Here is a 141,212-nt window from a genome sequence, read left to right as displayed (position 1 = left end):
AAACCATAAGCCAAGGCGGCGGATATAAGCCCAGCTGGAGTACTTGGAGCACCACCAGTCAACTTGCTATATGCCATGCCGGAACCCTCACCTGCGAAGACAAAGATGAGGGTGCTGATAAGCTCAGCCAAGGCTGCCTTGATTGCACCGGGCTGCCGGATTTCTTCACGGTTTCCGAATGCAATTCGCCGGAATGGCACCCTGATCACTTCAGGCATTTTTTTTTTCCTTTCTTTCTTTCAAGAGTTTAATGAGGTTTTTGGAATACTCGAAAACTCACTGTACTCACTCACTCACGCAGGAGTCAGGACTGAAGACTGAAGTAGGTTCAATGGGTGCGTGAGTGATTTGGCCTGTTTATATTGGAACTTTGCATGGTTTATTAGGAACTGGGTTGACCGGTAACAGGTGAGTGTGGATGGGGCAAATTACAAAAATAGTTCCTTATATTTGTTGAAAAATCACTCACTGTTACTCATATTTAATATCACTGTCCCTTATATCTTTAAGTTGCATCACTGATCCTTTATTGCACTTTGAATCATATATTAGACCTAAGAGTGAAAAACAAAATTTTACTCAGGACATACAAAGTTTGGACTCATATATTAATGAGACTGTCACACTATCTTCTAGAAAAATTGCAAGAATCAAACCATTAGATACTTATGAAGCTCTTCTCAATATTTTAAATGATCAGAAATCTAATTTTTGAAGTCTTAAAAGCTCGTTTGAATTGCATTTGTTGATAGCTTTTGTAGAAAATAACACAGTAACACTTTATTTGAATACGATGTATTTAGAATAAAAAAAAAATAGATGGAAAATGTGTTAAGAATATTTTCAACTAATTCGATATAAAAACAACAATTCGATTAAAACCACGTTTTGTGGTAACCTCTCTCATAAGCTTAAGTTCCCCCGTGTCTCTAGTCGAGTCATTAAATGCAGTAACTATGTTTAGTACCAATGATTTGATAAGCAAAAAGTGAAATAAAACTATATGTGCTTTGCTCTAGTATGAAATTATAGATTAATTATACGGTCATATTATAGATTAAGTACATGGATCTTATTACCAACATTGAGGAAACCATAACGTGCATGAAGACGTGTAGCTGATTTTTTATGATAGAGCAACCACGTTTGTACAAAATCAAAAGGGCAGATAAAGAAAGAAAATAATTAGCAATTAATTAATTGCATCTTACTTCTTAGCCCAAAATGGCAATGTTTAAAAAGTGTGGCATGGGAAAGGCGTTGTAAAAATATCAGGCCCCTTTGTGCAATTTGGTCCTTGTAGATAAATATCAAAGGGTTTAAATCAGAAGTTGTGGGCGAACGGGAACCAGGGACCATCCATTGGCTCCAGTGCCAGCTAGGTTGAAATACAATCCTAATTGATCGAACGTTAAAGATAAGGGACACGTCAGATGCGTTGTGGCTGATGTGACGTGATAATGTATCGGGTTTGGCCCTTTCTAACCACTTTCGGCCGGTGTCAATCATGCTAGAAATGTCTAGAATTTCACAAACCTCTCTTGAGGTTTGACTTAATACCAATTAGCGCCCACATAGTTTTAAAAATCTCTCTTACCTCTCTAATCAGATTGATAAGAAAATAGATCTCTTTCATGGATGATAAATTGATGATATTACCCTGCTGGAACCCCTAACTGATTAATTAAAATTGGCACAAAAGAAAAATGAACTTGGAAAGCAAAAAAAAAGAAAAATCAAGTTAATTGTTAGTAAAACTCGCCATTTATGATAGAATCTTCTTTTTTTCTCTGTAATAATAAAAGGTAAGGAACTTTTGATATAATTATTTCCTAACCTATTAAAAGCATATCAAATGGACATTAGTAGAAAATATAGTTTATTTGAATTCATTTCATTATCTGAAATCTTGATTGTCGTCTTCTCGTTATAACTTATGTCTCTTATTTTGTTGTCCTATTGCCTTCACAGTTTCAAAATTGAAATACTACCCGTTGCAATAACAGTTGTAAAGTTACTTAATAAAATGTTATCTCTCCTCTTATATGAATTTTTTAATCCATAATGGATGATAATGTTACAAAATACGTCAATTATAGGGTGGTGAGATAATTTTAAAAAATATGAAGGTGCTAAATGATATTAAGGCAAACTTCAGGGGAGGTTCGTGAAATTATCCCCAGAAATAGGAAGGGTTTACGATGTAATCGAGGTGAATTTCCCATTAACTTTATACCAGTGTTGTTCGTTGTTGTTTGGCCATGAAATATCTCCTATCAATTATTGCACGATAAAAATTCTTTGATGTCATCATCTTTTAATATGCTACTTTCAGATTGGTTTGGTAGAGCTTGAATGAGAAAATTTTTGCGGTTGAAATTTTTTAATATTGTATAATTGCCTCAAGTAAACTTGCAAGAGACCTTATTCTTATTTTAGAGAATCTTCTCATAATAAACAACGACAAGACTTAGGAGCGGCCTTGTGGATAAACTTGCACGACTTGGCTTACTTATCTTTGCTAATGTTACTTCTTATATAAAATTTCTTGAAACATTCTTATATAAAATATTGAACTTGCTTTGAGCTATTACATTTCTTTTTCTTTCTTTTTTGGACAATAATAATGTTTGGTTTACTAAGATAGAAAAAATTGTTCTTGTAAATTAAGTAATTAGAAAAAATCTTTTTACTAAGCTTGGTTTGGATTGACACTTTTTGGAGAATTTTTTCTATTTTTTATGAATATTTCTTTTATACATTTTTCATTCATATTTTTACCTCACATATATACATATATATATATCATATTCTAAAAAATGTGTTACAGAAAATTTTCTCTAAAAATTCAACCCAAAAACATTTCACAGCATAATATTCTTTCAACTAGCATATTAGAAGAATTTGAATGAACCTTTTAGCAGTCACAATCGATTCACATCAACCTGTTTGGATTGTTATTTTTTGAGTTTTTGTAAAAAAATATACTATAGTTATTTGATATATATGAAGCAAAAAAAATGATTGATAAATATATTCACAGAAAACTTAAATTTTTTTTGAAGAACTAGGAAGACAAAGAGGATTCAACCATCTTAACTACGCCCGCAAACGAATCGAACCAATTGCAAGCAGTTTGAGTTCGAGATCGAGATCGAGTTTGAAAATACTAAATTCGTTAGCTTGCGAGCTGGCTCGACCTCAATTTATATATATATATATATGTATATTTTATTTTAATACTAAAATTACATATATATTGCTAATATTTTATTATTTGTTTAGAAAAATATTATTTTATTTTATTTTTAAAAATAAAAAATTTTATTTTTTAAGCTTTAGCTCGGCTCAAATTCGAGTCCAGCTTGAGCTCAAGCTCGAATTTTGTAAAATTATTTTGAAATTCGATTCGATTAGATCGAAATTCGATTCGACTCAACTCATCTACACTCCTATTCCTAACCGCATGTGAAATAATCCCTAATCATTTTCGTATACCCTTTCCTCCATTATCACTAGAGGGTAGGATTTGAGTAGACCCAAAAAAATATTTAAAAAAATCCTCCGAAAAAAAGGGGGTATTAGATGCTTTCACACTGTAATGACGCGTTTCTTTCATTTTGGCCATGAAATGTAAGGATGAGAAGCCGATTTTCCTAGTTTTCGGCACGGCTTCAAAAAAAGTCTCGACTGTGCATTGAGAGAGGATTTACAGCCCACGAACAATGCGTAAATTGTAGCGCCAAAGATAAAAAGGCTATTACAGTGCATTGATGGTAGAACAAGTCAGACGGGATTAAGGAGGTGTGGTGAGTGGCATATGAACCAGCCATTAGTGCACTTAAGATAGCATTCGACTTCATTTTCAGAAATAATCTATGGAAGGAAGGAAGAAACGTCCAGTTGTTAATGAAGTTTGTGGAATAAATACTTTGAAAGTTCATGTTTTATGTAATGGTAATGGTAATAGAGAATGTATTAATTGCCCTATGGGATGTTAATTAGTAATAGATAAGAATGAGTTGCTAAAACAAGTTAAGATATCTGTTCCTTAAAACTTTAGCTCATAAAAACAAAAAAAAAGATAAAACGATTCTAAGGGTTAAAAAAGAGGTTGAAGAAGATCATAACATAGAGGTTGAAGATTCTCAGGAGAAGCAGCTCAACTAAAAAAAAAAAGAGAGAAGGGAGGAAAATCAAATACTCCACAGCTCCAAGAATATTCCTTTGCATGATAATTGCCTTTTGATGATTGATGCTGACTTGCTATAATTATGCCTTGCAGGGTATGTGGTGCCAAAATATTTTGAAATGAACCTGCATATAAAAAAAAGCTACTAGTATATGATTATGATACATACTAGGCAAGGGGTAGTAAACGACAAGAATTAAAGGCAATAGGTACAAGCATTAGGAGAAAAATAAACCCTTCTCAATAATTTCTTTTTTTTTTTTTTTTTTTGTACACAATTGGAGACAGAAACGTCCCTTTTTGACAGACGGACACCTGTTCATCAAAGGCATATATATAGCTGCTTTTTTTTCTTTTTTTTTTTTGGCCCTTTCCACCAGATATTGATCGTCCCGACATTCTATAAAAGGAAAAGTGCATTTTCACCTAAAAGTCGAAAGCAATCCATTGTTATTAAGTAATGGAAAATTTTCAATTGAGTGGGAACTTCTGTTACTCCCCAACCTTTTGCCCTGATTACAGGGAATACATCCAAACATTTTCATGTGCTTTCCTACTAATCATAAAGCAACAAATGATTTTTTATTTTTTTTTAACGAGTATCTAATGAAAATCAGTTCAGTACATAAAAATTATCAAGTATTAAGAAGGATCATGCCGACATGGAATCAAGAAAATTAAGAAGCATCATCGATGATATCATGACACAGTTAGGGCTGCAAACGAGTCGAGTCAAGTCGAACTTTTGACTAATCTAGTCGAGTCGAGCCTGACTTAACTTTATTAAGTTCGAACTCGAGTTTGAACTCGAGTTTGATTCAAATTCGAAAAAATAAAAATAATTTAATATTTTTTACAAATAATAAAATATTAGAAATATATATGTAATTTTACTATTAAAATAAAAAATATATATATCTACTCGAACTTGCGAGGCGACTTGCGAACTAACGAATTTAATATTTTGAGTTCGAATTCGATTTGACCAGCTAGAGCTTGATCAATATTGAGCTCGAGCCGCTTGTGAACTGTTCAATTCTTTTGCAGCCTAGGTACAGATACATTTTAAAAAAAAAAAATAAACAGTAAGAAAGATAGTAATTAACATTTAATGTTGTACCATCTTCCGAGTCAATTTCTTATTTAATTCGCCTGTAACGTTTCGTGTGGTGGTGGATTAGTAGTACATGCCACTTTCAAGAGACTATATACTTTTTAAATTAGACTAGAAAAAGCTCTTATGGCGGTGGAAGAAAGTTCCATCTACCTCTAAACCTTCTTTTTGTTATTATTATTCTTTTCAAGAATGAAAAGGAGAGGGATATGCATACAGATCAACAACTCCTAATGAAGAACAAAAGTTGTGGATGGGCAGTAAGGACAAACCTAAATTATGCAGGCCTTCTCTAGTCTCTCTTGATAATAATAAATATATGTTTTTTGTATTTGTATCCAATATTGAAATGTGTATATATTTCTTTGTTGGTGTGTAGTTTTCAGGATTTTAGCTGTTTGGATAAAGTTGAGAGAAGTTTGTTTGTTGACCCAGAAAAGGCAGAGCAGGAAGGACGTGGGAGCGTTAGGCATGTGATTGTTGCCATTTGATCCCACAAGTTTTCGTCCATCCATTCATCAATGGCCTCTGATACGCCAAACCCAGCCTGGCTTTCTACGATTGTGTGGACAGATATAAAGATTCTGTCCAGGATTTTGCATCTTAAAAAAAATGCGTTTTTTTTTGGTCTGTTGTTGACCGACTTCACGGTTAAAGTAAAAAAAAAAAGAAAAAAAGAAAGGACATCGGCAAAATTAATCATTCAAACATGTTTCTTGCCTCTCTTAGTCTACTGTAATAAGAACCCACTTAAATTGCTATTTTGAAGAATTTTTGTAGAGAGATATATCATAACGATTTGATATTTATGAGATTAAAAAATGATCGAAAAATATGTTCGTAAAAAACGTAATTTTTTTTTTGCAAACAATTACAATCCAAACAAGGAGACGCTACGACTCGACTCATCTTTGTAGCTGCTTATGGAAGCAAGACTTGTTAAATCGAAGAATTTGGATAATGTCTTCAAATATGTATACTTTTCTTTCGGTTCTCAGCAATGATTTGATGATGCATGCACAGACGTCAGCGAAAAGGATGCAATAATTGTTGGTCACAGCTCAGAAACTGTAGAATGAGAAAATATTGGACGCAATAACTTCCCATGCATTCATTTTGCAAAAGAAAATGAAATACAAATGTGACAGGTAATTGACAAGTAAGCATGAAGCCATCCGCAGAAGGACTAATGAAAACTGCATTTTTCACATCCTTTATTCAAATGTGGCATGCCCAAGTTGCCATCAATATGATTAAGCAGATCCTCTAGGAATGGACCTCTCGGAGAGGGAACTTCTTCAGATGGGATAAGGCAGTTGCCCCCTCCCTGATCCTGTAAAAGTAGGCCTCCAGATGAGTTAAATAATCACATTTATACAACTCTTTCAACTTTTCTAAAGCGCCCGTGAATTCTACCTTTCATTGGAACTTGAGGCTTGAGCAACCGGCTGAATTCATTCTGGCAGAAAATTGTGCTTTGTCATAGCTTGCAATCAGCTGATACATCAGAGCTCAGGCAACACACACCCTCTCCATGTACATAAAAACAAGAGGCAAGAACCAAAAACGTTGGCATAAATGGCAATTAGCAAATAGTTGAAGGAACGTTACCAAGAATATTTTCTAGTAGCATACTGCTAACAAATTGTATTCTGCAGATGCAGGAAGATTAACCTGAACCTTAGTGTAAGCAACTAAAAGTAATTGTTCCATCCAACCAATACTGCTGTTCCTTCTCTTTGACTCCATTCGACTTGTTTTTACTTCGTGTTCCCCCTCACTAAATGCTAAAGAACTCTTGTGCAAACACACTAGAACTTGAAAAGGAATTGAGATTTGAGAAGGCAAATATATAGCACGCATTCCCCAAAAATCAGAAAAAAGATGGCATGACTTAAAACCTTCCCGCCTGACTGATTACTTACACAGACATGCGTAACTAGTTTACTTTCGAAGAAATTGAGTGCCCAAGCCACACAACAGGATAGCTCTAATGTACTAAGAATTAACCCAACATTGTTGGCTTCTCATAGTTTATGATCAGGTTCAAAAAATCAAAAAGGATAAAGGAATTGTACCAAAGGTTTCTGCCACCCGCACAAGTGTCATCTACCATGGGTCCATGAATAGCAGCATGACAATGTGATCTCAACATGATTGAGGTGCACAGGTCAATCCAATTATCTGAAAAACTGCTAAATTAAAGTTACAAACTTGGAATTCCTGGACTTTATTGACCTCCTCTAACTATGTATATCCAACTCCTTTTAAGTGCAGAAAAAAAAAATTTACCCATCAAAATTCTTAACTTGATTCATGTTTCAATCAAGACATAAAAGCAACTAGTAAGAACTCTTGAGTTATTTAAAAGCTATACACGAACACTTGAATAAATTCAAGTACAAAGCTCAATTATCGTAGAATCATTAGCTTTAAAAAAAAGGAATTATGCAGGAGTTAAACTAAAGTGCTGAAGAAAGAAATTTCAAATTTCACCACATCAACTATTATTAAGTCTGGATGGTAAAGTGCAAAGTAACTTAGGGCCATATAATAGACGCTAATCACCTTACTAATATTTCACACTTACATCTCACAATTACTTATTTTAAAACCCATGGATTTCTTTTTTCATGGTATCTTTCCCAAGATTACATGTTCTAGTGTAAGAAACAAGATGCTTTGCGAAAATCAGATACATCAACTACCATTAAATCCATTAAATAGGCACCAGGTTAGATCCATCCACACGCCGCCACTTTTAAGATGCAGAAGGAAGCACTATAGTGCATGACTCATGAGATTCTGTCACCTTCAATAGTCTCATTTGGTCAAGTAGAAATAATTCCACTTGCCAAAACTTTGTAGATACAATAAATTAATAAGTTTGTTTTTGTCAAACACATGGGATAAATTTTGAACTTCACCCTTTTCTTTCTTTCTATCATCTTAACAAAAGTTAATTGTGGACTTCAGCAAAGAGCATATTTGTTATAACAAATCTTTACCAGACAGCAGGTTAGCTGAGCAATCTGCCTCGGAAAGCACAAAGTGAACCATACTATTTTGATCATCACTCCTCAGGTTCACCAAATTTCACTACATGTAAGCTCCTTCAGCAAGATTGCTTCCTTGAGATACAACCTGCAATGTGGTGCCTTTGGTAATCCAGGCAGTCAGTTGCGGTTGATCCTTGAAAGGCGTAAGAGGATGCACTTTTCCATCATCCAACTTTACACCATAAACAAAGGGAAGCCTGAGTGAGAGAAAACTGTCTGGAGGCAAAATTACCCGACAGCCAAGGCCAAATTGCAGCTTTTCTTTGCAATCTGGGACTGTTGAAGGGAGGCATGAATCCTGTGAATTAGCCAAATTATCTTTGATCAATTGAAAACCGTTCCAAATAACATATTGTTGAATACACCAAATTAAGCTGCAACCATATCTATATTATTCAATTCTAATCACTTGAATGATTCGAAGCTAATATATGATAACATACCATCCCGTATTTAAGATAATATGTCATAATGATCCAAGCATGCAATGGAAGCAAGTCCTATTTTTTATAGACCACAAGCTGGTGCAATAAGCAGTCACAGTTGAGTCAATTATCAAACAGTAGTTGTGAATATCTTGCACACCAAACAATTTTACATTTGCAACAGCAACACCTGAATCTATGTTGAGTTGATTACTATGGTCATATAAAGAATACAGTGCCCGATGCCAGCTTGGTGCAACCTTGGATAGCAATAACACTTTAAATAGTTTAAAATTTTAAACGAGTCGTTTTGAACTATAAATAGATAACTCATATTCAAATGTCCCAGGAAACAAATAAAGCAAGTTTGTAATGAAAAATCCTAATAATGATGAAAGCACATTTCCAGCAACTGGTGCATACCTCAAATTGCACAATTGGGCAGGCTGCTAAAATGACTGGAAAGGCAGGCGTGACCTACACATTGAGCAACACAATAATTAAGATGCACAGTCACAATAAAATAATCAACAGCATATCAACAGTATCTGAACTCATAAAAACCACACTGGCAATGTAGATCTCAGGGAATAAAATAATGTAATTAATCTCCTTGGGTGTCCATTCACATGTGATGTAGAAAGTATAAAAGAAGGCTCTCATGGACATGCATGGCAATGCAGTAACTTTTATTTAAACGTGCTTCTAAAAATTCACTTTACCATGGTGGTATAAATCTGAATCTAAGTTACCAAAAGAAGACAAGATAAAGATATGACAAAGTGAGTCAGATAAATGCAAAGAGAAGAATAATATCATTTACAAGCTTGGACTAATTTCGCACTGATGACTATCAATATGCATGACCAACCCCATTTCTAAGTTCTATCTTAGAGATGCTGTTCCTTTATTATCTCCGACTTCATACATGTTATAGCCTAACAAACTTTTCCAGAGATCTAGTTTCATTGCCAAGACAAGTATTATTAGTAATCTTTACTGGCCGCTGGAAGTACAATTAGCCAAGTAATCATCCTGTGAAAACCTTTAAACATGCATTGATGCATCAAAGAATAGAAATTCAATTTTACATGAGGCATATAACTGTTTACTAAGAGAAGATGAATATATTCAGACACTCACAGTCACACTTAATTGTTAAGACGATAAAAAACGTTTTTTCATACCAAAAAGATCCTTTGCAGCTGTGAAATAGTGCTAGCAAATTTAACATTCATTGTATCTTTTTTCTTCCTTGACTCCCTGCAGTGAGGGCAGTTCATGTAAATGGGTAGACTTCTATTCAAGAGGGAGAAAGCAGTTCCACCATCATCAAGATTAACAGACTGAAAACCAGCTGCAAGGTCCATCACTGAAGAAGTACCTTTAGCTTCACTGAGATTTTGTTCTCTTAATATATTGGAAACTTGCATCTGTCCATTTTCATATACACTTTTATTGGTGCTTCTCACTTTTGACTCTTCCAGATTACTTGTCATGCGAAAAGCATTGTTAATAATTCCGTTTGACTGTTTGCGTGCCCTAGCATGACCACCATTCTTACCAGATTTAGAAGAATCTGCCATATTATGATCTGAGTTCTCAATGGATGATGTAACAAGAGATTCTTCAGGCATTGCATAAGGGGAACCAAGGCCTTTGAGATGATCTGGCGTCAATATAAACCGGTGCCCATGGGGACACTCATGCTCGAACCCAACATAAATCGATACATGCTTCAGAGGAATAAATTCTCTCACCTTACCTCCAGTAGCCATGTTCATTGGAACATCATTGCTACCTATCTGTAATGGTGGATCACTATTTGCATCAGCATTAATATTAATTGCAACCCCATTGGTTGCATGATCAATAGTAGCAATATTTGGAAGTTTTTGAGACCCTTGATTATTGGCAATTTCCATGGCCTTTGACAAACCCTTCTCTCTTGTATCATGCTGCTTAATACCCTTCTCAGAACCTGGCAGAGGTTGTTTTCTAGTTTGAAGAGGAGGAAACCCTGAATGTGTTCCAGCTGATCCAGCAACCACCTCAGAAAAAGGTTTTCTCATTGTCGAGTTGGAAACTCCCATCATTTTGTCACTAGCTTTATTGTTTAATAAAGGCTGCCTTTTCGGTACTTCAACTTCACTCTGCACTTCTTGTGCCTGAAAATGAGCATTACCAACCTTCTTTGTGTCTTTACCTGCAAGAGGTTCATCTTTGTCGCTGCCACTTAATTTATTTGAATAAACTTGTAGCTGATTACTCAAAGACAAACCATTGCTCATCTTCTGTTTTCCAAGAACAATTGACCATTTTAAAAGGAATTTCTGAGTTGTACCAAAGCCACTTTGGAGTAGACCTTTTGCAGGGTTATAGTACCTTGCACCACCAACACGTATCAATCTCCAACAAGAAGGTTTAATAGGCCCTTCAACACTACCTTGAGGGATATGTAGTGCAGGAAGAAGCTTGTCACATTCTGGAAAACAATTGAAAGTAATGTTGGCTGTTTCAAAATCAAAAGGATCGGATCGTAGTTGTCTTGAACGACCACATGCACATGCATGAAGGAATACAAATCCACTGGAATGTGGCTTGATCTCGTCGGTTACAAGCAAATCATCAGTTCCAACACTGTGTCTTTTATGCATGCATGGTTTTCCTGTCAAACTAACAGCATCACACAATTGTCTACCAGAACTCCAGATGGATGTGCATTCATCCTTGAGTTTTTTCATGTAAATTTGCACGGCAGGTCCTTTTACCATTGACTTAAAAGCCACCAGAGCCCTCTCCAAGTGGGCTTCATGCCGTGAAGTTGGATAACAGGGTGGCAACTCATTCAGATAAATCTCTTTAGCGATTGGAAGGGATTTTTCACACCACAAAGTAGAAAATTTGGCGCACAGCCCTCTACCACTCTCCAAAATAGATATGGCATTTTCTAAGGAATCAGTAGCTTTTGAGGCATTCCCTTCAACGGCAGGCATAGCAGCATTTTGTTGGTCCGGTTTTCTTTTGCTAAATTCACTTTTGCCAGTATACCCTGGTTTCACGGAAAGGATTCCATGGAGAATTGGTTGACTCAAAGATAGCCAGGTCTCTAAGCTCGGAAGTTCAGGAGTACTAACTGTCTTCCCAGAAGCAGCTGAGGCCGCTGCGGCAGCGGCAGCAACTGCTACCATGCCAACACCAGTAGCTGGGCCACTGCTGGTGCTAGATACCATACCCCCTCTTCCTCGCAGGATATCGGACTGCCTTAAAATGAATTCTTTAACTGAAAGTATGTCCTCCTTGTTTGCACTCTGGCTATTGCTTTCGAGCAAAAGAGAATCTGAAGTTGCCGTCCCATCAATAACATCTTCAACAAGGCGAGTGGCAAACTCAAGAGATTCACCTCTATGGTTTGAGCACAAATCTACAAGTATAACAGCTTTTGATGCATCTAGCAAAAATAAAGGTGCTGCACTTGAAATGCCTCCACTTCTTGTACCAGCATGACCAGTTTCAGAGCTTGAAAGTATTCGGCATTTTTTGATAGAGAAACGAATTTGTGCTTCAAGGGATGACTGTAATTTCTTCCTGAAACCACCTTCAGGTTTATTGACAGGACGAGCCAGTACAACAACTGACCCAGATCCCTTTGTTGGTAAGTTTGGCCTAGCCATATTGTTTGAACTTGATGACTGACTTAACGGGGAACCCTCCACTTGCTCTCCCAAAGCAGAACTAGGATTAGCATCACTAAAATCGTCAAGAAAAATGAAAAGAATAACAGGATAACACTGTCCCGGCAATAAAGAGGAGTGTGAACCTAAGCCAGACATCAATGTCACTGCAGCACCACGATTTAAGATGCTGCGGCTTCTACCAGGAGATGGACTATTTGATGATGCTCCTGACAGGAACATTCTAGAAGAAGATGAAGCATGAGAATTTGGTGTCAATGGTTGCATACTCTGTGATTTGAAATAGGGAGACATAGCATGTTTTGCAGCTTGCAACACTCGAAACTTTTTCAAAATCTGTGTGTCAAAGTGTGATCCTTCTTGGGTTAATATTAGTACATGGCAAACCTGCATTGCTAAATAAACTAGAGTCATTTACTAGTTGTAATTAGAACAGGAGACCATTTTATTCAAAGGGAACTAGTAAATTCAAGAATGGAAATTCAAAAAAAATGGAAATAGGAATATAACAAAATAAAATTCTGTTCAAATTTGTAATTAAACTCTGAAACTATTGGGAATTGCAAAAATTACTCTGAGAAAATAGCTTTGCAGAACTAGAACCATGGTGTTGAAGTAATAGTGTCTCTACTTCAGAAAACTATAAATTCACTTTTCAGAACGTTTCAAAAGAATCTTCTGAAATTAGTAGGTAATCTAAGCCTATAACTTCCTGCAAACTTCTGTTTCAATCTTAATGTAGTCCTCATCAAAATTGTTAAATTCCAAACTCTTCATCTTGCTGTCATAACACAGATGCCCAACATACTCATGCAGACCTCCTTTTAAGCTTTCATGTTTATCTAAGTAGAATACCATCTATAGAAAGGAACCGAATACGACTTCGTATTTAGATATACGTCTATGAAGCAATTAATAACTTAATGTAAAACCTTCTACAGAGTGCAGCCTCCTTCAAGAAACAAAACTATTATCAGGTGAGTTGATATTAAATTACCAAATGAATCTGTTCCTATGAGCATCTTATTGATGTATCACTATACCTCTAGATTCTTACCTTGCATGTGATAGATAGTTCATAATACAGTCTGAAGACAGCTTTCTTGCATGAATATGCAAAATTTCCCAACCGTACAGAGTGGCAGAGATAAAAAATCACCAATTCATAGATGCAACTCAAAAAGTATCCAGAATTCCTACTTATATTTTGGTCAGACAAGTGCAATGATTGCTGTGTACAGACCTGGCTATCAGACAAAAACTTGAAAGGCGGCCAATGGATCTCAAATGCCACCTTCTCATCCATGGGAAACTATAATAGTTATTCTCCATAGATAAAAAAAAAGGCCATTTTAACTATCCAATCCAAACTCATGCCACGCCTTACATTTGCAATGCTGAATTAAACAAAAAAGGCATCAACTTCGAATATTTAACTGAATGTCTATGTTTGCGAATCTGCCTATGAGGTGTAAGCGTTAAACAGATAAACTTCAGTCCCTTTTTTAATCGACGACCTAAACATATTGAGTATTTTAGACAAGAATATTTGAATCTTTATATAAACAACTTCACAATATGAAAAGAGCCTTAGAATCGAAGCTAACAGCACAAATAAGATTCAGAATGTAAATAAAGTTAAATGCTTCATAAACAATAGGGAACGAGAATGCTCACAGAGAACATAAAAAGCAATCCTTGAAGATCACCGAATTCTCGGTCCTCGAATAAAGAGTCAAATCCCAATTGAGACTCCAAATCCGCGTCCATGATCGGACAAGAAATCGAAGAAAACTGCAAATACAAAATCCCTTTTTCCTCTTCAAAATAATAGCTGATGCATCTCAGCTTAAACCACTCCTCAATCTCCTCACTAATCAATTCTTGCTTATTGAAACGAAAGGGGGTGTCAAGATTCCCAGAACCAAACACATTTGCGTCAATAACTCGGTTAATCAGTTGGGTTACATCGCCGTGGCGCCTGCCTGCGAAACCCACTACAACGATGCCGTTTTGCTGAGATGGGGTGGGAGTTGGACTTTGGATGGGTGAAGGATCAGGTGGTGTCGGAGGAGGAGGGGAGGGTGGTGGTGGGTTTGGAGTTGGGGGCCGAATAAGGACTCTCATAGGTTGGGAATTGGGATTTGGTAAATCCATGTGTGGAATTTGAACTTGGAGGTTTTTGTGTCTTTTTCCCTTCCCTTATTTGTTTTCAGTTTTGAGTATAGCTACTTGGGATGTTGTTTTGGAAGTTTGTTGCATTCAGATGATATTCTTACATGGGAAGTAAGATAGCTGCTGCTCTGCTGAAGAAAGAAGATGACCAGAATTAATTTAACGAAAATCAATCTAAAAAGACGGTTGTCTAATGGGGAATGGTGCTGCTGCATACCCCGCCTGCAGGATGGGGAGGAGGAGGACAAGGTGAGACACATTTTTCGATTTTTTAGGCCGTCAAACAGAGGGACTAAAGTTCACATTACTATTTTATTTTACTTTTTTGGGTAATAAAAAATTTTGAGTGAGTTCAACTTCGGTCATCACCACACGATGAAATCAGGACATGCATTCGAGAACCCCTAAAAATATTTCTCCTAGAGTAGTTGTTAATACGAATTAGAAAAATTCTGTTACAACTATTTTTGTACGTTCAATGTACTCCGTAGATAGAGGACTACATAGGGTTTGTTTGGATTGCTTCATATTTCCCCAATTTTATTTACTTACATCATTTTTACAATTTCTAATACACTTTTTTATCTTCCCAATATCTTTTTATCTCACATACATCACATCACAAAAAGTGCTACAGTAAAAATATCCCAAATAACTTATAATCCAAACAGACCCATAGTAAAATATGAAATTGAAAGATTTTGTTGAAATTGTTCGTTTGAAAATTTTTTGAAAAGCTAATCATGGGTTCTTCTCTCCATCGGAACAATAGGGCCGTTTTGCTCATTACTAAACTTGTTGAAAAGATAAAATATAACCAATAACCCACAAAGAAGAAGAATCCTGTAACGGTGTGCAAAAGTAGCTAACCAACTTCTAGGAGAGACATAATTGACTACATTGGTGTCAATAGCTACGCCTCCCACACAATTTAAAGAATCTAAAGGGGCATGAGTCGTATATTTTGCAGAACACCATTCTTGCCAAGATTGTATGTCTTTTTTCAATTTACTCAAATCCAACCCATTTGGACCTCTTATAGATTCTAATAAGGGAGTGTGCAAGTTCAAAAAAAGCAAGGTTTCTCCTCAAAAAATGACTTCTCCAATTTGCGAACTTATTAAATATTTAATTAAAGCAGTAGACCCTTAGGCGGCACATTAGTCTCAAGACATTGGTCTCTAACTAAAAAAAAAGTAAATGTCTAAGCTTGAAAGGCTTTTGGGAGTTCTTACAGATCGTTCATCAATATAACTCTCACATCGATAATTGAATTCGAACAGAACACGATCTTTTATAAGGAAGTGCCTGTCGTTGTCACTCGATTACTCTGTTTTCTTTAGCTACATAGAAAAGGGGTTAGGGAGGAGTGAACAAGGTAAAATAATCTTCCACCTTGTGATTTTTCACATTGAATTGCTTGAGGAGGTGTTTAATTAGTACTTCTTGTTAATATTATGGATTTATGATTTCTATGTACACACTTGTATGACATGGCGACTAATGGATTCCATACTTAAGCCTTTCTATGTATTTATTACCTTTAAGATTATGAGATTATGTGGTATACTTGGTATGATTTTGTAATTGAAGGATGTGGATACTTTCTTGATTTTATTTCACTTTACCAAAAAAAATTTAACACTTGGCTTCCTCTAACTAGTGTCCAGCTGTCCATTAAAAACCAACTAGACATATCTCTTAGCTTCTAAGATTCTATGACAAGTGGTGCTCAAGAGATAGTTAAATAAAAAGAAAAGGTTAGTGGTTAATCTTGTATACAACAGTGGTATATACACTATTGAGTGTGGATGTGAATCACTTGATCTTAATTCGAGCGTAAATTTCAATTGCTGTACATGTGACATACATCTATGTTTACTATCATATATACTGTCGGTGTATATAATATTGATTTAAATACTTAATAATCAATGATTTAATGAGTTAGCACTACCTTTTTTTTTTTTTATTTAAGTTTTACTCTTTTAAACCTAGGATGTGGGGGGAGGGGCAAGAGGTGCAAATTGAGGGTTGATGGCACGTGTATGGAAAATATTTAGGTGGATTTTGTATGTTAGGAGTTGAGATGAGTTGAGTTCACATACTATGGCTTCTGAACCACATGAAATAATTTGAAATCAGGTCAATCCAAACCAAAATAAAATACTTCAATAGGAAGACAAATGTACTAGATTGTAAGTTTTAATTGAAACTCACAATGGTGGAATGCATACAAATGGAGCGCATATGACCAACAACACTACGTTATGCTGCCAACAAATACCTGTTTCTAATCAAGTACAAATTGTACCATGAGTAAATACGTTATGTTGTCAAAAGTTATTTAGCAATTGCACACCGTACAATTGGGCTAATTACTTAGAATATAGGTAAAAAATAGAAAGGTCGGACACTTATTGGTCTGACACAGGCTGGCTGGGTATAAATCTATTGGTGCCGGGCTATGTCAGCTCGGCACTTGACCGAATTTTTTTCAAAAAGCTGGCAGGCTGCCAGGCTTTTGCTTTGACTCGCTGCCTCCAAAAAGTACAAAACAAAGCCTGACTCTTGGACAAAAAAGGAAAAGGCTAGCCCAAACAGAACTGCATTGACAGGTGCCAAACCTGTACAATAATAAATACCTACTCGAGAAAAATACAGATTTTGTATATAGCGGTGAGTAGGGTCGAATCCACAGGGACTGGGGATAATTTGTTTCTTCTAAAGTCCAAAGTATGGGGGGTTTTGGATTAAATGCTAACTAAATAAATTAACTGCAGAAAATAATTAATTAAAAGAAATGATTGGGGAAACTCTAGCCAAGGGTACACATCAGAAATGGTTCATGCACTGATCATTGATGCAGAAATAATTCCAACATTTAGCAATAGATTAGTTATAGTTGTCATGCACGCGATAAACAACCAACCCTTCCTTAATTTCTCGATAGCTAAGGTACGACCGTTAGCTATTTCTCTAATCCAAAAATAACCCTAGGTACGACCGTAGGATTCAATTTCTAGATTGCATTAAGAATTAGAAAGGCCCAAACCTAACTAACAAACACGCTAAGAGGGTTTGTTTAAGTTAGATCGTATGTTTCCCTGACATAAACCCAATTACGCCAGTTGCTACTGGGATAGAGGTAACGAACAATTACGGATTCAATTACCCCTATTTAGCAAAATAGCCTATATGAATAATTAATTATTGCGCACTAATCAATCATACACAAGAGTTATAACAATTGAAAGCAGGAATCATATAAATACCAATAAATGAGAAAGCGATTAAAATAAATTCGATCTCACAGTAATTGCAGAACCAAATCTTCAATTGTCCCTTGACTTGAATTAAGAGGTTAGTTCTCCATTAATGGAGAACAACCATGCGAAAAAACTATCTGAACCTTACAAAATTGCTCCTGGCCAAATCGGCCAAGGAAGAAAAGTAAAAGTCGGCCACGGAGGAAAAGTCCCTGACCTCCGTACCTTCCCTCCAGCTTTCCAAGTCAAAACCAATTTAAAGACAAGCCTTCACTAAGTCTCCTAATCCTCTACGTTTTTGGGCCACTCAATGGGATGAAGGAAATTCCTTTTCTTTTAGGCTAGGCCCACTAGAGAGAATAAACAAATCCCCATCCGGATTCCTCTCCTTCAAAATTGGTACCCCAGTACCAATTTTCCTAAACAAAGGAGTCCTATTATAGATAGCTTTCTTTAGCTCTTGAAATGGCCCCACTGCCTTTCAGCATTGAAGTCCGCTGCTTCATACAGCTTTGGAAACTTCACGTGTGCAAATTATCCCGAGAATCCGTCCTTGAAAGCTGGAATTAGGCGTGGGCACGCCAACCTATCAGGGAGTCTGCTGGAATGACGATTTTCAGTACTTTTTCTTCACCACTTCCTGCAATTAATCCCAAATACCAAATATAAGTAGAATATATCAATTAAGATAATATTTGGCTAAAATCAAAGGGAAAAATAATTATAAATTTAGCACAAATTATGACTTATCAATTTCCCCCACACCTAAACCATGCTTGTCCTCAAGCATGAGAACATAAACCAAGTAATCAAATTCAAACAATGGCTATTGCTCAAATCTTCTATTGCCACGATATAATTAAAACTTATGTCAAGTATTAGTGGCAATTTTCAAGAAATATCTCTCCAACTAGCTTTCAAGATCAAGGATTCTTTCAATTTATGACTAACTAATCTAAGAATATAAAATATTCAACCAGCATCCATAAGCAAATGGTTCAACTATTAAGCAAAATCTCAACATTAAAATTCAGGGATCAGCGGGTTAACAATTCATTCAAACACTTCCATATTTTTCACTATTAGCACATTTTTTTTTCTAGAATATCCCCACACATGAATGATGAATTTTTTTTTTTTTTAGGGGGAACGCTTAGTTTTTAGCCATTCAAGCATTTCGACGCGAACTCCGACATTGGCCATATGAAGGAGTCCGGTTACTCAGCCATCATCGCTTAAAAACCACATACTCATAGCTATCGTCGCTTTTTGACGCGAAAGTCGACATTTGTGGTGAAGACTCCCGGTTACAAGGCAACGATACTAGCGGAGTATAGCCTAATACTATTCATAAATAAGCACCAAAAATAAAATTAAATACCACACAAACCCGCTTCATTTCTTAAACATGGAGAACTAAGATTAATAGCTGAACCAATTTGCACAAAAAATGCTAGACAAATATTTACAATACTTAGAAAAGTTAACCAAAAAGTGCAAAAGTCACAAAATCTCAAATATTCACCAAAGAGATACCCTTAAAATCAACCATGTCATACTCAACACCTTAAAGTGTAAAATCTTAGTAATAGAAAAATTTGAGACATTTAACCATCGTTTATTAGGAATAATCACAAATAAGCACAAAGATAGGCAAAAATTGGACAAAATTCGACAAAGTCAAACAAAAAATTCCAACAAAAATGCCTACACTTGCACTTTTTCAATAAAAAGCCAATATACTACCCCCCCCACACCTAAATCTTGCATTGCCCTCAATGTAAGCAAAGAAAGAGCAAAACAGAGATATTGGGGCAACGACACTTCCCTTAAAACGGAGGAGGGCAGAACTGAACTACGGCTGGAGAGGGAAAGGCGGGCGGAAACCCACGTGATGGAGTTACTGTGCTAAATTCTGGGCCATCCCACCCATTTGACGCTCCATCCGATCCATTCGAGTGTCCATTTGCTCTTGCCCTTATTTTTGGGTTTAGTCATTGGAAATCAGAGGGCAAGGTGGAGGCAAGGAAATGGGATTCCAAAGAGGTCAGCAAACAGCCAACAAAGCAAATGATAACTAAATACAGCTTCCAATCACAGATAAGTGCAGAAACGGCCGATGAACACACCCCAAGAATTAATTAAACCTGTCAGCAGCAAAATCTTTTTTCCAAATACTACCAATTCAACCCAAAAATCAATTAATTAGATAAACATAGCAAAATTCCCCCAAAAACTAATTAAACAGACAACTAGAGTAAAAACTTTCCCCAAATATCACTGGTTGGGCACAACGTTAACCAAATAATCAACAATCAATCCACAGATATGCCACAGCACCCAAACAAGCACAAATTTTCTGTCCTCAGCTAGCAAATCAAAAATCTGGCCTCAGCTAAGAAATTAAAATCTGGCATTAGCTAATAAAAGCTAGTAATCTGGCCTCAGCTACTTAGAGACAGAAAAATAAAGAAAGAATTCACCGGAGAGGTTTTGGCAACAACAACAGGTACAGTGGAAGAGGCAGAAGCGACGCGTGTGGGGCTCACGCCGGTGGCTAACGCGCACAAGGGCGCTCGGCTGCTGCTGCTGGTACTTGCTAAGCTCGGCTGGTGAAGTCCTTGAGAAGGGGCAAAGGAGGTCGCGCGCCTGCTGGGCTCGGTTGGAGGCACGGCGGCGAGGGTCGCTCGTGTGGGTAGCCGCTGGTGGATGGCGGCTAGTCAGCAGTTGCCGCGGGCTGGAGGTGGCGATGGAGCTGCTGGAGTGGAGCTTGAGCTGCGCGAGGTGGAGGTGCACGTGAGCTGGGGCTAGGCGGCGGCGGCGCTGCTTCGGCGGCGCGCACTGGTGGTTGTCGCGAAGCTTGGAGGCTCGGTGAGCTGTGGATGGCCTGGAGGCGCGACTTGGCCGCGGGTATGACGCGCGCGCGAGGTGGCCTGGCTGGTGGAGGTTGATGGCAGAGGCACGCGGAGGCGACGGAGGCCTGGTTGACGATGGAGGCAGCGGCGTCCGTGAGGCTGATCGTACGGCACAGGGGGAGCAGCGGCGGGCGGAGGCGACTGTCACGCGAGGGAGCGCGGCGACTGTGTCGCGCCCGTGGGTCTTCGACGGCGGTGGCTGTCGCGGCTACTCAGGCTGCTCGCTGGCGGAGTGACAAGGGAGAAGGGAGAGCGCGAGTGCGAAAGGAAAGAAGGAAAGGGGGAAAAACAGGGGAAGCGGCGGAGAAGAAGAAGAAAAGGAAAGGAAAGAAAGAAAAGAAAGAAAGAAAAGAGAGAAAAAGAAGAAAAGAGAAAAGGGAAATGTTTTTTTTTTTTTTTTTTTTTTTTTTGGGTAAACAAAGAACCCCAGTCTTAGGCCTGGGCACGCCTAACTGCCCCTAGTATTTTGAGCATCCGTCAAAAATTTTTGATCCTTTAGCGTGACCACCTAGCGTGGGCACGCCTAACTGCTATAGAGTCCGCAGATCCTGAACGAAAATTTCTTTCCCTCAGGCGTGACCACCTGGCGTGGGCACGTCTAACTGCTATAGAGTCCGCAGATTCTGAACGAAAATTTCTTTCCCTCAGGCGTGACCACCTGGCGTGGGCACGTCTAACTGCCACTTTCCTGCCACCAAGCAACAAATCACTAAATGCAACTGACACTTAACAAAAATTCCAAAAACATAAGAAAATTAAAACAAAAGCCTTGGGTTGCCTCCCAAGCAGCGCCTTTCTTTAATGTCTTTGGCTAGACATTGTCCTGTTTATTCATGGAGGATAAAATCGCGTAGCTCGCTTCAGTGCTTCATCTTCTATGTAATCCTGATAGCCCTCGTAAATAGAGTAATTCTTGAACACACGAGCTACGGGCTTCCATGGACTAGTAAATGGCACCAAACAACCAAGTAATGACCTTAAATCTTCATTCACTCCTCCATCACAAGCACTTGCTGGTTTGAGATATTTTGCCATCGTGACTCTTAAATTGTTCCTGTCATGAAACTCAAAATTTTCTGGTATAGTAAAATCAATCTCACTAACAGGAATTAAAGAATAAGAGTCAGGAAAATATTGATTAAGGAATGGAGGAGATGTCACCGCATTTGGAGATTGTTCACTGGATTCATTCACTTGAACCATTTGATGTTGGGGTCTCAATTCTTGTGCTTCAACTTTCTTTTCATCTGCATCTTTAGATTCTTCTTCTTGAGACCCTTGCAGTACCATGTCATTTATCAGAATAATTGCACTCTCATCTTCCTCATGGTCGATAATAGTCGGTGAGGGCAATTCTTCATAAACTGGAGAAATCAATTTGCTCATTTTAGATGCCCATTCACGCCTTCCTTCTTTCATCTCTTCACTCATCTTCTGTGTCTCCTGTTGAAGTTGATGTACCTCCTGTTGAATTTGATATGTCTCCTGTTGAATCAGATATGTGTTAGTAGCTAGTGATTCAACTATTTCTTCAAGAGACATACCTGACATGGATGACGGTTCTTGAAACTCTAGCTGTTGAAAATCTTTTGGCCTTTGTTCATAATTAAAATTGGAATCATCCCACCATCCTTGATCATACCCGTTTGAAATAGGGTCATACCATGTTTGATATTGAGGCGAAAAATTTCCAAAAGTATCTATTGGAGCACTTAGACCATCTTGAAATGCATGGCATATGTCGATTGAATGATCTGAGGCAAAATAAGTACCACAATTTGCAGCAGCCCATTGATCATTAGAAAAAACACAAGCTTCATAACCCTTTCTAGAAATAAAATCCAGTCTATCACCAAAATACGGAATGTTAGCAGCCATAAACTATATATATATATATAAAAAAATAATAATAATAATAATAAAAATGAACTCAAAAGAAACAAATTAATCAGGCACCAGTCCCCGGCAACGGCGCCAAAAATTGACAGGTGCCAAACCTGTACAATAATAAATACCTACTCGAGAAAAATACAGATTTTGTATATAGCGGTGAGTAGGGTCGAATCCACAGGGACTGGGGATAATTTGTTTCTTCTAAAGTCCAAAGTATGGGGGGTTTTGGATTAAATGCTAACTAAATAAATTAACTGCAGAAAATAATTAATTAAAAGAAATGATTGGGGAAACTCTAGCCAAGGGTACACATCAGAAATGGTTCATGCACTGATCATTGATGCAGAAATAATTCCAACATTTAGCAATAGATTAGTTATAGTTGTCATGCACGCGATAAACAACCAACCCTTCCTTAATTTCTCGATAGCTAAGGTACGACCGTTAGCTATTTCTCTAATCCAAAAATAACCCTAGGTACGACCGTAGGATTCAATTTCTAGATTGCATTAAGAATTAGAAAGGCCCAAACCTAACTAACAAACACGCTAAGAGGGTTTGTTTAAGTTAGATCGTATGTTTCCCTGACATAAACCCAATTACGCCAGTTGCTACTGGGATAGAGGTAACGAACAATTACGGATTCAATTACCCCTATTTAGCAAAATAGCCTATATGAATAATTAATTATTGCGCACTAATCAATCATACACAAGAGCTATAACAATTGAAAGCAGGAATCATATAAATACCAATAAATGAGAAAGCGATTAAAATAAATTCGATCTCACAGTAATTGCAGAACCAAATCTTCAATTGTCCCTTGACTTGAATTAAGAGGTTAGTTCTCCATTAATGGAGAACAACCATGCGAAAAAACTATCTGAACCTTACAAAATTGCTCCTGGCCAAATCGGCCAAGGAAGAAAAGTAAAAGTCGGCCACGGAGGAAAAGTCCCTGACCTCCGTACCTTCCCTCCAGCTTTCCAAGTCAAAACCAATTTAAAGACAAGCCTTCACTAAGTCTCCTAATCCTCTACGTTTTTGGGCCACTCAATGGGATGAAGGAAATTCCTTTTCTTTTAGGCTAGGCCCACTAGAGAGAATAAACAAATCCCCATCCGGATTCCTCTCCTTCAAAATTGGTACCCCAGTACCAATTTTCCTAAACAAAGGAGTCCTATTATAGATAGCTTTCTTTAGCTCTTGAAATGGCCCCACTGCCTTTCAGCATTGAAGTCCGCTGCTTCATACAGCTTTGGAAACTTCACGTGTGCAAATTATCCCGAGAATCCGTCCTTGAAAGCTGGAATTAGGCGTGGGCACGCCAACCTATCAGGGAGTCTGCTGGAATGACGATTTTCAGTACTTTTTCTTCACCACTTCCTGCAATTAATCCCAAATACCAAATATAAGTAGAATATATCAATTAAGATAATATTTGGCTAAAATCAAAGGGAAAAATAATTATAAATTTAGCACAAATTATGACTTATCATGCATCTTATTACAAAATGAATGGGATATTTTGTTTGAAAAATCTTTCTTAGTTTAACATTCTATAGGAGTAATTAGTGATTTTGCACAAATCTGTTTTCATCTTTTCTTACATTTCAACTTTGAAATGTAAATTAATTAACTTAAAAGACTGTTAGATTTAGTACTTCAGGTTGAGCTAGTTTTTTATTAAACCATCTTTTCTTGTTTTGGTTTTTTGACCTTTTTGTTTTGTATAGGAGATTTATGAAATTATCCTCAAAATAAAAACTAAGACAAAAATTCAGAACTTAAATATATGTTCTATTTAAATGCATTATGTTCCATTGGTAAAATGCAGAATTCAATACAAGTACCAACACGAGAATGAATACAAAATCTAAAATGTTACGGTTAATTACAGTTAATTCCAATAACATATATCTCATTTCTCACTTTACCCCGTAATTTTCATTTACCTTCAATTGCCCTTCCTTTTTTCGTCTCTTTTATTCTTTTTTCTTTTTCTTCTATCTTTCATCCTTTACAATACAAAACTCCATCTTAATAAAAAATTTTATTTTCGTTTTGTAATTGCATTTCTGGGTGAAGATTTAAAAGGTATCAAAAACTAAGTTTGATCTTTTGTATGATGCTACGTGTCACAAATTACAATTGATAATTACTAATCATATCACAATTTCATCTTACGATATTTTCTTGAGAATAAAATGAGAAACTATAAAGGAAAGAGGAAAATCCAAAATTAAAAGAAAATGAATGCTAGATAATTGTATTTTAAGCAAAGTGATTTGAATATTTTTTAATCATTTAAAGAAAAGATAGAACTATACAATTCCTCTTTTTTAATTTCAATCATTAGGATGAAATTTTTTGTGAAAAAAAAAGATTTAAAGAAACAATAAAGTGGCAAAGAAAATATAAGAGCACAAAAGGGGAAAAAAAAAATGCCAGAGAAAAAATAGTTTACAATAGTATAAGTATAATTGTGTCCAATGCAGGATAAAGCGAGACAAAAAATTTGTTAGGAGCTAAAATGAAAAATGATATATATTTTAAGGAAATTAATTATGATTAACGCCTATTTCTTATGCTCAATTTGTAACAGGTCCAAATCATCCTTAGCTTTAGGAAAACCCTAAGGGTGTGTTTGGTTCCCATAGAATTGGAGGCTTAGAATTAGAATTGGAGCATCAATTCCAAATCTTCGGTTTGGACGCTATCTATGTGAGAGAATTAGAATTCAATTTGAATTCTATGAGCCATCAATTCCACAAATTCAATTCTTTGGTAAGACCTAAGAATTACAATTCTAATTCCATAATTTCACCTCCTATTCAGGTTAGTACGCGGATCCTAGCGGGTAAAAAATTAAAACCGGGTCAACTAGGTAAGCGGCCCTCTCTCGCTATCTAATTAGACACTTTTCCTCAACCGCAAGTACCTCTAATCTAATTGCTCTGCGTCATCCCCTTCACCTCCACCCTAACATTTTCCCTCTTCCACCACCGTCTCCGGCATCGCTCTGCCACGCATCTACCCATCACCTCAGCAATCGCGAACAAAGTGCAGGATTCTCAAATATTTTGTATATATTGAAGCCGTCTAGGGGAGGATTCTCAAATATCTTTTACTGCTCAACTCAACGGTAAGCGCATTTTCCTTTACATTCAACGTTCTTCCTGCATTATATTCGTCAAATGAAGTTTTTTGTAACTTGATGGTTCTGGACATCCGACGATTTGAATTGTGTTGTGGGATTTGGATTATGATTGATATTTGTTTTTTTATTTAAAGAAAAAATAAATTTACTGCTGCTACTTATGAATCGCATTTGCTCCCCTAATATTTGTGAAATTAATTAAATAATAATAATAACAAATGGAATAGTAGAGGCTTTTTGAAGGATGAGTTGATGAGGATTGAGTGAGTGGCTTACCGCTTACTCTCACGGTAGAAACAGAAGCTTGCGAAGGCTTCTCTTGCTTTCAATTGCAAAAAGTGAGTGTTTTGGGATTCTGATGATTCTGATCCTGGATTGCATTATTTACAGACATTCTGCATACAGGGGGATGCAATTTTGTTTTTTTATTTTTTTTTCTTTTTCTTGGTTGGTATTTTGAAGAAATAATTATACCTTTCCTTGCATTTGTGTGATTCCTAAATCTGATCACGTGAACTGCATTATATAATTTCATTCTATTTGGACAATGCATCTTTTATTGAGTTGTATTTCACTTCGTTGATTCACTTCTGATGTAATTAGTAATGAATGATTAAAGTAGTTATTTGCCTCTGTATTTGAACTTTTAAGCTTGCTCCTGATGCTGTATTTACATAACATTTCTTGAATTTGACATTAAAAAAAACACTACTAGTATCCAGTTTTTTTTCCCCCTTTTGTTTGTGGCTTTGTAATACATTGTTCATGGTTCTTTGTAGATTGAATATTCAAGAGATAATTTCTAGGATCTACATTCACATTACAGGCAGAAAAATTATCTCATTCAAGAACGTTTTGTCTACAAAAAATTACTGCTACAAGTTTAAAATTTCACTGCATTATAATGATTCGACCTCTAAACATCAGGAAGTGGCCTTGGCTAAGAACCTGACTTCGTGAATCATATCCACATGTTTAAGACTGATAATGGATGAAATGCTGAATCCGAAGCTAAAGCCTTCAAGACACTGAGATCATAAACACAGAGAATGCAGATTACACCCTTTTTATAAAATCTATTTGTTGGCTGTTATGATCAAGTATATAACGTCTCCAGTTCACAATCCAAGGCTGTTGGCTGTTATGACCAAGTGTCAGATTAAAAAATCTTCTTAAAACCAGTTATACTCTTCTTAACTTAGTATCTAGAATCATAGAAGGAATCACAAATTTACTTTGACAGAGCGAATTTTTAGTTCTATACTGCAGTGGCTGTTGAAAAACTTGCTGTCAGGGCCTGAAAAATCTTTTATGTATCAGCTCAAGGCTGCTAAATTCTCGTCAATGGACATGGAATGTGATGAATGTTTGTTTTGGACTATTTAATGCTGTCATAAATTCTCTCACACACTCTCTCTTAGCGTATATTTAAATGTGTTTGATTGTTCCTAATATGTTACAGGAAGGCTTGTTTAACCTTGCCCTGCATTTAAGTGAAGTCGGTGCATTCTTCTTGATAGCAAAGTTGTGGGCTGACATGAAGTTGGGCATGCTTAAAGGCTGAAGATCGTCACTTCAGTCTTCCTTGTATCTGTGGTTTTTTAAAGGTATTTATTTTCAAGCACTTAGAATGCTGTGAATAGGTTTTTGATGTGAAAATTATAGCTCTATCTCTGGCTTTCATGTTTCAACTATTGAGCTTGGTAATAACGGTTCAATTTTGACACTAACTAGAACAATTGTCCTGCAGTTCTTTGGTGTATGTTTCTGTATATAATCAATTGTTACGCATATTTTAAAGCTTATGTGGTGTAACAGTTGGGCTTTCCCTGCAATTCATTGCTAGTTAGGAAATTGTAAATAGCTATCTTTATCTCACACACACACACATATATAGAGGAGTTTCAAGGAGAAGATAATTAATCTTTTTAGCTATCATTTTAGCTTCAATTGACTATGTAGAATTTAACACTATAAATGAGTAATAATTTGTTGTCTAACATTACAGGCAAGTACTTTCTTGTTGATGCGGGTTATGCAAATAGCTCCGGTTTCTTAGCTCCATATAGGGGAGTTAGATATCATCTTAGCGAGTGGTCTGCTAGTGGGAGGAAGCCTCAAAATTTTAAAGAGTTATTCAACCTTCGACATTCAATTGCTCGAAATGTGATTGAAAGGACATTTGGTTTGTTCAAGAAGCGGTGGGCCATTTTGAGAGATGCATCTTTTTTTGATGTTAAGACTCATGTCATGATAATTAATGCATGTGCCATCCTTCATAATCTTATTCGAGTAGAACAACCAAATGACCCTTACTTGGATGAAGTTGATGCTGAGATGCGAAGAGTACAACATGAGGTTGATGATGAAGATGAAATGGAAGATGAAGATGAGGAAAATGGAATGGAAGATGATGGTCCAAATAATGATGGTGGTGTAAATGCTGTTAACGAGAATCGAATTCGAACAGTACAACCAACTAGCGAGTGGACACAATTTAGGAATGCTTTAGCACGAGCAATGTTTATTGACTATCAAATTAGACAAGGCCATCATGGAAGTTGAAATTTGATAGGAATTTATTCGAACTTAATTTAATATTAGAATGGCCATTTATTGAAAAATAGTAGCAATGTATAACTGTGCTTTTCTTTCTCTTTTTTTTTTTTGGCTAAAAACACGTTGTTTGTGTATTCATCTATTGAAATTTTTTGTAAGATACAAAACTCAAATATTTATAATAGGTACAAGTTATGACTTTCCTCCCAATTCATATCATAGAGTAGGCTTTTGATTTTCTAAAATTTAAAGTTCTTAACTTTAAATTTGTATCAAGGTTTTAACTCGATAAATATTAACTACTTTTTAAGTTAGAATATACAATTATTTTTTATTTAATATAATTTAATTTAAAAAAAAGAATTTTTTTATTTTTGCAAAAAAGGAACTAATTTTTTTTTCTTTTAAAGCTTTATTAACAATTAGTTAAATGCAAGAAAAAATAAATTATTAAAGGTACTAATTAGTTTTTTCCTTAAAGCTTTAGTAACAATTAGCTAAATGTTAAAAAATTATTATATAGTAAAAAAAAGAAATTTTTTATGTAAGGAAATATTAGTTGGAAACAATTCTAATTCCTAATGAATTCTTCTCTCATCCAAACAAAGAATTTGGAATTCCAAATAAATTCCGTATCAATTCTATGTATTTTCCAAACGAAAGAATTGCAAGGATTTGGATTTCAAATTCATAGAATTCAAATTCTATAGAATTCCAATTCTAATTCAATTCTAATTCTGTAGAACCAAACGTACCCTAAGTGCTGATTTTGGTATCAAGACTAGGAATTCTGTAGTGGGAAAGTTGGAGTCAAGAAATGTTATTGTTAACGTACGCTGAGAATTCCTAAAGCTAGCCACGGGATGCTAAGGCATTAAGGGATGCCCAGCCTAGCCTTTTCCTTTTTTGTCCAAGAGTCAGGCTTTGTTTTGTACTTTTTAGAGGCAGCGAGTCAAAGCAAAAGTCCGGCAGCCTACTAGCTTTATGAAAAAAATTCCTTTAAAAAAAAAAATTCGGTGTCAGGTGCTGGGCTGTACCTGACACAGCCCGGCACCAATAGATTTATACCCAGCCTGTGTCAGACCGATAAGTGTCCGACCTTTCTATTTTTTTACCTATATTCTAAGTAATTAGCCGTACAATTGATCTGGCAGATGCTCAAAACTGAAGAACTTGCGTTTGCAATTTGAATACTCAAGTTCAACTTGATTATCTACTTAGGTTGAATCACATTAAAAGCTCGGTTAAAGTCCGAGATAAATTGAAATTACCGATACAGATGCGACATTTTGTAGTTTTAGTGGAACAAACGAACTTTCTTGAAGTTGAAGCAGATCCCTGGTATAGATAATTCACTAGAAAGTAAAATTAAAACTTGACAGTGATTCTTAAATGCATGCAGAAGGAAAAATGTGGCAGAATCAAATCAGGACCTTCATCATTAATAGATAATATTTTCATCGGTTAAGTTAGGTATTAAAGATATTATAAAGAATGTTTGCATTATTGCTCATATCTCTTGGCTATGGGCAAGGAAGTTGGATTATTTTCAAGATCATAGAAGCAGACTAGAAACACTAATAAAACAAGTAACAGTACACAATGTACAGGTGTTTTACTCTTCAAAGTGACAATTGGACCAGTAATTCAGGGTTGAAACAATGATACCAAATGCCAGATTCTTCTAACTGGAGACAGAGATAACCGCCCAACCTGGGTAGCTCGAGTGGTTTCGTTGCTCCTTTTTAGGATATGACGACCACGATTTGAGTTCAAAAATAATGTGTTCGAGGGGATTGAGCTCTCCTTTCGAGCTGCAGGGAAGTAGTCGGGTCGAAGACCCGAATAGAAAAAAAAAGAAAAAGACAGAGATAACACCTCACGTGTAGCAAGCAGTAGTGATATTACATATTTTTCTAATACAAAAAAAGTTTGAATCGGTCCAGGCGTTGAGCTACATCCCGGCTTGGATCAGAGCATGGCTCCGTTTCCGGGACCAATAACACGGCTCGGCTCCAGGACCATAGGTGGCTTTCAGGGCTCCTACCGGCAGTACTGCATATTTTAGTTGGCTAGTGACTCCAGCAAACATAGGAACAACCCAGGCTAAGAAATCCCGCTTCGCACCTCCCAATCACTCACTAGCCAACATTATCAATTTCTTCATCTAAATGCAAGCTGCTCTTGCAGCTATGGCCGCCCACGCTATCCTCTGTTTCACGGCCGTCAACCACCATCCTTTCCTCTCCCAACTCTCCAATCCCATTTCCGCTTCTTCTTCGCCTTCTTCTTTATCACTTCATTCCTCATTTCATGGGGCATCTCTCAAGCTTCCCCGCCAATTTTCCGCCGCCGCACCTAAGCCTCTCACTGTCGTGGCAGCCACCAAGAAAGCGGTTGCTGTCCTCAAAGGCTCCTCGGATGTGGAAGGCGTCGTCACTCTCACCCAAGATGATGATGGCCGCACAACTGTGACTGTAAAAGTTAATGGGCTTACTCCAGGGAAACATGGGTTCCATTTGGTTAGTCTTTTTATTCCTTAAATTTTGTTCCACTTTATTACTGTTAGCCAAATATCTATGGTTTGTCTTGCTCAAATTTCTTTTTTTTTTTAATTGGGATTTTCATAGCATGAGTATGGTGATACCACGAACGGGTGTATGTCAACAGGTTCGATTTTTATTAGTATTTAAAGCTTATTTTAGAGGAAATGATGGTTTATTCCTGCATTTTTCTGGGCGAAATCTGTTGGTGATTGTGGTTTACTGTGCATTAACAGGAGCGCATTTTAATCCGAAAGGGTTGACTCATGGAGCTCCTAAAGATGATGTCCGTCATGCGGGTGACCTGGGAAACATAGTTGCCAATGCCGATGGTATTGTTTAGAGATATTGTTTAGATTGATAGTTTTATTCAGTTTCAGAAATATAGAAGGCGTTTTCTTAGTGAATTGCAAAATAAGAAAAGAAATGTAACATGAAGGGAGGATATGGGGAAATGGATTTCTTACTCGTTGACTTTTAAGTTGATATTGCAGAAACCAACTTATATATTTATGGAGACCTAATAAAAGCATAAATATTTCTTAAATTCAAAGTTACTTACTGGAAGTAACCTGTAATTGTTTACTAAAGATTGGATCTTTTCGTTTTTAGCAGAGCTGATGATTGTGACTTTTTCTGTAATCCTGATGTTGTTCAATGTTATCCAGGTGTGGCTGAGGCAACCATCGTGGACAATCAGGTACATTGGATAACTTCATGCTGCTCTGACTTGTGTGTATGATCATATATTCACAATTCTTATTGAGGAATGTGATTCTATTTTCACGTGCAGATACCTCTGAGTGGTCCAAACTCGGTTGTTGGAAGGGCTTTGGTAGTTCATGAGCTGGAGGATGACCTTGGAAAGGGTAAAGTGACCGTTTATGTTCATATTTTATTCAAGATATATTGTTCTTGTTGTTTTTGAGTCCGTAGAATCTAAGGATAACCTAAATTGCTGCTGTTATGAGCTTTATTAGTATGTCATTATCCTTTCCTTTTGGCTGTCAATCTGTAGGTGGTCATGAACTCAGTCTAACTACAGGCAATGCTGGTGGAAGATTAGCTTGTGGTATGCAAATACATTTTCCTCCCACACTTCATTACTTGCTTATTTTAAGTTCCAGTACCTGCTTTCTTTTTTTCCTGGGGAAGCACAATGACTAAATCATGCACCTAATATTATGCCTAAGTTCCTTCCTTGACTGCCACCAGCTAGTTTATTGCTAGTTCCATTTGTGATGAATTACTTTTCAACTCTGGATAACAGTATGGAAAAAGTTTAGTTTATGGCTGTGGGGGAGGTCTTATTGCAATTCCACACTATCTATCTATGTTGCATAACCTTCACTGTTTGTTGAGGACCTTATGGAAAACATTGAAATAGTGTGGTTGTTGTTATTGTTCTTTCAGCTGAGATTCTTGTGACTTTCGTCTTGCATCATAATCTCACAGAAATTTTGCTGTTGATCCTTGTTTTTCTACATCATAACACTGCTAGTCCATTGAGTTGTAGGAGGTTGTTTTCATTTGAATTCATTTCCAATTGGTCTCTTTTGTTTTATCTGAAGTCAAATAATTAATCTGCTGGTCTTTTGTTAATGTCCTCTTTCCTTCTTCCTTTTTTTTCTGTTCCCCTAAAAAAATTCTGGATAAGACATTCTGACTATGATCGTCAGTATGCCAAAGTGTTGAGTCAGTTATAGAACTCAACTTTTTGTGCCATCACGAGGTTGACCGAGTGTGTCTGTCTTTTGTGCTTCTCTTGCTTGGAAATCTTCTACAAACCCATTTTTGTTGGATGTTTTTCTCCAGCCCTGGTGGGGGGAAGGTTTGGTTGGTCCCCTTACTGCATAAATTTTGGATGATGATTTACATGGTTAATGCACCATTGATCTCTTAAATCCTTAACGCATGCTTCCTTTCCGAACAAAGACATCTTGTGGAGGAGCATATTGTGGAGCATGGTTTTGGTTTTCTGCCACTAGAACCTTTGTCCTGCATCCGAGCAGTTATTCGGCCTTAGAAGTTAAGTCTTAGTTTTCTTCTCAAATAAATAGTTAAGTCTTAATTTTCTTCTCAAATAAATAGTAAAGTGATACGAAGCTTACATGCACAGTGCAAGCTAAGAAAGCATGGATTTTTTTGCATATCTACATCTTTTCATTGTAAAACTTATAGAATATTTGACCAGATTGCTGTCTATGTCTCATTTTGCATAATATTATTTAGCTTTATTGCATTTCAGCTTTACTTCTCATTTCAACTGTCGTATACAGCCCATGTAGATTAATCTTTCTTGTCACATCTAGATGAATCGATTAAGGTTCTTGAGTTAGTGCAGTGTAAAAAGAATATCTAGAAAGTCCTAATGATGTACTCAGAAGTGTGTCTGAAAAGAATATTGCTAGAATTTAAGTTTTCCCCTTAATGTCCCCATTCCCGTCCAAACATTCAGCATAGCTGATATTCTGAAGTCTCACCTGTTAGGGACCTTCCCAGATGCCCTTAAAAAGATTGGGCAATAAAATTTCATTCTTGTCAGATGCCATTGGCCACAGATTGAGAGAGCAAGTAATCATCATTGCATTTCATTTATAACCACCTTTGCTTGGGGTCAAACCCAGAATATCATAAACAGAAAACATGCATAACCAAGGGTACAGGTGATGCATTTAGTAGGTGCACAAAAACAAATTATGAAGAATGGGATGATGCATTTTTTCCAGAAAGTTGTCAATTTATTAAGAATATATACACATGTTTCTGTTGCTACAATTATTGGATTTGCAAATGCGATCAGTGTATGGTTGATCAGTTGACCTTTGGTTCAAGGAATATTCAATGGCAACTTTTATCTAGATACATATTTTCTTTTCTTAAATTAAGTCATAGGACTGATGTAGAAATCAAAATCACGCCAGTGTACTTCCAAGACTTTGAATGTGCCTGTTTCCAGAGGCTTAGAGATTATAGCTTCCGTATGCCATGCTAATGTGTGGTTCTTGGGAAAAAACTTCTTACATCGCTCCATTCTGCATGTGGCTTTCTTGATCAAGTAATGCATTGTTCCAGAACTTGTTTATGTTAGTTTATTATCTTAGGACCCAAGCTGTTTAAGGGCAGTTTTTTTTTTGCATTTTTCGGGTATTAATAGTTCAACAGACACGTCATGAGCTCCTCTTTATGAAGGTTGAATCCTGGATGCTATCCTTTGTGTTTACTTTCTTTCTTCTTGTTGAAATTTTTTGAAGCGAGTTGGTTAATATGCCTCAAGGAGATCCTTCCAGTCTGTAAATAGCATTCATGAGGAAAAGGTCTAGTTCACACAGAGGTACATGTACAGTTCCTGTACAAACAACTTTGTTATTCCTCCGTACCTAGTGATGCCACAACTTTTTCCTCCTGTATGATGTTTTCAAGACTAGGCATGTACATATAGTAGATAAAATTCCACAGTGCATGATAACATGCCTCTGGTGTAATGATGCTTTAGAAACTACTAATAGTTCGATTAGGATGTGATTGGTTCTTGATCTCAACAAAGGGCTCTAGAAAAGGCTTCTCATGATGGGATGCAAAATATTGGTATACCTGGACGATCTAAATTCTTTCATATTTATGTGCCTTATCCATGATTTGTTGGTGGTTTCACTTTCACCTGCTATGCTTGATCCTGTTTTATTTAAGATAGCTGGCATACTTTATCATCTGATCTTGTCTGCAGGTGTTGTCGGTTTGACTCCCATATAAGTAGCTAGCTTGGACCTAAAGATCCCATCGGTAAACACTTGTGGTGTTTAAAGTTTGATATGGAGTTGAATGGAGAGGATGTCCAATTGGAAGAGCAACTGATTGTTGTCTTGTGAAGATGCAGCTAAATGCTGTATGAACGAATTTGCATACTATTTGTTTACGCTTAAATGAAGTGAATAAATTTCAATGCTTGGACTTAGATTTGTGGATATTTTTCTGAACTCTCAGTATTGTTCTTCCTGAATGACTTCGGTTATCATTTTGGCTTTACTAGCGCATTAGCCTGATCTTGATGATTAACACCAGTGTTTGAATTCCTCCCCTCTCCCCTCTCACGGCTCCATGCTTGACAGCAAAATCCTTAACAATAAGAAGATCCACCTTCTTGCACTGCCTTCCTAGCTGTTTCTTTTACGGCCTTTGCTTGACCTCTGATGTTAAGGGCTTTTTCTCCAACCATAATACGATCCACTGCCTTGGTTAAAGCTTCTGCTTTGATGATTTCAGTCGTGATTCTGCTCCATTCCTGAGCCCCGACGCCAACAGACATCTGTCAACAATTTTTCATTGAAAAACTGCTCTGCAAACAAGGGCCATGCAACCATTGGCACACCACAACATACGCCCTCTAGAGTTGAATTCCATCCACAATGAGTCACGAATGCTTCCACAACTGCATGCTCAATAACGGTAGAATTTGAAGCAAAAGGCATTCAAAGAGATGCAACTGAAACTAATGCCCAGACATGAAACTGTTATTAACTTCTTCCACTAATGTTCTGGCAAACCACATGTTCTCCAAACCTTAATTGGAAACTAAGGAGTTTTAAGTAATTACACCAACAAAAGGCTATTATTAGCACTTGTACCAATTGCTTGAACGGTCACTACAACAAAATGACATTCCCAAAATACCCATCCCCAATTAATTCATGACACTAATTGTCAACAAACCACTCTCTCCTGAGTTTAATTACTAACTAAGAACGTTTACATAAATTCAGTGAAACAACTGTTGTTGTTACTTGTACCCACTGCTAAAAATACAATTAAAATAATGGTACATTCCTACAATACCCGTTTCTTTTGCAAACAACACTTTATGGGCATTCACCACACAGAAGACCATATATGCCAAAGCTAAAAACAAAAGTTGAACCAACAATTATACTCTGCGCTATAACAACACTCCAAACAATCTTACAATCCCAAAAAATACCCCAACCCTTGCGGTTGAAATTCAAAAGTCATTTTGTCCTAAGTTCGTTCTTATACAGTATAAGGAAACGCATCGTTAGAGGTTGAAGATCTATCATCTCCACGCGTTCTCCTGCCTCCACTTCAAAAGATTCCAAAAACACATTTAACATCACTACAATGCCGCCATCGGTTGGTGCAGTTTAGGTACAAAAGAAACATCATGTTTAGGACTTGGGATGTCGAGGAAATGCTAAATAAATAATAGATGCAAAAATTTGCATGACAACTGATAAATCTAATCAAGCTTTTTATAAGGTAAAGATACTTGATAGTAAAACCTTTAGTAAATCCAAAAGGCATCTTGGCAACTTTGTCTTCCTTTTCTTTAGTAAGAAAAAACTTTGCTGGTTTCAACTCCAGTCATTACAATGGTCAGGATAAGTTTTTGGGAAAATAAGTAGATTATCTACTAACATATATAATTTTTACATAAACTAGCAAAATTTAGGTGAAAAAGTTACCTATTCTTACTAATTGATCCTACATGTGTAACAATTGTGTCTACAAATGATGCTATAACCATACATACAGATCTTTATCTTCCCCCAACACTCCCCCGCCCCAACTAAAGTATGCGGATCAGCCAAAAAGGGTTCAAGGATTACTGAAATACATATTCCAAGATTGATGGGAAATTTACACTTGATCAAGACATGTCATTAGATTGTGATTTATCAGAGCAGTGGTGTCACCATATCGGGCCTCTAATTAACTCAAACCATCAGTCGCTGTTGTTCATATTTGATCCAAGAACCTACTAGTCAAGTGGAATAAAAGATTTCCGAGTAAAAGGACTTTTAGGGTGTTTCAGTCCACCAGTCACCAGATGAGCCAATTGCACCAATGAAATTTAGCAATTTTTTCTAACAATAAATGTTACATGATTACTCTACTGTTTCTCGATCTATTATTCTATTCATTGAATAGTAAATGATCAATATTTGGTACTGTGTGAGTGCGTGTGTTGTGAGGGAGTGGGATACCATGCTACCAAACCAGAGGGAACAGCGTAACAGTGGCGTTGTTGCACTGCGTCGCCTTACTACCATACGTGCTTCTCACACCAAGCCATCCCTTATTTATTTGTTACGCCAAGAATCTCCCCACCCCATCCAAATCTCATTCTTGACTTTTTCGCTTCTTAATTCCTTTAATCTTTTAAAATTTAATGGGCACCATGCCATCCATTTGAAGTTTCTCATCGCCGGTTTGGATTATTAAATCATCTCTCCCGAGGGTTAGTTTCTTTTATCTAATGGCCTCCATTTTCTTGCTGATTGCAGTTTTTTCCTACATTCTTCACGCATGTTGAACTCCATTTTTCTTGCTGATTGCAGTTTATCCTACATTCTTCATGCATGTTGGATTAGATGAAGCCTAAATCATGTCTAACTCATTCCTATTTCCCCGAGTCCGAGTGCAGTTCGTTCAACTCCTTCATTAGTTAATTCGCTTTCTTAATATGTATAAATTTCTACTTGGCTCTAGCGATTGGCTTTTCCAGTTTAACAACCTCTCTATGATTTACTTCTTTCATTCATCTCTTGTTATGAAAGTTCGAAATTGAGATTAATCTCAATCACTATTTGTAAATGAATGAAAGAATATTTAATTAGCTGAGGTTTTATTGTGTTAATTTCCATCGACGCGTGGTTTTCTGAATTGATTTTCGCATCACATAATAGTCAGACATGGCTTTTCCTATGACTTGATGCCTCGCAGATCAAGTTATCAGGAAATTTTACTATACAATAATGTAAAATTAAATGTCATGCCTTCCTTCTCATTTTGTGATGCGGATTACTTGACATCAGTCGTTTGACTATGATATAAACTAGAGTTTCATCATCTCTTGATAACGTAAACCTAATTTTCGATAAGATTAATTTTAGTGTTTTGGAGAAAAGCTAATTGGATTGTCTAAGATTAACATTGTATATAAATGGGAACCATAAAAGTTATACTGGTTGAAAGCTCAAAATTTATGCAGCAACGAGTCTTGTGCTAATGTAATTAGAGATTGGCAGAGAAGCAGTGCTCATACAAATTTTCATTGGCTGAATCTCACACGAAATAGAAAAACTAAGGATGATAAAGCAATTCTGGTTGAACCTAAGCTAGCTTCTGAGATTATATCAATTCTTTTGAGGGAAATTAATTTAAGAGTGTAATTTAATATCTGTGGATATAAACTGATTATTGGGACTTGCAAAGATACAATCAAGTAGGCTATTCTTTTAGGCGAGCGATGTATAATCAAATCGTGTTGGACGATTTCCATAAATCCATTAATCAAACATGCTTTGTATATATATAAATATATATATATATATATATATATATATATATATATATATATATATATATATATATATAAAGTAGGCTATTTAGTAGTGACATTTATTTATTTATTTTTTAAATTCTGGCTGCCCAACTATAGGTACCTACTCTCACCTTTAAGAAATGGAAGTTGAACATTTATATAACAAGAGATTAGCACAATACTTCTTACAGTAATAGCATTTTTTTGGCCAACTAAGATCAAAATTAAGAGCATTAATTAATAACTTCTTTTAAATTGTTTCACGAGCCTTATCTTCGTCCCAAGTTATCCCGATTGCTCGGATGAAAATTGAATAGAATCCGAGACTGCAACCATAAGCAGTAAAAGCTTCGGCATATGGTACCTAAAAAACCAAACACTAGAAGCCTAATAGAAGGTATGCCATTCGAAATCTTTAAATACACGAATAAAAGTTGATGTTCAGACACATCTGTACAATATTTATTCATGTAGACAATTCATAAGTAATTCTATCAGCAGTTTTTTTTTTTTTTTTTTAATTAAGCAGCCAACCCATCTGACTACCACATCGGCTGCTGTAGTTCACTTAGAGGAGGACCACTCACATGCAGCAGAAAAGAATATTGTTATTTGAAATCAACAAACTTTAATTATCAGATAAATTAATGTAAGTAGCATGTTACTGTCATATGTATAAAGATTAGGTGTCATCTTGGGATTTTGGGGCTCAGTAAATAGCAATCAAAAGGAGGGGATTTTTTTTTTTTTGGGTAGAAAAAAGTTTGAGCAGGTTCGTCTCCGATCACCACCACAGGTCAGAGCATATCTCGAAACTATAGGTCAGGAGTTCTTATAAATTATCCACCAACACTGCTCTTAAAAGTCATATCGGTAGCAGAATTCGAATACACGATCTTTCATGAAAAGTTGGTCCGTCCTTATTAATTGAGCCAACATAAGCTGATAAGAAATGGATCAAATTATTTGTAAGACACAAATTTTAATAAGTAACAATATTGATTGGATTAATCTTATATATATTGTCAGTGTATAAACTATATCACCGTTAAATATATGATACATGTGCAAAATTTGCTCATGTGTCATCCATCCAACCGTGTTAGTGTATACACTGACAGTGTATATTAAATTTACTCATATTGATTGTACTTTTGCACATTAATATTTTAGTGTTAATATTTATTGTCATAATAATTACATCTATTTTATAGTACGTTATATGGTTCACATAAAATTGATAATTGCAGAGGTCACAAAAAAAAAAAAAAACCGGTGTCATTGTTAACGGTTATGAATAAAGAAAATAAGTAATAGACTTTTGATGCTTAATTACCCAAGCCGAAGAAAATGTCCACTTGGGTAGAAACCAAGTTGTTCTTGATTTGCGATTAGTACACGATTTGGCAACCAAACCCATGAGCATTTTGCTTAATAAAAAAAAACGACGTAAGAGCATGGTCCTTGAACATATGCTTTTTAAGTTCGACCACTAACCACACCGTTCATTATGGCCTCCACGTGGATGATTTTACTCTAATCCATCCTTTTTAGTTCTTGAATACTGTCTTAGTCCTAAATTAGTATAAAAGTGTAATAGATGTGCCTAATTTACTTGAAGTAGAAAAATTATTTTGGGGGAACCACAAAAAGAGAGTTGGTATGCTTCCTTCAACAGCCATCTTGATCGAACTGCTTGGCATTTTTTGAAAAAGAATTATGTAGAGAATCTGAGTAATGTTGTTGGCCCTCAACAACTAAATCAAGAGAGAGTAAAATAACAAGAAAACTTATCACTTTGGACCAATTTTTTAGGTTTCATTTCCAGCCTTTCATCATTAATTGTGATGGTCAACTAATCTACGCAATAATTGATATGAAATTATTAATGGGCCGACTTTGCTAAAATGCCAAATCAAAATGTTTAATCAATTTTTAATGGTAATATAATTGCGAAACCTTGCATAAATTAGATTAAAATCAGCTTATTAGTTAACCACCTCGAAATATTCATTTAGTTTTAGATTCTGTTGAAGATAAAAATACCTTTCAAATCTTTTTGTAACAAGCTGGCAATCTGTTGCAAAATTGACGTAGCCAAATGTAGATTTTTACATTGGGCAACAACTTCTTAGATATCAATAGTGGTGGAGTATTAATTTGTCTTTTTTTTTTTTGGACAACTCATTCCGATAATGTATTGGAGCAATTGATTTTTCTTCTCGTAAACAGCACCTAACAGGTTTTGCAGTTCCTGTAATCTTCTCTTGTTATAATGTCTGTATAGTTTAATCCATCATAAACTATTAAAGGAACTTCTCTTCCAAAAAAGAACCGGAAAAGCTATAGAACAGAAAGGTATACATGAAAGGCCAATTGGATGCTGTTTTTCTCTTTTTCTTTCTTTAATTTTCCTTATGTAAGACATGGCCAGGCATTTCATACTTTCTGTTTCACTTTGTGTGTGTGTTTTTTTTTGTTTTCTGTTTCTCTTTGTGGGTTTAGCTAATGTAGTTGTCATCCAGCCCATAAATACCTCCAATTCATTTTCTATATTTGAGATTTAAATCATGAGAAATGAAGCAGGAAACTAATCAAATTAAAAGGTGTTGAGTATCAAATTCGCAAGTTCAATTTTTTGAGTCATATAATCTCATGATATTATTTCTTGATCTAAGATACCTGATTGTGCGAGTCCTCTTCAATTGTCAGAATTAAAGATTAATTAGCTGAAAAATCCTCTCTTAATTAATCATGGCTCAATTGAACCTGGAATATGATAGACAAAATTGTTTTTCTTAATAATCATCATCATCATCGGAGAGATGTCAGTTCAGTGTTAGGTTCCATCAACCCTATCCAGTGAACATGTGGTGCCCAAGTCGTATAATAGTGAACTGTTTTAGCTGATCCAGCAATAATTAATTAGTCCGTCCACCACCATAATTCACACTTGAAATTAGATGATTAAATCCAAAAAACAATTAACGCAATAAATTGCTGGCTGTTAATTTTTGGCATCACATTCAAATTCCATTGCTTCGTGCTTGTAGGATCATTGTTCCATCTATGATACCGGTCGCTTTAAATTCTCTGTTCCGAAATTATTTTTTGTCTCATCTATCCTGTGCTTATACAACAGCCACGTGTATTGATGCATTGATAACACACGAGCAAACTCACAATACTTCGCAGTTCACTCTACTGACAGTTGCTGGATAATACTGAATGCACTATTTTGCAAAATAAGCAGCAAAAATGGTGAATTCCCAATTGGTTGATGTCTAATTCTATGGTTCTAACCGAAACTTTGAAGGGTTATAGTTTTATTTGCGACTCTAAAGTCTCAACTCTAATCGCTTCTTTATTTAATGTTTGTGAAGGTTTTGTTCAGCTAATTAAGAGGACCTTCTTAGTATCGACCCCCAATTTCACATATAATGATGTGTAACGCATCTAAACTTTATCAATGAAGAAATTTACACTCGTACCAGTCCCTTAGATAAAAAGTGAGCGACGACCCAAGAAAGATACCCCTATGGCGCAAACTGCAAACTACAAAGTGGGCAGCATGTATAGAGAGAGCCTCAGAAACCAATAGGCAGTTAGCCAGCCAACTTTGATCTCATATATATGGGCATGCACAAGCTAGTGTGTGCGAGTGTCCCTACTCAAGCTGCTTTGCTTACACCTCCCACCAGCTTTGGACGAGAGAATGGGAAGAAAAGATAGAGACAGATAAAAGGAAGTATACTACCAATTTTATCAATGAAGAGAATAGTTGCTGAAAAGGCAGTTGTGGTGGGTTTGCTTGAAAGCCAAACGAATCTCGTTATTTTGCCTCCCTCATATGCTTGAGCTTGAATCCCTCTCTCTTTCACGCACACACGTACACGTAGTTAGGTTACTTATGAGTGTGTTTTAATTAGTGTGTATTCGGAAAAAAATAGGACTTACTTAGTATAGTGGCACTTTTTTCTTGATCAGTTTAAGAAGACATGGAGGGAGTGAGGTGGAGCATGCTTTTAACGTGCAATTTCTTAGCTTTAATGGCTGTATTTATTCGTGACTTTCGCTGGCAAAACAATGTGTACAAAGAAAGTGTGAAACCGACTTAATTAATTAAAACGCTGTTAATAACTTTCCCTTCATCTACTTTTACCCTAATCTTGTGTCTCATCTTTGTTGATCAGTTACAACTGGACTTCCCCATAATTCTCTTCTGTCAGGATTCTAGCCAGTTAGTGTAACATATATGTATGTTTTCTATATGTAATTGCAAGTGTATAAGTTCCACTTGACACAGTGTTTTAATTCTTGAGCCTCTAATTAAGAAGCGTATTAATTAACTATACTAATCTTTTTTTCTTGGTTGTCATTTTAGGAGTTTAATTGACGTACTTTTTTTAAAAGGGTACATCACTTCCCATAAATTAATGCCTAAAACAAACTCTATGCAATACTGACCCTCCAAAGAGGGGATTAGTTAATTGTACCTAAGATGTTTGACATGTTAGGAGTACCTTTTAGAGTGAGTGTAGTTAATAAGGAAAAACACTTTTTTCTTTTCCAAGTTGGAAATGAAAGGAAAGATTGGTGGCTACAAACTAACACATAGAAAATGTTCACGAGGCTGGCTTTTGACTCCAAACACTTCCTTACCATTCACTGTCCTCGGTGCGTGTATGTATATATATATGTATATATATATATATAAACCACAACAAAAGCCCACTATCACTCCTATTTCTCACATCACTCTTCACTTGGCTAGTTACTTCACTTCTCATTTTCCCCTCTATTACTCAATTTCTTCAACACAATATTTCTTGAAACCAGTTTTTGGTATGGAATTCATGGATGCCTTGGAAGAATTCTCAGGCTCAAATGATCATTCTATTGTTATCAAAGGCAAGCGCACCAAGCGTCGCCAAAGGCCTCTATCTCCGGTTGGTAGAGCGGCTGTGGTCACTTCTTCTTCATCAAGTGGTGGTGGTGGTGGTGGGGGAGATGATCAGGGTGGTGGGAAAGATGGAGAAGTGTTGGGCTATATTTATTCTCTAATTCCATCTTGTAACACTTCTAATAGTGACATATCAATATCCGCCACCAGTACTGATCAAGAAGATGAAGATATGGCCAACTGTTTGATTCTTTTGGCACAAGGAGAAAGCTGTAGAAAGCAAGTTGATCAGGATCATGAGAGTAAGATGGAAAAGTTCACTAGTAGAAGGTTCAATGAAATGGTTACTACAACAACAGGTGGAAAAGTCGGCTTCTTTGTTTACGAGTGCAAAACTTGTAACAGAACTTTTCCATCATTTCAAGCTTTGGGTGGCCACAGGGCAAGCCACAAGAAGCCTAAGATTAATATAGAAGACAACAAAGCCACAATTGTTACACCTTCCAATGATCATCATCATCATCATCAAGAAGAAGAAGAAGAAGAAAAGGAATCTGCAGGAGAAGAACAGGCTGCAGGCCAACTGATCGGTAGGCAAAGCCCACCTCTTTCTATTCAATCAACCAACAAACCTTGCTCTACTGCTGCAAGCAACAAGGCCTCAAAGAGTCATGAGTGTTCGATATGCGGAGCAGAGTTTGCATCAGGACAAGCTCTGGGAGGTCATATGAGAAGACACAGGAATTCTATGACAGCTAGTACTTCTAAAGTTGCCACGATTCTTGAAACAAGCCCAAGTATTGATCATCACACTGACTCATCATCCCATGATCATCATGTCCAAAAGCCCAGGAATATTTTTCCTTTGGATCTTAACCTACCAGCTCCATCTGAAGATGATGTCCACAGGGACTTGAAGTTTCAGTTTTCAGCCAATCAACAACCACATCTTGTGTTCTCAGCCCCTGCCTTGGTGGATTGCCATTACTGAGGGGGGAAAAAATAAGAGAAAAGAAAAGTTGTTGATAGCCACTTGAATTATATCCAATATGAATTATGACAATTAGCTGTTATTATTTGAATCAATAATAATATTTAACAAATGATTCTTTGAATTGTTTTTTAGTTCTTCTTTTTTGAGTACTTTATATGTTTCCGATGCTGATCATCTACTTGTGTTGAAGCTGAATACTTTGAGTAAGTGGTTAGTGTACAAGGTTGCCTTTCATTCACGAAATGTGACTGAGAGAAGGCATCTTTTTGTTTTTTGTTCCTTTTTTTTTTTTTTTGGTGATAAATACTTAAGTATGTAATTTTGTTCTTACTTGAGAGGGAAGAACGATGTATGACACTGCTAAAGTGAGCGGAGTACTTGGGGGGCATGGCTAGGTTTTGGCATAACCAGAACCACAACCAAAAGTCGTGGATTAGGTTCTTTTTGTTTCCTTCAGAATAAAGCTGAATTGCCTAACTGAAATAAGAAAAAAAAGAGAAGGAAAGAAAAAAAAAAGAAGAAGAAAAAAGCCTCCCTTTCTATCTGTTCCATTAAATGACAAAAGAATAAATGGATAGGAAAGATAGGTTGGTAACAGCCAGGTATACTCCTATCCTATGTATGCGTAATCTTTCATACATGTATGTATATCTTCAACAATTCATCCACTTTAGACCAAATGATGTTTTATTAGTTGGAAACTATTAAACATTGTATTTAATTCTCAGTTTATGATGGATTACTTCATTTGTAGCTCTCATCCCACCAATCACACCTAATTATTTAACTTTGCCATCCCTTACTCTCCAAGATGATTTCTTAACTAACCAAAACTAACTGAAGCATTGTCCATCGACAGACACCAGAAATAGGTACTGCTACCTCACGTCACATATATGGTTGGGTCCGAGAAGCCCACATGTCCCCTCTCTAATTTTGGTTCTATTAGCTCACTGAAAAATGAGGTTGAATTAGGCCTATTGCTTAGTTTTTGCATAATTTACTCTTTAAGGACAATTAGTCAGGTGGTGTACCATGGGTGAAGGGCTTCTGGTTATTTGTTTAATTCAATTGTTGAGATTGAGTTCAGTAGCCAACTTCCAAATTATATAAAAATATCATTCTTTTGCAATTAAGCGTGTGTGTATGTGTGTCTATAGATATATATATATATAATCATGATGTACATACCTTTTACGTAGTAATTGTAGAGGTCTCTCTCTTTCTTTTTCTTTTTTTTTTTTTGTAATAAAAAGTTCGGGTAGATTCAGTTCTGATTTACAAATTGTTCGCTAGTATAGCCTTCACATCAACAGGACCTTTTTGTGAGGAAATAACTATCCTTACTAATCAATCAAAGTATCAAACCAACTTATATTGGCATTGTAGGAGTCTCTAATCTGTGTACCACTACTTCATAATAAGTTTACACCTAAATGGAAGAATCTGTCTTGCTTGCCTTGTGGATATGACTAGACCTTTCTAATCAACACGCACGGGAAGGATTTCCAAATGATCGTAAATCAGTGTCACTGCTTTGAGTCAGTGACGTTTAGGGTTAATTAGCCGATGAAACTAATTAGTCAGGCAACCATATTCCATAGATCTAAGTGGAGAAGATGGAGTTGATGAACTTAATTTGTTTTTAGGAGGGTGGGGGAAGTTTGGCTGAACCGATCAATACTCTTGAATCTGCTCCAAGTAGTGCCTATTACGTGCACGTTTAATTTGGTGAATTGTGGTAAGGAATCATGTGGACACATAGCGTGAGAGATGCCCAAACAATGTGTTTGGGTAGAGTAAGAGTAGTATTATTTGAACTAGTATTTAGAATAATTACTGTAACACTTTTTTGTGATGTAATGTATGCGAGATAAAAAAGTAATTAGAAATATAAAAAAGTGGATTAAAAATGTGTTTATAATACAAGCAAAATATTAATATTTGAGATAATTCAGCAATCCAAACACAAAGATTAAGATGAAATTTGCACATGGTAGTGGCCAATCACACACTACCCTCTAATCCATAACCTCCACATAAAATGTCATCCAGCAATTAAAAAAATACTAGTACGTCTATTCCATTTAACCTCTTTATAAAATTTTCCATATAATAAAATTGACGAATATTGGAAAAGAACCCTAGCAAGCCCTCAAGCCCTCTTTTTGGCAGCAAAATATGAGGAAAAGTCAAGTAAAAAATAAAATAAAATATGTATAGTCAATTACTACAATTTTAATTAGTAGTGGAGAATCACTTACAAAAAGTCAATGGAGGTTTTCTCAATTTACTTTACTATGACTAGCATGCACAATAATCCTATTCCTTTACAAAATCAACAAAAACAATATGCAACCACCCATAGTGTGCTGGTGACGGTGCTGTAGCAAAGCATAGGCGTACAAGGTCATGTGTCTACAACTTTGATCATTAGCACAATCATGTGAACAACTAAGCAAATGTAGCTAAGGTGGCGTCCTTTCCTCCTAGACAGCTGGTTGGTTGTGAAAATTGCAGGCATTCTGGTTTTAAAATAAAGAACTCTGTCCAACAAATTTGGGATGTGGTGGGCTTGTACTGTATGTAAATCTAGATGTACAGCAAAATGTGGCCACAAATTGATGTCAAGGCATCCTCTTTTTTGGTATCTTCGACACTCAACTATATATCCTATGTTTAGATGTGTGTCTAATGAAGCAGAAGTCATCATCGAATGATGAAAGGTGTTAATAACCTGTTATTTGTCCTTTCTCTGATGCCATCTCGGAGAATGCCATTTGCCAGCCATTGTATAAGTAGAGGAATTGCAATTAATGGTATGAAAAAATGCTACCTCTTTCATATTCTTGAAATTTTCTCTTCTTGACCCGTTTAGCTACAACCACTGAGTGGCCACCAAAGAGAAATTTAAGTCCCTCTTTGGATTGCAGGCGAAGATTTAAATCCCTATTTGCAGCAAAACAAATTTAAAAATAGTATCAAAACATCTTTTTAATTTAGTTAAGTTTATATACTTACTAGTCTCTAATACACAAACCTCTTTAGACTCTCCCTCAATAGAATAGGTTATACAATTGTTATCGTTACTGGAAAAAAAAAAAGACTCGTCTAGCTATGTTTTATTTATACGTTTGGTGCCTGCCTCTACAATTTTTGAGTGTGCCTTACCTGCCTTTTCTTTTTTCTTTTTGTCTTGTGGGAGTGAAAAAAGTTATTGTTGAACAGTTCAACATTAAATAATAATTAGAGAAGATTTTGTTATAATAGTTTAGCATTTATAAGGGATAATGATGAATATTTAGATGTTCTTGCACTAATAATTCTGGACATTGATCGAATTTGGAACCCTTTGTTCTTTTTTTTTTTTTTTTTTTTTTTTTGCTGACGGAGTGGGTGTCCGGGTCAAGACCGTAAAGGCGACCCGACTAATCCCACTCCGGCTCGGCCCAGCGCCCCAACCAGAACCAAACACGATAGATGCACGGCGGTACTGATGTTGCTGCGGAGATTCGACCCCAGGACCTGACGGTCCCGAGGAAGAGGCGCCAACCACCAGCCCATTCACGTGGGGGCGGAACCCTTTGTTCATTAGTTACGAAGTGAGGATAGATCCGTACGTTCTAGGCTTTGTCTTGAAAGTAACCAGACACAGGAAATCAAATATGGTACTTCAGAGTTCAGACATTGGGAATTCTCAGTATCCTAATAATTTGACATTTTCTGCAAGTTGTACCGAGATGCCGTTTTGGGAAAAATAAAAAACCACTAGGTACGAAGTGCATAAGTGCATTACGAAAGTAACTCAAGCTCGCATTACATCACGTAGACAAGTATGATAATTCAATTCAACACTTAAAATTAATTGATTCACATTTTAATACGTTGAAATGTGTTTGATAATAAAAAATTGAAATATGAATTAATTGATTGATATTGAATTTTTTAAGCAAAACTAGCTCCCAAACATATATGATAGGATATTCACTTATCATTTAATGTAATATATACTCAAATGTATTAGATTTAATATTTAATAATTCAATAAATTAATAAGTTTAGATTTCATATTTCAATTTTCAAATTTCAGTTTTGTCAAATGCACTTTAAGTACATTTACATTCCTTGACTTTTTGTCATAGATTTTTTTTTTCATCTCAAGAGGATGACAGGACATTCCTTAGTGCAGAAAATTTGTTCCTAGAAATCTTTTTTGTTATTGTTATATGTTACTCCCTTCATCTGATTTTGATAGTATTGTTTTTCTTTTGCATCCGTCCCAAATTGTAGTCCACTTTCTAATTGAAAAATATCATTAATTTTTTTATTTCTCTAAAATATCCTTATTTAATATATTTTGTTATCGATAAATACTCTTATTCCACCAACAATTGCTTTGATATATGTCTTGAATGGTGCAATATACCATCATTATGGTTATTGTAGTGATACTTCTAATATTAATGTAAGGTTATTTTAGCAAAACATTAGGTTAGACTTACTTTTTTAATAAAGTTAACTAATTTTTTTTAAACTGTGTGAGAAAAAGACCAAAATTATCAAAATAGAACGGAGGGAATACTACTTTTTGCATGTATATATGTATTTTAGAAGTTCTAATATATATATATATAAAATATGTATATACGTATACTAAATAGATGCCAGTATACAAACTTAATGAATAAATGGATAAACAAATTTTACGCTCAAAGATCAGTCAATTGTGTGTTCAACTTTCAGTTGTTACATTACATTGGAATCTTGAATCCTTGCCCGTTTGGATTGCTATTTTGTAGAGTTTTTGTAGAAAAATATGCTGTAATAATTTGATATATATATGAAGTAGAAAGATAATTTAAAAAATGTGTTTATGTAAAACATTTTAAAAATTTTTTTAAAAAAATTGCTTTCCAAACAAGGCAGTGGACCTAAAATTCACCTTATCAACTACCAAGTACATGGACCAAAAAAATAAGGAAAAGAAATGCTCTAATGACTAAAAGGCTCCTGAGAACAAGAAGAAAGGCAAATCTCACTCCAAGACAAAACCAGCTTCTCAGTTAAGCAATATTCAGATCTATGGAATAAGCAAAGTTTCTCTTTTAACTCTGTGTCTGATACTCAATATCAACCACAACCACAATGTATACTCCAGACAAGATTTTAGGATTGGGTTTAACCACCTTGCTACATCTTCCAAGTCTGAGTGTGACTCCTCAGGCAACTAACCATATCACTCTCAGCAACACCTAATATTGATGCTTCACATCTGACCAATTGAAGCCTAGTACTCCAAACTATTCAAGTGCTTCTCCTTTTTTATCCAATAGAAAGATTCTGAAAAGGATCCAACTCAAAATTCATAAAACCTAGTTGCCTAAACTTCATAATTAGATCCAGTGAACTATTCCATATGTATGTGTTCAAAGTACATGTTTCCATCATCTAGGAAATTAAATCCAATGAACTATTCCATATGAATCCACTGCAGGGTGACAGAAGTTAGACACAAGCAAACAGTTTTGAGTAGTATAACAAAGCTTAGTTTACTCAGCAAAAAAGATTGCCACTGGACAGAACAGTAATTGCCTTTCAAATTTCACAGTCTGTGCTCAACATTTATTTAAGTGTTGAGCTAACTCTTTCCTTTTGTATTCTATTTTTTTTTTTTCAAAAGAAGACCCAAAAACTTACAAGTAAAACCGAGAAAATTAAAGATTTAAAAGTCAAGCTAGACACCTCACCCTCTTGTTTGCTTGGCCAATGTTATGACTAATTAAGCTAGGTATTAAGACTTGAATTAATCTTTCCTATACTGTCAGTGTATACACTGCCAGAATTGGATGAATGCCAAATCATCTAAATTTGTATTTAAACATCAAATTTTATATATATGACATGCATCTAGACCCACTAGTGTATATAGCGTCAGTATATAAAAAATTTACCCTTAAAACTTATGCTAGTCTTATTTAACAATTCAAACAATTTGACATTTTTTACTATCCCAATCAAATATCAGCTAACCCATGAGCTACAACTGGTTTCATCTGTTCTTTTCCAGTTGGAGTCATTGTCTGTACCAACTCTTGCAAAAGCAATGAGAACCAATAGTAGTCAGGTCAGGTCGACAGACAAACAAGTGAACAATTAAATTTGGGCCATATCTTAGCTGGGCAAACAAATAAAGGGCACATATTTCAGCTCTTAAGTATGTATCATGGTGTTTATAACAAGAAAGGAGTGAGATTTTGCCCAGCACACAAGACCTTGTTATGAACGATTTTGCACATAATGCTATCACTTTTATAATATAGCAAATAGTTAATTATCTAGAATTAATGGAGATGTGCAAAAGTACACCTTGAAAAGTTGATGCAATGTCAAAGTTTGTTACAAAGAAATGTTTGGTTGCCGAAGAAATTAAACGCTCCAATCACCTTCCCAAGTCGAATATGACATCACATCTCTTCTTCCCGTTGTTTTTTCCCATATTCTTTTTCAGGAGGGGGAGTAATCTTCCAAAAATGAATCCAATCATTGAATGATCATGTACATTAAAGGAACCAGTCCAATCCAATAAAAGAGCAAAGTCTATAGCTTGATTCTACTCTCTTGAAAGGTGCCTTTCCTCAGTTGGCATACACAATCAACCTTACTCTAGCAGTAACTTCAGGATGAAGCTTCAATTCTGCAATGTATTCCCCTGTTTCCCGGATCTCTGGAACGGATACTATCCTTTTGTCCACATCCCTGTTGAAATATTTAGATGAATATCAGACTTGCGTCGGGGGTTACGACATGCAGTTAGAAGTCATTAACAGAGTGAGGAAAAAGGATGGGGGTAAACAAATCAGCACAGAACATGTTAAATATCTCTTAAAACTTCAAAGCTACATGAATCCGTAGCGACTGTAAGCGAGTACCTCTGTGTCTGCGCCTTGATTATGTCAACAAGATCCTGTGCAGTAACGCTGCAAGGATAAATAGTTGGTAAGTTATGAAGATAGACAAATAAAAGGATATCATTATACACCTTCACTCACCTTCCAAAAATTTGTTTTCCCTTGCCACCTTTTCGCTTTACTTTGAAAGCTCCAACAGTTTCAAAAATTAGAGCAAGCTGTTGTGCCTCTTCTCTCACCTGAATGAAAGGGGCTTTTAAATATGTAAAAAGACCAGCTCCAATGTAAGAAGAAATGGTAAAACCGCGAAACCACTCCCTCTCCATGGAACTCAGAGATAGAAAAGTCACCCAGACTCTTCATTTAATTATCTTGTTTCCACCACTTTTCAAATGGACATTGCTATGATCCTTCAAGATAGATCAGTAACTTACTAAACTTGAATGACCGTGTCAGAAACATAACAATAATGACAGCTTACTACAGGAATTCAGTTAGCATAGCCCCTCTTGCAACACAAGAACATACCCAGACAACACTCTTAACTAAAAAGTGTGAATAATCCAGATTCTCCCAAGCTGCCACTAGTTTCAATACACTGAAGGTTAAAGTGATAGCAATTTTTCACAAACCAAAATGCATGGGAATACACCTTGGACTTGATTGAATCAGTAACCTTTCAAGTGAAATTTCCACAATAAAAATTTCTTTTTTTTTCACAAAAAAAATTCTTTTATTAAGTCTTTCAAAGACAATAACATCATATGGTGCTTCAGTACCCTCTTTTTCTCAGCCTCAATTCTCTCCTCTTCCATCTTCATTTCCCTGAAAGAAGATAAGAGCAAAGAAATTAACAATTTATTTTGATATCAGCCATTTATTCACCATGATTCTAATATATGCATTTAGCACTTGTTATCCACCAGCAGCCTAAAAACAAGTGTAAATGCCGTCAGACGTAATCTCTTTTAAGAAAATATATGCACATCGCTATCTACCCTTGTAGTCACTTTCAAGATCAATCTAAATTTAAGATCTTGCACTACAATGGAATCGTCTTTAAAAATAGGTGCCAGAGTTAGTCGCAAATATGAATCTCAAAACTGCTCAAAAAACATCAACTGCAAAAGGGTCGTTAGGGCTAACTTGCAATCTTAAAGGGTAGTATACATAACCATAACCTCTGAGACGAGTCAATTTGTTGTGCGCACACTTCTGAGACCCTCCTTGGTACTCTTGTTGCAACTAGCAAGTAGAGCTATGGCCTCTTAGCTGTTAAGGGAAGTAGGCCTTCACAGATTTAATCATCTTCAGAACTTAATTTCTGTGATCACCATACCAGGACTACTGAACTAATGAACCCTTACCCTCAAAAGGCAATAAATTAAGTGATCTTATAACAGGTCTCCAATTAACAAGATCTTATTAGTGATACAGAAGCAATTCCTTTTGCAATATCAAAAAACAAAAAAAATTGAAGGTCCATTTCCTTCAATAGAATGGAGACTTCAGAGTTTTGGTTAAGTGCTAGCAAAAGTTACAGGAAAACTCAGAGAAAAAGGCTTCAACAAATACAGCATCCCGGAAGGACTAACTGTACACAAACACGCGTTAAAAGGTAGAGAAGATTGTTCTGCCAACCAAATTACGATTCTCAGAATGATAATCACGAATTCCTCAACCCCTCCCCCGCCTCCCCAAGAAAAAACTAAAATCAATCATTTTCTTCCATTTGGTGACACTGCGACAACTGAACACACACAAACACAGACACAGTGGTGTGTGGAGTTGCACCTGATCATGTCCCAAGAATTCTATCAACTTATACATATTTCTCAAGTCTATCCCATCATGTTTGTAACATTTACAACGGGGATCCCCAATATAATGCTAAACAAGAATCAAACAAACAGGTAGTAAAGAAAAACAAGTGGTTTTGCATCTTCTAAATAAAATTCCAACAGTAAACATTTCTTACTTGAGAAGTAGGGGTGTCACAATTTGAGCCTTGCCCAATGGGAACAAATAATTTCTATAAAAACCAGCTTTAACATCCATAAGCTGACCCTTTTTGCCTAAGTCTGCTACATCCTCTTTCAGTATAATCTGCATATCAACCAAAAATCCCATCAGCTATTTCTTCAAATAACATAAATTCCCATGAATTGTCTAGCATAAAAATGTATAAAGCACCAATCTTTAGCAAAAATAAGATAATCCCATTTTATTTGAGGAAGCATATACCAAACCTTTCTGGTTTTCTTGGCTTTTTTTTGAGCCACCACCATTAAAATTGAAGTTTTCTCAGGCAATTTTGTGGCTTCAGGTCTCATGCATTGGGTTAAGCAGTGACTGCTGAACCAAGAGGATGAACCCCATGACAGACTTGCTGCTGCTGATGCCATTGATAGTTTACTATTCTACTTCCACTCTTTCCTCGAAATATTTTGAGTCTTATCTTTGCATTCAGTTGTTGCTCCGCTGATGAGGATCAGAAACCGCGACAAGAGGCTGTCACATTTTTGGGCCAAATGATCGGATTGTTATCCCATGATGGTACAGGGAACAATTGTGGGCTATCACACTCACAAAAGCTAATTTCATCACCATCTCTTTCTTTTGTCTTTTTTATTCAAGGCCCAAAAGACTATAGTGTTAAGCTAGTATTTTGAGCTTTCGGCAAGGAAGATGGACCAAGAAACATCAAAGTAAACAAAAAAAAAAAAAAAAAATCAAAGAGAAGAATAATAATTTTTCTTTGCCATTTATTTTTGCCATTAGATACTTAAATTATCTTAATTTTTTTTCCATGGTTTCTTTTGCGATTGACGGATTTCCTTGAGTAGTAGCGTGCAACTAAAGCAGGCAAAACGTGATTAGAATTAGTGTGAGAAAAAATGTTAGAGATAAATGTCATTTTGAGATAAAAATAACAGGTAACAACAAGTACATAAATGCGATGGTAGCTAAAATAAAAATATTAGTGGGATAATGAGCTTAAAATAAAAGAAATAAAACAACATTTGCTACATATAATACTAAAAATTTCCTTTTATTCTGGCTAAATAGGTATATTATTAGCAGAGATGGAGCAAATAAAATTTGAGCAAAAAATTAATAGGTGAAAATAGTAAACAGGCTATAATTGATAGTTTAGTGGCGCGTCCCCACAATATATATCGTGCTGATAACTTAATAGGAAGAATTCTGTAATTAACCCAAAATTTTGTTCAAGTACATATCTTAATGAAGAATTGAAATTAATCTCCACAAAAAAATTTTTTTTTATCTCCACAAAGCTTTAATGTTTAGAATATGAGATGATATTATTGGTAGAAGGGTATCTCATAAGAAATCCCAAAAATTTGTTAAGAAGTGTGACTTTGTTTGTTTCATAGGATGAATTTCTTTTCTTTTTAAATACTGATGACAAGACGTTGACGTGTAATGAGAAATAAATATGCAAGTGATGTGGAGTAATCTTACATATCCTCAAGCGATGCAAATAACTTCTTCAACTTTCCTCATCACGAAAAGTATTTTATTTCTTTGAGTCCATTCCCAAAAGTTGGATAGACTATTTTACCACAGCTCTTACTACAGCCCCCTTTTTTTTTTTGATCAACTTTTAGACCATTTCAAACAAGGGGAAAAAAACAGGGGGAAGAAAATCAAAGCTAACAGAAATAAGAAGCTTGAGAGAAATGGACATATAAGCAATTGCAACCTGAAAATAACCTTCCCAAAAGTACAAAGCAAGAGTTGGGGAAAAAAATCTTAGCAGAAACTTTCGTTTTGTTTCCTCCTACTATAAGCCAAAGCTCTTTTTTCTTTCTTGTTCTTCTTTTAGATATAGTATTTAGTTATTTAATTTTTTTCAAGTTGGATTTACTCCATGCTCTCTTTTCTTTTCTTTTTTAATGTTGCACCATGTTCAACAATTGTTCTGGAACTCTTTTTTTATTTTGGAAAAATGTCTTAGGTCCCATTAGAGATAGCAATTTCTGACATGATATAAAAACACAATAATACGAATCTAGCACGAAATTGATAGATTTGGGTTGAGACTTTACGAGTTGGAGTCAAAATCGAGTCGAACCTGATAAACTCGAAAAGCAAACAAGTCGAATTCAGATTACTCATGAGTTGACCCGATAACCTGTCTATGAATTAAAAATAATTTAATAAATATAAAAAATATTTTATCTAATTAGACTAACTTACTCTTTTCTTCCCAAAGGCATTAAGTCATTAGCAACTTACCCCTAAATCCTTATTGATGGTTTCTTCACCCTCCTCTAAACCGCAGTACCTCACGCTGTCCCAATGGCACTAAGTCATTAGCAACTTAACCTTAAATCCTTATTGATGGTTTCTTCACCCTCCTCTAAACCTCAGTACCTCACGCTGTCGCCAACCTTCATCTATTACTAACAAACGCTGGCCAGCAGCAAGGTGGAACATCGGACGACCATTCTTCTTCGAGTTTAAGCTTAGCTACTGCCTTTTGATTTTCGAACTTGTGTGCCTCCTTCGAAGAAATCAGATTTCAGATTGATTACTAAATTTGTTTGGTTCATGTGAAGTTGGAATTGTTATGTTTGGACAGATGACGTATTACATTATTCTTTATTTTTATGGTGTCTTAATTTACTTCAACTCTAATTTGGGATTGTTTTATTAGGGTTTTTATTACTTGATTATGTAATTAGCCTTGTACGAAATTGGTTCTAGTAGGAACAACAGCAAAAATTTAGTAAATTGAAGTTATGTTTCAGGTCATATTAGGTTATTTAAGTGACCCGCCAATCAGAAAATATTGTGTTCATGTCAGGCATCCTGACCTATCATAGATTAGCGGGTCGTGTCCGGATCAAATGAGTTTCTATTATATTTTGATCTCAACTCGACCCGCCAACCCATCACTGTCTTGATTGCCACCCTTTGTTGTAGTGGTTTATAAAGAAACATTTGTAAAGTGCCTATAAGTTTTTTTTTGAGGAATCGCTTTTAAGTTATTAAAAGTTAAATTCCTTAAATTATAACAAAAATTAATTACCAAATATTATAAAAATACTTTTAATACTTAGAAGCGCTTTATTTGTAAATGCATCGCAACCCCTAAAAGGGCCTTAGACAGTGTGGGAACGTTGGCTGTTTTTTCATTAGGGAGAATGCGTCGAATGAAAAAAAGGAAACAAAAAAAGGCAAAAATAACTGCCTTATCAAACTTTCCTTGGAAGCCTGAGTGGAGCCCACGTAGAGTGTGCTCGACATGAAAACCGTAACTTCGAAGTTCTAAATTAAATTTCTTTGTACAGGGACTAGGGAATTTTAATACTTATTAATTTGCTTTCTACTATCAGATATGACCCAAAACAAAAAAGAAAAAAACCATAGCTAAACATATTCTTGATTATGCCATTTAGCTTTATAATAGTAGTATCAAAACCAATCCCCTTGATTAGAATGATTGGCCCACTCTAAGAGACCCTAGGTGTGACAATTTTGACATTTTTTTTGTGAAATTTTTTTTTTTTCCCAACACGATTTGCATTCATTGAACTCATCCAAAGTCTCGTCAACTTCTTGCAGTCGAAGGCATCATTGCGGAGTGTTTCACGAATAATTGCAAGTTCTTTAATGCAATTTGCTTCTTTTTCTAATACCTAAATGCGTAATTGATGGTTTAAACACGAGACTTCGCGGGGCCCGAATACCTATTGTTTTACTGCCATGGAGAAGTGGAAATCAGTAGTGATAAAAACTATCCTTAGAGGCCAAAAATGAATGAAATTTGACTTTCCAGGTTCTAATTACCAAGGGGCTAAAGAGAAAGCTGGTGCGTTTACGTAGTTATATACTATGTAAATAGTATATATAAAAGTTCTACTGCATATGGCCTCGGTCTTGTTGCATCTATTGGCTGTCGTTAACCGCATTTTAGAGGAAACAACCAATTAAGTCATTCTTTAAATATTTGAATGCACATGCTTACTAATTTTTAGACACTTAGCCAATTCAATTTGGTTATTTCAAAAATTAACATTTGAAGCTTATCTTAACTAAACAATGATTGAATGAAGACTTTTTCTTTACCAAGTCATTCAAAGTCTACGGAATATTATTATTGTTCCAGTCCAAATTATGCGGAGATGGCTTGAATTACTCGAGAGTAAGACTGTTAACGGGTCGAGTTTTATCCAAACTTATCATATTTTATGTGAGTCTAGTCTAATTTTTTTGAAATTCGGACTCTTACTGACCCTGGTTCTATGAGAGAATCATGAATTTTTAGTAGAATTTGAATTTCATATATCCCCTGATCCAAACCTAAACATGAGTTAATTTCAAACGAGCAAATTGTGGATAATAATATCTCATGATTTCAGTTCACAATTTTTGCGGTCCTTGAAAATTTTCTTACTTGAAAATAGTAATTAGATTATATTCATGTTATCTTTGAAATCCGTATTTTATATTATTTTTAGCAGTTAAATTGCACATTATAAGAATGTTCATGAATACCTATTGTTACCAAAATCCATGAGAGTTGGTTTTGGTCTTTTTTTCAAGCTCATAAAGGTTTGGATTTACTTATGAGCATTTATTCAGTTGAGCCTGCATGTAGCGGATATATTACAAATCATTATCCTATTGATTGACGTGCAGAGTTTTGGCTGTGGATGTTCTCATCCAATTGCTTATTATCCTTATCTCGTGATTTATTCAGTGCTTATACGCAGCTGGACAAAGCATGTATGTTGAACAATTTTATACTTCTTGACGTTATTCATGACCGCCCATTCAATTGTATAGTGTATAACCCCCAACTAAGGCTAGAAATAATCCGACCAAAAGTTGCTTTTGCATTTTTTTCTTTTCTAATTATGATTTGCATATTCATATGATCCCTTGATTCCCTTTCCTAAGCTTTGCATAATTCGAAAAAATTTTGCATGATGTGTATGAACTCTATCAAAGATGTTCCTAGCATATAGTAATTAAGTTTGTATGAATCAAAGTTGGAAGTTCTTGTTACATAGGTCCCGTTTGGCAAGTGAATTTTTTGGGTGTTTATCTAAAACTTTACTGTAACTTACTGTAGAAGTTGTAGAAAAAATTTTTGAAGTGTGTAAATTTTTGAATATTTTGAAATGTATATAGTTTAAAATTTTTGAGAAATTTTTTGAAGTTACTTTAACTAAAGTTATTAAAAAACTTGTAACAGACAAATTTGGTCAAAAACTTGATTGCCAAACAAGGCCATAGATACAAGCTAGCAGTTGTTTACACTGGCGGAGCTAGTCTTTGACCTTGTCCTCAATGGCCAAATAAGTACGTCATTTTTTGGGTAGGAAAATTGTGAAAGAATCCATTTTCACCCACAAATAAGTAATTGTGCCCCCACTAGCCAGATAAAAATATTCCTTTTAGGTATATAATTTTTAAAAGAATATATTTTTGTTCCTAATAATTTGTAAAGAGTCAATTGATACATGTAATCACAAATAATTTGATAATAATTCTTAACAAAAAAATAATTAGTAACCCAATTAACCTATCATTTTGATGACGACTATACGTACGAGCCTAGTATTTTAAGAAATTTGGTCCTCCGAGTGTTTCTATGCACAAAAATTCATACTTGGATTGTAATTACATCATTTTTGTTACATTTGCTTATAGATACTACTCCTTTTTATGCAATCGCTATTATTTTCTGCCTCTATTGTAATGCAGTAAAATAACTATCCATATTTGTGCCCCCATTGCAAATATATTCTAGCTTTGCCACTAGTTGTTTATGACACAAGTCTACCTATATATAAAGATCATGCAGTAAAATCTTTAGTAACATTTAGCAATTTTTGGGTGCATGATCACGTACCTGTAAATAAAACCGAGTTTAATACGGAAAAATTTCATTGAATCAAGTAAGTTGCAAGACATAAAAGAGAAACTAAAGAAAACCAGAGAAGAGAATCGAGAAAATTAATATTTCAGGTTGAAACAACAAGAAGTGTACATTAATTATAATTTGATTTAACTGCCGTAGGTTTGCCTTGTTGCCTACGTAGGGTTACATGCTCAAGTTTCGGCGCATTTGGAGTTAACCGGCCTCAGTTGAAGCCTCGTATGTTTTGGCATGGCAGGAAAGGAGAACTTCAATGCAGCAGTCTAGATTAGCCTTTCCCACTGGTTATAACCATGCAGTTGCTTCGTTGACATTCATTTCTGGTGACCAGCAGAAGATTATCTCATTCAAGCCGCCTTGGAATCAACATAAACAAATGTTTGCTTCCAGAGAAAAGGATTAGAAAGAATAGGACAACTAAATCTTTTTGACATTATCTAGTATCTAACGTAAAATTTTCTGTGCACGAGGTTCAAGAAGTACTTAAGAGTAGTTCACGTTGTTTATAAGGTAGTGGAGTATATAGAAGTACGAAGACGAAAATCCTATAACTCTTCTAAAATAGTGACAACTGGTCCATCGTTCAAGAAAATTAGTCCATAAATCTGTGAACCTTCAACCTTTTAAGGTTACATTTGATCCACCTTATCAATTCACTTTGTCTTCATCATTAAAGCCACATTAATTTGTTTCTCTCACTCATCTCTGTCGTCAGGTCCAGCATTCGAATCATATACCTGACAGTTAGGAGTGAAAAAAAATAAACATGTTTCAGTATGCATGATACAAACATTAAACCCATAATTTCTTAAACAATGAGCTAAATGACAATTCTTCGTCGTCTCTGCTTGTTAACTCCATAAATGGTGAATTTGAATCTTCAATAGATGTTCATACTAATCCGAACTTTTGCACGCGAGCCGTTTTTGTTTGGCCACAATTTTGCTGTTGCTTGATTTTCAACGTAACGAAGATATGGCAAGTAAAAGCTATAGAATCAGAACCTATGGGTTGTAGTTATTTTGTGCTGGTAATTTTAATTGACTGCTTCAACTCAACAAAACTCATGCGTGGTGGTTGACGCAAGATTAGATGTATTTTTTTTTTCAAATAGATAAATAATTAAAGAATTGCAATTCATCAACACAGCTGATGTACAGCATTGAGCCAAATTAATAATTAAATCCTTGTCTACCATTTTTTTTTTAACATCTATTAACCGTTGAAGACTCTGTCTAGCAAATTTTTTGTGTGTCAAATGCGAGAAAGGTAGGATTTGAGGGAGGTGTCAAGTGGTGATGAATTTAACCTCGAAAGTTGACTTCAGGACCTCTCCTCATCTCTCTCCAGAGTATAGACGTCACCTTTGGAGGCTGGAATTGCATATTTCATCGAATTTCTTAATGCTTTTCTATATAATCAATCACATACAACTAGAAACAGTCAAGATGATCATCCAAAACCACAAGACATCTTGTGCTAGGTTAGGCATCTTTGGAGGGGGACAAGACCACAAGACATGCATAACTCTCCCAGGATGATCATCCAAGGGTCCTCCAATTCTTGTTTTCGCAGTGGGCCACAAGGGATATCAATTTATGGTGTTTCTGATCAAGATGTTGTTTCTTCTTCTTCTATTCAAGCTGCTACTTCAGCCCCGGATACTCATTCCAGTTCTTTCTTATATAATCTGTCAATTCTCAAAGACAAGGTTCATCAGGTGCAATCTTTGGCTAGCACGTTCATTTCCTCTGATCATAATCAACCTCCCGAGTCAACGCCCATAGCTGTAGCTAGCATGGGTACGTTGATTCAAGAAATTATTATTACTGCATCCTCTATGATGTTCGCTTGTCAACAGGTGTCTCTTGGAGCTGGAGGGCCTTCAGGAAATAATAATAGGACTAGTTCAAATGAATTGTACCACCACCACCACAGCCAGAGCCACGGCCACGGCCATGGACACGGACACCACCACCAGCGTGTTAAGGTCCCCGAGTTGCCGGTGGCTCAACAAAATTGTGGAGGCAATCGCGTTACGCATTTTGGAGAAGATAGAGGTCAGGGTTTTTATGCAAATGATGCGCTTGATAATTGGTATGGTGACAGCTATAATACTAATAATTGTAGCACAAATTATACTAATACTAGAACAAGTAGTGTTACGGTTAGCAACCATAATAATGAAGTTGGAGTTGGAAGAAGGGAACTACTGTCTCAAAAAGGTGAAGCTAGCGGAGAATTAGAGAAGCTTTCACCAAAAAGCTATGATATTGTGGAATTGGATGCTGCTGATTTATTAGCAAAGTATACACACTATTGCCAAGTTTGTGGTAAAGGGTTCAAAAGGGATGCCAATTTGAGAATGCATATGAGGGCTCATGGGGATGAATACAAGTCTACCGCTGCTTTGAGCAACCCTCTAAAGAACAACTTGGGTGCTAATGGAAAAGATCAAGAAGGCTTGCCAAAATTGCCTAGGAAATATTCATGCCCCCATGAAGGCTGCAGATGGAATAAGAAACATGCCAAGTTTCAGCCCTTGAAGTCCATGATTTGTGTGAAGAATCATTACAAGAGAAGCCACTGTCCCAAGATGTATGTTTGCAAACGTTGCAGCAGGAAGCAATTCTCGGTGCTGTCCGACCTGAGAACTCATGAGAAGCACTGTGGGGATCTCAAATGGCAGTGCTCTTGTGGCACCACATTTTCCAGGAAAGATAAGCTCATGGGACATGTTGCTTTGTTCGTGGGACATACTCCGGCTATTAGTTCTTTGGCAAAGATGGGGAAAGCTGATCAGAATGCTGCACAAATGCAACTAGATGATAGGTAATGTTGTAATAAAAAATTTGCCCTCTCCTTTTCTTATTTTTTCTTCCTTTTCCTTGTAAATTTTTTAATCGTTGATGTATTGATAGATGAAGCGGCTACATATGATGTCGATGTTTCAGAGGTAGTTACAGATAAATCGTTGCCTTCATACATATACTGTTCAAGTGGCCAGGACCTCTTCTTATATTGTTTAATGGAATCTTGGCCATGATGATCGATACAGCTACTGGGGAGCAGAACTCCAGAAATATTCAGGAATCAACAGAAATAAGTTCCTGCCATGCAGGCCAGAATCATTACTAGATTAAACTGTAGTTATTTCAATCTATATCGACATTGAGTCGGAATAAAAATCGAACGTGACTAACTTTTTCTTGATCATCGGAGAAGGGAATTCAACATTTTTATATCTTGTTCCCTAGCGTCATCGACTAAGAATTGGGTGAGAAATTTACATCAAAATCCAAAAGCAGTCATGTTTCTGAAGCTTCACACATATGCTGGGATTTTTTTTTATTTTTTTATTTTTTTGGGGTCAGCTAGGTGAAATGTCAATTAATCCCTACCTGCAAGTAGTCGTTTCACGGGCAGTTGATATCTTAGTTCCTGAAGGGTCAATAACTTGTAAAAACAGCATTATCATAAACTGCGTACTAGCAGGTGTTTATCTCATCAAAAATCTAGTCTATTATTTCTTCACATGTTGACAGTAATGTCTATTGACGGTTACTGCTGGCTTAGTACTTCGTATGCAGGCAACATTTCAAGAATGACCTTTTAAATTTGCCGAGTAATTATGAATGTTCTGTAGTACTATATAGTAATATAATTTGGAATTCATTAACTCCGGTTCAGGATTAATCGTTTTTTTTTTTTTTTTTGTTTGGATGCAATACCGAAGAACTAGTCCTACTAAACTATAAACAGTGTGGTGAAAATTGTTCTCTCTTTCAAGATTTGCTGGATTTGGCTTCTCAAGATTTTGGTTGCATTTCCACATCATCTTTCATCAATTATGTACTGCTGCTGCTACTACTATTCGTTAACTAAATCTTATAGTAATCAAACATAACAGTCACACACTTTTGGATTGGAATTTCTCCTCAAAAATATTTTATGATTTTGTTGAACATGTTTTCAAATCACTTTTTTATTTCATAAATTTCAAATCGCTACAGTTTATTTTTCTACAAAATTTTAGAAAATAACAATTCAAATGGGTTCTTAATTTTGGAAAGGAGAGAATATTTATGTCTCCAACTCTTTTTTCTCTCTTATTGATACTTGTAATATGCAAGCTAGTGATTTTAATTGCACCTCCCTATATATTTAAGTTTGTGAAGATTAAATACGATCTCTATGTGAATATGAAGCTATCTGATCTCAGGCTAGTTAAACTCAGATATACACTCCCCACATAGGAAGCTCACCATTACTTTATTAACTTAAAAAGATGGATAGAGACCAATAGGGCTTCTTAGTCATAGAAGAAAGACCAACATACGAAATGAGCACTGTGTTAGTCAGTGACATGTAATAATGTCTGTATAAGTCGCTTATAGTTTCGAAGACATGTTCTGATCCATTATGGTGAACGAAATCGAACCCATCTAAATTCTTTTTACCAAAAAAAAAGGTAATGTTATTTGCACTCTCATTATCCTATTTTTATTTTGATAAAACCATATTATCCCCTCTCTAATTTCTTCTCCTTGCCTATGAGTTAACTTTATTAAAATTTCTCCTACATTCTAAAATCAATTAATTATTCCATTACACATTATAATGGCTAATTTAAAATTATTACTAATATTTATTATGTATTTTTCTACAAAACTTTATGAAATTATATGATGCCAAATATCAATCTAGTAATGCAATATGAACAGATTCCAAACTTCAAGTTCAAAAAAATAAATAAATGAAAAATTCCAAACTTCAAAGATGACAGAAAAACTAAGTATAACTCATGTTTCATAAATAGGATACTAATACTTCAAAAATTCAAACCGTCGCTGCACTGGAAAAGCAGAACTCATTAACGTTCGAGAGAAGAAAATCACCTTGAAACTTGATCCTTCACGCTTTTCATAGGTCTTGCTCTTTTACTTCCTACAGAAGAAGGTAAAGCAAGTCTACAGAAGAGTCTGTTCAAATATTTGACCTCTTTTTTGATGACAGATTTATCAAATATCAATTCCAATTTCCAAGTTGTAGAAATTTCAAGTGTGTTTGGACAGTAAATTATTTAGAATAAATTTTTTAAAAAATATACTATTATACTTAACACTTCTTTGATTTGATATAATGTGTGTGAGATAAAAAAAATAACTAAAAAATGTGTTAATCATACAAAAAAAAAATAAACTTTTACAAATAATCCATTATCTAAACAAATCAGTGGCACTAATGTATTTCTGGCCACTTGGCCTTGATTTTTGAGGCTTCAGTAAAATTGTTTAAAAATCGAAAATGTTTACTTATAAAGCATATGCTATTTGGGAAAGATTTTCCTTTTTATTTTAACGGATTTTTTTTTTTTTTTTGGTTTTTGTAATCCATCTAGGTGATAGGAGGAGCTTCACCATACATTTGCTTTTTCATAGAATATTTCATCATAATTTCTACTTTGAAGGATAATCGCCAATTTAGTCCCTAAACATTTTCACTAACGCCAATTTGATCCCTTAAAGTTTTTTACTATGAAATTAGTCCTCAAAGTAAAATATATACGTCAATTAAGGACCTACGTCGTAGCGCCGCCGCAAACTTGTCTCTTATTGAAGTAGACGGCGGTCCATTCAGGGGCTTTTTGGACACTTCATGCCATGAATTCTTAGAAGCTTGAGAAGAAGCCATGGGAAGTCATATGAGTAAGAAGCCTGGTGAAATTGTGAAATTTGGGCTTGAGAAGCCCGGTGAAATTTGGGCAACTGGATATTCAAGAGGAATTGGAGTTGTTTTCAGAAGAATTCTTTGGATTGGGATTTGAGTTTCCTTAGAAATCTGATTTTTCTGTCTGATCCTGAAGCTTTGGAGGTTAGTGATGGTATTGGAAATTTGATTTTCGTGGATTTTCTTGTATGAATCTTTGGCAATTTAAGCTTGTCTTTTTTGGCTGAATTTTGTTCGACAGGGGAGATAGCAGGAATTTTTAAGTCGGAAGATCAGTTTCTGGGTTGGTGAAGATCGGATTTGGAATTCTTTTTTTTTTTTGTTTAATATGGTAAATCACATATCACCATAGATTCATATATCCAGGTATAATCAAAGGCGTATTTACATCTCCAAGTTCTTAAAAAACAAAGAAATCAGAAGATCAACATTTGATAATCACAGCCGATGACGATGATATTTATGATCTTCAGTCGTCGTTCTTAATAGGATCTTCATAGTTGGGATCATTTAAGTCGACAGCTTCTTTGTCGATCCGTCCTAGCTCAGCATCGGAGTAACCATCACCGGACCACGTGAACTTGCCGCCATGGCCACCTTTCTTCGGCGATCCATTCATGCCTGTACCCGATTTCCTGTCTCTCCTGATCTCCTGACCGTTGCCGGCCTTCGCATTTGTCTTGGAGCTTTTGCCGGAATTCCTCATCTGTCTCTCTCCGCCCGTGGGTCTTCTGTAGGTACTCTATCAATTACTTGAAACAGTTCCTAATTCTGAGGACTAAAGACGATCAGAACCATTGTTGATTCTCGGTTGTTGATATGAGTTTTCAGATGGAAGCCTTTTTTTTTCTTTTGGGATTTTTCCCCGCCTTTTATGTTTACAATCCAATTGAATTACTCAGAGATTTGTTCCAATGAACTTACCCTGTTATGAAAGGTAAAAAAATCTTCTTCATATGCTGTTTCTCCCAGAAAAATTTCAATTTCTATTTTTTCAAGAGAAACAACTGGATTAGGAGCTTAGTCTTTCAAATTTGGTGACTAATCTAGTTGCCCAGTTGCCCAAATATGGGGAAGTTTGCCCAACTGGATATGCCCAGTTGCCCAGTTGCCCAAAAATTAGAAGCCATGGCCTTTAATCCAGTTGTCAAGCCTGGTGAAATTTCCCATGCCCAAATTCTGATGCTTGAGAAGTTGCAAATGCGAAAGACTAAGCTTGATAAAAAGCTTAAGTACATGATGTACATCCATGCTTGGAGAAAATTGTCGACCATTATCTTTGTTGCCGCATTTGCTGCTGTTCTTATATGTTCACTCATGGCTGCTGCTATGGCTGCTCCTCCTGTTGCGGCCGCCCTTGCTGCTGCTACTTCCATCCCTCTGGGATCAATGGGGAAGTGGATTGATTCTCTTCTGCAGAGCTATGAAAATGCTGTCAAAGGACAGAAGGAGATCATGAGCTCAATTCAAGATAGAAAATTGGTTTGCGTCCAACATATGCCAAAATTAGGAAAGCTTCTGAGAGAGTGCATGAAATGCCCAAAAAGCCCCTGAATGGACTGCCGTCTACTTCAATAAGAGACAAGTTTGAGGCGGTGCTGCGACGCAGGTCCTTAATTGACGTATATATTTTACTTTGAGGACTAATTTCATAGTAAAAAACTTTAAGGGACCAAATTGGCATTAGTGAAAATGTTTAGGGACCAAATTGACGATTTTCCCTTTGTACAATTCAGCATTTGTCGATTTGTTCTTCGCGATGAATTTCAATTGTTACGTCGTAGAATAAAGCAAATCTCCTCCCTCTATTCTTCCCATCACGAACGGTCCAGATCCGCAATCCCCGCAACCACCAATGAAAGACGAGCACGTGGAACGTGGAGGAACATGGCAGGTCAATCTCAACCGTCAATATCCATCTTTTAATCAACGGTTGTAATTTAGAATCCCTGTCAATTCCTATCCACCAATCAAATCCCACCTCCCCATTTCTATATAAAGGCACAGCCACTCTTTTCCCCAAGCCAGTCGAAATCCAAATTCAAAACCAAAAGTCCCTCCAAAAAATGGCCCCAAAGGCAGAGAAGAAACCCGCCGAGAAAAAGCCAGCAGCAGCGGAGAAGTCTCCGGCGGCAGAAAAGAAGCCAAAAGCAGGCAAAAAGCTCCCAAAAGATGCAGGAGCAGCCGCAGCCGGAGACAAGAAGAAGAAGAGAGCAAAGAAGGGTACCGAGACATACAAGATATATATCTTTAAGGTGCTGAAGCAAGTTCATCCGGATATCGGGATCTCGAGCAAGGCAATGGGGATAATGAATAGCTTCATCAACGATATCTTTGAGAAGTTGGCTCAGGAGTCTTCGAGGCTGGCGAGGTATAACAAGAAGCCGACCATCACGTCGAGGGAGATTCAGACGGCGGTGAGGTTGGTTTTGCCCGGGGAGTTGGCCAAGCATGCTGTTTCTGAAGGGACTAAGGCTGTTACCAAGTTTACTACAAGTAGTTCATGATTTAGGTTCGGGTTTTAGAATTTAGGGTTGTATTCGTGGCTGTAAGGAAAGTAAACTCCATTCAACTACTAGTAGTTCTTGATCTAGGCAATGGGTTTTTGATTGTACGTAATGGGCTGTTTTTGGATCTGCTTAATGAATGAAGATGACCAAGTTCTTGTATCTCAGTTCTTTCATGGTTAATTATCATCGTCTAAAGTTTAGTGATAGTGTCTTGTTTTGATGATTCTTAATATTTGTGTTTGATTTCGGGTAAGATTGTAGTTAAATCGTGTAGGTAAAATTAACTTTCTGAAAATTTAGATTAAAAGATTTTCTAAACCAATAGCTATACCCATTCAACTATATGTATTCTGAGAGACTACATCCAAATTTTAAAGATGCCCTTGAAATTCGATGTTAGAGATTCTAAGAGCCCATCCAAGTAGAAGAAAAGGAAATCAGAAAATGGAAACTCAAATGAATCGAGCATAATAGAGTACAATAGGATCATTGCCAGGGAAAAAGAACAGAAACAGGAAAGAGGGGACCCTTTGATATTTTATTGTCATAAAGCAGGAAAAACTTGAATATATGCATTAATCACTACATTTCCTAATGCGTAGTTCTGTTCCAACTTCCAAAAGTCTTTGGTTCAGGATCTAATTGCCATCCAAGGCTCTGTAATTGCAAACTGTAGTTTAATTACCTATACAACTGTATATGATACCATCCTAACGTGTACTGTAGCAGTTTAGTCAATATTTGCATGTACATAATCAACAAAAACAAAATTCTTCTGCAGCTCATTCAGCGCATACACCAATCCGGCACTTAAAATCGCAAGTCCACCCAAAACAACTCGTAGTTTCATGTCTGGAGGGATCCCGGCTGTCGAACAGAAGATAACAGCAAGGCCAACGAAAACCTTCTGCAAAGTTTGGAATGTGTCGTGGGCTCGCTTACAAGATGAACATTTCAAGGTGTGCTGCTCGTATCTGTCCAACATCTGAGACACAAAATCCAGCACAAGAGAAAGTAACTTGAGATGAGCAACAACACAGGTTGCATGGAAATCTGAATGGAGCTCACAGCCACATAAAAGACCTAATCTATCAGATGAAAGGCGTCACATGCCAATCAAGCCTAATTCCGTTCCTTCTATTAACAACACGCCGCAGACCAGATGCATCAAGGTATCACAAGCAGAAAACATGTCCTTGCAACCCCAACTTAACAGAAATCCACCTTACCGCTATAACGCCATCCCAGATAAGCGAAGGCGTCTATCTCCTGTACAAATTCACAACATATAGATATTCCAAAGATTAATTCCAGTACCTGGTGTTTGGATAAGACAGTGGATGGTAATGGTTGCTGGTCAGTGGCACCAAACCACTCAGGTTGGCTGTTTCCATGCCGTCTCAACCAATTCCGAAATGCTAAGACAAAACGATCAGCTTGTGTAGGAGTAAATGTGAATTTTGAGTATTCCCTGTTAATATCAGCAGAACCTTCCTTGGACTTCGAAAGAAAGATCTTTTCTTGACCCTGAAGTACAATCATATCTCCATCATACACCTTATTTGATGTCCAATGCTCATGCCATCTGGGAACCACCTGTTTTTGCAGGTCAGAAATGAAGCAAGCTCAATATCCAAGAAGATAGAGGAATGCATCACTTGAGAAATTCACCAAGATAGCTCTAATAGTTACAGTAGGCATGTTGAAGGTGTAATATACTAGGAAGTGTCAAAGTTGTGGATGATCTTTAACGCATCAATAGGAAACACAAAGAGGAGAGAAGATGCTCATATTACTCAACACCAAAAATTTCCAACAATATAATATTCAGCGTTGAATAAGATAGCATGACCAAATATTTGCATGCAACAATCTAAAGGATTCTCAGTTTGTTCTTGACTTGTCTTAGATTCAGGTAGCCAATGTAGTCCAAGTTTCTGAACATGATTTACAGAACATCATTTCCTCAAACTTGGTCTTTACCATTTGCAACACTTCCATGTCAGTCCCATTCTTTGGCAGAATATTGTAGTTTTGCCCTCTTAGTAGTCTTTTTACATGGTCTATTGTGGCCACTCTCTCTCTCTCTCTCTCTCTAAAGTTCCATCACTCCCCTCCCCTTGTCCCCAGTCTGATACTAGAGCTTTTTAGAGGGAAAGGAAAGAAGAAAATGGAGAAATAGAACAGAAAGATCTTTCCTTTACCTTTGGCTTGGGAGACTAAATTGGGAAAAGGAAAACAATTTAGTGCTTTAGCATTTCAATAAAGAATGGCCCAAGATGAATGCTAATATGTTTCTTCAAAACTAACAGTCTTCGTAAACATGTCCCTTCTGTCTCTGAATGCTAATTCATCTTCTTAACTGCCAGCTACCTCTATCTTCTATAATTGTATAGAGATTAATTAATTTAGTGATAAACAATGCATGGAGGTATTCTATGAAGACAATGCACACGCTTGAGTAAAACTTGTATGCCTATGCTACAGCTGTGGTTCTAGAACTCTGGTTTAAAAAGAACAGGTAAGCATCAATACCTGCCACCAGGCAGGCCCTGGTACTGTGAACTGGAAAAAGTTTCGAGCACTACAAACAATTGACCGGGTCTTCCCAGGAGCCATTGGTACATTGAAGGAACAAATCCATATTACCCATTTTTGATCACCCACAATTGGAAGCCTGGTGTCAATCTCAATTCTGGAAAATGACAGCAGAAGAACAGATAAATGGCAGCTGAAAATAATGAGCTTTCATATCCTCATACCAGCAGTAACATGCACAAGGGCCACGCACGACCAAATACAAATTGCAGTAACACTACGTGCTGTGGTGATAACGAGTTCGTAGTGCCTCATCTGAATAATTTTTTGACATTTCAGGTAACCGAGAAATCCTAGTGCCTCAGTGGCAGATTGGCGGATAGGCACTCATATGAGAAAACCTTTGTTACCTAAGACATACACCTTCTTCTGAAATCTCAGCCTAAAAGGATTTTCAACGTGTGGAAATTCATATTCTCCTGATAGTCATGAGCTTAACCTATTGACAACCAATGAAACAGATTCTATGTGTAGGGGACCCAAAAATCAGTTAGGCTGCATATGAAAGTTCAGCTATTTAGACGAAAGTCATGAGCTTACTTATTCACATAGTAACAGGGTGCAACAAATTGAGCACTGATTATGGGATTATCATCATTTGCACCAGCAAAACCCCAAGGTCCAGAAGACTTCATCTTGAATGGCAAGGGTTTGGCTCTGTCCCTCCTCCCAGTAACCTGAAAAATGATTTCAGCACATAGGGTGATAGAGATTCTCGTGATATGTTACAAGTAATGCCAGAAAATGTTTGTTAGTGAAGTGGTTCTGAAAGTAGTATAGAATGACAAGCATATATATATTTGTCTACAGTAACATTCACCAAACGTATCACTGAAAATGCTTCTTAATTAGTGATCATCCATCAAAATGTTTAAGCAATCAACAACAAGAGGCACCAATTTCAGTGCACGGATCCTCTATCTACCATTCTACTTAGATATACTTCTTATGTCAAAGATGCTCAGGACAATATGAATAATGACCTCAAAAATTTGTCAACAAATGAAGAACCGTACCACAGCTATGATAAATTGAAAATCAAAGCACCATATTGCAACTAAAGGTCCAATAAGAAAAAAAAAATACTTTGACATCTTTAAAAACTAGCTCATAGTTTGACATTTCTCTAGACCATGAGAGTAGATGTTGATGACAGATATGAATGACATTTAACATCAGAAAAATGCTTGCAGGGTTCAGTATTTTTACTAAACTCCAAGGTAAGTTCTTCATAGCCATGCATTAAGAAGAAATTAGACTCATTATAAACGTTGCTGATGAAGCCTGAAACTAAGGCAGTGACATGTTATGGATTGCAATTTCCGTTTCCTTGAGAAATAAATACATCAATATGTCAATAGGATCCTATATCGAGCTACATGACTTTGACTCACAAGTGTTTCAAGTAAGATTCAGTCATGCAACACCGAAATCTGTAAGGGTGCAAGATGGGTGCTTAGAGACTGTTGTTTTGGCTGAGAAGAGTGAAAACCATACACTGACACTGATACTTGTTGGATGTCTGTGCATCTGCTACATTGAACTAAAGAGAATCATCTTAAGATGCCACTAATTTGGTTTAGCATAGTCAGAAGGCCATTTAAGCACGGTATGTAGGAAACTAGTTAGTCAAACTAGGGCTTCATCTTATAAACATCAGTGAAGCTCCAGTGAGTATTTCTTAGCTGACAAATGAATCCGTCAGTTCTCTGATATTACTCACAAGTTAAAGAAATAATTGCTGAAGTCAACGATAAGCACCTTATGGTGTGCAAAATCAATGTGGGAAGGATCAGAAACATTCTCCATGAGAGTATCATAGCCATAGAACAAATCACGCTGAATTGTCACCGTTGCAAACTCAGGTTTTTCAAAATCAGCCGGCAACCTATACAAACCATGACCAATTAAAAAATGAGAACACTGAATAAATTATGCAAACTCTAATCCACGACGTACCCAGCAAACTGCAGTACACAAATTTTATTATATTAGTCAATCCATGTGGCTATTCGTTAGAATATTTAATAACCTTTAATTTTTGACAAAAGTCTAATAACCTCGACAAACGTATACTGCTAATATGCACATGAATGCAGTGTCAAGACAGGGCCTTACATGGGGGGCTTAGTGGCACTAGCTCTTTCCCACCCATTCTCATCAGGCCAAACGAAGAGAAGTCCTTGAGAGACCAAAGTAGGGAACCTAGTAGCACAAGCTTTAGGAGACTTCACTGCCCGAGCCTCAGGTCCCTCTGATGCAGCCTGAGGGATCCTAGTACATGACCCGCAACCATCAAAGGACCATCCATGATAGGAGCACTGCAAGTGCCCATTCTCATCTAACCTCCCTTCCTACAACCAAACAAACAAAATCCTTAAGTACTCAAACATCATAAAAATCTAAACTTTCGCCACAATTGATCCTCAAAAAGCTGACTTTTCATAAAATTTCAACTTACAGATAGAGGGGCTAGGCGATGTGGGCATTTGTCATCAAAAGCAACCCACTGGGAATTGGATTGATCGAACCAGAGCACAAGGTCACGATTGAGGAGTTGAAATGGAGTAGGCACACTTGAGTCGAGGTCCTCCACAAGAGAGACAGGGTACCAGTGGTCTCTCCAGGAGAATTTTGTAGAAGAATACTCTTCTGAATCTTGGGTTTCAAGTCCAATTCCGGTTTCTTGACCCCGGGCTTCTTCTATTTCGTCTTCTTGGGGAGACGTTATTGTTGGGTTTGGTGGAGCTGCAACTTTTAAAGGTGGAAGAAACCTCCTCTTTTTACCATGAAACACAGGCTTATTTAGGATTGGATATAAAGATGTACGGGAAGGTTGACAGCTCCTGGTGGTAGAAGGAACTGTGGAAAATGGTGCTGGGGAAAGGAGTAAAGAATCCATTCTTTATTCTGGTTGGTTAATTAACTCGCTCAAACAGTTCTAAATACAGAAAATTTGTATGCGGGTTTGGAAATGGTTGAAAGCACTGCCCAGTGTGCTACGGGGGCCGACTAAGAAAGGCCAAGGAAGGAGCCTTTGCGTGCAAGGCTTTTTTTTCATCAGTGACGATGAGTATTCTAGAACCATATGCTTTTTCTCCAGAAGGAGCATTACAAAATGTGGTTTACAGAGATGGCACTGATTCAACTGTTTCAACGGTTTTACACTTGCACCGCAGAATTCACTGCCAACCCCTCCTAACTGGATAATTGTTTTTGGTCATTTTCTAACACTTGTGATTTTGGTAAATTAGGTGTATGATGTGAAAAGGGCCAGAGTTGCGTCCGGAAGCAGCCATCTCGACCCAGGATTTAGGCATCTGTGAGTTCGAATTGTCCTTTTCCCCCGTGGTTTCATAAATTTTATCCTTCTCTTGTTATTAAAAATAATAATAATAATAATAAAAGCATCTGGTATGAGTAACTGTGTCAATTTTTTTTTTGTTTCGACGCAGGTCGGCAGGGTGTAAATTGACCAAGTTATTCATCTTGGATTTGCGTGTAACTTGGTCAAAAGGTTAATTTAAATGCTGAATTGATCAAGTTGAATTAATTTGATAAAATAATCGAGTCGAGTTCGAATAAAAAAAATTAAAGTATTCTTTCCATGATATTATTTTTAATCATTTATTATAAAATTACGAAATTTAGTAAAACTCAAAATATCACCGATTGCATCTTGAACTCAAGTTTAAAAAACTCCAGCTCAACCTTTAACATTTTTATTGGAATAGTAAAATTTGGAAAGTGTATTACTCGACGCAATTGGAGAGCAGCCTTACTCCGGCCTAGATATTTTTAAGACATTGTAGCAAATCCAAACAAACCATCTTGGTCAAGTTCCCATTTCTAGTTCTCAGCTCTCAGTACTCTATTTTACCCGGATTTATCTTCAAGTCAAAATTAGGGTGTCAACAGGTCGGTTTCGAGTCGAAATTGAAAATTCCGAATCCGAATCCATTTTTATATAGTAGACCTAGACCCAACCAGTATACTCGATTGATTTTGACCTTAAAGTCCCAAAATGGGTCTGATGGGTCTCGGGTTGGGGTTGGGTCCAGGTCTACCTGGAAAGAAAAATTATAAATTTAAATATTTCAAAATTAAATCCAAAACCAATCTCAAATCTAATCTCCAAATTTAAACAAATCAAATTTCAAAATTAAATCACAAACAACTCGCAATAGTCAATCCAAAACTAACCACAAATCAATCTACAAAGTCATTACTAAATTGTTAATTTGGTAAAAGAATGTATTTAGGAATATTTATAATTTATAAAAATTATTAATATATTGTTCGGGTCTGGATTGGACACAGGTCAGAATCATATATTCCGTATTCGACCCGTTTTTTGTTAAAGTAAACAGGTCTAAACCCGGATCCTGATATCGGAATTATTTTTCAATTCAAACCCGAGAAAATTTATTGAATTTGGGTCGGGTCGGGTCGGTACCGTTGCCACCCCTGGTCAAAACCATGGGCAGTCACAGTAAAATAGAGAGAGGCCAATGGGCTTACCGCTTAGTTCATTGAAAACGTGACATGGTATGGTTTTGATGGGCCATTGGCCTTACCGTTGCGAGAATACCCACCACTTCCTTCAATGTCGTACTGGTGGGATTCATGTAACCAGGAGCAAGCTGCAGAGAACCAAGCCAATCCTTAAAAGAATCGGTGCATCCGGTTTGAGAAATCTTAGTGTGAAAATAACTTATTTGTGGTAAAAAAATTTAAAGGGGTATACTTTTACTAGAAGGTTTTATCAAAAATGCTAGAAAATATCAAGAAAACAATAAATGTTTTTCTGCTTTTAACGCTATGATATAGAAGGACGAGGAGAGGACCCTATAGAAATATTTTAAATTTAAAATGGATCAGTCAATCTGATCTAAAATTTTATTTTAACTCTCAACTAATTTCGCGAATTTTAGGTGGGATGAGGATTGTAAGTACTTCTACCTCTCGGGAAATAATGACAGACTGAGAGTCTCATCAATAATGTTAAACTGACCTAGTAAGAAGTAAATAAAATTATCAAATTTGTACTTTTATCTTTATAGTAAACTATATATGTTAATTTTTGTATGATTTTTTTTCTTTGTAGCTGTGGTGATAAAAACATGTTTTATCACGTATGCTTTGTTTACAATCATTAGACTGTAGCAATTGTATAGCAATTGGCCACAAATTTGTCACATCAGTGTGTTTAAGGACTTAGTTTTATCATAATTTGCTCACCGTCATAAAGTCTGATTATATTATAAAGCTAAAGGCATTACAAATTTTTTTCATTTTTTGAAAATTTTTTAAATCTTCCGGGCAAAGACAAATTGGTTGGACCTTATTTTAAAAAATGATCTTTTTTATTAGTTTTACTCTAAAAATTTTAAATTATGTTAGTAAACACTAAATATTAAATACTCACCAATCACCATTTTATTACAAGATCGTACAAGTAAATCTAAAGGCGACAAATAATTATCAACAGAATCCATAATGTGGTCAATTTGCTCCCCACTTCCAAGATTCTGGTAACACACAGACAGAAGAAGGGCCCCTAAATAAATGTATACTTCTTGCAAAAATGCAAATACATTTCTCCATCAATGGAAGAAGTAGCCTTTTCATCACCTGAAAATAACAGCTTTCTACTCGAAATAGTAAAAGGCCCACAAAACATATTATTTCTTCGGGTAAGATTGATGATCAGGTCCAATGTCGCGCGATCCGGTGTTGATATACGGTCCACGGAAGGTTGCCTGAGGTGGTAGAGGCTTTGATGAATCAATAACAGGTTTCATCTTCGATGATCTAGATCTGGGTATGAAACAGGAATACAGGTCAACCAGCAAATCAGCAGCACAATTAGCTAGTATTACTCATACTGCAAAAGCGATTTTCTTGGTATTTACAACATGTTAATTTTCTTATATAGGCAATGATATTTCTTACGCCATGAAAAAGGGAAATGCTAATCCTGCAGCAGCAAAAACCACTAGCCCTGTAGCAACAATGGCATTTCGCTTCCGGGACATCAAGGTTGCAGAAGTGAAAAAGAACAACCTGCAAAGAAACAAGAAAATACCAAAGCAATAACGAACTTTGGTAAGGTTCTAAAAAGTGAGAAACATACATAAACAGGTCAACTAGCAAATCCCGTCCTCAATGAATTGCATAAAACCTTCAGAAATTTCAGGGTATAAAGTTTGTGCCGCAAATCTAGAGGCAAATTGATAAACCAAAACTTGAGGATCTGACCTAGGGGTACAACATCTTTCGAGTCACCGTGGTTATTTTTGCTTTCTGTCCTAGAATATTTGAAGCTACTAGCAAAAGAACACTAACAAAGCAAATTGCTCCCAGACTGAAATTAAAAAGATCTGCAGTTCAAAGAAAGTAGCTGTAAGATGAACAAGAAAGTTTAGGTCATGTCAATGCAAAGATATTTCAGGAACTCTACTGCAGTCTATATATGTAAGGGGAATAAGAAAGTTAAGATGCTATATCAATGCAAAGATGTTACCATGATGCCATTATTCCATTGAAATGGAGACTCTATGGCGTACTTCAACATGATTGTCAAACAAATACAGTACAGAACTCCATCAAATGGCAGTTTGTACACATAACTATTTGCACTTGACCAGACAAGCACAAGGGAATAACAGAGACAAAAGCAAAAAAGAGGCAAAACATAAGAAAAGGGCACCCCAGAAAACTCTGACTCTGATTTCTGTAAATCTAGCAAACTTAAAAGAGTATTCGTGGTTAAGCAGATGATAACTCGTGAACCTTAGTATCAAATTCTCCAAGTAAAAATTAATGCTCGATATTATCTACGATCATCCAAGTACACATACCAACAGAATTGACAGATAATGCACACAAAAAAAGGCAACTCAAATGGTATTTCCACCTAGCAAACATCCCTTAAAAGGGTACATGACAAAAATAGTGTACTAAATGTAAGCAAAAGAACAGACTGCCATCTTTCATCAGATATGCTTGTTGCCTATAACTAGCATTATTTGCAATCTTATTGGAGAGAGCAAAATAACTAGCGGAACCTAGTTATCAGGAAATGTCAGATCACGTCCGATCAAAGCTGCATGTATCCAACATAAAGTAGCTAGAAACACGGATTGACGCTACAAGCAAGGGAAAAACCATGATCCCAACAACAACCATCATCAGATGCAGCAACAGACAATAAAAATTTTCTATCCAGAAACCATCTGTCTCCTTCAGCAAGACCCTCGTTCTAGTGTCCACATTTAAACATCTTCAATAAGTCTAATGTCTTAAGGTTCTAATAGTAATCGACATCATGTTGGGAGGAACTACTAGTTCCCTTAGCAACAGTCCAAAACCACCCACTGAAAACGAAAAACAAACGGGAAAAGCCAAACAGGAGCTAGCTAGCTATTCAAGAAATCCCTGTATCCCTAATTTCAATTATTGCCTTCAACAATTTCGTTAGGATCAACTAGAAGAAATCATTACATTCAATTACGCTATGACAAATCCAGATTTTCGATATATTTTGTGTTTGCAAAGATTAATTTACCTGGAAACTTAATTGGAGTTAGAATCGAAGGTGTTGAATGACGTCGTTTCGCCGGTGACGGTCGCTAGGACTCAGCCGCTGTCAAAATCTTGAATCCACATACCTTATTGTTAATTGTTTGGGGGGAAAATTGCCAATTTAGTTCCTAAACTTTTTTTTTCTGTCGATTTAGTCCCTATACATTATTTATAGCCAATTTAATCCCTAAACTTATATTTCGGTTCCAATCAAGGAGCTTCACGGCGGAGCCACCGCATAATTTCCATCAGCTTCCCAATCGAGCAACCCATAAGGGGTATTTTCGAAACTTCCATTCTGGAGCCTTTACCAAAATTAACCGAAACAAAAGTCCTATGAGAAATACCCACCCAAAACCCAAAATGAAAACAAAAAAATTTCTTGGGCAAAAATTTCTTGCTCAGCTCTCACAGAAGAGGGGTGGTGGCCTTGTGGCTTTCTTTCGAATCTTGGAAGAATTTTTGAAAAGTTCTCACTAAAAAATCTGAATGCATCCCATGTTTGTGTTTTATCATCTAAATCTTCTTAATCTTCAGCCAACCAATTGATAGAATAAATGCAAATGAGAATCACAAGTAGGAATACCAGTAACAAAGGGCGGCGCTGCCCTTGATCCGGGCAGAAGAAAGAAGCCCTCAGAGGCTAGAGCCCGTACAAGAAACACCCAAGGTGATGCACTTCTTTCAGAAAGCACAAAAACACGCACAACACCCACTAAAATACAACTCTAACACGTTTCACAAAATGGTGGCTTCAGCTTCAATCATCCCATCAAACCCAACCGCCACCGCCAAATTTCCCACCACCTCAACCGCTGCCACCACCTCTCTCTCCCCACCCTCCTCCCTCAAATTCGCCTCAATTTCGCCAAACTATCCCTCCACTAAACCCCTCATTTCCCATTCTGCTCTTCCCCATTTCCAACACAAGCCCCTTTCCGCCATCACTCCCCCCAACGCCTCCACCACTCCTCCTCCCACCGTCACCGCTTCCATTTTTCATGGCATCTGCTACGTTGTCGGCGACAACATAGACACTGACCAAATCATTGCCGCCAAGTATCTTACCCTGGTCCTCTCCAACCCGGAAGAATACAAAAAGCTCAAGTCCTATGCTCTAACCGGACTTCCCTCTTCCTACCAGACCCGTTTTGTTGAACCGGATCAATTCAAATCGAATTACTCCATCGTCATCGGTGGTGACAATTTCGGATGTGGGTCGTCTCGTAAGCACGCCCCGGTGGTGCTAGGCGCGGCAGGAGTGGCAGCGGTGGTGGCGGAATCTTATGCGAGGATTTTCTTCAAGAATTCTGTGGCGACTGGAGAAATTTTTTTGTTTTCATTTTGGGTTTTGGGTGGGTATTTCTCATAGGACTTTCGTTTCGGTTAATTTTGGTAAAGGCTCCAGAATGGAAATTCCGAAAATACCCCTTCTGGGTTGCTCGATTGGGAAGCTGATGGAAATTATGCGGTGGCTCCGCCGTGAAGCTCCTTGATTGGAACCGAAATATAAGTTTAGGGATTAAATTGGCTATAAATAATGTATAGGGACTAAATCGACAGAAAAAAAAAGTTTAGGGACTAAATTGGCGATTTTCCCTTGTTTGGGGCCCGATTAACAAGAATTGCTCCCTCGCCTCTTTGACCCGACCCACCCAAATATTCCAACGTTTTCCCTTTTCCTCGCCTCCTTTTGCCAGCCTTTTATTTACTTGTTTTTTTCCTCTGGCTTTTGCCAACCGCATTTAACAAATTTGTAGGCGTCAGCTCGTTAAAGAGTTCTAATTAATAAAGGACAAAATTTTCTTGTTTTATTGTAGTTCCTTTGCTTGATTTTGTTGCAATCTGAATAATCATAATGACTGAATTTCATGATAAATATTCCATTTAAGTTCTGAACTTCTCGTGTTAAAAATATTTGTTTTTAATTACTATCTGGCCTAAGGTTGTGAAAAATGCATCTGTTGTACTTTGTCTATTAAAAAGTGTATTTTGTAAAAGAGATCGCATGAAAAAATGAATCTGATATTTTTTGCAGCAATTGACTTCCTCCCTTAGTCTCGACTTTATTTAGCATCTTTTTTTTTGTTTCCTCTTTTTTGGGGAAAACTGGCACCTAATTGTTTCGCAATCTATTACCATTCCGAAAAATGGCACTTACCGTATGTTTTGCCATAAACATACCCAGGCATATCAGTTGATTCCATCCAGCAGAAATAAGGTAAAACCAACCACCGATTCTACACAAGAAATCACAATAGTCTACCCAAAGTAAAGGAATCCCAATCCTATATATTTTCGGGTTAAAAACAAATTAAAAGAATTCCAATCCGATGTGTTTGCGGGTTAAAAATAGCTCATTCGGACATCGAGTGTATTCAACATTCCTTTGCATCAGCAACCAAACAGAGTAAGAAAAGCACAACAAAAGCAGAGTAAGACAACAAGAGCAAATGAAGGTATAACAACTATCGTATTGCAGGAAAAGTATCCAACTGCAGCTTCTTGCTAGAGCACTTTCTTAACGCCTATGGAATTCAGAAAAATCTATCAGGCCTGTTTTTTGTGTAATCACCATCGAAGTGGATACATTACAAGTCTCTTCAACAAAGAATTCTAATAGTTCTCCGTGAAGATTTTTGGACCCAAACCCCAAAAATGTAAGTGCTAATGTAGGGTAAATAGTAATAGAGAACCTTCTGGACCTATCCATCTGTGCACACAAATGAATTTACACTCAAAGGAGAAAAAAATTCAACTGACCAAAAAGACAAAGCATGTTATGATAGATCAACAGAGGAACAACACCAGAAAACACAAAAACACGACAAAGCAACAACGCACCACAATTCAGCGAAGCCCAATGGGTTTGTGGTGACTGGTGTCATCCAAAGTACGCAAACCAGTACATTTGGAATCAAACTTCAGTACAACATCCAAATACCAGTATTAAGTACTTTCCAACTACTAAAGATGTTAACCAAAAAAAGAAAGACATTAAAGACATTAAAACGAGGTTTCAACATCCAAGAATCCACATTTAAGAGTATAAAGTAATACTACTAGAGTTTACATTTCCAACATGTCTAAACAACTTCTGGAACAACACAGTAAGATGATAGCATTTTATATAGCCATAGGCTCATTTCTAGAGGAAATGAAAGCAAGTATTCAACGATGCAAAGGAACAACAGCAGCAGTTGTTCACTTAGCAGTCACACCCTGCTGAGCCTGATTCTCCTGCTGCTGCTGATAGTTGAGTGGCCTCCTGAAGAGCATGATGTGTGGCTCTGGTCGGTGAATCGCGTAATGGACCCACCCTCGGCTCTGCTGGACCCCAATTGCCCTCCATTCATTCTAGTAGCAACACGAAATGGGGAAAAAAAGAAAGGAATTAGATACTAATCTTGATTGAAGTCCAGAAACCGTAAAGCCATTCAATTTCATACAAGCAATATAGAGACCAATAACAACAGAAACAACTGTATTAATGTCATTTGAGTAAAGCATAATTCTAAGACAGACTGCAACTTAACATCATCATTCATCAGGAAAACCAACTCCTCCAAATTCTGGGCTTTCATCAGCGAGTGTAAGCTCAGAAATGTAAATAGAATTTCCCAGTGTACAGCTGAATTGAGATTTGCATAATTGCATAGAAGCTTAGAGAGACGATTTTCAAATTCTCGTTATATACTGAATTAAAATTAGAAAAAATATCATACTTCGATCTATCATTAGGAGAACCTAGATTTTCATCTCTGAAGTACAATCATTTTTCCCCACACCAAAAAGTTCACATAATTCATTTCGATAGATCGATTATTAATTTAAAAAACAAAAAAGAGCACCTAATTTATCGCAAGTGACTAACAGGGAAAATATGTAAAATTTTAGGGGGGAAAAGTAAACACCAAAACCCTAAGTTAATAAGTAAATTTAGAAGGTAAACATAAAAACTTCATACTTCAGAGAGAAGCCGATTCTTGGGAAGCAACTTCGCCACTTCAGGAGGAAGAACCACATGCCTGAATTATCATCACAATAAAAAAAAAATCAATTCAGAAACTTCATTCATTTCTGAAAAAAAAAATGGAACACATATAACGGATAATAATTACTTAAAAATGATTCTTCACCTGTACTCGTATGTATCATCGAAGTACTTCTCGGAATATTGGATCTGTCCCATTTTTCACTTTCCGATCGTCGGAAAACACAAAATCAACTGCTTAAATTGATCTGTAAACCACAAAACAATTACTGAAGGCGGAAAAAACGAAAAAAAGAAGAAGATAAATATGAAGCATAATTGGTTCAAATCGAGCATACCTTCCCGGGCGAGCGAGAACCAGAAATAAAGAGAGGGAGAAAATGGATACGAAAATAGTGGGAAATAGAGGGAGAAAGTGTAGTAGAGACTAGAGACTGAGAGACTGGATAGGTTTCTGCCTTTCTGATGGGTTGAGACTGGGAGGGCGGAATTGGGAATTAACGGATTAAGCAAATATATACTATTAATTTTTTTTGACACTATTTCCGGTAGGAAGAAAATTACAGAATATGATTTTGGAATTTGAATTTCAAATCTTAAAATGCTTTTCCCGCTCTGGTGCGTGCTTTTTGTGTGTGGTTTGTGTGCTTGTTACAGTGCTGAATAAACTAACCCCAACGACAAGAGACAAGAATGAAGGGAAGGCAATCGTTTTGGAAGGTTGATGGTCAAGATTTGATTAAAAAAAATATATAAGATTCAGATTTTATCTTATACATTATTTTTCATATTACGTGTAGATTTTACAAAATTTTATTCTATAATTACACATTGTGCAAAGTGAATTACATCATATTAAATTGAGTTACATCTTGTGCATTTTACACAAAATCGCTCCGAACAATTTTTCTGATGACTGTTTGGACCCCTTGTTCCCACGACAACGTTTTAGCAGTAATTAGTGTCTTATAATTATAACAATTTCCTCAATTTGCTGCAACATTTGTTTGATTTCTAGCATTTTTTTCGAAGAAGATATTGGTGGTAGTAGTAGCATAACATTTGTTTCCTACAAAACAATACAACTTGCACAATCAATAATAGTTTTTACATCTATTATGGTATAAGCTCAAATCAGAACAAATTATGTCATACCCAAAATCTGTTCAAGCATTATGCAGATATTGCATCAAAAGAATTGACCGACAGGAACAAAAATCATATGATATATACATCTCCAGAGGTTTGGCAAAATTGGAGCTGATACAGCATGATCAAATGACTGTCAAAATTCTGAACTATTTGAAATCTTTCTCTGTTTCTCAATTTAAATATAAAGATTCCATAATCTAAACCTATAAACTATGTGCCCATCGACTATAGACATCATCACTGAAGTTTTTTTTTTTTTCCAACCCTGTTCGATTCTATACCAAAAAGTTTGCTAACGCAAATACAAACTACAGTTTCTGTATAGGAGCAGACTTGATACTGCTCCATTCTGTACATCTACCAAAATCAACTTTGAACTATTTACACTATCAAGCGTCTGGCGCAAACCCAGAAAAGGGCCCTGATAAACTAAAACTGTCTTTACACAAAATCATACATTCTTCAGTCTGGAGAAATCCCAACCCTGGCCACGCTCCTCTGCAGGACTGTCGTTCCTTGGAATATCATCATCTGATAGTCCTTTTTGAATTGCTTCAGCTGGAAGGCAAAAGATTACACAGTTAAATGAAATTTGAAACTTTCTTTAACCAAAAGGAAAAGAATAGAACAACAACAGCAGAAGAAGACATACCTGCTCCGCCGTTATCTTCTGAAAGCCAAATTTGTTCTTCCAAATGCATTCTGCTTCAGGGGCAGCGGGAAGCACCAGGTCCCTTACATTCAGAGATGCCAGCAGGTTTTCAATACAAAAAAATAGCGACTGAAAGTATCCCTGAAGAGACAAAAATTGAATTTATATCAATAGATCCACAAAAAAGACTTCAATGAAGTCAGCAGGCTATATGTGTAAAATTCACTAAAGACTTCACTGAACTTGCCTTGCCTTGAAAGGCAGTACTCGTTGCAACTAGTGGGATTTCTGCCACGTCCTGTCCAAATACACGAAAGATTCCAGCAGACACCACTGTAGAGCTGCACAATCAAAAAACATTAGCGTAGGAATTAAATAAGACGTGCGAGAGAAATAGTCTTTTAGAAAGAAACATACTTCACTGTTAGCACAGCACAGTACATCCCTGCAAAATCTTGATCTCTATTGCTTCTCCTGCACAGCACCATAAGTTGCAAAATCTTATCTCCAACTTACAGCACCAAAAAAGACACCATAATTATGTATTAAAGCAATTGTTACTTACCCATAGACCATGACAGGGATGAGATCACGGCCTTTGTTGGAATCTCCAATGGGATCAAAACGGTCCTATAGCACAATGCAAGATTGAAAATGTAACATAAGATTGTCTGAAATCCACACAGGATCATCAGCATATACAGTTAAAAACACATAACAACTTCAGCAGACAAAATGGTATCCTCAATGATGCATCAGTTTTAGATGTCAACATCAAAGATGCTTGGAAGATACTACTTTCTGAAAGGATTAAATTTTCAAGACATTGATTTAACACAGATTTACGACGCTCTTTAACAGAACAAATTCTTTTTACAAGAATATCTGCTGCAATCCAAGTTTATAAACAAATAGTGGTCATGGGACTCTTGCTTAAAAAGAATAGACTGATATGGCAAAGTCCTCTTAAGGCTCCTGGTTTTGGATATTTTTACTGGTAAGTAGTGTATACATTCTCTTAGAGGAAGTTATCTGATGATAGTTTTGCCAGAGTCATGATTATCTATCACTAGAAATGAAAATGAGCCTAAAAGAGAAAAACAAAATAAATTTCACATCTGTAAACTATATCAATTATCAAATACCAGGGATATCTGTACTCACATGAAAAACTGAAACAGCACCAGACAACCACTTCCTATTTTCTTCAGAAGCTGCTTTCCCTAGAAGAAGTCTCCACGAAATTTTATCCTCTGCACCCTGATCTTCACATTTCTGCTGTATCATACTTAACAGAAAATAAGGAAGCTCCTTATCGCCATCACTAATGAGCTGCTGAAGCGCAGAATGAATACTGCTGCATTCTTTGGAACAGAACCAATTCTCGTTAGGCAACTCCTGTAACATGCGGGAAAACTGTCAGTGCAAAGCAATCATGAAATATGCAAACATTTAGCACCACACCCAGTAAATAACTTATATCTCTTTCCAGTTCCCAAATGTACTTGAAAAGGTTATTTTGCACAACTAGAACTTAATGATCACATAGTAGTCTATATTGCACGAGCATAACAGGTAGTAATAAGTTTACTCTCGTTTCATCTTAATTTCTACTACATTTATTTATCATGAAAAGTTCATTCCACTGTCAGGTATACTAACTTATATTGTGCAAATTGCTTTCTACACTCTTTTTGGTTTTAAATTTAAGATTCCCACAATTTAACGTTTGAAGAAAAGAAAAAGGAAACCTTTAACCATGGTACAGTAATAAAGTGAAGACAACAAGACTTGAGACAATCTTCCGAACTTGAAAATTATGCACAGTAATACTAACTCGAATGATAAGTAAAAATGATATTCCCCATGCTGTGCTAGTAAATAAGGCAGTTAATGATAGTCTTATTTATCAAGACAGATATACAAGCATAAAATGCAATAATATGCATAGAACTATTTAGATAAATATGTTCACATAAATATATGTCCTGGCATGTATAAAAATTACTTTGTACAAAAATGTCAGATGAAAATTAAGCAGCTTTATTGACTTAGTTTGCAAAAATTATTTGCATATTTATCGACCTAGGAGATATGGAAGGACAAAAGAAGGAATAGTTAGACTACAAACATCACAGAATTTGCACAAGTATGGCAGAGAATATGGAATTGCGGAGAAACTGAAATTTTTGAGATATGTTATGTTGCTTTAAAGGAGGCAAGGCACATTTTTGGCAGCCTATCATGAGAAGATTATTGCTGTAAAGCATATATAGATGCCAAAAAAACAAACTAGATTATTGCTGTAAAGATGACAAATAATCTGCAAACCTTTAGGTCATCCAGTCCATGCTCCTTCAAACATCCAACATGGTACTCCTTTTCACACTGAAAAAAGAAATAGCAGTCATCAGTTGTTGGCATATAAAAGTATTGATATATGATATAAACAATAAAGGAAAAAATATTATAAAAGAAAATAGGCTACAGGTACCTGATCGCAGAGAATAACTGTACGAGGACCGAAATCTGAACTGCTGAAATCATGACCCCTGCATGCACCAATGAGCAAATAATATCATCTTCATTTATGTTGGGGAAAGAGGAGTATGATTGGAGGTGTTTATTTTTCTATTTAAAATTTTTGGGCAGGACGATAAGGGAATCAGAAGAGTGGAAGGCTGATGATAGTTGATTATCTATATTAACAGTGCATTAGGGGCACAGGACTGCCCGTTTCTTTTACCCTTTTTTCCAAAAATCCAAAAAAAAAAAAAAAATCTTTCACAATTTTCTGGGGAGCCAAAGATAAATGCCTTACATAACCAGCCTTTGGAAGTCTTTAAGCAGAATCTTTTTGCAACTTTACAAGAAAGAATCTAAATAAATTCCTAAAATCAGCAGAAAAGGCAAATTCACATTGCACACATGACAATTTTATGTCCTTGATTTCAATCAACAATTCAAAGACATCATGAGTAAGAAATCCAGCATCTGCAATGTCAGTCTAATGTATACATATCCCATTCACTTGATAGTTAGAACACAAGCAAGTTAGTCGATGAGCATTAAGGACCAGTCTGGCAGAGTGCTCTCCAAAGTCAGTAGTTCAGGTTTTTCAGAACTGAAAATGCAAAGAGCGAGCTTCACAACCAACAAGATGTATTATTTTTGGTTATCCATCAAACTAATCCAGTTTTAGTTTAGGCCCTCGACAACCAGGAAACAAAATTTTTTAGCCCAAACCCTTTAGAGACACAAAAGTTAAATGGAAAGATACAGTAATACTTTGCAGTTTAAAACACTGTTTTTGACTAAAAAAGAAAAGACGCAGTGAAAACCTGCAAAGGACGCATCCACCAACTTCTGGCTCCAAAACTCCAACAATACGGACACATCGCTTTTTTACTTCCTCCACTGGATCGATCCCAGCAACCCTTCCAGCAGCTACTGCATTGGCATTGTGCTCCACAAATTTCTCCTTTTCAATCATATTCAAACAATATCTACAGTACCAATTATCCTTGGGGATGCTTGGAAGATTAACACACTCTGCAACAGAAACCAAAGAAACAAATGAATAACTTATCTAGTGAAAAAGAGAATACAGATGCTAGTTATTAAGACAACCATGGAGTGTGTGCCTAAGAGGAGGGGAATGGGAGGTATGTTCATCTTGAGTTAAGATTATCTTTACAATGTCAAAATATGATAACAGATCAAAACTTCTGTCAGGCTTTGTACATTTAGCCAGTTTATTCCATCTAACCAAGGAAAAAAGGGAAAGAGGCTCAAAATGATTGAACTAACTTGATCAGAAAGATATATTAGCTAAAAGAAAAGTGCAGGAGGGAAAAAATCTTTGCATACTGGAACTAGATGTTCACCTTTGTGAAAAGCTCTAGGGCACATGTCACAGCACAAAAGCTCCCCCATGCCTTGGCAAATTGAACAGACATCATCACTGTCATCTGTAGATAACTGTATGTTTTTTTTAATTGCTAGAGACCACTCGTGGAGGGATACCCCATCAGGTGTGTAAATTTGGAGGTAACTGCCAGATACATGATAACTCAAGTTAACAAGGATTTTCCTTTTCGAAATTCAAGAGAAAAGATGATGATCAGCCAATTCAATCATGTAATATTGTAAAAAAAATTGTAAAAAGTCAATCCAATGAAGCAACATAAATTGCAGTGGCAAAATGTCCAGCTAGACAAGCTTACGGCGAGAAATGTATTAAGCACTCACGGCTTACGGCGAGAAGCACAACCAGCATGAGCCTCAAACTGTGAAGGACTGACCTGTTCATGATGATTGAAATGTAAATATTCCTAAAACATAAAATATAAAATATGGAAGATGAGAAATAAACTTCCCACTTGATTGGGGGGAGGGATGGGTTGGGTGGAATGGGGGGAGAGAGTGTAAGTGAGAGGTCCAGGGTTCAAGACCTCCCACTTACACTTTATTTAAAAAAAAAAAATCACTTACCACTCGATTGCAACAGTAGCAGAAGATCCCACTTCCTGACTTATAGCCTGAACCCAGAAGCTGTCCAACAAGAACTAAGTCAGAAAAAATCAATATTTAAACAGAAAGTAGTCAAATTGTTCTCCAAAAATTTGTGAAAGTGCAAAATATGTGCATGATAAATCTCTAGAAACAACACAATTAATTTTTTTCCACTAAACTAAATTACTCAATGAAATGCTAACTGATAGTTGCATATACCTTCCCCTTCGCATAGTAGCTTAATGGAGTACCATCAGCAGGACCAGCTTGCCCAAAGACCAACTTGTGCAGTCGCAAATCCCTATGCAGGAAGAATGAGAAAGAAAATGAAAATACAAAAGAACTAAAGAACACACCAAAATGGGGGAATAAAGGACGTGTATACCACAAACCATCTTCCAAATTTTTTAACAAAATAGTTAGCAATTATGCTACAATATACCAGAGTGAAATTATTATAAAAATTAAAAATTAAAAAAAAAGACACTTACTTTCTAGTGAGTCTTCCTTGGGTCGTATTTCGAGGACGACCACTTGAGGATGTTTTAGAAGCTGACTTTGTATTGGAGACAGGTAATGAGGGCCTGAAATAACAGAGAGAAAAATGCCAACTATCATATCATAAGAAAATGAGGAGTGAAACTGATTCTGTCTAGTTTACTATGCAGCCTAGAAATTAACCATGTAGTATGTAGGACAAAACTTAATTTATTTTGCTTTCATGCTGTGTCATCTGACATGAAAAATAACCACATGCACAACTTCAAGAATACCACATGCATCTACTGACTGTCAAATTTCTGACATGGAAAAACAACAAACTTGCCATACACCACTATCACACAGCAGGGTAACACTAGCTTATTGTCCTCAAGTGTAACCTAAGAAGGTTTTCCAGCTATACACATAAAATTGCCACCATAAGAGGCTATGCAGAACATGGTGTTTCTGTCATTCTGTTTCTCTTGTTCGTTAGCTGGTTAAAGCCATCCAACTGATGCAGCCAGCTTATTTATTTACATCTTACCAAGTATGTTGACTTCCTGTCCTGGTAATAATGTATTAAGCAAAAAATGGTTTGTTTGTTAGCAAATGTTTGACCAAATAATAAAGCACCAAACTCTATAATTCTCAACCATTGAAATACAGGTAGCATAACAGTAGACAAAAGTTCAAGCAAAAATATCAACGAGTAGAATTTCAAGGACATGCAGATTGCAGAAATGTAAGAAAATAAATCTGTTCACCAGCCAAAAACGCAAAAGTTTACAAGAATACCTGAAATTTGTATCAGTTAACTCAGTGGTCTTGTTTTCTGATTCTCTCAAAGCAACGCAAGATGCACAAAGCATAGGTCCATCAGGGGCAGCTTGATGCATAAATGCTGGAACGTGTTATAAGAGAACAACACATTAAAATTTCCTGAAAATGATGCAGCAAAAACTGATGTTTATGAATAAACTGTACTCCAATCACCTTTGCAGCCCAGGCAAAAGGTAGGTCTCGCCTGACCAATTGCACTCTGAACGGCGAGCTCCAAGGATTCAGCAGGTGCGTCCTTGCAGATATTCAGTATGTCTCGAAGGGATTTCCCATTCTCCAAGTATATGTACTCTGGCGGGCGCTTATTTCCACTTCCGGCATGCAACTCAAATTGATTAGGCGTCACAACCTACAATATCAAAGAAAACCAGTAATTAAATATATGCATCATTTCAGATCACCAGATCACCTCAATACCCATCGCAATCAAAACACTTACTTGGCTCCCATTGCAGTCTCGACAGTAGCACAACACTCCAGACCCCTTAATAACACCGCCAAGACATGTTCCACCCGCTTTACTCCCCTGAAAGTTAAAAGGAGAACAAAATTCAGTTAAGTATCAATCCATCATTGTACTGCAAATTGCAAGTAAATTTAAAAGGAGTTCTATGAAAATTACCCTTGAGCCACGGATGTAACGCACACGTAATCCCTCTAGGAAACCGGTCTCAAGAAGCTCTTTCAGTTTCGTTGGCGTCTTCTTAGACATCTTAATTTCGAGCTTGGACGTGGTAGGCAGAACATTTTCTGTCGGCTTCTCTGCCTCCACTTGCGGTGGCTCCACAACCTCCAGAGCCTCTTCCACCCTCGGGGCCATAGGCCCCTCCTCCGTCTTCAGGTCAAGAGCCTCCGCCTTCGGTTTCAATCCCGACTTAGTGAACCGCCTGAAATAAGTCTTTGCCACAGGTGCTGCCATTTTGGCTGCAGCTCCAGTTTGGACATCCATCGCAATGCCGACTACGTCAGCAGCATAAGGGGAATCCGCCTTGACTGCAGCTTCAGTTTCGACATCCATTGCAATGCCGACTACTTCAGCAGCACAAGAGGAATCCACCTTGACATTTTCCTCCTCTGCTATCTCCACCGAGTCTTCATTCACAGATTCCACGGTCCCATCCTTAGGTTCCTTAGTCATAGCACCCTCATTCTCCCCTTCCTCACCCAAGACTTTTCCCATATCACTCCCTTCTTTCTCCAATTCATCCTGTACCATGTTCTTTTTCTTCTCGTCATCACTGTTTCCATCCAGAATATCACTTTTAACCTCCTCTTCCTCAACGACTACCAACTCCACCTTCTTCTCCTCTTCAGCTACTTCGTTTTTTTCCTCTTTCTTATTCTTCTTGTTGATATTATGCTTATCAATGTTCCCGTCTGACTTCCTAATCAAAGGGCTATTCTGAGACCTGGTAACTCTTCTCTTCCCCAGAATAATCCCGCATTCAGCTTGTGCCTTCATCATCATGGCAAACTCCCTTTTCATTCCAGCCCTGATGGAAGACACCACAGTTTCACCGCTCTCAATCCCATTCGCATTCCCATCACCATTGCCATTCCCGTTCGCCATTGCAGCAGCAATACCTGATGTCTCCCACCAATTAATTTAGTCACCAAATCAAATCAAAACCACCACAGACAAGTAACATGGTCAGAATCAAAAGACAACCCTCTTCAACTTTCATAAATTGCAGCAAAACCCAGAAAACCGTTCAGAAAACGTATTCAAAAAACAAATTTTCTTAACTTCCAAGCTTCGGATTTAATTTCGATACAGAAGAGGTATCTATTTCTTACATACTTCCTTAATATTATCAAACATATGAAGTGTACTTCAGAATAAAATTTAAAAAAAATGGATTTAAGAAAGGATAGACAAGGATTGAAGAGTTTAGGGTTTTTTAAGGAATTGAAACGAGGAAAAATACTCCAATCAAATACGTTGAGATTGAATTGGAGATTTTACACACAGAGAGGAGAGAGAAGCAGAAGAGTCACCCACACATAAATAACTTTTGGTTTTGTAATATTCCATAAATACCCCTGTGGGGAAATTCTTGGAGAATTTAACATACAGTCCCTTATGTTTTTTTTTTTTTTTTTTTTTGTCAAAACAGTCCCTTATGTTTGGTTAACGCCGGAAGTGGATCTAGGTCTATTTTTCTTCTTTTGACAATGGATTTTAATATTTGTTTTATTAGGGTTCTTGTATCATTTTTTTAGTTATTTTTTTGGAGATTCCAAACATATTTGTGTCATGGACCCAATAAAATGTTTGTGTCTATATCAATCGTAACAAGTATCAATGAATCAAACCACCAGCCTTTGGATTTATGACCACCACTAAACCATTTAAGACTTGGTGGAACCCTTGCCTCTGATCAATTGCCATATTAAGTGGCTTCTTAAAAAATCCAAATGGGTGCGTAATATACCCATCTGGTTTGGTGGTGGTTCAGTCCCCATCGACCCCCCTAGATCCAATTGGATCTCCCATGTAGATTAGAATAGTGTAGGATACTATAGATAAAATGACGATTGACAAAAAAAAGTATCAATAAATCAATTTTTAATTTTGTGAAATTTGAAAATATAGGATAGATATCACTTGAAAATCCAATAGTTTCATAAGTTTTAACAGAAATATTATTATATTAATTTTCAACATAAGACATGCATATAATTATATTTCTTTACTTTAAAGTTTTTTAATATTAAATAAACAATTGTTCTCATGAAAAAGGGAATAAACTAATTTCCTTGTATTTATTCGATATTTAATAAATAACCAAAGTTATTAGATCAAAGTTAGTTTAAAAAATAGTTTAAGAGAAATTCTTCATATAAAAGTTATACAAAGTTAAAGAATACCTCAATTTAAAATAATAATAATAATGACGTTTGCCTATTCATTACTCTCGATAAAATATAGGGAAAAAACTCCTTTTCCTAATTTTTCAACCTAATCGAATTAACATGAAGACTAGCACTTGTAATAAATCAATTAAGAATATATAATTGATCTATAAACCGTTTTTACAAATTTTTCAAACATACATGCATTTATATACAAATAAGATTTACACACTTATATATCTATGAAAATGCATACATACATCATTATATAAGTAAGTGTGTATGCATGCGTGTACGTGTTATGTATGCCTGTGCTCTATTTAAAAATTGAAAATTACATAGCAAATCATATTTAAATAATTTATTTGATAAAATTCTTTTGATCACAAATTTAAAAAAAAAAAGAATTTTAATAATTTTTACCAAATAAATGTTCTCAAATTTCTTATTAGGTTCATAAATATCTAAGAAATTACAACTAACTAATATTCATCTAACATTTTAAAAAAATCTCTATGTCTAAAAATAGCCAAGGTGATAGATCTAATAAATCAAAACATAAGAAATTAAATTAAAGTTAGATTTTTCTATATCTAACTTGTAGATTTGCCTCTATATGCCATTTCCTATACCCAAATAGGCAAATCTTGCAAATTAAATAGAAATCAAACCTAAAAATCATTTAAAACTACAAATCAAAAGTAAGATTAGATTATCTAAACTTCTTCGCTGTTCAAAAATAACGTTTGACTGATCAGACCCAAATAGACAAATCTTGCAAATTAAATAGAAATCAAACCCAAAAATCATTTAAAACTACAAATCAATAGTAAGTTTGGATTACCTAAAATTCTTCGTTGATGCTTGGCTGATCAGAGAAAAATATTATTACAACCTTTGATCTCGAAATAAATAGTATATAAAAATGAAAATCCTGCAAAATAGGGTATAGAATTAAACAAGATTTCAACCAAATCTTCTATCGTTGATTTTGAAATGAATTTTTTTTTTTTTTTAGTTGAAACTCACCTAAACAAGTAGGAAATGCTGGGATAAAGAGAAAGCGGCGCCGGAGACAACAATTGACCGAGCGGAGAAATAAGATACCCTAATTAAGTATATATATAAATTTAGAATTTGATTGAACCACTAGATGAATGAACCATCCGGTCTAATTATATGAATTGAAAAGTCGCTGCTACTCAAATACATCGGTTTTAACGATTAAATGTATAATGACAAAAAACTTTTAACACTTCAAATCGCTTTATATGTGTAACGGAAGAAGAACCAATCAAGTTTTTTGTTTTTACTTTCAAAGTTTAATTTTATTGTCAGAATTTTTTATCCTTAGTAACTTTTAGGTGCATAAGATGATCAAGCTATTGCTATTCAAATACATTAGTTTTAATGAGAAAAAACTTTTGACACTTCAAATCGCTTTATATATGTAAGGGAAAGAGAACCAATCAAGTTTTTTACTTTTATTTTCAAAGTATAATTTTCTTGTCATAAATTTTTTAACCTTAGTAACTTTTAGGTGCATATGAATATCTATACAAGAGTAAAAACTTGCATAATACCAAATTTAATTAGTGAAAAGTTTAAAAGTATGATTAAGTTAAGTGGTAAAACCCAAATAATTATGATTAAGCATTTCAATGGGTCGAGTCTTATCCAAATCCAACCCCGACTCAATATATTTAGGTAGGATTTAAGTTTATTTTATCAAACCTAAGCCCAAACCCTATAATAGACTCATGAATTTAGGTAAGATCTGATTTTCTATGATCCATACTTAAATCCATATCCAAATTGGGTCCCATCCAGATTGACCTTTAGATTAAATATAATACAACTTCACGACTGTGAGGACTTGCAAAATTCTCCATATTTTCTTAAAATTCTCTTTTATTTTAAATAAATTACTTTATAATATATTTACTACTCATTTACTCCCTCAATAGTTATAATAAATAATAGAATTAAGAGTTTTATCCTTTGTTTTATAGTTAGAGTAGAATAGGACATATTTTGGTAGTGTGATTAATTGGTGAGATGTGTGTACTAAATTTGGTGGTTAAGAGTGAGTTTTAGATAAGAGAAAATGTGTGATTAGAAGTGCTATTAATAAGTTAGTGAATCATAAATTAAAACACAAGTACGCGAGAGTTGAGGAAAATAGGCTTGAATCGACGTGCACCGTTTACTACCGATTGAGTACACCACTTGAACACTACTTTATTACCTTAGTCTCCTTGTTTTTAATTGAGCTAATCAGCCCAAAAATATCCCTTAAAGCAGCCGAAAATATTGACCAAAAGAAAAGGAAAAAAAGAAAAAAAATCACAAACCATCTTGTAGCGACAAGTGGCGACCATCAAAGAAGTGTTTGACCAAGCTAATTTCCTACCTTCTTATCTTTCATTTTGGCTCAATCTCCTCATTCTTTTTTCTTGGTGGCCGAGAGCAAGAGAGGGAAAAAAAGAAGAAGAGAATTTCACTTCCAACCTTGATTCTTCCTTGTTTGATTGAAATCTCAAAAACTAAACTGATTAAATCTTCACCTTGGTGCCAAGGAAGCTTGTTGTAGAGTTGTTTGGAGAGGAAAGCTTTTGTTCTTCACTTTCTTCAAGTGTTTTATAAGATATAAGTCTAGAACCCCCTTTTATCTTTCTTAATCTTACTAAATATGCTATAGAAGTTTTTAATCTAGGCATATGATGGACGATTTTCTAGTTTTTTGTGGTATAGTGAAAATTTCAGCTAGGGTTTGTATTTTTCAGCTTTGATTATTGATGTTTAATTAGCAAATGTTGTTATTGAGCTTAGAAATGAAATTTGTGAAATGATTAGTAGCATGATTGTTACTTTTTAAAGTTGAAAGTTGAATTTCCAACTTTGGCAAGTAAATTTCAGCATTGGTTGTGATTGAGTAGTTGCTAGAAATGAGTTATATTTGGATGTTATTTAACTTAGTGGAAGGGCTATCTTGATATACTTGCTTGTGTGTTTGAATTAGGCTGATTTGAGGAAAAAAAAATGAATCCATAAATGGCTGAAAAATGGATAAATACAAATGGCATGCGGCCCAAATTTACGCTCGAAGGATAAGCGAGTAAACTTGAATCTTGAGCGATGATTTGAGATCGAAATGAACTTGGATTGTCTATTGTATTCAAGTTTCCGTTAGTAAAGGTATATAAGATGAAATTTTACCAAAATTCGTACCCTTTAAAATGTGAAAGTAGCGACCCTTATAATTATGATTTTCTCAATTTTTCATACCAAGTGCGAATTCAAAAGTTAATCACTTCTTTATCAAAATTAAAAGAACGAGTATGAATTTTCTAGAGTTCGATAAGTAACATGCATACTACTTAAAGGAGTTTCATTTACTTGATTTTTTTTAAGCGAAACTCTTATGTTTCGAACCTTAATTAATTTCAAACTCTGAAATGATATTTTATCGCAAATTTGGACTCCAACCAAGGAGTTGCACCTGGGCGTGATATTGAAAAGCACTAAGTTTTTGGTGAGTGAATCCAAGTGCATTATTGAACTTGATACTTGTTTGAAATGTTTTACCAATGTGATTGGACAATATTTGATTAGTTTGATCGGTCAAGGGTGTACTTTATCGCACTTGTCCTAATGTGATAGATTCTTGTTCATTGGTTGTAATTGATTTGGTATACATGTATATGACTTAAATACTGTCTGAAATTCCAGAAACTCTGTGGTTAGTTAATTGAGTCGAGTCGACAAGAGCATGATCGATTAGATAACGAATCATAAATCTGTAGTTTTGTCGAGTGGAGTATTATCTTCTCGATTAATCGATATACTCGAGTATTATCACTAGTGTTTATCTTGGAGTTCGGGGCCGGTATGGGATTTGATTGGTGGACGGAGATTGGAGATAAGTGGTGTACTACTGGACTGGTTACTTTACTTGAAAGTTGACGGAGTATCAATTACTACTTGATCAAGTTATGGTGGAGCTAATTTGCAAAAGCGACTGTATCCTTTTACTTGAAATGTTGAATACTTAATGATTGGCTATACGAAATGTTATTACCCATTCTCTTGACTTGTTATACTTGCTACTTTGCTACTTTGCTACTTTGATACTTGCACTTTTAAATAATGATCAACTTGCTATTTGGAATCTCACTGAATTTTAACTCACTCTATTAGTTTTTGTTTTTCTTACAGGAAAATCGAGCGAGAGCGTGAGGTTGGTACAAACTAGCATAGTCTAGTTTTTGAATTTTGGAGATTGTACTCACGCTAGTGCTCGATTAGAATTGAATTCGTCGGGAATTCAAATCTTTTATTATATTTGAGATTGTATGAATGGTTGAGATAGAAATAAATATATTTATATGTTCCAAGTTTGAGAATTGTTATTTCATTTATTTAGGAGGTTGTACCTTATTTTATTTAAAATAAGAGAGCGAGTCCTGACGAGAATTGGGCAGGCGATCCGCTAAATCTTGGGGTACGCCCTAAGAAGAGGTGGGGTCGTCACAACGACTGTTAGATTAAAAGATACACTCTCAATTTAAGAAAACACTACCTAATCTAGCTTAATATTACATTCAACTTCTTGAATGTTAATTTTATTATTTGAAAACAAAATTGAATGGTAATTATATTATTTTTGACCTATATATATTTTAAAAGGAAAAGCGTTCAAAACGTCCCTCACATTTTGTAAAATGATTTTTTTCATTCTTTATTTTTAAAAGTATAATTTTATATCCTTTACAAATTCATATTGGTCAAATGTAATCCCTGTTTAGATTTTGGACTAGTTTTTGGTCAAAATTCACTACGTGCGTTGCATATGATCATTTTTTAGCGGTAAAATTATTCAAATTTTACATAATCCGATTTATAATCTCTTATATTTTATAAAATGAATTGTTTCGTCCCTTATATTTCATAAAATGAATTTTTCTTCTCTTATATTTCACAAAATGAATTTTTTCATCCCTTATTGACCATATGTATGCATAATTTTTTTTAAACCCATGTATATCTATTTGATTTTACCTAAACAGAACGAATAGCATGTAATATATTTCTATTTGATTTCATCTAAACAGACTAATTGTAGCCGTATATATACTATTCAATAGATATATATATATATATATATATGGGGCTCAAAACGAACAATTTTATTTTAAACTCATATATATATATATATCTATTTGATTTCACAATGTGAATTGATTCAGTATTAGTAGCCTTTTCTCTTTTAGTAATAATTTATTTATTGAGTTATGTAATAAAATCATCTAATTAATCGATCATAATTTAAATTCTATAGTCATGCTAACAAATTACAATTTAAATTTAAAATTTCTACTCGTCACCTTTAAGACCAATAGTTGAATTATTTACCTTGTAATTGTTTTAAAATTTAAAAGTGGCAATCATTTATTTATTTTTGGCATACTTTTCTTTTGTTCATTTTTTCTATCCAAATTTAATTTGATATAAATATTTGATAATGTTTAGGATTAAATTTCTTATTTGTTTTCAATTTTTGAATAAAAGAAAATAAACATGAGTAAAAAATTAATATATTAAACCCCTATATATATCTATTTAATTTTACTTGAACAGTACGTTAATGTGAAATCAAATAAAGATATATTATATGCTATTCGTATTGTTCATGTGAAATCAAATAGATATATACATAAGTCTTTTTTTAAATTATTTGTACATATGATCAATGAGGGATGAAAAAATTCATTTTGTGAAATATGAGAGATGAAATAATTCATTTTGTGAAATGTAAGCAACGAAAAATGTATTTTGTAAAATCTAAGGGACTATGGATCAGATTATGTAAATTTTAATTTTATAATTTTGCCTCTTCAAAAATGATCACGTACAAGACACGTCGTGAATTTTGACCAAAAACTAGTCGAAAATCTAAGTAGGGACTAAATTTGACCAATGTGAATTTGTAAGAGACGAAAAAAGTTATTTTACAAAAAGTGAGGGACATTTTGAACGATTTTCCTATTTTAAAAATATTTTTACTTTACTTCTTCATTGGATGTCGCTATACTATCTCTATCATGTGGCATTATTTCCCTGTTCGCTTTCCCTCAACTTTTCATCAATTTGCTAAACATATACCTCACATTCAAATTGATTCGTGCATATTTAATGGTGAGCTTATGTATTGTTTGATGATAAAATATAAGAAGGAAACGAAATAATGATTAAGGAAAAAACAAGTAACAAAATATAAATTATAAAGAAAATTTGAACTTTCAATGTGCTTATTTTGTTTTTTAAATGAGTAGTAGTAAGTTTCCTTGTGTTTTATTAGATTAACTAGAAAAAGGATGACATATCTCCTTATATATAAAGTGTGAGCACTTTTAATGTTAAACATTTTGTCATTTAATAGACTGCCTAACAAACACTTCTTCTTTTAAACTTTTACAGCACACTTTCTCTTCATTCTCATCCCGAATCCCCCTTTTTTGTCTCAATGGTATTTAGTATAATTTCTTCTAAACTATGACTAACTCTTGACACTCATACAATATTTCAAAAAAAAAAAAAATGATAACTGTAAGTTGCACAAAGTTTTCTCACCCTTTTGTTCCTTTAATTAATTTGATATTCTTTGTCTTTTCAAAATTTATTTACTCATTATTTTCTTCTATAATATACACACACGGTGTATACCTTACCCACTAGTTGTAAATAAAACATTTAACGTGCAAACAAGCAAATAACGTGATGAAGAGGGGCAAACGATGCAAGGCTGTAAAATTGAGTTCTCCATTAAATGAACAACTTGGATGTTAAAAGAACTATGATGGGCATTTTGGTATATACACACCGTTAGGAGTTAAACCTCAATATCGATCTCACAATTTTGAAATTCTTAATTTTGGTTTTTTGGGCGTCAACTGAACTGTATCTTCGCGGCTCCGATTCAATGGGCCCCATCCCCGGGGAATTGTGATAATCTACCAATAGCAAAAATTTTGGGAGGTGCATAGGACTTGGGGTCGTAAGGCTCTCTGCTTTGGGCTTTTCTGTGGGCCGAGTGCGTTTAAGCTCACGCCTATTTATATAGCTCAAGTCCAGATCATTTTGAAGATGCAAAACTTTGTTAGGCCTCCCACCTTTTCTTTCTAACACATTGAGATTTACCCCTTAACAGTCTGTTCAGGCATTATCTTAGAAAAAATGTGGGATTCCCTTTGCATATCAGATAAGGTGAGAGAGGGCCTAATTTTTATGGCCTTTGGTGTTCATTACAATAATTTATGGACTAGTAAGAAAGGAGAATCAAGATACCCTATCAAAATTGATAATTTTTTTAATCAAATATGACTTTTTTTTTCAAAGAGTATCAATAGTGATTTTCTACCTAGTCCTTGATGACTCGAACCCGTGAAATCAAATATAATTTGTCATCCTGTAGGTGAAAATTATTAGACCGTTCCCTTATATATGTGGAGCGGATATGGCACAGAAAGACTAACTTTTTTTTTTTTTTCTTGGCATAAAATTGAAGCAATCCAATCAATTTGGTTTTCCACGTTTTTGATTTAATGGACAAGAGAGTATGTAACAGAAAATGACGTAAATTTCAGTCATAGTACCAAGAAGTCAAAGGTTGATGGGATTTGAAGCTTTGAACTAGGTAGAACAGAACTCAAATTACTTGGATGATGAACATAAAAACTTTGAATTCCTCGGCCAGTCCGTTGATATTGATGATTAGTGAGTTGTTGTACCTTGACAAAATATGATATCAGATGGTTATAACTATAAAAGCCTTAAAATAAAATTATTATCATTACTTTTATATCCTGGAAAAGTAGAATCCTGTTCTCCTCCCTTCTTGAAAACAACAAATCAGGGCTTCATCCACAATACCATTTGAACCGTTGGATGATAAGTAAACAGGGCCAAGCCATTTAAAAGGCATAGACAGCTGACAGTTTTGGTGGAGATAATGACAATCAATGATCTTTTCCTTATTAGCCAATTATCATGCAAACTTTATTAATGTTCACATACATGTAAAGGCATGCTGTGTTCTTAGGATGCCAATTAAGTGGGGTTCAAATTATCCATGTCCGAAGGTGGAGATTCGTAGTGCCACAACTGCTCATTTGGATTGGTTTGTCCAACAGCAAATCTGCATTTCCCTACCATATATATCACTAAGATGCTATTGGCTTCAACTCCTTTGACAAATACAAAGAGATAAAGAAATATAAGGAATATAGTACAGAACCAAAGATGCAACGTACAAGCCAGAAACAAGATGTTGTACTGCTAATCACATATTGCAACTGATTTTTCACTTAGTTTTAACACCTTCAGCAAATACATACATAGCCTGGAATATTGTGGGAAAACCCATATGTTCAATCACCATAATAGTTAATACAGTGATCTTTTATTTCACACACCACTACGAGAACAGAAGAAACAACATTAGGAATTTAAGACGTGATATTCATAGCAAAACAAGTTGAATCAAACTTGCCACCATCATATTCCCAAGACCCTTTAAAGCCAACGGAATATTACACAGCAAGATGAAAGCAGGAGAGAAGAAAATGCCAAAGGATTGAAGTTGCCCTGAGGAAGAAAAGAAGAAATCTTCAAACCAACTGATCATCCCATTTCTCCCATTCAACAGTGATCAAGACTCGATGGCCTAAAAAGTACAAGCAGTCCTGTAACTGCTGCCAGGCACAGCCCAGCAGCAGCCGGGATTTTTTGATCGTAAAAGCAAAAGTAACATCTGTGTATATATATATATAAGAGCTAGCCAGCTAGCTAGGGATACAGAAAAATCTTATGCAACTGAAAAGGGTTGCTAGCTGAGGAGAGTAATAGTTAGTGTTATAGTTTAAAGGTCAATTTATATATGCATATGTGCATGTGGAGAAGCTTATAGTGTAGGTAGAATATGCTTCCTTCTGCCACGGTTTTCCTAAGGATGGCATCTTCTAAGGGATATGCGCGACCACTTCCATTGCTCCACATTTGATTCCTACACTTTTTCGCTTTTTTTAGCACGTACTACATTTGCTTTTGCCTGCCCACAATTTTTTTTCCTCCTCCTAGCTTGTAACAACTGGAAATTCCACAGGCCACCCTCTGTTTTAATTATCTAGTATCCATATGCAAGTTTCGGGATATTTGTTTGTGTTAAGGAGAATAGTTGAAGAATTAATGTGCTTGTTGTGTTTGGGATTGCTGACTTAGGTTTGCACAATTAATCTTTGTCAGGCTTGAATTTCGACAATTACGGTCTCTGCTGCACAAGGTGAGATTTCTTGCTTGGGAACGATGATAAATGAGGGCCTCATTTCGTGATTTTTAAACTTTTTTCATCTGTTTTCATGTATTTTTGCGGTAATTTATACATTTTTTTTAACAAATAAGGATAAATATTTGATGAGTTGAAATTTGTTTTTCTGCTAAAATTATAAGAAACGATCTTGATAATGCAGTCAACAAAGTAATTCACAAATGCTAGGAATTGTGATACTTAATGGTTCAATACAGATGCAATTAATTGTTGAAAATCAGGCGTGAAAAATATTGGTCACCTCCTAATTCATAACAAGTGTCCCAATCAAGGAATTCACAGCTATAGAGAGGACGTCTTGTGGAAAATCCACCAATAGCACTAAGTTTACGTCTCACCAACTTACTTTTTTTAATTGCTCCTCTCTTTTTCTTGCTATGCGTCGCCTCTTCAACAAGAAAAAAAAAGTATGTCAAATAAGGCAATTTAGTGTATACACAAGTAAATTCCCAGACATGGAAATTTAATTGTCAAATAGATTTCAAACAAAAGAAGGGAAATTTGATGCGTCATGTGCCTGAGTTGTCCCATATGAGTTGGAAGATGACTTAAGCCCAAAACCCCAGAATTTGGTGATGACAACAATACCTAATTCTAGTAATCTGAGTTCAGCATCCAATGCAATTCTAATGTAATAATATTCTTTGCAAATCCAAATGATGTAATGGGTTTTAAGCTCACTAATTTGGCTTGGCAATTTGGTAGTGTCCGGATCAATCTTTACGGGGCCCGACTAATTCCCTGCGGCGCGGGAGAGGAGGTCCCACTCCACACCGAACACGTTAACAGCGGGATTCGAACCCTGGACAAGTCAGGAAGGTCGCCATACCCTAGGGAGGGGGAGCGGACCACTCGAGCTATCCCGCGGGGGTAAAGACCAGCCACGTAGAGTGGCAAGTTGTGAGGGGCAGAGGTTGAACCCCTGACCTCCAGCATCCCCAAAGAAGGGGATGACCACCGGACCAAATGGCCAGTGGCTTGTTATTACACCTCCTGAGGGTGGCTTTTTCAAATCAGTCTCAAAGTAAAGAGGGAACAAACAACTAAGGGAAGGGAAGAAAATCGCTTAGAGATCATGGGAATCATACCAGCTAAATTCTTCTGCTACTGATTTTAAGCCTAAGGTAAATTAAATATTCAATTAACTTAGAAGATGATAACTCACTTTACCCGCAAAGAAAAAAAATGGGTAACGTAATATGATGGGCATGTGGCAAAAAGGATCAATAAGTACTATAAAATTTCTTCTACATCAACGCACCACAGAGCTCCAAAAAGTCAGCCGATTGTGTAATATGGACACAGGGAGATGCAACTATGGTTTGGTGCAGTTGTATTGGCTTGTATTGACTTTAAGCTCACTAATTTGGCTTGTATTTCTTCTACATCAACTACAAATTAAGGGGTGAGAAAACTTTGTACAATTTAGGGTTATCATTTTTTTGAAATAGTGAATGAATTAGTGGTAGTTTGGAGGAAGTTATACCACATATTATTGAGAGAAAGAAGGGAGTGCGGGTGAGAGAAATAAGGGGAAATAGATTGTAAAAGTTTAAAGAAGAATGGTATGTTAGATAATCTATTAAATGATAGGAAATTCTAACACCAAAAAATACTAATGCTTTATATATAGAGATGTTTATGAAAATATGTATTAAATACGATAATCCTACACGACCACACCAAACAAAATCCTGCCAGATTCCAGGGTTGTTGATCTTAACAGTTCAGAATAAATAATCAAGTCGAAGTTTTTCTTTTCTAGTAGATTGGTTCTACCTCCCAGGAAAAGAGAATGAATTTTTTTTTTTTGAACCTAAAATTTCTGACTCCAGCAGATACTTAAACGCAAATTTAAAATTCTAACCCTCAAAAAGGATGGAAGTGTGATCGAATTGTGACAATCAATCAAGCAAGTGCATAACAATGTCTTTCTTTTCCTCATGAAAATTAAAAAAGTCCCTTATATCTAGGGTGTTCAAATTTCGGAAAAAATTGAAAAATCGGCCAATACAATCTAGATTGGATTTTGGGATTTCGGCAATTTAGAATTTGATAAAATCGAAATACATCCAATTTAATTGTTCGATAAAATGGTTCAGAAATGGATATTAAAAATATATTACCGATTACAGGTCAAATTTTCAAAATTTTACTCTCTCTCTCTCTCCCTCTCCCTCTCTCTCTCTATATATATATAATAGTTATATCCATACATATTACTAAATACTAATTAGTAATTAATAATTACTTAGCTATTGACTGCTGACTTCTAACTAGTTATATACACACATACTACTACTGACAGATTTACTGATTAGTTTAGTTATTGACTAATAAGTACTAATTAGTCGTTAGTGTTTGTTTCTTAAGACTTGTTATTTTTTCTTTACTTAATGTGATGATGAGTTAATGACTGGTGTACTGGTGCTTTTTTTTTTATTGAATTTTGTTGGAAAAAACATATGGGATATTATTTTCTTTAGAAAAAATTAAAATATTTTAACTTACTATTAGCATTTGGGATATTACTGAATTATTGGTTCTCCGACCAAAATCTAATTATCAATATCCAGTTTGCCAAACTAAAGTTTGGGCATTAATCAAGTATTAGTCTTGACAAACTGATTGCCAAATTCTCGAAATATTTTTTTACCAAATTCTTGATTACCGACCAATGAACACCCTACTTATATCCAAGGTTTGTAAAATCGGGATCCTACGTAGGATCGATTTTAGTTTCACAGAATCGGATCGTAGGATCGTAAGATCCTACCAAAAGCTCCTAATTGCAATTAAAGGCTGCAATTCTTTGATAAATTACAAATATACCACAAATATTTTCATTTACTTGCAAAATGGAGCTTCGTATTTCACAAATTTACAAAAAATTGTAGGATCGTACGATCCTACGATCCTACCGATCCTGCTACGATCCTACGCAATCCTATATAGATTAATATGATTTGCGACTCTAAATACGATCCGCATCGATTTTGGTTATCCGGATCGTAGGATCGTACGCTACGATCCTACGCAATCCTATATAGATTAATATGATTTGCGACTCTAAATACGATCCGCATCGATTTTGGTTATCCGGATCGTAGGATCGTACGATCCTACGATCCGGATCGCGATTTTGACAACTATGCTCTGAATACAATCCGGATCGATTTTGGTTATCCGGATCGTAGGATCGTAAGATCGTACGATCCGGATCACGTTACGATCCTACGATCCAGATCGCGATTTTGACAACTATGCTTATATCCATTCACGGACACATAGAGGGTTAGAATTTCTGGTGTGGCATGTAAAGTCTTAAGTGTCAGTTCCTACTCCTATGCTTGCTTGCTTCCATTCCACCCACACATGATATCTCCCACGTTTATTTCAAGAGTTCGTCTATACTTGAATCATTGCCCGTTGACCGAAGCAAAGCACCTGAGTGCGGCTTTCATATCCATTAGATAATGATCATTGAACATGATGGTTGTTTACTTTTACGTGCATCCTAAAGTTTAGGCCTCCTTTCTTTCTTATCGTTTATTCATAGGTTTTTTAGGCTGCATTTAGTTGCCAATTAAGGAATTAAGGGCTATCATTAAAGAGGGTTTTCTTCCTTATCTTTTAGGTTAGGAGCTCTTACAATTATGACGAAGCTAAATTGGTCCTAAATTGCTAGATCATCAATTTTAAGCCTTAATGACTACAATAATTCCTTTTACTTGTGGATAAGTTAGTGTCTCGGGCTAGTAACTTGCTTTAATTTCCATTATCCAACTAATTTTTTAGAACCCGGATTTTTTTCCACCTGATTTCTCAATTTGGCGCAATTTTATTGGATGTGCTATTTTTAAGTTTGTCTAATTAAAGCAATGTGATCATGTATAACTGCACCAAATTGACCAATCTGGGTAAAAACTGTTTCTTGAAATCAAAGTGCGATGTTCCCACAAGAATGAGAGCCCCTGTCATCATATCATAATTGGCGAAGGAAGCTCTTGCGCCAGTTTATCGATGCCTTGATGCAGCCCAAAGAATTTTACTTCCTAATTTATCTGTTTCGACTGCCATTTTTTTTTTTCAAATTTTTTCTCTTTTCAAGTGGTGTATAAGCTCTTAAGTATGAAATGTTGCAACATATCCTAACCATTTTCTGATATCCGAAATCTGTTCTAACAATGGCAACTATTTGTGATGTTCCAAATTGAATTACTGGTTCGGGAAGCATTTGAAAAACGATACAGTGCTATTTTTGAAAAACAACCCCAAAAACAGCTATAATCCAAACGTACCCTCAGTTGTTCAGGCCCCTATTTAAGATATATTAAAAAAAAATGCCCATTTTGGAGTCGTTAAACCTGTGATGTAGATGCTTTTTACTAAGCACAGACCATCTAGGATTAGTAAATAATCGCATGATACATTCGAACATCTTGGAGTTTAAGCAAGAATTTTCCAGCTGAGATACGAAGATACCAACATTCTCGTCAAAGATAGTCCCTCAAATGCAGTTGATTGGTAGCTTATGATGCCTTTTTCAGCTATGCAAGACAAGCACATTCATGTCCAGTTCATGCAAATTGGAATCTGCAGTTGCAGGATACCTTCATTTTCAAGCAAGAAATGTAAAGTGAAAAAAGTGTAAAAAAGAAAAGAAGAGGTAATGGAGGCATCATATCCACTTTACCTTTCTCCCCTGGAATAGAGGAAAGAAGATAATTTAATACCAGATAGAAGATGATTGATTGTAGCTTCTCCAAGCAAACATTCTCAACCTTTTCATCTGTATAAAACAACTGACATCTCCAGAGCACAAGTCCCTGAGCATTTCTTCTTGCGCGACCAAATTTGCAAATGGCCAATTCACGAGCACCCGGACAAATTGCTGCCTGGCCCGCCCATTCAACGCTACTCAGAATCATTGCTATGATCTTACTAGCTCTGATTCTCCTTGTAGGCATAGCTGTGATCGTCATTTGGTTAGCAGTCAAGCCTCGAAAGCTTGTCTATACAATTGAGTCTGGCTCAATTCATAACTACAATTTAACCGCTGATCATCTCAATGCCACCTTCAATTTTGAGCTGAGAGCGTACAACCCCAACAGCAAGGTCTCAATTTACTATGACAGAATTGAGACCAGAGTTTTATACGATGATTCGACTGTTGCATTCAACAATGTCCAGCCCTTTTATCAGCCTCGACGAAATGTGACTCATCTGGGGCTAAATCTTGTCGCCACTAACGCTGAGCTGTTTCCAGGGACTGCAAGAAACCTGAGGATGGAAAGAAGTACCGGGGAGATCGAAGTTGAGGTTCGAGTGAAGGCGAAGATAAGGTTCAAGGTTGGAGCAATTAAATCTCATCGTACCTTAAGGCTTTTATGTGGCCCTCTTGTGGTTCATTTCTCTTCATCCAGGAATTTCGAGAGGACCTTCTGTGATATTGATTTGTAATATATATATATATATATAGTAACTTAATACCCAGCCCCTGATTCTGAAGTCTTATGTTATTCTTGAATTGAGGTTTTTTTTTTTTTTTTTTTTTTCCATTTTTTGATTGTTTGGTTTTCTTCGGTGTCATTTGTTATATTTGGTTAATCCCATAGTGTATCTATTTTGTTCGTTTTGTTAATGTACCATTCGCAGCCTGGTTTGAAATACATTGGTGCCATATATTCAACTCTGATATCAAAATGTTCCTTTTTGATTTTCTAACCTTTGCCCTTTTGTTCTATTTTGGTTTGGAATTAACGTTTTGTATTTGAGAAGCGTCTGTCTACTGACTATGTATCCTTCCAGCTTGCTCAGGTGTTTTGGTCGATAGATGAGTGGTTATGAGGTACAATTCAACAAAACAGCTAATAAAGTTTAGTGGCAAACAAACTTTAGCGCACAGGACTATTGTACGAGGCAGGATTTATCTAATGCACACTCTCGAGTAGTAGTTTTGGATTCCTTTGTCAACCAAAAAACCTTTAGTGGTGAAATGGAGCAAATTATTTCCCTTTTTTAAAAAAAAAAACCTGATTACAGATAACCCACATAGTTGGATCAAAAGATAAGGATTATAATTAAACTGAAACATCTTAGTAGCTAGAGGAAAAGAAAGCAAAAGCGATTCCCGTAGTAGCGGCGAGTGAAATGGGAGCAGCCTAAACCATGAAAACGGGGTTGTGGGAGAGCAATCTTTTATTCATACCTACGAGATACCAGATGAAATAGAGTACTTAGAAGGGATACACAAATAGAGTACAAAATATACCTCTTTCTTTTTTATTATTAATAATCAAAGAAACTTAACTTTCAAATGACTAAATATATATATATAGCGGGATGTCTCTTAGTAATGGTTGCTGGTGCGATTTATGATTTGAAATAGACTAATTAATATTATGATAGTTGGAATAAACTCATATTACATGAGACTTAAGCCTACCGCCTCTAGTTATTGGGACCTCAATCTTGATCACTAAACGAGGTCTCATCGGCAACAAACACTTACTAAGCTAATAACCCTAAGCTATATATGTGTGTGTGTCTCTCTCTGTTCTCCACATAAAACACGTATTAGCGTCAAAACTACCAAAATTGGGCCAATGGAGCCAGCTTATAGGTGGCTCTGTCGGACGTTTAGCAAAAAGCGAATGAACGGCATTCACGACTTTATAGTGATTAAAGACTAGTCGTATAGACGAGAGTGAGATTCCAAATTAATTTTGTAGAAAATGTTTTCCTCTGATCAATTTCCCATTTTGCCTAACGTGCATTGTCTCCAGTTGACATATTGAACCTGACAACCGACAAGACAGCCCTCGAATCCGAACACAAGAACTAGAACAATGCAATTGCTCATCTTAAACAACATCTGCTTCCTCGACCCCCACCAACAAAATATCTCTGCAAAAAGCACTCGGGCAAGATCCTAGCTCCAGAACATATGTCTCAAGTAAAATATCTGCATTGCATCTTTTATTAGGGACCAAATGTAAAAGGAAACTGCCTGTATTTTCTGGAACCAAATAATTAGTTTGGTGGGACGAATCCTGAGTCAATGTCAAGAAATTGTACGTGCCTGTCAACATATATTGGATTGTCAGGCGAGAAGGTTGTTGACGAGTCTCATTGCTTAGGTAAACTGGACTTGATCAAAAGTGAAGCCTGCGAGAAGTTTCAAGCACATGAGTGGCCCGAATTCTCACCTTATTAATTTAGTTGTTGAATCGAATGGTTGACGGTGATTAGTGCTACGTACTAGTCCAAATAGCTGCAAAATCAACTGAGGCTCTGAATTATGGTGTTGGTTTGTTAAATTTAATTGACAAAATTCAGGATTAATGTCTCCCACAGTTTTTTTTTTTGGTTTAACGGTAACAATCTATATTACTCCTATCTTATGAGGAAAGAGGAGTCCAACTGGGGCCTATATGGGAGTGAACCTGCTAATCAGACAATTCCATTACTGTATTCTTTGAATTTTTTGAATAAAGAAGCGTAATTCTTCATTATAATGCATTAGATGAGGTTTTGAAGTCTTGACTTGGTGTAAGGAACGGTTCTAAGAGTCATGCTAACCGAAAGCCTCCAAAACAATCATGTCAAAGATATTTGTTTAAAGTTCTTGATATTGTCAAGTCTTATCATGCAAGAGAAAAACCAGTCAGACAAATTTCACAAGAATTTGTTACATCTCACGTGAATAAGTAATTCTCTAACGAGTTAGTCGTCCTTTGAAAGTGGCCACAAAAAGGGAAACTTGGGGTAACTATATGATTCAGCTCAACCATAGGCGTAAAAAAATTAGAGCAAATTATCAGGATGGTCACTAAACTTTTGAAATCTTCGAGTTTTGATCACTAAGCTATTAAAAGGTTGATTTTGATCACTGAATTATTTGGAATTTAAATTTCAGGTCATTTCATCAAATTTTATTCATTAACTATGCCCCTTTCTTTTGTCTCGTGAATCGTGCGGGAAACTCAGATCTGGCATAGTTAGCGATCAAATCTAACGAAATGATCCAAAATCTAGATTTTAGATAGTTCAGTGACCAAAATCAGACTTTTAATAATTCAGTGATCAAAACTCGACGATTTTAAAAGTTCAGTGGCCATCCGGATAATTTGCTCGAAAAATTGAAGGAGAGATATTTGATGGTAAAGTACAATTTATTGATGACTGTGGATATGAAAGAAAACTATAAACAGGCTAACCATTACAGTGACGCCATCACCTCGTTCTTCCTTGAGATGTTGTCCATGTGACCACAGACAATTGGAACATGATTCCATGGAAAAAAGCACGAGTTTCAAACAAAATCACATACACGAAGGCAAAATTAGAACGAACAAGCGCAAACAAACATTGACTAACATTAAGTATTTTTTTAGGGCTGTAAAACAAACCTTGAGTCATGCAATTATGCCCATTAAGGCAGTTAATTGTGCCCCAAATATAGGGCATCACACTTCTCAATAGCATTAGTATGGATTAGGTACGAGCCTTCTCCTATTTAAGTTGTGGGACTGTGGCTGTCTATAACTTTAACACCCTTTAGATAAGGAGCAATGTGTCGTTGATTGAAGGGACAGTGCCCCTTAAAATTCTTTCATCCAATTATACTACGTATAGAATAGAGAGGGTCATGACCAGATTGATATTTAGTGCTTCATCTTTAGTCAACGGATTGTTTTCCCAAGTCATATGATGAAATGAACATGCAGCGCAGATCACAACAAATGACTCCTCCTACTTTCTTGATCATTGTTTTAAGGAAAATTTGGTCTTGTTCATGTGACTCGTGCATGATTAGAAGTCCTCAGAGATTAGAACATTACATGGAGTTAATCACTTAATCAATTGCTAACCATTTTGAATTGTAAGTGGAAAAAGGTGTTTAGATGTGTGTATTAACAACCTAATAAATTACAACCGGCTTTGAGTCCCAGAGCATAGATGTCAATAATGGCTGTTGCTTTTAGGTTACATGCGTCCTAGCCGTTAATAGGAAAAGGTACAATTTTCAAATGCCTGTGGACGGTATCATGATGAAGATGATAGCTACGTGAATTTCCTAATATACTTATTATAGGATTAATAACTAGGAGGCTAATAACTTTGCATAAACCTAAGCTCAAAAATAGAAAAAAAAAAAATTAGCCAAAGACTTTAGTGTAGGAGGTCCAAGCCCGTTTGGATTGCTATTTTCTGAATTTTTTTATAGAGAAATATATTATATTGATTTAATGTGTGTAAGGTAAAAAGTTAGTTAAAAAATGTAATTACGAAAAACGTAATTTTTTCTTTTAAATAGCAATCCAAACAAGGCCAACAGAGCTCGTTTGGATTGCTATTTTTTGAAATTTTTGTGAAAAGTTGTATCGTAATAATTTAATGTATGTGATCTAAAAAGATAATTACAAAATGTGTTCATGAAAATCATAAAATTTTGTTTGAAGAAAAATTGCATTCCAAATAAGGCCTAAGATTGGATGATTTAGCAGCAAAAAATCTCTGTCAATCTCATGGCTATCATAATTTCACTATAAAGTCCCTGTTGTTCTACTACAGTTGTCTAGAAACATCCAAAATACAATACTCCAAATACCACTAATAATCACCAACAGACCAAAAAAAAAAAAGAAAAGGAAAATGATCATTCATTGCTGAATACATCTAAATGCCTGAAAACAAAAAGAATTTATAAAGCCATTCGGCCAAACAGGCCTTCCAAGTCCCTTCTTCTTCGAGTGTCATACAATTTCACCTACCGCATTAAAACGACAGCGTGGGAGGTCACTGAACTGTAGCTACCGCCTCGCCCCTCAACTTACCGTTAAATTCAAGACTCTCGTTGTTTGGGGCAGGAAGTTTCATAATCTCGTTGAGTGAAAACGACAATTAACACGCGTCATCCCCTGTCTAAACCACCTTATTGGACGACAACAAAAGTTTTAACGTTAGAGTTAAGGCAAAATTACCGGGCAAGACTTGGACACTTCTTTGGGAAATTTGCAGCAATAGTCTCTCATGTTTGTAGTTTTACCTTCTTGGCCTTGACATTTAAAAAGATGCATTTCAGTTCCCTCATGTCATCACATAGTACTTTCATTTTCTTTTGTTTTTCCTGGTAGAAAGAGAATAAAATATTTAAAAAAAAAAATTTAAATGAGATGTATTTGGTAACAACAATCAGTTGAAAGATAAGGAGATAATCCAACAAATATTAGGTTCACGACTCCACGTGTTATTGGATTTAATTTTTTCATTTGTCATACTTATTTCCTCCTCTGTAAGTGGATTTAACTTTTTCATTTGTCCTACTTATTTCCTTCTCTGTAAGTGTATTGCATTAGTACTTTTATTCTTCGAGCAAAAATCTTCTAGTATTGTGCATAAGTACATATCTTCGATGTCATATTTGACTTCAATAAACTTTATAAGTTGAATTCATTATTTTGCACCTTTAAATTTGATTCAATAATTAGTTTTGTCATGCGATTCTAAGTCTTGTAATACTAAAAATTTGTTTGCTTGAAAAGATGGCATTCATATATACGACATACTACTAAATAAATTGTACAAATATTACAATTGAAATCTTTTTCTTAAAAAGAAAAAACATTCAGTTATCATATATTAGTATATAACTTTTCTTCTATATTTTCTACCAAAAGTATAATCACTTTACTAATGTAGAAAAAGTCGTATACCGTTCTAATTTTTCTCTTGGTTTACTAATAGATTAATAATATTACTAGATGTGCGGACAAGGATTTTCATAAAAATGGTGTGGGGCAAATCGTTATATGTTGTATATGTTCGGAGCCAAAATCTATCATGCCAAATATAACGGATGGAAAAAGAATAAATGCAAACGTGAGGGATCTTTTCAGAAATTACCACTTAGATTTCATCAAAAGAACGGTGACGTGCCCTCATTTATTATTTTCATAAATCCCACCTCCCTCTCTCCCCCAACCCACCGCCTCATTTCTCTCAAGAGAAGAAATGCTCACAATTGCTTATAAGTAACTGTTTTGGCCATCAAGGGTTGATTCGTGTGACCCTTTTGTTAAAGCATTGAGCTGGGGTTTCACCAGCTGCAAAGAAAGAAAAAGGTGAGCTTGTTTTTAGTCTTGCGTACAAAAGAATAATGTGCTCTTGTCTTTTAATTTTTTTAACGATCTTTTAAGGTTATTTCTTTTTGTTTCAGTAATTGATTAGTGCATTTATCTGATTCGCTTTGATCTAAATGCAAATGGGCTTGAGTGTTCTTTAAGTTTAGATTCCTGAGATGAGATATTAATGGAGTATGTCGTCAATTGTTAACATGTCATGTATGTTCACGGGCATGATTTTTTCCTCTGTTCTTTAATCCAAGTTTTGAGTTAAAATATGGATTTATTCTGATGGATAGAGTGGTTTTCTGATGGAAACAGTGAGTCTTGTCGGGTCAAGGTTATGTTTTCTTCCTTTCCAATTTTGAATGGTTCAATGGTTAGAGGTTTTGCTTTTTCCTTTTGGTGGTGGGATTTGCTTTTCAAAGAAAAAGAAGGATCTGTATGCAGATGAAATTTTCTCTCTCTTCCGGAAATCATATCTTTAAGTTACTTGTTAGAAGGGATGGAGGTACTGATGTTAGTCTAACTTGTTTTACTATAATTCAAAAATGTTTTGATTTTTGATTTAACTGTGATGAGTTTTTGCAGGTATTGAAGTTCCTCTGTTTTTGCATCAGTTGAACTTGTCATTTCTACTGTGGTGATGATGGCGATTGATGAGTACAAAGTTTCAAGAGAGTTCTTGTGATAACAAGACAATTTTTTGAAGCATTATGAGAAGATGGCTGGTGTCTTAGATCCAGGGTGATGACTATCATGGTTGAGAATTGAAATTTCTGATTTGTGACCGTACAATGGCTGTTGCAGATTTACACAATGTTTCTGTGTTTGATTCTTCATTTCTTAGGGAGTCTCATTCTTCACAGTCAAGGCAATGGGGTGAACAAAGCAGGCAGAGCACCCGGGCATCCTCTCTCCTGCAAATGTGGCGGGAGCTTGAGGGTGAGCATGTGGTGAATCATCCCAATGCGAGACTTGGAGAGAGGATTCAGCACCAAAGGAGTGACCGGTCAAATACTGACTCTGTGAGTACCTTTCTGTCAGACGGGCCAGAAAGCATTAATGGCAATGAGAGCTTGGAGGCCAGTTATGTTCAGAATGAATATGGCACTTGTTCACAGAGCCATATTGGTTCTGAAAATGAGCATGATGACAGCAATAGTCTCGTATCAGAGCAGTCAGCTGATCTTGGAGAAGTAGAACGGGAACGTGTAAGACAAATATTCCGTGAATGGATGAACAGCGGTGCAAAGAGCCATCCACCCAATGGTTCACATATAAATAATCATTCAAGGGCACAGTGGCTGGGTGAAAATGAGCGCGAAAGGGTAAGAATCATTATGGAGTGGGTGCAAGTGAACTGCCAACAGAGAGGCAATTATGATTCTCCTACGGATGAAGGAGCTTCTGAAATTGGTCCTCAGATTGAGCTAGTGCGTGATGGCTTGCTGGTAAATCATGGTGAAATTTGTGAGCGAAAGGCCATCCGAAGGTTATGTGGCAGGCAGGCTCTTCTTGATTTGCTTGCCCGAGCACAGAGTGAACGGAAAAGAGAAATTGAAGAATTGTTGGATCATAGGCCTGTATCTAGCTTTACTCATCGCAGTCGTATTCAGGTTAAGTGTCACTTTGAGGACTTCCATTGATTTAATTCTTACAACTGAACTATTAATGTGATTGAGGTCCTTCATTAGATAATATGTAGGAGGAACTGTTCATAACACCAGAAAGATGATTTAGACAAAATGACTATTCAGCTTTGCCTGTGCTAATAATAGTAAACTTTTGCAGTCATTGCTCAGGGGCAGGTTCTTGAGAAATGAAAGCACGATTCGTGATGAAAGACAGACTTCCAGAGCAGCAAGTGAACTGGGTTTGTTGAGGCAGAGAAATACTGTTTCTGATTTAAGGTAATTGGACTTCAAACAAGTATATAAGTAAGGAACTTACTTTGTCACATTCCTGCTCTTGTCAGTGCATCTTTTGTGTATTAGCTAACAATAGTTTACTTACCTGTTCTTGCTGTTCTTGATGCTTTATGTATTGTTATCTTCCTGTTTCCTGGGATTTCAAAATGTAATTTCCTCTCCTTTGGTAGATGCAGTTGGTGTGATCTTTTAATCAGCCTGCCCTTTGTTCCTCTGGAAAAAAATTTGGTTGTTTACTGCTTTTTTTCAACACCAAAGTTAACCAGCAACAAGAGACACTGTCAAATTTTATTCTCCTACACACATGTTGTTCATGAAGAACCCCAAAGTGTGGTTCATGTTACGTTACCCACCATAAAGATATTGCCATTGGAGACATTGAGCGTTCAGCTGAAATGAAGCTTATTCATCAACCTAAGATAAATTTAGAAATTTGACACAAAAATCTAGTCCAATTCCAAATTCTATAATCCCCTGACTTACTTTTCTACCACTATTTAGTTGTTGAGCAGTATCTAGCATTATTTCTTTTTTTTTTTTTTTTCCTTTTTTCGATTTTGTCACAAACTTTGGAATATGCTGCTATTTGACTTGTCAAGTCCTATATTTAAGTGGAAAAAATCTAGCATGGTTATGGAAAGTTGTACTGAGTTTTCTTTGTAGCCTAGATATTTCTTGTAATTACTTCCAAGGAAGTTTAGCCAATTTCAGTTATAAGTTATAAAGACCTTAACCTCATGTCTGTGAAACAGAGAAGGGTTTCTGTCCAGATTGGACAACTCTGTTCGTGGTTCATCAAACAATCATCAGTCTGAATATGCTTCTTCTAGTGAGGTCCATACTAGAAATGGTCAATTAGAATCAGATGAGGAGCAAGAGGTGCTAGAGGACATCTATGATCTCTTTGAGCCGTCTGATGAGGAAAGTGAGAGGAATGATTTTCCCTCTATTGGTTACATAAATCAGCAGCATTCTGTTATCGAAGAAGCTGAAGGACATGGTGATGAAGGACAAGAGTTGTTAAACAATGTTGACTACATGCCTAGGGAACAAGGCGGGGAGAATGATGTTTCTGGGAACTTGAGGACTGATGTCCAAGCTAATCCATTGCTAAGTGAAACTTCAGAGATTGAAACCAGTGTGCATGATTATTTGGTAGATACTGATGAAATTGTTCAAGAACAAAATGCACCAAACAGTGGGGCAAGTGATGTACGCGAGATAACTGGTCAAGTGGAAGATAGGGAGCCCAATGCAGCTGAAGATTCCAATTGGCAAGAAACTTCAGCTCAAGTTGAAGAGGAGCAGGAATTGTTTTTGGATCATGAACAAATTGAATGGCAACAACCAACCAGTACTGAAGCCGATGAATGGGCACATGGTAATGAAGAAGGGCTTACTGAAACGTGGGAAGAAAACATTGCCCATCAGTGGGATCAGGAAAGACCAGATAATGATTTTAGAGATCACCATAATACTCAAGAACCAAATGAAGATTGGCATGATGATGGTTTACAAGAGGCTATAGATAGTTGGTTAGATGTGCCTTCAGGGCAGGGAGTCGGTGGTTCTAGTGGCAGGGTTGATGCATTTTATTTTCCAGAGGATGATAATGTTTACAGTATGGAGCTAAGAGAACTTCTTAGCAGGTGAGAGTCTCATTGACATTTAGGAAAATTCTTCAAAGTGATGGATTCTTAAAGGGTTCTTTCGTATTTATCTGTTTACTTCTGATTCAGGAGACGTGTCTCTAGTCTTCTTCGGAGCGGTTTCAGAGCAAGCCTTGACCAGCTGATACAGTCATACGTGGAACGTCAAGGCAATGCTTCTATGGACTGGGAGGCAGATGGAGCATCATCTTCACCTGCCTTCATTGAGCAAGATCAGGAACAGCAGAATGATGATCAGGTACAGGATGGTGTATTATCAGGTGGTGTTGATAGAACCTCAGCATCGGACACAGCCTCTCAGCCAGTCTGGGATCGGGATTTGCATAGACTAAATTGGTCTCACAACAGCCCTCATCATCAGTTAGGAATTGTGAGCGCACGCATCCCTCTGCTTGGTTCTTAAACTTGTCAACTTAGAGTTACAAGGTCCATTTGTTTAGTAACTGAACTCTTGTGGATATCATATTGATCTATTATGTGAATTGTATGCACTTGATGTCATTTTTTTCATCCGTTGCGGTTGTCATATCAGCCAGTACTCATGTACAGAATGCTTTTGGCTTGATCTTGTACATTTTTCCAGTTTATTACCATTCACATGCATGTGTGCACATCTAGCCTTAATAACATTTTTTATATCACAAAGTTAGTTCTTAAGACATGGAAAAGATGTACTGAATGCCGACATTTATGGGGTGCTAACACTGAAGATTTAACTTGCCCTGGAATCAGCTTGGTCTAACTTGAACCTATTTTTGCCCGTGTACAGCAGGAGTGGGAGATCATTAATGAATTGAGGCTTGACATGGTTAGGCTTCAACAGCGCATGGACAATATGCAGAGGATGCTAGAGGCATGCATGGATATGCAACTTGAACTGCAACGCTCAGTTCGGCAAGAAGTTTCTGCAGCTTTGAATAGGTCAGCTGTTTCAGCAGGTAAAGGATTTAGGTTAGAGATCATTAATGGTAACATCAGAGTGTGTGTGGTGTCTCTTGCTATCAAGTGTCCTGAGTTTTTAGTTTATTCCTTTACCTTCTCTTTATATGACAAATGTGGTTCAACGTTGCTGATTTCATTACGTGGAAGTAGATACTTGCAAGGATGCACAACATAAGGATGATTCCAAATGGGATTTTGTGAGGAAAGGAATTTGCTGCATGTGTTGTGAACAAAACATTGATTCCTTGCTGTACAGGTGACCCACCATGATCTCTGGGTGTTATTGCAGCATCTATTCAAATTAACCTCCAAATTAGTATTTGTATAATTTCATCTAGGATGATCTTCTGACAAAGATAGGAACTGTATTTTTCCTTTTGCATCCTGACACTTCTTTGCTTACTGAATCCATCCATATAGGTGCGGACACATGTGCACATGTTCAAGATGTGCAGAGAAATTGGTCCAGGGAAAAGAGAAGTGTCCAATGTGCCAGGCACCGGTGATTGAGATGGTCCGAGCATATTCTGTCCAGTAATGGAAGGAGTGCCAAATAAATGGAAAACCGAAGAAAAAAAAAATCTCAAGAATAAATAGAATGCAAATTGAAATAGGACATAATGCCAACAAGCTGTAGACTTTTCAATTTTCTTCTTCTTGTAGTCTCACCAGGTAAATCATCAATCCCATATATAGCAAGTCTATAACTTTTTCCTTCTTTTAGTTTGTTTAGCAGATGACTGAAGATGTATTTTGTACCCTGTCATTGTACAAACTAAAAATAAGCAAGAACAACTTGTTTGTCATTATTTCAGGTAGATGTTACCCCCAAAGGTGGACTTCGATCCAGTTGATACACCAGCCAACTAGTTTCTAGGGAGGAAAGTCATTGAGTTTTTGTGATGGCTTTATCAGTATTAAGTTATTTTGATGCTTGAAATAGGTGGCCTGTCCCAAAGTAGTTGCTGAAAAGAAGCCTGACTTGACTTCCAAGTTAATGATCTCATTGAGAACCCCAGATCGTACAACATTCAGCAGCAGTTTTATTAGTCTTGGTCATAGCAGTAAAAGCAGAAACCTGGATCCTCCACCCTCATGCAGCTGTAGATTCATGGAGACTGTTTTCTGATGACTATTGCTGAATGGTTTACATTGTACCAGTATTCTAACACCCCAGAGACCAAAACTCTGGTTTGCTCTGTGTAATTGAATTATTTATTTGTTTGAATGAAGATGGCCATCATTTTGTTCTGTTTTCAGGAACCTTTGAGTACAGAATATTTTACATTCTGGTTGTTGATAACCACCAGAATAGTAGAGCTCCATAACCGGAAAAACTAGCTTTTCTTTTTAACCAAGATTAGGCTTCTGATTCAGATAACTTGGAACACAGTTTGTGTAAATATCAAGAGGATTGGTATGACGTTTGCATCTAATAACAGAATCTTGTGGGCTGTGGATACCTTTTCATTTCCTCAATTATCTTGTTAGTTGCGTCTTGAACATGCCTGAGTGTAATGGTTACCCCAATTCATGCCTTTTCCTTTCCATTGTTTGGTGAATGGAATTGTCTTGTTGTACGGTCTGTTTCAAGTGGTTGAAAATGAGCACCTGAATTTGAGGAACAATTGGTTAAGAGCTGATCTTCTTTTATACTGAACAACTTTAGCTTTCACTACATTTTCTTCCCAACTAACTGTAAAGGTTTTTTTTTTTTTTTTTTATCAATCGTCACTTTATCTATAATATTCTACATTATTCTAATCTAAGGAGGATTCAACTGAATCAGGTGGACCGATAGAGACTAAATCTCTAAGAAACCATTTAATGTGATAATTGGTGGAAGGCAGGTTTGAATGCACCTCAGAAACCTTTGCCTCCCACCCTCTAAGTCTCAAATGATTTAATGGTGGTTACTGGCCTTCGTTTGGATCTGCGATTTTACTGTTTACGTATGTTGCTCAAAAGGAAAAGGTCCATTCCCATTTGACTCGACTAGCAAATCCAATCTCGGTCATCTTGTAAAACCGAAGTATGGGTAAAAAAAAAAAAATTCCAACTTAATCACACTTTAAAGTTCACAAGACAAGATAGAAAAGTACAAATGCCACACTTGTTCATGTTAGAAATAATATACTAGTACTAGATTAGTAGTATGAATGAAACTAGGGACGAATTGATGTTGTTCAACAAAAAATTACCCTCAAAATTAAATGCTACTGAGACTGGAAGGAATAATTGAGTCTAGCAGCTACCATAGCACACCATTAGGCAATCAATCAAATCAGATTTCTGTAGAATTGGAGGCTCTATCCAGAATTCACCGCACAACGCTACTATAACAAAAATAAAATAACTAAGAACCCTTTGATACGCAATTAATGAAGTCATTTTTGAGTGTTATACAAGAAATTTACAAAAGAATAGCCTATTTTATTTTATTCCCTCCTCCCCCACCCCCCCTAGCAACCAAAAAAGAAGAGCCCTCCTTTTTCTCTATTTCCTCCTTTCCGATGTGTCTATCTATAATATCTACCTTTTACATCATCATCATCAAAAACTCATGCTTCTGTGCAAAACAAGTCGATCTCCCACGCTCGTGCAACTACAGACCCTTCTCATTCCAGGATTACTACACGTGTCACAATCATCAACCGTTGATCTTCCCCCCAGCTCACCCCCGCCATTACCACTCTCTTCCTCCTCCACATCCAATCGAACCTCCTGATGATCATCGACCACCTTAAGTAACTGAGTCGACCTGCACAGTGGACATGACAAGTGTGAAGCCAGCCACGTGTCGATGCACTCGGGGTGGAACACGTGCGCACAATGCGGGATTAATTTAACAATTTCCGTCTCCTCGAATTCACTCAAGCAGATTGGACAATCCGTGATCAGCTGCTTCGTGCCCCCACGGTAAGAAACAAGTGGCAATGACTTGACGGTGGCAGGATCCACGCCAGCGTTCTTCTGATTATGGCCATCACGCAACCGCGGAGGGTGTCTCCGGCGGCGGCTGATGTCGGTGGAGTCTTCTTCAGCAAAACGGCGGATGTAGATTGAGAAGAAGCCCATGAAGAAGAGCGCTGTTAGGAGGACTAAGATTGTTAAGGCCATTGATGAGTCGAACGGTGTAGTGGGGTGCCTGGGATTTCTTTTAACACTTGTTGCTTCTGAAGGAGAGCCGTTTATGGGTTCGAAGATGGGGTCTGGTGATAAGTCAGAGCCTTGTAAACCTCCTGATGCTACTGCAGGAACTTGCTGCAGTAGTATTCTTCCGTTCCGAGTAATATCCGGACTAGTTTTCTTCATGTTGTGATAAACGAAAAAAAACAGTCCTCCTTGTTTTTCTTATGGTTTTTGTGAAGTACCTGGTGAAATGGAAGATGGGATTTTTCGGAAAAGAGTGACAAGTGAAAGATAAGGATGGAGAGGATGGGATAAGGGTGGGTGGGTTTATGAGTTTCAGTGAAAGATTCTTTCTTGAGTTTTTAGTATGAGAGGGTAGTAGGACAAAAAATAAAAAAATCTTGGAGTACTTAATTTGATTTTGATGTGAGCTAGAGAGGAGGGAGAGGGAAGATGAAGGGTTTGGCGGATGCATGCATGGGGCCTACAAACAAGGGGTGGGGGCGTGGAGGCTATTAGCTATATCAAATATGTCTTGATCTTACTTGAATGTTGTGTATATGTGCAGAGAGAAGTGGCGTCTTTTGAGGTTTGGACAAAACTAGCAGCAGCAGCAGCAGCAGCAGCAGTTAGCGGATCACCGGCTCCAGGTTTTGGGGTTTTTTAAGATGATAGTAAAATCTTTTGTTCGTAATGGAGTGGGGTGAATTAGCAGTTATATATACTACGTGGGAGGAAGGAAAAAGAGGGGCAAGAGTTGTCCATGATTTCTTGTTTCTTGTCTTCCTACGTAGTACCAAGGAGTCTACTTGAATGTTTTGGCCAACCTTTCACAAACTAGTACGTATTTCTTTTATTTTTATTTATATGAATGAACTTCGAAAAGTCGTTGGTTCTCTTTCTACCAAAGAGGTAAGGAAGTTATCTAAGGGGACCGATGTGGGAAAAGTCGTTGGTTCTCTACGGAGTGAAAATTGTCTGTTGGAAGAAAATTTTGATTCGGACAAGATAGTACTATGTCTTCGTTAGCAAGTGCAAACTGGCTTTTGCAACTAAAATTGCAAGAAAAATTTGATTTGGATGAGATATATTCTGTAATTGTGATAGGAATTGTCACCGTTATGAATAGCTAGCTGTTTTGATAGCAACATGAAAGAAAACAACGCAATTTTCTTGTCCAAAACAAATTTACACTTCATTATTTTTGTTATTTGCACTCCCACCATTTGTTTTATTATATAATCTAATGAATAAAAATTATACGATTAAAATGATAACGAGCGTGTGATTAAGTTTTATTATCTAGCCTAATAAATAAAAATTATATGATTAAAATGATAGTCAAAATGTGATTAACAAAAACGGGAATGTAAATAATATTTTTCCTTATCTCATAGTAACATATAAACTTGACAAAATAGGCTTACCACTAGAATTCATGTCGAAAGAAGGCGGCCATTGTTGCTTAATCAAGGAGGAGGAAAAATTGGAATTTGAACTTCTACACCACGTGTGCTTTATTCACTGTTCATATTCGCTTCTAACTCCGCAGATAAATGAAGCGTTTAACTACACGTTGTTATTCTTGCATTTGTTTGTCTATTTTGCCAGGCTAGACAAAGATTATATGGCCTTGTTTGGCAGATAAGTTTTTTGCTAAGTTTATCTGCTACAAGTTTTTTAAAAAACTTTACCTACAGTAACCTCAAAAAACTTCTCAAAAATTTTAAACTATACACTTCAAAATATTCAGAAAAAACACACTTCAAAATTTTTTTAAAAAACTTCTACAGTAAGTTACAGTAAAGTTTTAGACAAACACCCAAAAAACTCACTTGCCAAAAGACATGTGCAAAGAGATGAAGAGGAACCTATTTATAACTTTTATTTTACCAATCCAAGTCCTAAATTACCATGGATTAGTCAATTGCTGAAAAATGGTACTTCAGGTTTGGGGTTAAAGAACTTTTACTCCATAAATGAACTTTATTTATTTTTTAATCGTCCATGGATTAGAAACTCTTCAAAGAACTTTCTAAAGCAATAAATTCAATCGATAAATTATTAGCAATTTTGAGTGTATGTGATGTTGCAATGGTCCAGCAGCCGTGTATGCAAGCCAAGCTGCCAAGGCACATGTGAACAATCAAAGATGATAAGAACGCGAGTCTGATGCCCTGAAAGTACAACTGTCCAAGCGGCCAGTACTGTTCCGGAATCAAGAAAATGAAGAGAAATAGTCACTGATTAAAAGATAGAGTAGCCACAGATTTGGCAATTTATGTGAAGAAAACTGATTAATTTTGTGACTACGACATGCGACCAAACTGTAAATAAATAAGCTAATGGTTTCACATATTGCTTTCTTATTTTTTTTCTCCGTTCTTTCTATCTGAAAAGTTCCACATCGTAGCTTGTTGTAAAGGGGTTTTGCAATTTTATCTCGCTCTTGTGTCGAACTGTCATGCAAAATTATTTTGATAGTTGAAGGCATTTCACTAACTCTATTTTGTTTTCATGGGCTCTTGGGTTGAATTCATTTGTTACCTTTGATTTCGCTTACTATTGATTCTCTAGGTTTTTTGTTTGTTTTTCTCTAATTTTAACGGTTCTTCAAACTATTTTGATCATGCATATGTCTATGGGATTACAATAATTCATCTGAATGGAAGATATATTAGAATTTATCTTATCGTTCTTTGTATTGATTTTTGAAACTTGTCGTGTCTATTAATTTCGGATTTATACGTATCCGTGTCATGTTTAATTAAATGTTTGCTATTTGTGCAAATTTATTGAACAAAATAATCTCTTTTCTATTGCCATAGTGGAAGGGCAATCGAAGGGGGCTCATGTTGGCCTATTGCCTTGAGAACTACGAAACGTCTATTGCAAGAAGCAATTCAAGAGCTGGCTCAACTGCTTAATTGCTAGCGGTGGCGCCTGCAGGATTTGATCTACAGATTTTGCTGATATACGTATTCTTCGAAACCGTCCGCAGGATGACCCATCACTGTCATCATCATACCCAAGGTGTTTGTGGGCTGAAAATTCCTGCAGGATACCGTATGCTTTCTTCTGAACGCTGAAGTCATATGGCACATGAACCTAGTTATGAACATGATAACGACTGCATTTGTAATACGTTCAGTTAGGGGAACCCCAAGCGTATATTTCTTGGCAAAATGTTCGTTGTTTCGAAATTGTTACTAGTTGATATAAGGAAGGGAAATAAAGGAAAAGTGGTTGAGGAAAGATGAACGGTTTTAAGATCTCAATAATTTAGTTGGGAAGTTCATTTACGAGTCATGATTCATCACAAAGTTTTAAAGAAATCATTATGGCATTGTTCTCAGTTGCTTCAAATTTTACAAAATAACTGATTATGGAGAATCAGAAGAATCAGTACAAACTACTCTAAGCGATTATAAATTTTTACTTTTTTGGTCATTAAAAAAATCTATAATCAGAATATAAAAGCAACAAAAAACGTCGAAAAAACTCAACAGAATCTATAACCAGTTAAAATAATCAATCAAAAAACAAGTCTTATACAGGCACTACGCTATTAGTGAGATCAATTAGTGAGACAAAAAATAAGCTGTAAGGTAGAAAAATAAACAGTAGTAGCGACACTCTATTTGGGCCTTTAGTAATTCCGCACGTACCAGTTTTTTCGTCCCTCACATTTCATATAATGAATTTTTTTCGTTCAACACATTTGACAAAATAAATTCTTCCATCTCTCACATTTTATAAAATAAATTTTTTCATCTCTCATTGATCATGTGCATGAATAACTCTTTTTTTAAAATCTGTGTATATATCTATTTGATTTCATTTGAACCGTACGAATAACATGTAATATATCTCTATTTGATTTCACCTACAACTATAATTAGCTTGTTCGGGTGAAATCAAATAGTGATGTATCGTGTATTCGTATAGTTTATATGAAATTAAATAGACATATATATACGGGTTAAAAAAAAGAGTTATTCGTACATATGATCAATAAAGGATAAAAAAATATATTATGTGAAATGTGAGGAATGAAATACATTTTGTAAAATGTGATAAATGAAAAAATTTATTTTGTGATTGCGAGAGACTATAGATCAAATTATGTGACATAAAAAATAAGCTGAAGGCAGAAAAATAAACAGGATTAGTGAGACTCTATTTGGGCCTTCGGTATTTCCACATGTACCAGTTTCTAATGCGACGAACAGCAATACGTGCATTTCGTGGTTTTGTCTTTGAGCGGCCCAATTATGGAAATAACTTATTTCCTCGCTCTTTTCTTTTCTTGCCATTTTGCACGTCCGCCATTATTTCCTCGCTCTTTTCTTGCTATTATAGAAATAACTTATTTCCTCGCATTTCATGGTTTTGTCTCTCTTTTTTTTTATTCTTAATTTATGAATTCCTGTTCATTACTTTTTGCAAGACAAGTTATTCCGGGTTTCAAATTATGGGTTTCAAATTTTTAATGGACGTTAGTCCGGATAAGTTGTAGAATTGGGAATACTCAAATTTTTGCAATTGGAATAACCCTAAAATCCTGCAGGCTGCAAACCAAAAAAAAAAAAAATGCAATTTGTTCTTGAAGGAAAGCTCATTCTATATTATCAGTAGTACGTGTCTTGACCAAATAACTTCAGCTGAAGTCTGAAAATGACTAAATTTGTAGATCAATACTTCCCACAGCACCAAAGTCGTGAGAAATACTAATGAGATATCAACGCATATGCAGAATGTCCCCACCGGCGAGGCTGCAAACAGAAAACTCTACTTGTAAACTTGCATAAGACATGAATATAGATTTCTTGGAAAATGATATTAACACTCCTAAAAAAAACTTAAACTTGGGAAAAGAATGCTAGAGGTTTTTTTATGAAGAAGAAAATTAATGTCTTTCCCATTCTTAACATGGCAACACAGTAGGGTATAAACCAAATCAACAAATGCATAAACCTGAGTTTTCGGGCTCGAACCGGATGTCTACTCTGGCTGACCTCTGTCAATGAATTCGAACGAATTCGACCGGGGATGGGAGCACAGCTAAAAGAAATTTCAGGCACTCCTTAAACTTGGATTGGGAAAAGAGTGCTTGAGGGTTTTTTAAGGAGTATAAATATCATTCCCATTTTGTCAGCAGTAGGCTATAAACCATAAACCAAATCAACAGAATGCATAAACTAAAACTTCATATTGCATCCAGCGAACCAACGGGCAACAGCCAGATTGCATGTAACATGCTTCATGTTCACAAAATTTGGCAATATAACATGCTTCAGATGACAGCAAAAAAAGGCACATTGCATGTTGTACATGTATCCCTTGTCAGATCCTAACCTAATTTACATAACTATAAATCCTCCTAGAATTCAAATTAAACACAAACTAAGGCAATTTAATGTGGAAAATGCAACTAACTAGTTGGCCCTAGGACTTTGATTTCTTGGACTGCCCACTGACACTGGAGGCATAAGTTCTAACAGCCTTAGAACCCTCAGCAATTGCATGCTTCCCAAGTTCACCAGGCAAAACCAACTTCACAGCATCCTGGATTTCCCATGATGAGAGGGTCCTCTTCCCACTGTACCTAGAAAGCCTTGAAGCCTCCTCAGCAATCCTCTCAAACATGTCACTCATCAGATTATTAACAATGGTCATAGCCTTTGATGATATAGCACATTCAGGATGAACTTGCTTCATCACCCTAAACACGTGTCTTTTGTATCCCACACTAGTACCCCCATCACTCCCCATTTTGGCTCTCTTCCTCCTCCTCTGGGTAGCAGCAGCCTTCTTCTCCTTTTTCCCATTAGCACTATCTTCTATACCTGGGCTTGTCTTCCTTTTCTTGGTTCGCTCTCTTGCTGGTGGTGTTGGAGCTAAAGCCACATCTGGCTGCATTTCTTCTTCATCTCCTTGCTGCTGCTGCTCTTGTTCCTTATTTGATGGGGCTTCAGATTGTGGTGGTGGAGTAGGAATAGTGGTGATCTCTGATTCTGAGGCTGATACAAATATTTCTTCTTGTCTGTCTCTCTTCTCTTCCTCTCCTTCATCTACATCTTTATCTATCTTCTGCAGCTCTACTGCATCTTTATCTACATCTGCTTCTTCATCTTCCATCTGCAGCTCTTCTTCACCTACACCTACTTCTTCCTTCTGCAGCTCTTGTTCATCTACATCTTTATCATCCTCCTGCAGCTCTTCTTCACCTACATCAACATCTTCCTTCAGTAACTCTTGTTGTTCATCCTCCTGCAGCTCTTCTTCACCGACACCTACATCTTCCTGCCTTGGCTGACGTTCTTGATCATCCCTTTGCTGCTCTATGTTAGGCGCTGCTTCATAATATGGTGGTGGGGTGGGAGGAGTCTCAGGCTCTGAGGCTTGTTGAGTTTCATCTTGATCATCTCCTTGCTGCTTTTCTTGGCCCTTCGGGACAGCTTCATGGGCCTTTTCCTGCTCTTCTAGGTCTTTAGGGACAGCTTCTTGACCCTTTTGCTGCTGCTCCTGAGCTGGCTGCTGCTCTTCTTGTTCTGCTCCTTTTGCTCTGTCTTCAACAACAATGGTCCTCCGAACAGGCTCTTTCAGAGGTGAAGAGATAACTTCAATTTTCTCATTCTCTTTCGTGGATGAAGCAACAACCGCTACTACTCTCTCATCATTATTCTCACAATTAGTCTCCAATTCAGTAGGCTTTGGAGAAATCACACTTGCACGGTTTCTTCTATAACTTTTTTAGTCACCACTGTGCCAAACAACTTGCCTGAACGTGTCTTAGGTGCCATATTTTTCTTAGCTTCCTTCTCAGAGAATCAAACTTCAGCAGAGAACTAAAAATTTCCCTCTTTGAAGCTGTTTAAAATTTATGGCCTGATCTTGCCAATTAACAAATTATATTGAGACTGAAAAGGTCTGTGCCTTTTCTGGGATGCATCAAAATTTGTGTTGGAAGAATTGAGAAGGTGGCACATTGGGCAACAGGTGTCGAGTGATTTTGAGTTAAACGGCTACGTGGGTTAAAAGTAAAGGGCGAGAGGTTTCTGGACATTCGAAATGTAGTAAAAATTTTACGACAATACATAGTACTGTAGCATAGAATAAATGACGGTAGATTTTATTTTTTATTTTTTGTCAGATACGATAGACCTTCAAGAAGACTGAATCATCACCGATCCAAACAAGTGTTTATACACCATCTGGCGAAATATTCCAAGAAACCCTATGGAGAGGGAGGTGACCCAACGGGGCCAAGGAAGAATCTCTATCGGTGGGGGGTGACCCTATAGGGATGGGGGAATCCAATCCGGACCGGTGTGTAGGGGATGATCCAACGGAGCCAAGGAGGGAATTGAGGGTGACCCTATGTGGAGGGAAACATTCCAGGAAATCCGATGGGAGGCCAAGGGGGGAATCCGGGGGTGACCCTATGGGGAGGGAAACATCCCAGGAAACCCTATGAGGAGGGAGGTGATCCTACAAGGCTAAGAGGGGAATCCCTATCGGGAGGGGGGAATCCGATCTACACGGGTGCGTCGCGGGGTAATCCAACGGAGCCAAGAGGAGAATTTGGGGGTGACCCTATGGGGGAGGTGATCCAACGAGGCCAAGGGGGGAATCCCTATGGGGAGGGAGGACTCCGGTCCAAACGGATATGTAGGGGATGACTCAACGGGGCCAAAAGGAAAATCCGAGGAGGGAATTCGGTCCAGACGAGTGCGTAGGAGATGACCCAACAAGGCCAAAAGGGGAATTCGGGGGTGACCCTATGGGGAGAGGCGGTCCAAACGAGTGTGTAGGGGTGGTCCAAACGGGTGCCTATGCACTTGCCGGTGAAACATTAAAACTCTAGATTTTGTACGTAAGGGGTTATCCAACAGGGCCAAGAGAGAAATCCAGGGGGTGACCCTATGGGGAGGGGCGATCCAGACAAGGGCATAGGAGCAGTCCTAATGAGTGCCTACGCTACGCATCCGTTGGAAAAATATTGAAAAATATTGAAACTCTAGATTTTTAGAATGCAGGTCACGATATTAGATTTCTTAACTTATATTCAAATACAGTTTTAAAACTCTTTTAGTGATCAGCTACTCTAAAAAGTAGTTGGTTAACGGTAGATTTTATTCATCCAATTTTATTCCGCTAACTAGTACCATTTGATTTCGGTTTTGAGAGCTGCTGGTACTTTCTTGGCTGAGAAAAGAAAAAGGGAAAAGAAAACACAGAAACAAAGCCTTGAGTCGTTTGTTGGTTAACTCATCTAGTACAGCTGAAAACTTCTACTATTTGTCTGATGTTTTCTGCTACTCGACAGCGATATGGTTTAGAGACAAGTGTCAGAATTAAAAACCTTTTAGAGTTTCGAAGTAAAGATTGTTCTGGTGATTTGTGGGATGTCCTTGTATTTGCAGCAGCTAAACTAATTTGTGATTTAAACATTTTACCTAATTATTACCACCGTCTCTCGACATTATCAACTGACCATCATATACAGAAACAGTACAGTGTATGAGCTAGAAATATTATGTGGCAAATACCCGGAGTCCATTTGAATTGTTATTTTTTTTAGATTTTTTATAGAAAAATGTATTGTAAGGATTTGATATATGGGAGTTAAAAGTAAAATTTTTTTGAGAAAAAATAACAATTCAAACAAGATAAAAATTTTTACCTTTAACTCACATACATCAAATTATTACAACACATTTTCCTATAAAATTTCAGAAAATATCAATCCAAACGATTTCTAAGTATTTGCCGCATAATATCTCTCTCTATATCAATGGCGATAATTCTTGACTTCTTGACAAAAATTGTTACAACACATTTCTCCAATACAAATTAAGATAACTTGTGTTTAAAATGCTTACCCATGGTTTTCATGCACATACGAAAACTTCTAACTGGAAATCTATAATTTCATCAAGCCCTCCGTTTTGTTGTACAATGGGGATCCAAAAGTTCCAAGTTCTCGCTCTGCATATGAATTTTGAGAACAGCAACGGATGAATTAAAAGTTAAAATACATTGACCATACTGCGTTATGTGAATCACAAACCATGGGGTGGGAAGGACGTGGGGAGAAAGGGTGTAAAAAGAAAGAAAAAAAAACCACAAACCATGAAATAGGATTCTACTATCCTGGTAAAATATAGTAAGACTCGTATTCACGAGTTACTTCAACAGTTCAACTTTTGCAGTATTCATAGGGAAAAATGGTAGGTCTGATTAGATATAGTGTGGACAAAAACTAATTAATTCATATATAACAAAAACTAATTAATTCATATATTGTCCCTTGGCTCATGTCTAGAAGACGACATGGAACAACTCTTGTAAGGAGGAAATGCCGATTTGAAATATTTGGCGTGGCTTCTTGAATGCATACAGTATTATTGATTTGGACAGGATGCGAACGAGAGAAGGAATGGCAACAACCAGCATACATATTTCACTCAACATACAAAAAATGGAAAAAAGAAAACCATGAAAGACATATATTTGTCTCCTATACTATTCTTATAATCCTTGCATTTATGGCTTTGGCAATCTTCTTCCGGAGTGAAACCCGGCTGCCGCGGGGGAATTCTTGGAAGACGACGGTTGTGGGCCTGTGACATCCAAAGCTTGTTCTCGTCTAGAGAAAGGTGGCTGAATTTTATTTGAAATTTAACTGATAGGGTTGGAAGAAATAGTAGCGTGGTGTAATATTTTTTTTGACTTGTTAATTTGATGCATTTAGCGTTTAGGACTGTAACAACTCTTTATCAGATGCATGCTAAATGAGCGAAAAGTACATTTGGGCTCGAAATGTTCTTGAAAAATTTGCCAAAGCTTCATCCGACCATTTTCTTGATAACTTGTCTAATTCATTGATTTTTCAACAATTTTACCCTTCAATATTCTTCTAAGCTAAAAATTTGCACTGTAGTTTTACTTTCTTGTTTAAGTTATCTAACTCTGATCTACGAATATGAGCAATAAATATTTGCTCAAACCATGTTTTATGTTTACGAAGATTCAAAGTTCAAACTTCACCAAAATCGTCACGCTAAGTGCTTGCAATGAAGCATGAATGTATTTGAAAGAAAAAAGGAAGAGGTGTGTTCATAAATCGGTGAGGTAATATAGAGTTTTTGACTAAGTAAATTCTAAAATCAAATCCATTCAAAATGGATGTGAATAAGGTGTATATTTATCTCCATCAGAGAATATTACTAGTTCACCTTTTTAATCGTATGAGGAATAAAGCATGAATTCATCATCACGAATGGAAGCGAATCAAGCATCTACTTTGAAAATTAAGCGAATCAAGCATTTCAACTTTTGCCAGACTTGGGTGTTTTGTCATGATATTCAAGGACTAATGGCTTAGACCAAATGTTGGTGCAAAGAATTAATGAATACGTGAGAGGGAATATAGGTAAGAGGTCTCGAACACCTCTCACTTGTACTAGAAAAAAAGAATTTATCATCAATTGCTGTTGAAAATTTTATGATTGAAATTTGTCAATATTGTTCTGAATGCTCATTCCCGCACCATTATTGGTCCACAACGGATCTTCTGTCCCACACCCTGTGCCACTCTCTGTACCACTTTTTATTATATTGCTATTTTTCCTACATAAATTGGCGCATGCATGTATAGGCATGTATTCACCAATTTGTGAAACTTTAGGTCCCGTTTGGATTTTACTTTTTAGAGTTTTTATAAAAAAAATATGTTATACCAATTTAATATATGTGAAATAAAAAAAAATTAAAAATATATTCATAAAAATGTAAAAATTTACTTTAAAAAATAGCAATCCAAACATTGCCTTACATAGACAAATTGGTACGCCTCAGGATCCAATGCTCAACATTCATGTCTATTGTTTTAAGAGGGCAGGGACATTGAAAAGATGCCATTGTCCCAACCATCACTAGCCAGCAGAACCACTATAGCTTTCGTCACACAGAACTACTTATTGCCCTATGCTTTTGTCTTTTAAAACCAAGTTCTGTATCTGTGGCAGTAGATATGGATCCTATCTTGACAGGTGAATGTACCACAGCCATGCAAATGAACACAGTGAACACTGAAATGGAAACGCGACAACAAAGAAAAACACCAGAGTTTACTACAGGTCAAATTGTCATCCTTTCACCCCGCAAGTTGCACGACTTTGCTCTACATTCAAATATTCTCTCCAGCTTTTACTAAATTTTTTTTCAGGTCTGGAGACTAATCCCCCAAGTTAGGCAAAGTTTTGTTCCAAAGATACTCAATAATAGTAACACGTAAGGGTCAAATTTGGAATCTTACTGTAACTACAGACGATCAATCCCAATCGAGCTACCCACGGGGCTCCAGCTTTTACTAATAAGTAATTTTCTTGTAGCTGGGTGGAGTCTCCTTTGCCCTTACAGTAGTTTAATATAGGTAGTCTTTCTCGGTAAAAAAAAAAAGGGTAAACAGATGAATCAAAACATGACAGATTTTCGTATTTCAATGTATGTATATACAAATATCCAATACTCTTACTGGTCACAAAAAAGAAAAAAGAAAGTTTAATTTGAGAATGTAGTGCACTATGGACAACATGAATTTACCTGGACATTGATACCATATTTTATTATTAAGGACCCGTAAGCGAAATGTTAAAGTCTCTAAGTGACCATTCCCAAAGTCAAACTCAGACTAATTCTAAGCCTTGAAAGTCAAAGGACCTTTGTGAAAGGCGAAGCACAAGAACCGGTTTTGCCTAGGGAAGAATCTTGAGACCTGAAATAAACTCTTCATAGTCTTATAATTTCTTAGGTATTGAATCATTACTCAAGGGGTTAGAGTCCCAAACTCAGGAGAAAGAGCACCGTCATGTTCAAATTAAGTATACCATTCTCCTAGGATGCCATGAATCCACAGCTCTAGACATCTTGATCTGGATAGATGTATCTATTACCAAGGAAACATGCATGTACAGGTATGGGAAAGACAGAGCTGGGTAAATTCGTGGGTCTTCTTACAATAATGAAGCAAAAAATATTTAAGTGTACTACATGGAATCTTTGAAAATCGAGGCAGGGTACCCTAAGCCCACCACCATCCCTACTTGGGGACTTGCTGCCCATTCTGAATGACCTTCATTGTGTACCACATAAGACATACCTTCCCCGCTAGCTCATTAATCTTGAGGTATGACAAAATTAAAGACAACTTGTGACAAATTCATACATGTATGTTGATCAGGTTTTCCTGCTTGAATTATTGTGTGGATCTTTGAAAAGTTTGCTTTCGTTTCAATTGAAATTATTTAACATCTTCGTTCACTCCTCAACAATGACAATCCCTGAGTTATAAAAAAATGGTAAGAGTTTAAAGGTGCATTCATGCAGCCTATTAGAGCTTCTTATCTTACTATATCAGACACAACGGGAGCTAAGCAAGGATCGATCAAAGAAGTGAAAAAAAAATAAAAAGATTAATTAATATTTACTCTGATAATATATACACTAACAACTGTACATATATACATACACATCGCAAATGCAAATTTTAGAGTTTAAATTCAAATTTTATACAGTTAATGTAAGAATACTTAATCGAAAAGACAAACAAAAAATTTTGCCTTCAGATACACTGTAACTACCTCAATCCTTGCTCTTTAGCTAGCCTCTATTCCATAAAAAATTTAGGCCTTGTTTGGATTGCCGGTTTCTGTCGAAAAATTATGTCGTTTTCCGTGATCACATTTTCCTATTACCTTTTTCCCTCACATATATCAAATCGCTACAGTAATTTTTCCATGAAAAATCACGAAAAATGCAATCCAAACACAACCTTAGTTACAAGGACTGACCTAATTAAGCAAAGCTTTCCGCGATCTAAGCAAGCGTGTTGTCCATAAAAAGGGGAAAAAAGAAGTACTTCTCATAAAGACAACAACAACAACAACAACAGTAATATATTAGTAAATTATTTTAATAAATAACTTCTCCATAAACTTACCATCTCCGAATAATTCGCACAGTAATTTACAAGAAAAAACTACAAATTCAGGTACTAAAAGAACCAAGACAAAAATTGAACGGAAGAATCTAATCCGGATAAAGAACTTATGGATCACCGTTGTTCTAGCATTTATATCTATGACTATGACAAATGATACAAAGATTTTTTTCTCTCTATTGAGCATACAAATTTTATCCTAATAAATTTACAGGAAATCAAAAACCCAAGAGGGAATTCATGAACTTTTGCGTCTCTTCTTATTCTTACTACTTGTAGTTTGAGTTTCTGCGGCGGTTTCCGGTGCAACATGGCTACTAGTAGTAGAAGACATCTCAGAAGAAGAAGATTGGAAAAAGGATTCTACCTCTTCTTGTCCAGTTTTTTCAAAGAACTGCAACTTGGACAATTTCCTCTTACGTGAAATCCCTCTTCTTTTTGGTTTCTTCGGTGCTGGTGGGCAGGTTTGAGGAGCTGGGATTTTTTGGTCTTGAGATACAGGCGTTTTACACTGATCTTCTTCATGATTGGTCCCCGACTTCTTTGGCTTCTTCTCATCTTCTTCGCTCAAATTCTTTGACGAACTTTCCTCTACAGCATGAGCTTTGGACATGTATAGTTCGAGAATATTTAGGTGCGGCTTTGTTTGGGACCGAAGAAGTGAAGGAGAAATATGAAGGAAGAGGGAAAGAAGCGTCACATATGTGGAGAAGAAAGAGGAGACATATACGTTTGAGTATGTTGTCTTCGATCCCTTCCTTTCTTTTCTTCTGTTGGATTCTTTGGTTTTCTTCGTCGACACAATTTGTTCTACGCCGATTTGAGTTATTGTTCCCTTCTACTATAATTCTATGTAAGAAGATAACGTTATGGATCGCTCTCAATATGACGACATAAAACAATTACCAGAGGTACCAAGGTAAACATATTTATAGTGGTCGTTCTTCTTTCTTTTACCTGGTGAAAAAAAGATTTCTAAGCAATACAAAGAAAGTGTAACAGCTATTTTTCACCAGTAATAATTTTTTTTTTTTACCATTCTTAGGTTTTTTTTTTTTTTTTGGTAATTGTTTCCTTTGTGGAAAGAAACACTGGGGTAAATTTTACAAGAAAAACCCTTTTAGGCCACCATATAGTACGTTCCAGACTTTGAAAGTGGATTACAATATATGTTGACTATATTTGCATAGGTAGCTAATCAAAGACGTTTCTAGATGATGGGATTATCTCAGGTACAATTTCCTTGCTGGTTGACTATGATAATTAAAAAAAAAATTGATAAGTCCAAGGTGTAGAAGTATCCAAATAGTTAAATGATAAACCTCCTTGGAAACCCTTGATTAATAGTATTTAATGCTCGCCAAAAAGCACATCTGGACATTATTGACTTTACATCCTAATCTGCTTTCATTTGGTTTTTACTTTGACTTCATCCAATGAACATTATATCACCCACTTTAGGGGTCATTCGTTGGAATTCCGAAACCACGTCAAATTGCAGCTTAATTACCGGTGCAAGGACACTTCTTGTTATGCAAATCTGGCGCAGAGCCAGAAAAATTCTTAGTGGGGGCAAAAGCAACACTAAAATTTTTTACCTGCTCTTTTTATAGTTTTTTAAGCAAAGCAAAAAAAAAAAAAAAAATCACCAACAAGTGCAAATGATGCATATAATCCATGAAAAACATAAAAAGACAAATTCAAAATTATTAATGTAATAATAATTTTATTTCAAAAACAAACTAAACTATTTACAATTGCTCATTGCAAATTTTTATGTTTTGATAACTAATTTGGTTGTGCAAGTGAGAATGGCTCTCGGTTGTGGAGGGAAAATGGGGACCAGTGGAGGGAAGGGAAATTGAGAAGTGGGGACAAAGGAAGTGAATGATATGATTGGATGAATTGATCAAGAGAAAGAGTAACTAGCTGCTTGATTGTGGAGGATAGTGACTCTCGGTTGTGGGGGAAAAATGGGGAACCAGAGGAGGGAAGGGAAATTGGGAAGTGGGGGTCAAAGAAAGTGAATGATATGATTGGTACTTGTTAGTTAAAATGAAAAAGCTTTTTTTTTAACTTATTTCAAATGGAATTTGTGCCTCACGTATTTTTTTTAGAATTTTAGTTTATGAACTAACTTAAAAATCACGTAATTCTTTCACATCCTTTCTAAAAAAACTCAGAAGGAACACTTAAAATTATGTTAAAATTGTATAAGCATTATAGGAATTCACCTTAAATCCGCCCTGATGCAAATCCTTTTAGACAAGAGGATGACGTGGTACCCAAAAAAAAAACTCATTTCTTCTAGTGATACGAGTTTCAATACTAATAATATAGGAGTAACTCGTAAATGCATTAAAAGTGTGAAATTCATTTGGGTTGTTATTTTTTGAAATTTTTGTCAAAAAAAAATTACTATAGCGATTTGATGCATGTAAGATAAAAAAATAATCAAAAAATGTATTCAGAGAGAATATAATTTTTTTTAAAAAATGATAATTCAAACAAGGCTAAGATATTGCAAGCTAAAACGGGCTAAATAATTAGCACACAACTCGCTCTCTTTCTTAAATTGTACCGTGTATATGCAATTTCTAAGCAAGACAACAAGAAAAAAATAGTTCCTCCATGTCAATTCAGTGTAAGTACCCTTTCGATCAAAACAAATACATGTCTATTACGCACAAAATAATTCACACTTGAAAACAAAACAATACAAATAATCGATCAATACGTGGTCGAAGAATGAATGATTTGAAGGGAGAAAGAGAAGTGCACGTGGTGGAAAGCCATCCTCCAACCCAAGCCCCGTTGGTCTTTTCGATAATTAATAATATCAATATAATGACTTTGATGTTCACTCCTGCTTGACATTAAACCTTGCGCTTCCTGCCCCTGCAGTCCTGCTCCTCCTCCTCGGCTCCTCCGGGTCACACGGGAACTGTAGCAGCGATGGTCTGGTTTGTATGTACCCTTATCTTCTCTCTCTCTCTCATTTCACCTGTCATAGTCATATCTCTCTCACACTTGTCTGTATTGTTATTGCAATACAAAAAAAGCTGCATTGGATACCGTTTTGAAATTGGAGTATAATGAAAATCCCAAGTCTGATGTGGACAAAGGAATTTGAAGACTTTTATTTGGGCTAGCAGCCACCATACTTTCCTCCCCACATTCCACGTTCGGTTGTTAGCTCACCAGGCTGCCATCATTTTCCTTGCTGCAGTTTTCGGACTTAACTAGCAATTGCAGCTGTTTCGTGCACAAATTTGACACATTTTTTAGATAGATAGCCTTTGAGATTGATACCTCCAACAATGCTAACCCCCCTTGGGATAGTCACCTGATCTAACCTAATATACCCTGCTACCAGGTCCCATCAATTAATTCAGCACTGGTTGCACGGATCCATATAAAAATATATAAATCCTTGGGTTGGTAGTTATACGGATATGGGGGTATCAACCTTCCTTTGCTGGAGACGTTTCAGGCAGCCTAGTAAAGATTGATCTGAATTACCGGATAACGGTTTTCTTTGGTATCAATATGTAATTAATTGTTGGAAACAGTTGTTCATAATTATGGAAGTCGATCTAAGTTAGCACTACCTAATTTTGATTGAATCTCATAAAAAACATTTGTGTTATGAAATTTATTTGTTCATATGATCACTACAAGGCTATTCAAATCATTTACTACAAATTTTTCATGCATAATGCTTTCACAAATTGTTTTCTATTTGTGTAAATTTTATATGCAGTACTCATAGTTTATCCACTATGACCGTTCTATCTATGATACATGTGCAAAAATTGAATTTTAAATTCATATTTTTCATAGTTATCATTCATCTAAAACTAACCGTTGTCCGTTAGTATATACCCCCTCTGTCCCATTTTGATAGTCCTAGTTTTTCTTTCACATAATTTAAGAAAAAGTAGTTAATTTTGTTGAAAAAATAAATTTAAATTGCTATTTTCCTAAAATACCCTTACATTAAATAGAGTACAATTTTATATTAATTATTCATGGAAACTTGAATTGATCGTTTATAAGAACTTGAATTAATGGTCAAGAAACAATGTACATTAAATAGGGTAGTTTATACTAATAACAACTTATATTGTATAAGGGTATTTCAGAGAAATTAAAAGATAACTATATTTTTTAATTGGAAAGTGGATTATAATTTGGAACAGACGAAAAAGGAAAACAGGACTATCAAAGTGGGACGGAAGGAGTAAAAGATTAATCCTTCTATTTGTCTTTGTACTTTTTTATTTTAATTTTTTTAATTTTTTTGGGACAATAAAGCCTAAGAGGAGAGGAACCTAACCTAATTTTAGGGCACATACGCATTATGTGGCTCAGATTGTAGGTTCCCTCCCATTCTCTTTTATCTTTAAGACATAGGGATGATTTTCACATCTTGCGGGGTGTGATACGACAATGAGATAGAAGGATGTGATATGATGAGGTAGAATGCAAAGACAAGGAACGGCTTTGCCTACTCTTAACGACAAAGCAACGCTCATAAGGAATTCTATTAAAACTAAGAAATATAGGCTGCCTGTGCTATCCACATTCCATGCTCCACGCCAGAATGAATAGAACTTTTCGGGAAAAAGCCTATTATTTGAGGAAGCATCAAGGTTGGTCTTGGGGCGTCGTTTGACTCGGAAAATGACCCGTCACCAACGTACATTTTGCAAAATTTTATCTTGGGCTTATTGAAAGAAGCCCATTTCTAAGCTCCGGTACAGTTAACATGACAAAGAAAGTAGACATAGTTTGTTTTGATGTCAATCATTACTCATAATGGAGCTTCCTCATCTTCTTTCTGCGCCCAAAGGTTTTGCACGTCTATGAGAGTTCGGGCTAAAGCCCAAGGTGTCAGGCAGTGCATTGCACAAAAAATATCAAAAGAATGACAAGTTTAGGGGTTAATTTTAGAACCTCCCTTGAGATTTTTAACAATTTCACTTAATTTGCTTGAGATTTTAAAAATTATACATATCTTCCTTGAGTTTATCATTTTGGTACCAAAAACTATTCAATAATCAAAATTATGAATGAATAACAGAAAGTGCCCTCATGAAATTATGAAGTTTATTTTACCTTCTTATAAAATTCTTTAAAAAATTTAGAACATACACAAAATCTCAAACTCATTTTCTACCATATATTTACCATTTTAAATCTTTCATGTTCCCACATCTCAAATTATTACCATCATCACCTCAACCGAAAAAAAATCAGCACCGTTAAGCTCAAAAAATTTCACCAACTACATTAATATAACATCATATCCCTCGACTGTTAGAGTACTAACACTAGCTCTATCCTTTTAAAATTTTTAGCTTACATCTTCTTCTATTCATCTCCAAATCCTCTAAGTAAAGCTAAAAATTGATTTGTAATATGTTAAAATTATGTTTAGGACGCAATTGATTATTCCATGTTTGAAAGTTGTTTTTGTTTCGATTAAATGTCTAATTATGTGAAATGCATTCATATGTGCAAAATTAGAAATAGATTGTTTAATTGCATGAAAAATATTAATATGTTAAGATCATTATGGTCATTTTATAGGATCAAGGGAAGTAAGTATAATATTGAAAACCCCAAAAATACTTGATAAAATTATCAGAAACCTCAAAGGAGGTTTCTAAAATTATCACGAAGATTAATATTCCCACACTCCTCTTTCATTTTTCTTTCTCAGAAAATACTAAAGATTGTCAAAAGTTAAAATATGTAGAAGAACCGTCTTTTTCTATTTAGGATAAAAAATAGAAAACTAAAATCATAATCAGTCAGTTATACATTTCTCTTAACTGTGTTTACTGCCAATTCATTGCTTTAGGTGCATAATTTTTACCTAACGAAACAAATTATTCTCTCTTCCTTCCCATTCATATACTTGTGATAAGATAATTAACTGGACCACTTTTTGCCAAAAGATATTTATTGCTCTACATGAAGCCATGATGTAGAGCAATCAATATCAAGAGATAACAACATCACTTACCATTTTTCTTAAACAGTATCGTGGGCAATGCCCATAAAACATGATGCTCATTGACTACACTTGTATAAGTAGCCCAGATGGGGGTTGGTTGCCCTGTCATCTCTCCTTGTCTCTCCCTTGTGGTGGAAAATGTTCATAAAAATATGGCATAATCGATCACTTAATGCTTGAAAAATTTACCTATGGATTCTTTTTCGGCTTTTTTTTTTTTTTGTAACATGTGTATCGAAAATATGGTTAATATACAGGTGCCCTTTGGTTTTGGTAATTTACATGAAATCAATCAAGAAAGATATACTACTCGCTCTTCCTTCCTTAGGTAGCGATCTCAAGTAGTAATTAACCCCATGACTCAGTTCGGTCCACCTTCCCCTTTAGAGGAAGATAGCATAGGAGTTGTAGTTTGTGAAATGGGAAAAAAAAAAAAAAGGACATGATTTACAATAGCACGACATCTTTTCACTGATTTTATACTAGTCATTTTTATACTGGATTGTTGATGCAAAAAATATAACTTAGTAATGCATATGGAGATTGATTAACTAACTGTAGATATTCTTTATTCGAAGATACCATTTTGGTTAACTGCACAAAGTCAATTATGATTTTAATTGTTTTTCAATTAGTAGCTCTGTATTTTCATGATGAATTCGTGTAAAATTACTTTTCCAATATATGATTCTAATCTCAGTAATTCTTTTTATTAAGAAAATTCTGTGTATACATTATTATCGTTGAATATTGCATTCTCCATTGCATCGTTGCCATGTTGTAACAAATAATTTGGACCACATGCACCTAACATCTTGAAAGAAAGGGAAAAGAAACTCATGGACTAGAAATGTAGAAGAAAATTAGGAGGGGAAAAAGTGTTGGTCAATTGATAATAAAAAAAATGCAGGAAAGGAGTGAAAAACACTCGTGTAGTTCGGTCTGTCGTTTTAGTTGAAATGATTTATGGGGCACTTCCATCAACACTTCCATCCACCGCCAAGAGTCATCACAAACGTCACAATAATAATTTCACTCTCTATTATTTGATCAGAGTAATATATTGCATCGTTGTGATGGCCTTATTCAAAAAGTTATCAAAATTTTTCTTTTTTCTGCAAGACTCGAGTTTGAGTGAATTCGATTTCGACCACTATTGTAAATAAGTCAAAACATATTTTTCGCATCACAGGTCATTTACAAGATTACGCGATCTTTTGAAATGAAATAATCTGTTCTTACCAATTCAATCAAGTTATGATAGTGGGGTCGAGTCTATATAGCATATTATGGAGGCAAGAAAAGCAGGAAACAGCAGCATGGGACATGGGACATCATAAATCCAGAAATTCCATGTTGTCCAAAGAGTGGTGTACATCTTGTGCGTATACGTTAGCTGTGGAACTTCTGTTGACAACCTATTTAGCACGTTTCCCAAAATAATAGAAGTAGTAAAAGATAAAGGAAGCCAAAAAAAAAAAGGGGGTGGACAACAGCATGATCATTACTTAGAACAGAAAAAAAAAAGAGTATGGAAAGCTATTTGACAGTGAAACTAAGAGGACAAGCGGAAGGGGGAAAGAGAGAGAGAAAAGAAGAATCCATTATCCATATATTCTCTTCTATTGTTGTATTCAGTATTCCATGTTGTTATTCTTTGGGAGAAAGAGACCAGACCAGGTTTATGAACAGTTCATTTACAAATTACAAGATTCGGTTCAAATGTTGGGTTTTCAAACCATTCGGAGGTAATGACGTTTTTTGAGTTCCTAATTTGCAAACTTTTTTTTTTTTTCAAACGATTTCACAAATTATCTACGATTTATGTCCTTTTTCGGGCGTTCATAATTATGTTTGAATTCCCATATCTAATACAGCTTAGCACTTGGATGTGAGTTTTCTTTTATTTTACACGTTAGTGCTAAGCTTAGCACTTAGGACATGAGTTGTCCTATTAAATAACCAGTTCAACACATAAAATTATGAGGGTAAATAAATTGGTTAGTCCCAA

At 36.1% G+C, this 141,212-nt stretch overlaps 14 protein-coding genes and 4 long non-coding RNA genes across 33 annotated transcripts in view; 9 read left to right on the top strand and 9 right to left on the bottom strand.

The window, feature by feature from the left end:
- LOC113707014 (probable aquaporin TIP1-1) overlaps nucleotides 1-336 on the bottom strand; it is a 1,761-nt gene extending 1,425 nt beyond the window's left edge. The window contains exon 1 of the mRNA XM_027229172.2: nucleotides 1-336. This exon is cut by the window's left edge and continues 184 nt beyond it. Coding sequence (XP_027084973.1) covers nucleotides 1-218 — 218 coding nt within the window. The 5' untranslated portion in view covers nucleotides 219-336.
- Nucleotides 337-5,399: 5,063 nt separating this feature from the next.
- On the top strand, nucleotides 5,400-5,873 carry LOC140010797 (uncharacterized). The gene is made up of 2 exons (XR_011817944.1): nucleotides 5,400-5,566; nucleotides 5,686-5,873. It is a non-coding gene; the product is annotated as an uncharacterized lncRNA (long non-coding RNA).
- A 519-nt stretch (nucleotides 5,874-6,392) lies between these two features.
- LOC113706994 (uncharacterized) lies at nucleotides 6,393-14,942 on the bottom strand. Of its 8 annotated transcripts, none has more exons than XM_072058329.1 (7): nucleotides 14,163-14,942; nucleotides 9,978-12,872; nucleotides 9,214-9,267; nucleotides 8,315-8,663; nucleotides 6,981-7,498; nucleotides 6,723-6,836; nucleotides 6,393-6,639 (listed from the first exon to the last, which is right to left on the bottom strand). In XM_072058329.1, exons 1-4 carry the CDS (start codon nucleotides 14,640-14,642, stop codon nucleotides 8,406-8,408), a joined length of 3,687 nt encoding a protein of 1,228 aa, XP_071914430.1. In that variant the 5' UTR covers nucleotides 14,643-14,942; the 3' UTR covers nucleotides 6,393-6,639; nucleotides 6,723-6,836; nucleotides 6,981-7,498; nucleotides 8,315-8,405. The 8 variants fall into 8 exon arrangements, with proteins under 8 accessions (XP_071914430.1, XP_071914423.1, XP_027084937.1 ...); XM_072058322.1 differs by having other exon boundaries at nucleotides 6,723-7,123; nucleotides 7,385-7,498; XM_027229136.2 differs by having other exon boundaries at nucleotides 7,385-7,498.
- Nucleotides 14,943-25,605: 10,663 nt separating this feature from the next.
- LOC140010786 (uncharacterized) lies at nucleotides 25,606-28,659 on the top strand. The gene is made up of 3 exons (XR_011817934.1): nucleotides 25,606-25,882; nucleotides 27,360-27,504; nucleotides 27,906-28,659. It is a non-coding gene; the product is annotated as an uncharacterized lncRNA (long non-coding RNA).
- A 1,700-nt stretch (nucleotides 28,660-30,359) lies between these two features.
- LOC113706983 (superoxide dismutase [Cu-Zn], chloroplastic) lies at nucleotides 30,360-34,954 on the top strand. 2 transcript variants are annotated; one of them, XM_072058301.1, is made up of 8 exons: nucleotides 30,532-30,978; nucleotides 31,087-31,126; nucleotides 31,236-31,331; nucleotides 31,668-31,699; nucleotides 31,793-31,868; nucleotides 32,018-32,071; nucleotides 34,254-34,333; nucleotides 34,727-34,954. In XM_072058301.1, the coding sequence occupies exons 1-7, from the start codon at nucleotides 30,628-30,630 to the stop codon at nucleotides 34,298-34,300; spliced, it is 696 nt and encodes a 231-aa protein (XP_071914402.1). In that variant the 5' UTR covers nucleotides 30,532-30,627; the 3' UTR covers nucleotides 34,301-34,333; nucleotides 34,727-34,954. The 2 variants fall into 2 exon arrangements, with proteins under 2 accessions (XP_027084924.1, XP_071914402.1); XM_027229123.2 differs by lacking the exon at nucleotides 34,254-34,333 and having other exon boundaries at nucleotides 30,360-30,978.
- Nucleotides 34,955-37,139: 2,185 nt separating this feature from the next.
- Nucleotides 37,140-37,655, top strand: LOC140021533 (uncharacterized). The gene is made up of 2 exons (XR_011825361.1): nucleotides 37,140-37,252; nucleotides 37,353-37,655. It is a non-coding gene; the product is annotated as an uncharacterized lncRNA (long non-coding RNA).
- A 5,338-nt stretch (nucleotides 37,656-42,993) lies between these two features.
- Nucleotides 42,994-44,356, top strand: LOC113706977 (zinc finger protein ZAT5). The gene has a single exon (XM_027229104.2). It carries the CDS (start codon nucleotides 43,024-43,026, stop codon nucleotides 44,230-44,232), a length of 1,209 nt encoding a protein of 402 aa, XP_027084905.2. The 5' UTR covers nucleotides 42,994-43,023; the 3' UTR covers nucleotides 44,233-44,356.
- Nucleotides 44,357-50,521: 6,165 nt separating this feature from the next.
- LOC113706970 (large ribosomal subunit protein bL9c) lies at nucleotides 50,522-53,644 on the bottom strand. Its single transcript, XM_027229092.2, has 6 exons — nucleotides 53,393-53,644; nucleotides 53,122-53,249; nucleotides 51,923-51,968; nucleotides 51,285-51,382; nucleotides 51,165-51,212; nucleotides 50,522-50,991 (listed from the first exon to the last, which is right to left on the bottom strand). The coding sequence occupies exons 1-6, from the start codon at nucleotides 53,546-53,548 to the stop codon at nucleotides 50,871-50,873; spliced, it is 597 nt and encodes a 198-aa protein (XP_027084893.2). The 5' UTR covers nucleotides 53,549-53,644; the 3' UTR covers nucleotides 50,522-50,870.
- Nucleotides 53,645-60,397: 6,753 nt separating this feature from the next.
- Nucleotides 60,398-62,048, top strand: LOC113689576 (protein SENSITIVE TO PROTON RHIZOTOXICITY 2-like). Of its 2 annotated transcripts, none has more exons than XM_072058287.1 (2): nucleotides 60,398-60,781; nucleotides 60,923-62,048. In XM_072058287.1, exons 1-2 carry the CDS (start codon nucleotides 60,581-60,583, stop codon nucleotides 61,895-61,897), a joined length of 1,176 nt encoding a protein of 391 aa, XP_071914388.1. In that variant the 5' UTR covers nucleotides 60,398-60,580; the 3' UTR covers nucleotides 61,898-62,048. The 2 variants fall into 2 exon arrangements, with proteins under 2 accessions (XP_071914388.1, XP_027063140.1); XM_027207339.2 differs by having other exon boundaries at nucleotides 60,400-61,893; nucleotides 61,983-62,048.
- Nucleotides 62,049-64,566: 2,518 nt separating this feature from the next.
- On the top strand, nucleotides 64,567-67,460 carry LOC113706955 (histone H2B-like). Of its 5 annotated transcripts, none has more exons than XM_027229068.2 (3): nucleotides 64,567-64,935; nucleotides 65,033-65,074; nucleotides 65,281-66,962. In XM_027229068.2, the coding sequence occupies exon 3, from the start codon at nucleotides 65,860-65,862 to the stop codon at nucleotides 66,343-66,345; it is 486 nt and encodes a 161-aa protein (XP_027084869.1). In that variant the 5' UTR covers nucleotides 64,567-64,935; nucleotides 65,033-65,074; nucleotides 65,281-65,859; the 3' UTR covers nucleotides 66,346-66,962. The 5 variants fall into 5 exon arrangements, with proteins under 5 accessions (XP_027084869.1, XP_071914363.1, XP_027084859.1 ...); XM_072058262.1 differs by having other exon boundaries at nucleotides 64,570-64,935; nucleotides 65,158-66,962; XM_027229058.2 differs by having other exon boundaries at nucleotides 64,587-64,935; nucleotides 65,033-65,157.
- Nucleotides 67,461-67,809: 349 nt separating this feature from the next.
- LOC113706953 (pheophorbide a oxygenase, chloroplastic) lies at nucleotides 67,810-73,012 on the bottom strand. Its single transcript, XM_027229052.2, has 7 exons — nucleotides 72,361-73,012; nucleotides 72,018-72,253; nucleotides 71,661-71,787; nucleotides 70,440-70,576; nucleotides 69,837-69,996; nucleotides 68,619-68,897; nucleotides 67,810-68,286 (listed from the first exon to the last, which is right to left on the bottom strand). Exons 1-7 carry the CDS (start codon nucleotides 72,799-72,801, stop codon nucleotides 68,032-68,034), a joined length of 1,635 nt encoding a protein of 544 aa, XP_027084853.1. The 5' UTR covers nucleotides 72,802-73,012; the 3' UTR covers nucleotides 67,810-68,031.
- A 2,303-nt stretch (nucleotides 73,013-75,315) lies between these two features.
- LOC113706944 (uncharacterized) lies at nucleotides 75,316-78,854 on the bottom strand. Of its 2 annotated transcripts, XR_011817915.1 has the most exons (4): nucleotides 78,073-78,854; nucleotides 77,470-77,557; nucleotides 75,855-75,965; nucleotides 75,316-75,719 (listed from the first exon to the last, which is right to left on the bottom strand). It is a non-coding gene; the product is annotated as an uncharacterized lncRNA (long non-coding RNA). The 2 variants fall into 2 exon arrangements; XR_003452132.2 differs by having other exon boundaries at nucleotides 77,470-78,853.
- Nucleotides 78,855-80,462: 1,608 nt separating this feature from the next.
- LOC113706939 (cyclin-dependent kinases regulatory subunit 1) lies at nucleotides 80,463-81,967 on the bottom strand. Its single transcript, XM_027229025.2, has 4 exons — nucleotides 81,819-81,967; nucleotides 81,626-81,728; nucleotides 81,454-81,514; nucleotides 80,463-80,843 (listed from the first exon to the last, which is right to left on the bottom strand). Exons 2-4 carry the CDS (start codon nucleotides 81,676-81,678, stop codon nucleotides 80,691-80,693), a joined length of 267 nt encoding a protein of 88 aa, XP_027084826.1. The 5' UTR covers nucleotides 81,679-81,728; nucleotides 81,819-81,967; the 3' UTR covers nucleotides 80,463-80,690.
- Nucleotides 81,968-82,678: 711 nt separating this feature from the next.
- LOC113706931 (uncharacterized) lies at nucleotides 82,679-91,125 on the bottom strand. Its single transcript, XM_027229011.2, has 18 exons — nucleotides 89,745-91,125; nucleotides 89,562-89,648; nucleotides 89,276-89,471; nucleotides 89,078-89,183; nucleotides 88,291-88,383; nucleotides 88,019-88,100; nucleotides 87,779-87,838; nucleotides 87,536-87,588; nucleotides 87,172-87,338; nucleotides 86,626-86,836; nucleotides 85,779-85,836; nucleotides 85,616-85,672; nucleotides 84,449-84,682; nucleotides 83,850-83,914; nucleotides 83,702-83,758; nucleotides 83,532-83,625; nucleotides 83,285-83,425; nucleotides 82,679-83,190 (listed from the first exon to the last, which is right to left on the bottom strand). Exons 1-18 carry the CDS (start codon nucleotides 90,690-90,692, stop codon nucleotides 83,095-83,097), a joined length of 2,805 nt encoding a protein of 934 aa, XP_027084812.2. The 5' UTR covers nucleotides 90,693-91,125; the 3' UTR covers nucleotides 82,679-83,094.
- A 14,972-nt stretch (nucleotides 91,126-106,097) lies between these two features.
- LOC113706923 (uncharacterized protein At1g08160-like) lies at nucleotides 106,098-107,055 on the top strand. Its single transcript, XM_027228998.2, has one exon. It carries the CDS (start codon nucleotides 106,227-106,229, stop codon nucleotides 106,824-106,826), a length of 600 nt encoding a protein of 199 aa, XP_027084799.1. The 5' UTR covers nucleotides 106,098-106,226; the 3' UTR covers nucleotides 106,827-107,055.
- A 5,263-nt stretch (nucleotides 107,056-112,318) lies between these two features.
- On the top strand, nucleotides 112,319-117,758 carry LOC113706903 (uncharacterized). Of its 2 annotated transcripts, none has more exons than XM_027228976.2 (8): nucleotides 112,319-112,492; nucleotides 113,084-114,111; nucleotides 114,287-114,405; nucleotides 115,176-116,072; nucleotides 116,163-116,463; nucleotides 116,866-117,031; nucleotides 117,186-117,291; nucleotides 117,456-117,758. In XM_027228976.2, the coding sequence occupies exons 2-8, from the start codon at nucleotides 113,290-113,292 to the stop codon at nucleotides 117,571-117,573; spliced, it is 2,529 nt and encodes an 842-aa protein (XP_027084777.2). In that variant the 5' UTR covers nucleotides 112,319-112,492; nucleotides 113,084-113,289; the 3' UTR covers nucleotides 117,574-117,758. The 2 variants fall into 2 exon arrangements, with proteins under 2 accessions (XP_027084777.2, XP_027084760.2); XM_027228959.2 differs by having other exon boundaries at nucleotides 116,863-117,031.
- A 1,529-nt stretch (nucleotides 117,759-119,287) lies between these two features.
- LOC113706893 (RING-H2 finger protein ATL57-like) lies at nucleotides 119,288-121,143 on the bottom strand. The gene has a single exon (XM_027228949.2). It carries the CDS (start codon nucleotides 120,348-120,350, stop codon nucleotides 119,589-119,591), a length of 762 nt encoding a protein of 253 aa, XP_027084750.1. The 5' UTR covers nucleotides 120,351-121,143; the 3' UTR covers nucleotides 119,288-119,588.
- A 4,217-nt stretch (nucleotides 121,144-125,360) lies between these two features.
- LOC113706887 (uncharacterized) lies at nucleotides 125,361-128,086 on the bottom strand. The gene is made up of 2 exons (XM_027228936.2): nucleotides 126,897-128,086; nucleotides 125,361-126,840 (listed from the first exon to the last, which is right to left on the bottom strand). The coding sequence occupies exons 1-2, from the start codon at nucleotides 126,971-126,973 to the stop codon at nucleotides 125,616-125,618; spliced, it is 1,302 nt and encodes a 433-aa protein (XP_027084737.2). The 5' UTR covers nucleotides 126,974-128,086; the 3' UTR covers nucleotides 125,361-125,615.
- Between the last annotated feature and the right edge of the window lie 13,126 nt (nucleotides 128,087-141,212).

This window comes from Coffea arabica, chromosome 1e (genome assembly GCF_036785885.1).
Source record: "Coffea arabica cultivar ET-39 chromosome 1e, Coffea Arabica ET-39 HiFi, whole genome shotgun sequence".
Classification (NCBI taxonomy): Eukaryota; Viridiplantae; Streptophyta; class Magnoliopsida; order Gentianales; family Rubiaceae; genus Coffea; species Coffea arabica.
Note: the sequence above shows the minus strand (reverse complement) of the source record. Positions and strands in the feature narration are given on the sequence as shown.

Coding starts and splice junctions, on each gene's coding strand:
- LOC113706887 (XM_027228936.2), bottom strand. CDS start 126,973: ATGGCACCTAAGACACGTTCAGGCAAGTTGTTTGGCACAGTGGTGACT. Junction 126,841..126,896: donor ATAGAAGAAACCGTGCAAGT/GTGATTTCTCCA, acceptor TAATGATGAGAG/AGTAGTAGCGGTTGTTGCTT.
- LOC113706923 (XM_027228998.2), top strand. CDS start 106,227: ATGGCCAATTCACGAGCACCCGGACAAATTGCTGCCTGGCCCGCCCAT.
- LOC113706893 (XM_027228949.2), bottom strand. CDS start 120,350: ATGAAGAAAACTAGTCCGGATATTACTCGGAACGGAAGAATACTACTG.
- LOC113706994 (XM_072058320.1), bottom strand. CDS start 14,642: ATGGATTTACCAAATCCCAATTCCCAACCTATGAGAGTCCTTATTCGG. Junction 12,873..14,162: donor GATTGCTTTTTATGTTCTCT/GTGAGCATTCTC, acceptor TTAGCAATGCAG/GTTTGCCATGTACTAATATT. Junction 9,268..9,977: donor AGCTGCAAAGGATCTTTTTG/GTATGAAAAAAC, acceptor CTCAATGTGTAG/GTCACGCCTGCCTTTCCAGT.
- LOC113706983 (XM_072058301.1), top strand. CDS start 30,628: ATGCAAGCTGCTCTTGCAGCTATGGCCGCCCACGCTATCCTCTGTTTC. Junction 31,127..31,235: donor GAACGGGTGTATGTCAACAG/GTTCGATTTTTA, acceptor GTGCATTAACAG/GAGCGCATTTTAATCCGAAA. Junction 32,072..34,253: donor TGGTGGAAGATTAGCTTGTG/GTATGCAAATAC, acceptor AATTTTTTGAAG/CGAGTTGGTTAATATGCCTC.
- LOC113706977 (XM_027229104.2), top strand. CDS start 43,024: ATGTATATATATATGTATATATATATATATAAACCACAACAAAAGCCC.
- LOC113706953 (XM_027229052.2), bottom strand. CDS start 72,801: ATGGATTCTTTACTCCTTTCCCCAGCACCATTTTCCACAGTTCCTTCT. Junction 70,577..71,660: donor TTGATTTTGCACACCATAAG/GTGCTTATCGTT, acceptor ATCATTTTTCAG/GTTACTGGGAGGAGGGACAG. Junction 68,898..69,836: donor CAGGGCCTGCCTGGTGGCAG/GTATTGATGCTT, acceptor CTGCAAAAACAG/GTGGTTCCCAGATGGCATGA.
- LOC113706970 (XM_027229092.2), bottom strand. CDS start 53,548: ATGGCATCAGCAGCAGCAAGTCTGTCATGGGGTTCATCCTCTTGGTTC. Junction 53,250..53,392: donor AAGCCAAGAAAACCAGAAAG/GTTTGGTATATG, acceptor GTTGATATGCAG/ATTATACTGAAAGAGGATGT. Junction 51,969..53,121: donor GTGACACCCCTACTTCTCAA/GTAAGAAATGTT, acceptor ATCTTCTTTCAG/GGAAATGAAGATGGAAGAGG.
- LOC113706939 (XM_027229025.2), bottom strand. CDS start 81,678: ATGGGACAGATCCAATATTCCGAGAAGTACTTCGATGATACATACGAG. Junction 81,515..81,625: donor GATGATACATACGAGTACAG/GTGAAGAATCAT, acceptor ATGATAATTCAG/GCATGTGGTTCTTCCTCCTG. Junction 80,844..81,453: donor AGAATCGGCTTCTCTCTGAA/GTATGAAGTTTT, acceptor TGTTGCTACTAG/AATGAATGGAGGGCAATTGG.
- LOC113706931 (XM_027229011.2), bottom strand. CDS start 90,692: ATGGCGAACGGGAATGGCAATGGTGATGGGAATGCGAATGGGATTGAG. Junction 89,472..89,561: donor GAGACTGCAATGGGAGCCAA/GTAAGTGTTTTG, acceptor TTGATATTGTAG/GTTGTGACGCCTAATCAATT. Junction 83,626..83,701: donor TGTGCTGTGCTAACAGTGAA/GTATGTTTCTTT, acceptor TTGATTGTGCAG/CTCTACAGTGGTGTCTGCTG.
- LOC113706955 (XM_027229068.2), top strand. CDS start 65,860: ATGGGGAAGTTTGCCCAACTGGATATGCCCAGTTGCCCAGTTGCCCAA.
- LOC113689576 (XM_027207339.2), top strand. CDS start 60,581: ATGCATAACTCTCCCAGGATGATCATCCAAGGGTCCTCCAATTCTTGT.
- LOC113706903 (XM_027228959.2), top strand. CDS start 113,290: ATGGCTGTTGCAGATTTACACAATGTTTCTGTGTTTGATTCTTCATTT. Junction 114,406..115,175: donor AATACTGTTTCTGATTTAAG/GTAATTGGACTT, acceptor TCTGTGAAACAG/AGAAGGGTTTCTGTCCAGAT. Junction 116,073..116,162: donor CTAAGAGAACTTCTTAGCAG/GTGAGAGTCTCA, acceptor CTTCTGATTCAG/GAGACGTGTCTCTAGTCTTC.